We start from the raw sequence: 122,909 nt of genomic DNA, 5'->3' as shown, positions 1-122,909 counted from the left end.
GCTTTAATACATAATCGCATTGGATGTGACAGTAATTTACCTGTATAGTCATTGTTCTATATATTAACATTTAACACTGCTGTGATTGCTCAAGGACATTTTTGTTGTGGCTTTAAAACAACAGCATGATTATTACAAACTATTTAAGCTTTTTTCTTTGAAAAACAAGCTCCATTTACAGAATATAAGCAACAGTAGTGCCTGTGGTTTAGCCCACCAATCTTGATGACTAAAAGTAGCTGATGCATTGTGCATATGATGCTTGAGATGGTTTTTGCAAAAGCAGAAATCACTGCAAGGTAATTACAATAGATAGAAGTGGTATTTTAAACCTTTGAAATAAATGGATGTAACTGTACCTCGTACAGCTTTTCACTTGTTTAGTTTTTAAACGTTAGTATAATCTGAATAAAGATAAAATGTTGCCAAATTCAATGTAGAAAGAATGTGACAAAACACCTTGGGTAGTTCTGTTTGTGTTTTTGCATATTGTAAAAGCAGTGTCACAGCTAAAAATAAAGAAATCGTTTCTAAAGGTAAATTATTGTGGTTTAGTTGCTAGTTTGTACTGAGAGTTGACCTCTCCCTGTGCAGTTTTTTGTTTTAAACTTGTATAAATAACAATTGTGTAATGTGTCTCCCTTCTACATTGTAACAATTGCTTCAGCCTACCTTATAAATAAAGAACCACTAGAAAAAAAAAAAGTCCTGCATTTCAAGTCTTATTAAAATTCAGTTTGAGGTCTTAGTCAAAGGAACGAGAGACTGAGACTGAAATTGAGCTTACTTGGAAAACTGACAAGATATTATTTTTGTGATGGTTATGAGCCCTAAGGCCACAACTTGGCTGAACTAATTATTTGAACACAGTTCCAATCAGTTATCAAGAACTAAAAGCAGCTGTTTTACACTGAGTTTTAAAAATTGCTTTACCTTTTAAAAAAAGATTCTTGGAACATTTAGAGAGTTCTGCTATACACCTTACCATTGAGTCTGAGCAAAGCTAGAAAACTGCCTCCAAAATGTCACAAAAAGTTTCATCCTATATTGGATCCTTTAACTACAACCGTCAAACTTCCACCCCTGAGAGAACTCCATAAACTATGCTTATTTGTTGACTGTGTGCTTCTCAGGGATAGTTGTCCTTTTAATAAAAACTAAAATATAATTAGTGGAATCTTTAGAAAATCAAAAAGGCATTTTAAGTTCTCAGTATTTCTCTTCTTGGCTTTGTGGATTTCCTTCCGGTCACTAGAGCTAGTTAAGCCTTCAACTTATTCTGTTCAATTCAATCTTCAGAGTAAATCTTGAATCTGGTTCTGCTGCAAAGTTTTCCCTTACTGGTAACATGTGCTATCAATATGATTTAATGAGGAAGAAGAGAACACATCTGATAAGAAAACAATAACAGTGGCACAGTCACTTGGCATCAGGGTAATCTTCAGAAGAACACATCAGTCAGACCATGTTTAGTTATTTTTATTAGGGCAAGTGCGTTTCACGGATTTCACTTGCAAGCATGAACAATGAGGTGTCTCTCTCTACATGGGCTGCTCCCGGGGTCTGGTCACAATATGCCACCACAGTGGGGGCAAATCACCTTCCTTTCGGGCAGGGGGCAAAGCTTCAGTCATAGGACCACCAGGTGGGGTTTCCTCTTGTAGCTGCTTAACCTAGAAGGGAGCAAGGAAAGAACAAAGGGCCTGCCCATTCTTAAAACAACAAAGCTGAAAACAAACCCTCCTACCCCTGCTCTAGGTCTTTAAGCAAAAACATGACAATTACCATTCCAATTTCTCTTGTCATGGTCTCCCACCTGACCCTCCCAGAAAAAACATTTATTTTTGCATCACAGCTAAGTACTCTCCAAAAGCATTATGAGGTTTCATAGGCCCTCCAAACAGCAACCAGGACAAGAGATAACATGCAGTCACATGTAGAAATATGCTCGGTTCTGCCAGACGTTGCCACACTACCCCCATTTGAAAAGATGGAACAAGTAAAGGAGGAGAGCTTTTGAGAAGTTATAGTGATCAATTGAAGAACAAACTTGTTGCTCTCCATGAATAAATATACTTCAGGCTTCCAGATATTAAGACACTTCTTACAAAACACTGCCCTCCTTAGCCACAGTGACCTACATTCCACTCCACCTTGGCCAAGGACTTCCAGTGGTCAACATCCTGGACCTTATCACCAGATGGTGCACAATTCCCAAACTTACGAATTCAAACACCCCACTATCCAACAAACCGTGCCCCCGGCTCCAGCTCATTTGTTTAAATGCCCCCTTCAGACTCATAGAGACTATTAATTCACAGATCCTCCTGCCCAACTTGACCTTTTCCCTCTGCATCAACCTACCCTGTCTCCCTTTCTTTATCCAGCTTAGATTCCATCATGACAATCATTCCCTTTTGAATAACCTCAAGTCCATTGTCACTCCCTCTGGACAATGGACAAACAACTATGTTCAAGCCTGTACCCATACAGTTAATGTTGCTAAAGAGAAAAAAAAATACTAGAATTAGTGTCCTAACACATTAATTATTCCCAACTTAAAATAGAACTTCACCACCACCTGGCAGTCCTACTGTTTTCCAGCAAGCTCTTCGTCTCCCCATGACTATCAAACCTTTTCCACATTCTCCAAACATGCTGCACCCACTTCTTGGCTTTTCTTCTTATTTCACTAAAAAACAGAAGCTATCACACGGCAGTTTGTCATCTTCAAAACTTCTAACCAAATGTAATGACATATATCTTTTATACCCAATTATAATGGAGAAAGAATCTTTTCTCCTCTATACTCTCTGTTAAGGATCTCATACATCTCCATGGCTTTTAAAACTGAAAACTCTAAAATTTCTATTTCTAGGACAAATATCTCCTTGGAGTTCCAGATTTCTACATCTAAAGTTGCTTGCTGACATTTGCACTTGCTGTCTCACAGGATTCTCTAACTTCACACTGATACCTGATTCCCGTGCCTCCCCTCCCCCCCCAATATTTCCTATCTCAATAAACAATACCACCAAACTCCAGATGTTAAAGCTTAAAACTTGGAAACCATTCTTGATTCCTCCCTGTCCCTGACCCATCCCCTACATCCAATCAATTTTCATATCCCTCCAAAAGATATTCCATATCCACTGCATTCACTCTAGTGCTGGTCAACATAACCTTTTGACTAAACTACTGCAATAATCCCATACTGGTTTCTCTACCTTGCCTCTTGCCCGCTCCAATGTATTCTTCACACTACAGCAAGAGCTTTTAAAAATGTAACTCCATCATAACATGACTAAAAAATAGCCAAGGCTATAGTGAAGAGGAAAGTTAAGGGATAGCAGGGTACAGCAAAAAGGTCAGGTAAAGGACTAAAGAGGAGGGGAGAAGCAAAATTTGAGAGGGGAAAAGCCAAAAAGACCAGGGAATGCATTTTAATCTATTTGTTAGATGGCTGTAAACATTAAATTGAACATACTGAGAAACTCCAGCATATCTTAGAAGCAAGGGTCTAGCTAGAGTAACTGTCAGGGTAGAATCTGGACTTCTGCATGCGGGGAGCAAAACCTGACCCCATCTGTGTGCTGCTCATGTGGGCCAAACTCTATGGCCAAGTGCAGTAACACACACCTCTCGCTCCCAGCTTTCTCTCCGCAGTTTCTTCCACTGTTCTCTCTTGGCAAAGTAATCAGGATACATTGCCTTCTCAGAAGGATGCCAGTCATCTAAGCACCACTCTGGGACCTGTCAGGAGAAGAAATCATAGCGTCACTCATGGGATACATTTACATGTCACTGACAGGGTCTGCTCAAGAGGGAGAAGACAAAACTGAAGGTGCATTTTTATAAGCACCGCTACTATCAGACTGCTCTGACCCTAAGCAATGAACAGCAGAGGACAAACGGACCAAAGGTAAAGGAGAATGCCTTAGAGTGGAAGAGAATATGGCTGAAAAACAGCAGCAGTGTCAGTTCAAAGAGAACTGGCATCATTCCTCCCCTACCTGTGTTTTCTACATATCCAGGACGGTTGTATGTTATTTGCAAGTATTACTTACAGTATCTCAGAAATACTAAACATCAATCCAAACCAGTTAACTTCAAGGTCCCCAAATGAGTTATTTATCAAGTAATTTAGCACTTTGCTCTGCCAAAAAGTACACTGCAAGACCTTGGAGCTGAATTTAGAAAGAAAGTCTTAATGACATCTAAAGAGAAAACTGACACCTGAAAAAAAAAAAGTACCTCACAACGGTCAGGAAAGAAATCTCCGAAAGAAATTACCCTTCAAAGGGCAAGTGGTTTATAAGGCTGAGGTTTAGGACCGGAGAAACAGAAAGCTGCCTGTCAGCAGGCAGCCGCCACTGTAATCCTCACTTACCTTGTAGCACTCATATCTCTCGTAGGAGGTACCCCCAGGAGAGTCAGGGAAGATATATGGCTGTGGATGCTGACAATGCCAGAATTCTTCCTCTGCCTCCCGCAGCAGCTGGGTGGCCTTCATCATATCCTTTTCATTCTTATGTTCATCAAATCGGGCTCTCATCAAACACGCAAAGTACCGGTATTTGTCCCTTAAACCAAAATGATTTTGGAGATAGGAAATATTTATTCAAGTGGACAGTATCACTGACAAGAGGCTGTATTCCCACTAACACCTTCTGGATGAATAGTTTAATTTCCTGGCACCTCCCCAACTCTGCCAATGGAGTAGCCATATCATTATGACTGCTTCCTCTGCAGCCCTCTAAACATCAGCAGGTGAAAAATATAGCCTAACCACTTTTCTCCTTGCTTTTCTAACAAAGTAATGATTTAAAAGAAAAAGGAGAATTAGCAAAAGAGAAAAGCTATAGTTCTGTAGGATCATTCAACATTCTTACTGAATTTCCTCCTATCTTGTGCTAGGCACTGTGCTAAAATTTGGAGATATAAAGTTAAGAATGGAGTTGTTACATAGTGGAAACAGTATTGCTCCAATCAGATAGGCCTGGGTTTGAATTCTGACTCTGATACTAGCTGCACGACCTTAGATAAGTTAGAATCAGGTTCTACAGATCATTTTTTTCTGATTTTTTATATTTTCTTTTTCGTGGCTGGCTGGTATAGGGAACTGAACCCTTGACCTTGGTGTTACAAGGTTGCATTCTAACCAACTGAGCCCTAGAGTCAGGTTCTGAAGAAACGATGGGCAGAGATCAGTTAGGAGGTTGTGACAATAAGCCAGGCCACCGAGGACAAGGGCCTGAAGCAGGCAGCTGTGTTGGTGACAGGAGATAGGAGAGACATTCAGACTACCAAATTATGAGAGTGGCCTCTCAAGGCAGACTGCATGCACCTGAATCTTAACTCTGCCACTACTAGCTGTGTAATCTAGGGTAAGTTACTTAGTGTCTCTAGGCCAGGGGTTCCTCCTTTATAAAAGTGTTAATAACAGTGTCTATATCTCAAGGTTGTCATAAAGATTCAATGAGCTAAAAAACATAAACACACTTCACAAAGTGCCTGGCACATCCTAAGTGCTCATTAATGTCAGTTACTAATATTATTACACTGGAGAGAGAATTCACAAAAATCATACTCATACATGGAGTATGAGTATGTGTATAATCAGCAGAGAGGTAAGTAGGGAACACTTGAGAACAATTCTGAGATTTAAAGCTTAATAACTGAATTGCTAATAAAATGCCATTAGCTGAGGCAGGGAATTTGGGAAGATAATCAAAATGGGAGACTGAAAAGAAAATGAGTCTGGTTTTAAAGAATTTAGACAAGTTGAGTTTCAGAGAGCAACAGGCAATCTAACAAACAATTAGAAATACCACTATATATTAGGCCTCATGGCTAGCTTAACATCAGCACAGCCAGGTAAAGCAACTTTGCACCCTTCTCCCCCCGCCCTTTCCCTTCTCTGCTCCAGAAACTGAGCAGCGAAATTCCTCCCCTGGGAAGGGGTAAACATGACCGTTATCATCAAAGGAATGTCTTGTGGGCTGCAGGAACAAGCTTCGGGCTGAAGTGCTTTGCACTGATATAGCAGCAACACTAATTAGAAGCCTATGCCCTAAGCGACCAGATGTTAGCAGACTACAAGGGCTTTGTCACCTTGCATACCACTGATTTCGAAATTGCCCATTACTCTGTCAGACCCTCAAAGGCTTATAAAACCCTGCTTTCCTTTGTTCGGGGGAACTGATCTGGCTCAGTCTCCCCTCCTTGTTAGTGGAATAAAGCTTTTTGGCTGAAATAGCACCTGGCTTGGGTCTCTCTCTCCCCTTTCTCCATCTCGCCAAACCTAACACTATAGAGACAAATGAGCATAGGTGGTAACTCGAGTCCCAGCATGAAACAAGGCTGCCCAAAGTACATACAGCAATACATGGCCTAAGATAGAACCATAGAGAATAAATAGCACTGTGAGGGCAAATGCAGGAAAAAATTCAGACAAGGACTGAGAAAGGATATGAGACAAAAATACTGAGCCAATGTTGTCACAATAGCTAGTTTTATCATTTCCTCCATGACTATGAACTTTAATATTCCCAGTGGTAGTTCAGCTTTAACTGGATTCTTGATGGCTTGACTTCCTTCATCTTTAAGACTGATAATTCTCTTTGTTATCTTTTGTTTATCTGTTCATTTCCCCCACTAACCCATTAGCTGCTGCAACCCCAAAAAAGATTTATTTGGCATCCAGCATAGAACCTAAATTGAAAATTCTGTCAAATGAATAAATAGGGAAAGCTCAGGGAAGAAACTAATAATCCTATGACCCTGTACCTGGCCATCTTCCTGCCTAGCAAAGAAGTATGTCGACAGCCTTCCAATAATGATAAATAATGCAATCTGGGCTTCAAGGATACCCTCTGCAACTCTTCCAGGCCTACTCAGTTTTCCATCGTTTAGAGGTTTTTCCCAGAAGCCCTTCTCCTGGGACTGGGTTTTAGGATTCTGATAGGAGACTGGAGTCCTAGCATTCACACATCTTACGTTGTCACCCCACTTTGCATTGCATTTAGATCATGAAAATCTATATATTTTAACACTATGTTCTAAGACTGGTCTCAGATGCAGAGGATAAAAGAAGAGAATTATGTGGGAGATGACAAAGATGTGAAGGTAATAAAAAGGACGAAGCTAAAAAGAGAAAAACTGATGGGAGTGTGGAGTCAGACATCTAAATTTTAATCCCGGTTCGGCCACTTACTAGCTGTATGTCCATGAGCAATTTACTCTGTGCCTATCCCCTAAACTGTAAAATAAGGCTAAAAGAATCCCTAACTACTAGAGTTTGTTTTGCGGACAAAAAAAAAATTCATACTTTGTTACTGTTAATATTGGGAGCGAGAAGAACATGAAGAGAGAGATTATTCAGTGACCCCTGGACCCATGACAATTATGTTTTAGGCACTTTCCTTCATTTCATTTAATCTTCATGCAGCCTTCTGCGCTGGGTCCTGCATACTTTTTTACTGAAGACACCAGGCCTGGACCAGAAAAGCAATTCTACTAGATCTCACAGCTATGGGCGGCGAAGGCTGGATTCGAACCCGAGTCTACGGCGGGGGAGGGGGCTCTGCGGGGCGACAGGCCGGCTTCCAATGCCGTCCCCGAAGGCCTTGAGCCGTCCGGTCCCCCGGGCCTTTTCAGCCTCTACAGGAGCCCCCAGGGTCACCTCCCTGAGCCCTGGATCCCCCCGTTCCCACCTGTAGATGCACCATGACTCGAGGTGGCGCAGCGCCCGCTTATAAAGTCGCAACACCTTCTGTTGGTGGGTCAGGTAGGCTGCCGGCGCCAAAAACGCCATGACCGCCCGCTCCCCTTCAGCGGCCGCGGGGCCTGCCGCGAAACCGGATGTCCTCGGCCGAGGGGCGGGGCGAGGCAGCCGGAAGAGCTGCGCTGCAGACATCCACTTCCGTTTCCGCCGGGGAGGAGTGAGGGTTCCGGTCATGAGCCGCTTCAAGTTCATCGGTAAGAGGATCGTTTACCCACTCCTTGGACTGTTCTGACCGGTCTTGGTCGTCTCTCAGTACGGCCAGAGGACCCAGGACTTGCGCTCTCTGGCTTTTTGAGGGTTGAAGGAGCCGCTCAAAGAAGAGGGCACGGGGAGGCTTTTAGGTGCTGGTAATGAATGTTCTGGTTCTTGATCTAGGTGCTGGTTTCACGAGTGTGTTTTTATTGTGAAATTTCGCAAGCCGAACCGTTATGATTTGTACTCTTTTCAGCATGTGTTTTGTGTTCAATTTACAACAACCCCCGAAAAGCCAGTCACTGTTCCTCTCCAGCCCACCTGCACCTCCCGCCTCTCCCCTCTCCGTGACCGGGAGGATGACTGCTGAGAGAAACCAGTTCACTCAGTAATTCGCTCGTTCATGTCAGTTACTGAGCGCCTCTGGTGGGCCTGGCACTGGCCTAGGTATACTGGGCACAAAGACGCGGTCCCAGCTGTGCTGGCATCACCATCGGGTAGAGAAAATGGAGGACACAAGAAATGAGGAGAAGAACAAATTCTTTTACTTGGCAGGCACAGTGATCCATTCAGCATCGAAAAACAAGAGAGAGAGAATGGGGCAGGGATCCAAGTGGGTACGAAAATTTGTTACCAGGCATTTAGGAAAACCTGAGGGACATTGTAAGAGCTAGGATTGAAAAGATAACTTGGGGCCTGAATGTCTCTGAGTTTACTTTTACTCAGTATAGAGTGGAGCTTCACTGAGACTTTTGACAAGGAGCATTCATTCAGTAAATCCTTGAGTGCCAGTTATGGGCCGGTAATCTTGGGCCCTGGGATACTGCTCTGGGTAAAAGTGGGCATGATCCTTGTCTTTGTGGAGTTTTCAGCCACTTGAAGGTAGGAAATGACAGTGATCACATCTCTGCTTTAGTAAGATAATCCTGATAGCTATTACGTAGGTTTAGTTGGTGGGGGTGGGGGGTGTAGGGAGAAGCAGAGAAGCGTTTCAGAGCTTGAACAAGGGCAATGGAAAAGAGAGAAATGGAAGAAATGTGCACAGCATTTAGCAGCTGAGTGTTTATGGCAGATAATGGAGAGCAAACAAAGGTGACTCAAGGTTTGAATAAATACCTAAATATGAAATGAAAGCGTGACTGGTTTGGCAGAGGGCGGGGAGATACCCAGATCCATTTGGATTAGGTTAATTTTGAGATTCTTACAGGACATGCAGGTAGAAACATCTTCCCAGCAATTGGAAATGTAGTCTAGCACTCAGAAGAGAAGTTAAGATTATAAACTTAGATCTGAGAGTTATTGTTAAGCAGTATTTTTTCCAAAGACATTGTGCTGAGTACTGTGGAAATATAAAAAATCTAGTGGTGCAGTTAGTTTTCAGACTGGAGAGGTAAGACCTATGTACAGTAAAAGCAAATGCAGGGGAGAATGTGTTAAGTGCCATTAAAAAGGTTTTAAAATGCTGTGAGAGAGCCGGGCTGGGGAGGTGGTCCTCAAAGGTTGTAAGACACTTTCTAGGATGTGGTGTCTCAGTTTCTCCACCCCAATCTGTGACATAGTTGATGGGGGAGATAGAATAAAGAGCCATGAAGTACCTACCCCACAAAGAAACGGCACTTATTTTTTAAAAGATGCGTGTTTGTGATATAGAACTAAGTCCCTGCCGCAAGTTATGTCTCCTTAAATCCATCCTCCATATAGCCCCCAGAGTGGTCTGTCTAAAAGCCAAATCAACTAAATTTTTCTTTTGCTTCAAATCTTTCAGTTACTCTCCTCAGGATAGCTGAAGTGCTCTAACAGCACTTCGGAAACAGCACTTCAAAGCATTTCTTTGATCTGGTCCTGCCCACTTTTCTAGCCTTATCCCTTATATGCTCTATAAACACTTTTATATGCTGTTTCTTACCTCTGACAGGGTTTTAGAGTGGCAGTTTGGGGCCAGAATGTCTCCTTTGCCTCTAATGTCCTACTGACTACCCTATTGCCTGACTGACTTTTGCTTATTCTTTAAGAATTCATAATTCTACCCTTTACCACATTATTTTTAATTAACTATGTATGTGTCTGCCTTTCCCACTAGATCAAATTCTTTTTAAGGCAGGTACTCAGTGGTATTTGTTCCCTAGGAGCTTAGTACAATGACTGTTCAATGAATGGATGAATGAGTAGGTAACAGAATGTATGTGGTTTTAGTGCTAAAGTGCTAAAGTGATAAGAAAATTGATAAAGGAATCAGAACCAGAAAAGATAAGCTAGAAAAGATTTTTTTTTTTTTTTTTTTTTTTGGTGTCTGGCCAGTAGGGGATCTGAACCCTCGACCTTGAGAAAATAATTCTTAAAGGTCACTACTGCAATAAATAATTGCTGTAAGTTTTTTTTTCTGTATGTCTGCTTCAATCCTATGCTCCTGATGTAACTGTGTTAAAAGTTTAATATACTGTATATCCTTCCCTTCCCTACTTTTGAAATAGAATTATACAGACTCATAAAAACATATGCAAACATCAGGGTTGTTTTTTCTTTTTTAAAACAAAAATGGGATCATACTATACATTCTGTCTTTGTTACAGATTTACTCTGGTTTGTTTTAAACCATTCTCTACCAAGTGAGCTAAATGGCCAGCCCCTGTTATATGACTTTCTCTGATATTTAATCTTTTATTGTATGTCATTTAAAAAATTCTGCCTGTGAAGCACTTCACTGGTTCCTCAGCCTACTAAATGAATCACAAGTAATACTTCAAAAAATACAGTATTAGACCCATGTAAGATTTGTACACAAACAAGCTTTACGTGAAACAATTGCATGAAAAATTAAACCAGTGTTATAAAAGCAGCCTTAGATTTTGGTTTAGGACAGGTGACCCACCCCCAGGTTGTAATCATGCATTTCCTTCTTCTGTAATCGCATAACAAGTGGCTGTTCATTGAAACTATATCCTAACACTGTTTCTGATGTGAGGGAGGAGGACTGGAAGCAAAACTATTTATTAGGGGAAACACTGGCTGCACACTTTGAGGAGACACTTCTACAACATTATATTCTAGGTTTTACTTGAGCTAATTTTTGTGACTGTATCTTGAGTATCATCCCACAGGGAACTATATCCTCAATTTGAAAAGCAATAAGAATCTGTACTTAATCATTGCCAAGTAATGGGACTTGGGATGCAGTGGAACCTCCCTGTCAAAGCTGGCCCATCAGTGCTCTAAAACTCACCCACAAAAGTTCACTTAAGGACATACAGTAAATGTATACTCCACAGTGTGGTAGGGGAGGCAGCAGTGGTGTGCAGATCTTGATGCATCTACAGAATTTCTTTGGATGTCTTGTGTTTGTCTTTGAGATAGCATAGTGCTATTTTTAAATTAAAAAGATATTTAGCCCCTAAATCTTCAGAAGTAAAGTTGATACCCCAGGAAATCTCAAGGCATTACATACTTTCTAGAACACTCCCAGTTTGAGAAGCACAGCTTTAGATGATTCTTAACCTGGCAGCTTCCCCTCCCTCCCAAATAAACCAGTGAGAGAGTATCCAGCAGTACGTCAGTAGCTGTACTACCTCTTGGGACCATCCAGCTGCCGGGCGCTCTTATGTATCTAAGGTTTATCTGCAGTTGTGTTCTTTTATCAGGATTCTGACCCTGCCTGGTGTCCCTAACAGCAGGCTGGTTGGGGCCTCTGGTCATCTCTTTTGTACAAATTTCATTTCCCCAGGGGAGATCTTATCTTTCGTTTTTGTTTGTTGTGGATTCCCTTGGGCAACTTATTCATACATTTGACAAATATTTACTGAATCACTGCTGTGTGCCATGCAGTGTGCTAAATGCTAGGAATTAATGGTAGGCAGAAACTATTCATAGTCTAGTGATGGACACAAACAACCTCATAAATGCACTAATGACGTGGCCATAATTGTAATCTGAGAAGAGGGCACTGAAGAGAAGGAATATGGTGATTCTCTATGTATTTGGTGAGGAACAAAACTTAGACTGAGACATCAGAAAAGGAAGGAAGTGACACTTGGACTGAGCTCTGAAGAAACTATAAGAGTTAACTAGGAAAAGAAAGGCAGGGAGAAGGTTCTAAACGGAACAGCCTGTGCAAACATCCTGGGGCAAGAGAGCACATGGTACTTTTGAGGAACTGAGGGAAGACCAGTGGATCTGGAGCAGAGAAATGAGGGAGGCAGAGAGAGTGGTACAGAGTGAGCTAGAGAAGTTAGCAGGGCTAAGATCATGCCATGTTAAGGACTTCGGTTTTTATCCCAAGAGTAATAGGAGTCCAGTGAAGAGAATCATGATCTGATTTTTGTATGAAAAACAACCTTGTGTCAGGTGGAGAAGAGAATAGAAGGGGCCAGAGTGTCGGAGAGTCTGGAGTTGGTTGCCTGAGTGTTAGGGTAGTGGTGAAGATGGAAAAGAATACATAGATTTGAGAGATTAAGAGATAAAATCCACCTACTTGGTATATACAGATTGAGAGAAGGTGATGAAATCATGGATTTTTGGCTTGAGGTTGTCCCAGTCTGAAGCTCCCTTTGTACCCATTCTACAGTTTTAAAGCTAAACCCCCGTATTCTTCACCTAACTCCCTCTTTCACAATGGATTGTGATGGCACTTTCCTTGGTCTTCTAAAGGCATCCTTCTCTTTGTTAACCAGGCTTACATTTTGTTTCTCTTTGCCCTGAATGTGGTATGGTATGCCTATGTAGTCTAACCTCCTGCTGAGGGCTAGCACCCACATAGGTTCTTCCACACTAAAATTCTGTGGTTCTAACTACAGACCACAGGCTCTCCTTGTGTTCTGAACACCAAACTACAAAAGCCTTGACTTAAGGGCTCCGGAGAAGGAAGAATCTCCAAAATATTTAAGGAGAAAGTTAGGCCCTGTTCCACTGTTGATGGCCTGAAACACTATGCTGTAGCATAGTTATCTGTCCTAACTCCAGTATTCCAAAAACTGTCCAGCTTCATGTCTAGATGTGCTAGAAAAAGAAAACAAAGGGTAGGAAGATGGTTAGAAGAATTGAGACACTTTTGAGGGAGGTATATAGGTAATGAGAGAGAGCCAAGGAAGGGGGACAGAGGTTGTTGACATTGTTTTCAAATAGAATTGTTGGTGGGGATTGGTTCTAGGACCTTTCAGGAATGATCAAGCCCCTAATATAAAATGGCATAGTATTTGCATGTAACCTGTGCACATCCTCCTGTATACTTTAAATCATCTCTAGATTACTTATAATACCTAATACAATGTAAATGCTGTATAAATAGTTTTTATCCTATATTTTTTAAGGAATAATGGTAGGAAGAAAAAAATTGTACATGTTCAGTATTGATGTAAACTTTTCCTCCTAATTTTCTTTCTCCCCTTCCTCAAATATTTTTGATCCACAGGTGGTTGAATCCGTGGATGTGGAACTCACAGATATGGAGGGCCGACTGTAATTACTTTTTTTAAAATGATGACTTTTTATTATTATACAAAAGATATGCCATAGTTATTAAAATGTTAGCATTATAGGAAAGTAGACAGAAGAAAGCAATACATCATCTAAAATACCACCTCTGAGAAATAAGCTGATACAAATAACACATCTAAGTATATATAGAGTAAGACAAATATGAAATAATTTTATAAAAATGGCATCTTATCATATTTGCTATCTTAAGTGAAAAGTACTTAATTGTATTTGAATTTATCAGAAGAGGAAAAACCTAAAGTAAAACTGAACAAATTGCTGAATTTGTGATAAATGTATGTATTTCTTCACCACAAGAGATTCCTTTAAGGTTAAGAAAAAAATATAATTAATGTCATTGAGACATTTGGAATTATTTTTATTTAGCTGTTAACTTATATGTAACATCAATTTCCTGAAATAAAACATAGGAGGATCATTACTCTTAGACTTCTTTACACATTCCTCTTGTTTTTATCGGATTTTTTTTAACTTTCTCAAATTTTATAACATTTTCATTCAGTGATGGAAAAGAAATTGGCCCCGTTGTTTCTCTTGATTCTATATTTGAATAACTACACTGCTTACCACCAGTCTTTTCACTGTGGTTTCTCCATTCCCAAGAGTGGTATACCGACCCAGGGACTCCAAGGGGGCAGGGTTGATACTTGAGCCTATCAAGAGTTTCCCCTTCTGAGAGATACCTGCACCCCTCACCCTCCATCACCACAAAGGAATGCTGTGAATTCAGAAGAGTCCCAGCACACTGTGCACACTTACCCTAGACTCCTCTGCCCCTATTCATTCTCTTCCAGGAGCTATTTTGCCAAGCAGAAGGTGGCACCTTATGATGATTAGCATGAGAATTTCTTTAGCCCAACTTACATTCTTTATCTTTGCCTTTCTTTTCCCATAGGTGTAATTTTTATATTTTATTCCCCAACTAAATGTCATTTACAAATGACATTCTCAAAATATTTACTTACTTTTACCACTCTAAAAAATATTTTTAGCTGCAACTATTACATACCAAAATCCCGACCGCATTGATCCTAATTTAGACTACACAATATAGCAAAAAATGAGAATATCTATGCAAAAAGAAAATGCAAAATATAGAAAACAAAGAGAAAATAAACATCATATTCCAGTTCCCTATACTACACCTAATACCTTCGTGTCTGTCTTTCCAGATCTTCTCTACAAATACCAAACAAAATAAGATACTAATAAATACTAAACAAATAAATTAATAAATACTAAACAAAAAAAGAACTCTTGTAATCTGCTTTTTTTAATTACAGTCTCCACCTTTCCATTTCAAGAAATTTTCATCTTAACTAATATCAAAACCATACTAAAATTTTTCTAATTGTCCCCAAAATGTCCTTTATGGGCAGTCATGTCCAAAATAGTATCCAACCCAGAGACATGCATGTAGTTGTTTCTTACTTTATAAAAATCTAGCAGAGGTTTGCAAACTTTTTCCTAAAGGGCCATATAGTAAATATTTTAGACTTTGGTGGGCCATATGATCTCTTTGCAACCATTCAACTCTGTACTTGTGTGATCCTGTGACATAAAAAATATATATATTTGGGCTGGCCCGTGGCTCACTCGGGAGAGTGTGGTGCTAATAACACCAAGTCAAGGGTTAAGATCCCGTTACCGGTCATCTTTAAAAAAAATAAAAATAAATAAAGAAAAAATATATATATTTGGTCTCTGTCCCCATTTCCTGGGACAGTGCTCCTAGAATCCTTGGAATCTCCAAAGTGATGTCTTTTTTGTATTCTGATGATATGACTGACAGCTAGTGACTTCTGGATAGCCTCAGGATGGGGGCTGTTTACCAGGGGAAACCAACCATGTGATTAGAGGGTTGGAACTTTAAGTCCTATCCAGCCCCACCTTTGGGGAGGGGAGAGGAGCTGAAGGTGTAGTTGTTCACCAATGGCCAATGACTTAATTGATCCTACCTACACAATGAAGCCTCCATAAAACCCCCAAAAAGGATGGGGTTTGGAGAGCTATCAGGTGGCTGAACACATGGAGGTGGTAGGAGGGTGATGTACCCTAGAGAGGGCATGGAACCTCCATGTTCCTTCCCCCCATATCTGGCCCTATGCATCTCTTCTGTATGTTCTGTTGTTTCCTTTTATAACGAATGGGTAAAAGTAAGTAAAGTGCTTTCCTTAGTTCTGTGAACTGCTCCAGCAAGTGATCGAACCCTGGAAGAGGGTTGTTGGAACTTCTGATTTGTAGCCAAGTTGAACAGAAGTTGTGGGTAACCTGGGAACCTACTGCTTTTGATTGGCATCTGAAGTAGGGGGCAGTCCTGTGGAACTAAGCCCTTAAGCTCTGGGGTCTGATGCTATCTCTAAGTAGATGGTGTCAGAATTGAGTTAAATTGTAGGACACCAGATGGTGTCAGAGAATTGGTTGTTGGGAGGAAGAAACCAACACATATCTAGTATCAGAATTGAAGTATTAAAACTGTTGTGAATGTGGGAATATGATAGGAGAAAGCAGATTGTAGTGTTGACATAAAAGAAACTGAGGCAGACATGTAAAGCATAGGATTTATTGAGCCAATATGATGATTGCAACCAGGGAAATGCATAGGTCAGGTTGCCCTGAGAAGTGCACTCCAAAGGGGACAGCAGAGCTTAGCATTTTATAATCACAAGAAAGAGGAAAAAATCAAAGGACAGAAGAAGACAGACCCCTTATCATTATATCAGTTTTCCTATTGGTTGTACATGATGTAGAGATTTGGGATTGTTACTAGTTTACATCCTACATGCAGGGATCTAGGGTAAGTGTGACAAGAAGCATTCTAGGTTATTGTATTACTTTTCTGGTGCCAGTATGTCTGCTTCTATGTAAAAAGAGACTTAGCATAACATTTTACAGCACATAGGACACAACTACTGACTCATCCCAGATTTCCCAAGGCACTACAATTTAGGTGACCTGATCAGAGCAGATTTTTTTTTAGTTATCAGCAGTTTTTACTATCTCACACCTTGTTATTCAAAAGCAGTCATCAACAGTATGTAACCGAATGTGTGTGGCCATCTTCCAATAAAACATTATGGGTGCTGAAACTTGACTTTCTTATAATTTTCACGTGTCACAAAATATTATTTTTTTATTTTCTTAAACTACTTTAAAATGTAAAATCATTCTAAGCTTAGGGGCAAACAAAAATAGGCAGTGGCTTGCAGGCCATTGTTTACCAACCCTTTGATCTAGCACATTTCTTTTTTTCATGGCTCTGACTTGCTGAAGCAACTGGGCAGTTATCCCACAGAAAGTCCTAGCTCCTGGCTTTGTCTGTTTGCTAATAGTAGTGTTAGTTAGCTTGTTCTCTTATCCCGTGCTTCCTGTAAACTTGAAGTTATATACAGAGTCTAACAAAATCTGAAACAATTTTAAATACCTTTTTACTGTCCCTTTGTACCCCTAGATTACAGGTGACAGGGATATGGCATGATTCACTGAGCCCAAAAAATGAGGCTTCAGTTTGGAGGTATGGCTTTCTCTTGGTTTAAAACAGTGCAGTTTTCCACTCGATTTTGTTTTGAAAAATAAAACTCATTAATTTGTGAAGTAGTTTTTAGCAGTAAAGCAAAGTACTGCTTTTAAAGCTAGCGATTTAAAGAAAAAAATGGGTGGAAAAGAAGCATTGCTGATCTGTATAGGGTTAGATGTCACTGAATGTATGAATCCCTCAATTTCCTCCCTATCATAAAGTAGTAATTTTCCGCTTTGCCTTGTTTTACTTACTGTCATTCCCTCCCATCCCCATTATTACATTCTTAGTTTTTCAGGCTATTTACTGTCGTTGGCTAGATCTGGCTAGAAATTGGTTTCCATACAATATTTATTTACTTTTTTTTTTTTAGTTTAGTTGCCAATGTTGTGGAGCAAATGCACAGAGGAATCTAAGACCAGCATCAGTGTTGTAGTTTTATAGCTCTTCATTTTAGAGTTGCAGCTCTTTGTTCAGTGTTACAGCTCCTCTTTTTGCTTGCAAGCAAGGAGAGCACTGAGGAGCAAGAACTCCTAAACCAGTGTCTCCCAGAACAAAGGAAAAGACCCCCTTATATAGCCTAAATTCCTGCCCTTTTCCCTCACAGGTTCCCATTCAGGCCCTCTTATGTAAATGAGGGATGCTGTCCTGCTAATTTGGATTGGCTGATTGTGGGACACAGTCTGTTGGTCACTTTAGGAGCCTAATTTGCCTCTGGCCCCTGGGGGGTGGGCGGGGTGAGACTGCTGTTATCTCATAGAGGGCAGGCCCAAGAAGCAAGCAGGGTAAATGGCAGGGGCCAGAGTCTACAGTGGAGCATAGAGTTTCTAAAACAGTTTCTCAAGTGGAAAAGGGAAAGCTTAACATTAGAAAATGCTTAGGGTTCCCTGCAATGGCTTGGTAGTAACTATTTTAATTTAAAAGATACTATCCCTTATTGTAGATCAGAACATTCTGAAAAAGTTAAATAAGTAGGATTTTGTCTGGCTTTATTTTCATGGTTGCATCATGAGTCTTATGTACAAGACATTGATTCACACTTGGCTATTTGATAATGCAGTCTTGGATTTGGAGCATTAACCACTTAGGGTGGTATGACAATACAGCTAATGTTGACTCAGATTCCATTTGTTGTTGGCACTTTACAGTGTTTGTACTCTGCTCAGTAATAATAATAATTACATGTTATAGAACTTTTAATTTGCAAAGTGCTTTCACACTCACTTTTGGATTTAAGCCACATTTCATTGCTAAAAGGATAAATTCTATGCCCATCCAACGAGTGAGAAAACAGGCTCAGAAAGGCCCACCTGTTTGCCTAAGATCATTCACCTAATAATTGGCAGTGCCAGGAATTCTGACTCCAAAGCCTATTTTCTTTCCATAACTGCATAACTGCACTTCCACCATTTTATTGTATTTCTTGGAACTTGTTCAGAAATTGAATATTTCTAGTTGATCACTGAACTTTTCTTTGGCTCCTCTATGGTTGACTTGTTGATTATCTTAATCACTCTATAGATGTTTGCTGTGGGTTGGTGGGTGAAGAAGTGGTTTATATCCCAGAAGCCGTTCGGTATAGGAGAGAGGAGAACTTCTTAGAGGAAAGGGATGTGAATCATATAGAGTCCAGAAAAAGAAGATATTTGCCACCAAACCTCCTGGCTTAGGTGAAGCAGCCTATTCATCAAAGGACAGAAGAAGCTAATAACTAGCTAAGGAATACCTATTAGGCAAACCATATGTCAGAAAGAAAATGGCTAAGGGCTCTCAGTCCCAAGAGATTCTTGCAGAAAAGGGAAGAAATTGTTGGCTGAGTCAGTGCAGGGTACCCGAAAGCCTGAGACATACCTGGGTCCAAACCTGAACGTAGAAGTTTAAGTACACTGTGATTCAGGGCCTGAGGGACTGACCCTTCAGAAGAAGGTTTTAAGAAGGAGTGGTGTCTCTTGGAATTGGCCTCAACCAGCATCTGCCTCAGAATAGGCATTGCAAAATGATTTAGCACCCATTCCCATTAGGGTTGAGACTGATGTGGAATGGCTTCATAAACTGAACCTCCAAGCTAATCTTCAGTTAGCTTTTAAAATTAGAGTCATAAATGTTCGTTTAATTTTGTTAAATGTGCTAACTTTTTGGTTTCATGTGTTTTCTCACTTTGTTTACTAAAGATTGCTTTGGAAAAATACTAATTTATTTGCTGCTAAAAAGGACACTCCTTGGGGCCAGCCCGTGGCTCACTCGGGAGAGTGTGGTGCTGATAACACCAAGGCCACGGGTTCGGATCCCATATACGGATGGCCGGTTCGCTCACTGGCTGAGCGTGGTGCTCACAACACCAAGTCAAGGGTTAAGATCCCCTTACCGGTCATTTTTTAAAAAAAAAAAAAAAAAAAAAGGACACTCCTTGAGGAAACCTGAGCCAGACTGCCCTTAGTTGGCTTCTTGACTAGGCCCCAACCTTTGGCTCTGTCCTTGGCCCCCTGGGACCAGTTGTATGTAGCAGCAATTCTGGGTCAGTTTAGGGAAAATCTCTATCTTGTTATCTGGTCAACTCATTCCTCACCCTAGATATTCCAGCACTCTGGCCTGCCTTCAGCAGGAATCTGTCAAGCTGGATTTAGCCAGAATCCTCCCTTATCCCAATGTTTTGTGTTAGTAATTTTCCATCTACTGATCCCCACACTATTTGTTGGCTGTAAAACCCCACTTGTCTTTGTATTCTAAGTACCTCTCTCTCCTACCTACTGCAAAACCCTCATTGAATAAAGGACTCCTTACCATCTTTAACAAGTGTCATCATTAATTTTTTCTTTAACACTGCACAAAGGAGAAATGGGCTAGAGGAAATACAGACCATTTCTGTTTTTCTGATGATCAACAATGGTGGGTGACCGTAGACTGATGTCCTATAAAGGATTATTTTAGGCAGAAAAGCCTCTCCTCTCTTCACTGGATTTCCTTTTCAGTCTCCCCACATCTTTATCTAATTTCCTTTCCATATGTGAAAAGAAACTAATTGGTGATTTCTTCTGATCTAGGCCATTCCACTGAACCCCTGTAGTGTATTTATGGTATTAGATGATGTTTGTATGTTAGTAGCCCTTTTAAAGGGTACCAGTTGTGACTTTGTCCTCCCATCCATCTCTATTGACATGCTGTTGCCCAAATATCTTTGTAGTTTTCTTTATTGTGACTTTCTCCTGTTGTTTCAAATGCCTGAAATTCTCTCTCTGCTATCTCTTGGATTATCCAAGTTCCCATTCATTTTTCAAGGTTTATCTTAATGTTGGAACGGCACATTCCTGGGGGCCAGCTTGGTAGAAATCACTGAGAACATACCAAGAAGAAGCTGAAACTTCGCAAAAATAATGTAGGGGTCTATTGGTAGGTAACTGCCCCCCCCCCCAATTTTTCTTCTTATAGAGCTAAAAGGTAAAGGATATGTATTTTAAATAAGGGAAGCGTTTTTCTTGCCTATAACTAACAGTCTTACTTCACATCTTGTTGTCCCCCTTGTTGTCTTATATTTTATAGCAGGATTTACCAACAGCAGCACTTGAATTTTGGGGGTCAGATAACTATTTGTTGTGGGAGGCTATCCTCTGCATTGTTTGGGTGTTTGGCAGTATTCATGACCTCAACCCTAGATGCCAGTATTACCTCCCTTCATTTTGGTGACAACCGAAAACTTATACAGACATTGCTAAATATTGGGGGTGAGGAAGGGACATTGAGGGAGAGGTGCTGCAAAATTTGTCTCCATTGAGATCCACTGTTCTACAGGTACCATGAAGCTCTTCCAGTTTTCTAGATACAGTAAGTACCGCCAGACATCTGTATGTAGAACACCCTTTTCCTTCTTCAGCTTTAGGCCTAAGCTCTTTCCTCAAGACCCACCTCTTCTGTGAAGCTTTTCCCATAAACCCTGCCAAAACTGTAGTGCCCCTCCTTTGTGCACCAATGCACGTAATTATTTACAGACTGAATAAATAAATTTGGACCTATGCTCTATGGCAACTATTATGGTAGGTTCTACTATGTGCCAACCATTGTGTTAGGTTCTGGTGATAGAGCAATGAAGAAGATAAACATAATTTCTTGCCTCATGTTGCTTATAGTCTAGCTTATTATTTTACAAATTATATTTGTAGTTCCCATGTAGACTGTAAATTCCTGGAGGTCAGGGACCAAGTTTTGAGACTTACTCATTTCTGTATCCCCTAACTCCTTACATAGTATTTGGCAAATAAAGGAAATATGAAGGTACTTTTAAAAGCTTATGGTAAAATAGAATTAAAAGATAATATGAATCTTTCCATGAACTTTTTGAAGTATCTTTGTAAATAATTTATTCACCTCTCTGCATCTCCACTTCCATTACCCTAATTCAGGTTTTTTTCATTGCAAATATGAGCTATTGCAGATTCCAAATGAGACATCCTAATTCCAGTTGTCCCCTTCAAATCCCACCTTCCACAAAGGTGTCAGAATGAGATGTCCAGAGAGTAAATTTTACTCCTCTGCTTAAAAGCCGTCAGTGCTTCCTGTTGTATCTAATATTTTAAAGACAAGTGGCTATACAATGAAATATTATTTAGCCATTAAAAAAAGAATGAAATCCTGTCATTGGCAGCAATGTGGATGAGCCTGAAGGACATTGTTAAGTGAAATAAATCAGGCACAAAAAGGTAAATACCACATGATCTCACTCGTGGAAGCTGAAAAAGTTGATCTCATAGAAATAGAGAGTAGAATGGTGCTTACCAGAGGCTGGGAAGGCCGGGGAGAGGGAGAGTAGGGTGACGTTGGTTACTATAGTGTTCCATAACACTGGAGGGTAACCATAGTAAGTGATAATTTATTGTACTTTTTCAAATAGCTAGAAGATTTCGAATGTTACCAACAGAAAGAAATGATAAAGTTTTAAGGTGATGAATATGTTAATTACCCTGATTTAATCATTACATATTGTTTACATGTATCAAAATATTACATGGTACCCAAAAATGTGTACAATTATGTGTCAAAAATATATATATTTACAAACATATTTTTTAAAAATATATGTATTTTTAAAAACCACGAAAAAAATTTGACTTCCAAGAAGAGTCTTCATGTCCATTCCATCCTTTGTTAGTAGGTTATGTCATGAGGAAGCACCCAGTGAGAGGCTTTCTGAGTCATATCTGGAAGTAGCACACATCACTTCCATCCTTGAGGGCCATTGGCTAGAACCCTGTCACATGGATACATCTAACTGCATGGAAGGCTAGGAATTGTAGTCTAGTTGTTTGCTAAAAGAGGTCTCCACCACACTATTTTAATTTAGGATTTGGGGTATGTTTGTATTCTCTTTTCCCTAGATGGTTTTGTATTTATTTTCTATTTTAATTCTCTTAAGAGTTTGTGTATTTCATTATAAGAGGCCTCAAATTCATTTTAAAAGAAAGTAGGGTACAAATTGTAAATAAAGCAACAATCATGAATTTGATTAATGTCAAAGTGTACAGTGTTTTACAGTTCACAAAGGGCTTCCACACTTTTTAATATGTTTTTTTAAAGCAACCTTTTGATGTAAGCAAGAAACTTGTTACCACCATTTTTAAAATATAGGTGTGATTTACAGGTAAATGACTTACCTGAGGTTGCCCAGTTATACTCATTCTAACAGTTATTTAAATGTGGGAATATTTAATTGTCCTTGAAATCCTTCTAAAAATGTAGGAGAGTGAGGTGAGATAACACTTGGGAGAGTGTGGTGCTGATAACACCAAGGCCAGGGGTTTGGATCTCTACATAGGGATGGCCGGTTAGCTCACTTGGGAGAGCATGGTGCTGACGGCACCAAGTCAATGGTTAAGATCCCCTTACTGGTTATCTTTTTTTTTTTTTAAAGATATATTCATCTAGGAAAAAAAAAAGGAAAGAAAAAACAAGTGTCTGTAACATAGCTGGGTCTGGCTTCTTCTGGCTCTCCCTTGTCTTATACTGTACTTCTCTCCAGCAGCTGGAACAGCCTGTAGCTCTCCACAAGCACTATGCTATTTCACACCCAAGGTTTTGCTCCTACTGCCTCCTCTGTCTCCAGTCTTCTCTCTTCCACTTGGTAACTCTAACTCATCCTTTAAGATTCAGTTCAGGAATTACTTCTTTCTGGAAGCCTCTTCTGGGCAAGCCACTACACTAAGTTGGGTGTTCCTCTTTTGTGTTCTATAGTACCAGTGTTTACTTTCAGTATTTCATAATTGTCAGTTAATGGGTCTGCTTTACCAATTCTGCAGTGAGTTTCTTCAGAGCAGGAATTATATCTTACTTATCTTTATATCCCGCGTGTCTAGCACAGTAGCTGACAAGTGGTAGGTACTTGGATATTGTTTCAGTGAATGAGTGTTTAGTGAATGAAAAGTTTAGTAACAAGCTTTTATTTAAAGTAGAGGTTTCAAATAGAGACTCAATGATTAATTGGTTATTTTATTTTTTCTTTCACAGATATTGGTATCAACTTGACAGATCCTATGTTCAGAGGAATTTACAGGGGGGTTCAAAAGCATCAAGGTAAATATTTCTCTTATTAAACAGTTTCTCTATGAAGACAAATTTTCTGCCTCAATGAGATCTCGAAAAGTATAATCCACTCTTATAAATGAAATATTAAATAACTCATTACGCATCTTTGATAAAATTATAATCAGCAATATTCATGTAAGCTGTATTGGTAAACCATGATCCTGAACATTAATAAAGCACCTTTGTTATAATAACAAAGACTTAATAAAGCCTTCTTATTTGTAGCATTTTGTAATTTTGAATATAGAACTTCAAATAACCAAATGCACAAAAGCCAAACAGTAGTTGGTGTTTAATTAGTCTTTTAAGCAATTGAACAGTAGGGTACATAATCCAAAAATCACTTACTATAGAACATCATAATGTCTAGTTTCTCAAAAACATATTCAGCTGGGTGACAAAACAGTCGTATGATTAAGGAGGTACACTGCTGCCTACCTTCCCTGTCTTGTCTTTACTCCTTTCCATCCAAGTCTCTACCTACTTCATAAGTGGAAATGGACAGTAGTACCTCAGAGATTGATGGAAAGCTTAGACAAAAGCAAACTGGCTTGTATTTATCATGTAAGATCATTTAAAAGGCCTACTTTGTCAACTGAGAAATGACTAAACAGGAAATGATGGTGACAAGTTTTTTAAGCAGAATTTGTACAGTTAGTCTGAATATTGCCTCAAAAATTTGACTGTACTTGTTACTGTGTAAATGTAAAAAGGAAAATTTGGTTTTGTGGTTATGAATGAAGTAGAATTGCACTTTTCAATAAGCTAAATCAGAAGCTAATCTTATTGTACTTTTAGGTGGTAGTAGGTAAAAGCTTTTCTAAATATAGGGGATGTTAGATACCACTTGAAAGAAGAAAGGTAGATGTTAGCTTTCTCAAGCCCTACCTCAAAACTTAACTTTTCTACTTCATTTAGAATTTCAAATGATATTTTTACATGGGTCTTACATATTACAGATGGAATACTGAATAAATTACACTCTGCTTTTCTTGCCTTTGTAGCACTTAATAGATTTCATGCTCTGTGACTCAGTGTGTATGAATGTTTGTATGTGTGTTTATAAAATAAGTTTTATTGTGGTCAATATTAGTATTACTAGTTTATAAAATCTAGCAAAACTGGTGGCCGTATTTAGTATAGTTAATTAAAGTTGATATTTTTGTCTAAAAGAAATTTTGTATCTACTTTAGAAGCAATAGCAATTGAATTCCAGTCACATTTACTGTTAAACTTAAATATGAAGTTAATAAATGGATTTTTATTACATAATTGTTTTATTTTGATGTCCACTTATTTCTGGCCTCTCAGCTTAGAAGTTAATATTGATCTCCCTAAGGTTTTGGTGATGGGCCATAATAAGCAACTACATTGTATATTGACAAAATTAAATTAAATTATGTTAAATTTAAAAAAAATATTGATCTCCCTAAAAAAGTTTATTACTTAACAATTTGGGGGGAAAAAACCAAATGTAAGGGAAAATAAAAATTGTCCTTCCTCAATGGGAATGGTAATTATAGAAATACAATATTAACTGAAATATACAAAGAAATGTTATATTACGTTTTAGGAAGCATTGCAAGTGCACTCAGAAGAACCCTAGTAAAAATAAACAATCTTAGCGATTAGTTATTTGTGTTTTTAAAAATATAATACCAACAGGTTTCAAATTTGAAGTAAGTGCCTTACATCATAGTCAGTGAATTCATCTTTAATTTGAACCTCCTGGGTTTTATTACTCTTTCCCTTTCTGGTCAATAGAATAAAAATACAGTTAAATTAATTATTTATCTAGTTTGCCTTGTATTGGTTTCTTTTTTTTTATTAAAGTTTTTGCTAGCTCTATTCTTACTGTATGACAAGGCCTCATCAAATAGTATTGATCTGAATCTGATTTAGTAAATGTAATTATTTCTATGTATTTTTATTTCAAGAGGAGATAACTAAATTACAGATTAGTGGATTTTTTTTTTTTTTTTTTTTTTTTCTGACCGGTAAAGGGACCGCAACCCTCGGCGCGGGGTGGTCGGCACCACGCTCAGCCAGTGAACACACCGGCCATCCCTGTGTAGGATCCGAACCCGCGGCCTCGTCACTCCCAGCGCCACACTCTCCCGAGTGAGCCATGGGGCCGGCCCCAGATTAGTGGATTTTTTATTTGCCCGTTTTTTTTTAATGTGGGGTTTGTCTTTTACAGATGACTTACAGGATGTAATAGAGAGAGCTGTTCAGATTGGCGTTAAAAAGGTAATATCTGTTTTTTGTTATTGAGGTTTTTTGTTTTTTAACTAAATTTAAATAAAAATTCTGCAGAGTAGAAGGAAAAGAGCTAATGCCACACTTGGGGTACATATTGTCTACATTTAATAGAAAAAAAATATTCTGTTCACAGCAATTTAAGTTACACAACCTCATGTATAGTTCTTCCATGTGATAATAAATGTGATAAATGGCAAGGTCTCTTTGAAAAAATAATTTTTTTAAGCCTATATGAATCCAGGCTTCTTAAGAGGCAAGAAAAAAATTCAATAGTATGGTGTCAGGACACTTGGTAGCTATTGCTTCTAAATTGAATAATCTCAGTTTGAAAAAGTGATACTGCTGGCTAAATGAATTCTATAGGCTCCAATTCTAAATTGTATTAGTTATTATTCACAAATAATAAGAAAGGATAAAGTTAGATTAATTTCTCATTATGTGGTTACTTCCTGCCTGCTGAATAATTTAATCTTAAGGTTTCTAATTGTACACACAAACACACACACACACACACACACACACACACACACACACACACACACACACACACACACACACACACACAGAAATAATAGAACATGGCTGAGTTTTACTTGGGCATGTTTCCAGTTTCCAAATTGCAATTTAATTCAGTACCTTGCAGTTATATTGTAGTGTTATATTGTAGTGGTCAAAAACGCACAGCTGAAGTTTTATTCTTCATAGCTTTGTAATCTGGGGTATTTTATCTCTCTAGACTTCAGTTTTCTCATTTAGAAACCAGGAATGATGATAGTACTTAATTAATAGAGTTTTTGTGAGGGTCAATTAAAATATTGAATGCAAAGTATTTGATATTATACCTGGCATAAAGTAAACAATCTTCATCATGTATATGGCGGAAGCCACCGTCATCATAATCATTATTGTTATTGTTGTTGTTATACACTGGGAGAAGACATTATGCCCTCTAGTCTTGTCCTTACTTTTTTCAACTATTTGGAAAAGTTATAGGTAAAGTAATAAGTAGACTTGATTAGAAACTATTTTATGTAATTGAAATACTGGATGTGGGCAGCTGGTCTGATATTAAAGAATTAGCGGACTGGCCAGTTAGCTCAGTTGGTTAGAATACAGCCTTGTAATATCAAGGTCAAGGGTTTAGTTCCCCATACCTGCCAGCTGCCAAAAATAAAAATAAAAAAGAATTAAGTAATATTGGCAAACAAGAAAGTTTTTTCAGTATTTTTGTTATATCTTATATATTATGTTTTTCAGGTAGTCAGGCACTTAATTAAGGCTCTGTGTTCTCTGAATAGATACTCAATGTTTAATCATATTAGAAGTTTAAGTTGCTATATGAAAATATCTGTTCATCATTTGCAGTTCCACCTTCATTTTGTGTGTTTTCTCTTTAGATTTGCACCTATAATGAATTCTTCATTTTAGCTTACTGAGACTCTTGAAGTATGCTTTAAAAAATATGATACATCAGTGTACTTAAATCTCTTCTTTGAAAGAAGAATGTGCACCATCAACACATTGCTCTTTAGTGACATCTTCATTTTAACAGATTAGCAAAGATGGCATTCTAACCATAAGGTGGACTTTAATGGCTCTCGCTGTAGATGTACACTTATTTGCCAACCACCATAAATTTCTCTACAGAGAATTCATCCATATACATTAACTCAGTGATTCTCATACTTTTTGGTCTCAGAGCCCCTTCACATTCTTTAACATTATTGATGACCCCCAAAGAGCAAGAACTTTTGCTTATGTGGGTTTTATCTATTGATATATACTATATTAGAAATCAAAATGAAGAAAATTTTTAAATATTAATGCATTTAAAAATAACAATAGACTACTATATAACATAAATAGCATATTTTTATGAAAAATGATTATTTTCCAAAGCAAAAAAATTTAGCAACATGAGTGGAATTGTTTTATATTTTTTCAAATCTCTGTTATGACTGCAATAGTAGAAGACTGCTGAATTTTCATATCTGTTTCTGTGTCTGTTGTTATATCACATATCATGTAGCCTCTGCAATTCCTCACTGTACATTTGTGATAGAATGAGTGAAAAAGACAAATAGCATCTTAGTATTATTATGAAAATAGGTTTTTTTGATGAAAATAGTTTTGACCCCACATACCTCCTGGACGTTCCCCAACCATACTTGGAGAACTGTTGAATTAATCAGTACGATAGAATCACTGATTTAGATTAATAGAATTCTAAACTTGCAGGTTTCAGTAATTCAGTCATTCATAACACTTAATCTCTGTCCTCAAAGAACTCATGGTCTATTGGAAAGACATGTATAAATACATTTTAACAAGGAAGAGTGATGAATTCTATTGTGTGTGTATAGAGGGGTAGTCAAGTACTACTCTGCATGGGAATGATCTTCTGACTGAATTTTATTTATTTATTTTTTTTATAATAAGTACATTCTAAAATGTTTTGGGGAGAAGAGGGGTGGGGCCGGCCCACAGCAGCTGTGTCACTGGCCTAGGGGGGTCAGGGGGGCCAAAGCCCTTGGCCACTGCTTCAGGACCCCCAGGGGCTTCTGGCTCCAGCTCCGGTCTGGTTATGGTAGGTGGTGGGCAGGCCAAGGACCACAGCCTGCAGCCTTAGGACCCTTGGGGCTTCTTCTGACTGAATTTTAAAGGAAAGGTAGATGTGTGATGGTCACAGAGGAAAAATCATTTTGCCATAAAGAAATTAAGTGGCAGGAAGGCATGTTTGGGAAACTGTTGTTGAGGCCCTGTTAAAGTCAGCTTATTTTCTTTCTTTCTATTTTAGTTTATGATTACAGGTGGAAGTCTACAAGACAGTAAAGATGCACTGGATTTGGCACAAACAAATGGTATCCTCATATTACTTTTACCAAACAAAGTATGAATTAAGTAATTTTGAAGAAGTCTTTCTGAGAACTGCTTCAGGTACAATACAATGGATCATGACTGTAGAAGCAACAGGAAAATGGACTAAATTCAATGGGACATGATTAAGATGACAAAATTCAAAGTACCTATTGGTATTTCAGATGTTTGATGAAAAAACCTATCATAGTACTTAACAAAGATTACTTTAAGATTTAAGTTAATAAGAATAAAGTTCTCCAGGTACATAATTTAACTTCAGGTATTCCTCATGTGGAAAATGTGTGTTGTAAAGTATTTAAGGTATGAGTTGCTTTTTATTTGCTTTTCTTAACTTAAGCTATGAAGGATCATTTTATTAAATATTTATTATGTGGACTAGACACTATGCAAGGCCCCAGGAATGAATATAATATAATATATAATCACTCGCATGCTTACTTTATGTGCATACATTTTGCATTTATTTAAAATCTCAAACATTTTGGAATTGATAGTTAAAGGAATCCTACTTAAATAAAATACCTCATTTACCTCACATTCATTCATTCAACTTTTTTTCATGCCTAATGTGCTAGACACTGAGGAATTAGTCATTCTACATAATTTTTCAAAATACCGATGTTTCCTGTATGTATGAAAATATTTTTTAAATTTTTATAAAAAATTTTTATTTTGACATTTATTTGTACATATTTGTGGGGTACAGTATGTTGTTTGTACTAAAACTTATTAAAAGCTATTTTTTATGGAAATGTTTCTAAAATGCCACTTCTCTTCAGGATTCACTGACAATTTTTCTTAGTTACTAAGGACTAAAATAACTCATAAAAATAATCATCTTCCCAGGAGTTTTTGAAGTATGTAAAGATGTTTTCTTCCATACTTTTTAATCCCCAAACAGCTATGCTTTAAAAAGTTCTCTCATCTCCATTATCAGCCCTCCCCTACTCCTCTCCGTGTATCTTGTATCTTCACAGCTTTAACAGCACTGCCTCCTTTGATTTGTAAACATCTCCACGAGAGCCTGAGGAAGGCTCCATACCTCTCCCATGGGTTCCCCTACTAAGCCACTCAAAACAATTTTGGGGTTCTCATTTGTGTTCTACACAATTAAAGCTATGGCCTCTAAATAAGTGAGCTTTATTTTTTATTAGAAAAACAAATCCCCCTTTCCACCTCTTTAAATCACCCCTGCTATTAACCTTTTTAAGGGGAATATATTTTAACTGTTATATTAAATACATGAATCAAGAGAGTCATGTGAACAGTGAATATAAAAGATAAAATGAGAAAATGACATTTCAAGAAATTGTTTCACTTTCCATTCTACAACACTTAATAAAAACCAAGCGTTGGAAAGAACTGGACTAATTATTATATTAATACATTAAGGCAATTTTCATATTCATATCCTACTTTGTTAAGGTATTCCAAAAATTCTTACATGATTAATATAATGCAATTCTGGTAGTTTGAATAGTTTATGGCTATTGTTAAAAACCAGTTGAAATTATTTATATTCTCACTTTTGCATACTAAATATAAATATGAAAAATATTTTGAAAATAACCCTAAGATATTATTTTGTGTTAGATATGTTCTTCAGTACAGTCGGATGTCATCCTACAAGATGTGGTGAATTTGAAAAGGATAACTCTGATCTTTATTTAATGGACTTGCTAAATCTTGCTGAAAACAATAAAGGGAAAATTGTAGCAATAGGGGAATGTGGACTTGGTAAGTGCCAACCTAACCATTTAGAATGACTTTGTTTGAAAATAACTGATCTGTATAAGTCATGAGTAATTATTCTTTTTTATCTTTTAAAGACTTTGATCGACTACAGTTTTGTCCCAAAGATATTCAGCTCAAGTAAGGAAATTTATTAACTTTAGAAATTATAAAATCCTAAGAGTGGTTTTTAAATAACTTCTTTTAATTGAAACATAATCGATTATACATATTCGTAGGGTGCAGAGTTGACTGTCAATACTTGTGATGCTGAAATCAGGATAATTAGCATATTCATCATCACAAAATGTAGTCATTCTTTGTGTCCATTAACCAATTTCTTGCTAACCCCTTTCCCCTCCCCTTTTTCCACCTCTCGTAACCACAATTCTGTTCTCTCCTTCTGAAAGTTCAATGTATTATTGTGATTGTTGTCTCTTTCTTTAAATAACTTTTACCAGTTGAGAATATAGTTTGATTAAGCATCAGGATGTTTTTGTTCTTCCCTTTGTATATCAAAAGTTAAGTGAAACAAATATCCACACATACTTGCACGTAATTCATAACGGATGGAAGCACATAGTTCCCTGATTGATTAACCATCTAATTGGATTTCAATGGTAGAAATAAGGGATGAGTTTTATATGATAGAGATCTTTGTTTTGTTTTTTTTTTGTTTAACAAATGCATTCATACATGAAACATTCCAGTGGAATGAGTTAAATTCAGTTATGGGGGATATAATATAAGAGCAAGTGATATTAAAAATGGATTACAGGATCAGTCACCAAAGCTAGAAAAACATATTTTACTCCTGTTGGGCGTTGGATATTGTTAGTTTGGATCTGTGAGAATCATTTAATAGGAACTATGTTAAGAGTGGTAGGTTCTGAGAAAACTCCAAAGCTCACAAGCCTTGTGGACTTCCTATAACACATTGCCTATCGCTTTTAGTTGGAGCTCTTGTCATCATACTGGCAGGTCATTGTTATAAGTTGAAAAGAAAAATTAGGTCAGAGTCTTAATTTAAAACATGAGGGCTAGCTGGTTAGCTCAGTTGGTTAGAACGCTGTGTTATGACACCACAGTCAAGGGTTCAGATCCCCATGCTGGCCAGCTGTCCCCCCCCCCAAAAAAAAGCGTTTTGTTGAACTTTAAAAATATCTTAATTATCAAGATGATAAAACATTAGAATGAGCTTCTAAAGGAGGTTAATTTAGTTATTCATCCTTTGTGTAAATATTTATGGAGTACTATGTGCCAGCAACTGCTGGGAACTCATGGTATACAAAAATATGAATATGGTATAATATACGTCTCAAGAGACCTTTAAGAATAAACAACCCTCTGTCCATCTTAGTTTCTTATACACAAGTGAGGTCTGAGTTAGGTTATCTCTTAAGATACCGTCCAGTTCTATCATAATATTTAATAATAATTTTTGTCATATGATCTTGATTAAGCCAGTGATTTGATAGCCTGGGGGATTTTTCAAATTATACATGCCAAGAGTGTACTTCCTCCCTGGTCCCTCCCCTGCTCTGCCACAAATGGGATCCTGATATGTCCACCCTAGTTGAAAATCACTAAAGTGAGGAACATATTTACTAGTGGAGTCTGTCGTAACCTAGACTTCGAGCTTCAGAATTCCTGGAATGTGAAGGTCATAACCAAGTGGAACAAGATGGGTTAGAGTAATGTTCTGTGGACATATACTCTTTCTTTCAGCCTTCTCATTTATATAACCCTTTCAGAGCTGTTTAGTTTGTGGTATATCATTTGCTATGTTTCTCAGGAACATTCACATGGTTACCAACAGGGTTATTTACTAATGCCCTGTATCTTAAATATCATGTAGATCAGCTCACTTAGGCTTAAAAATTCATATATTCTCTTTGAAATAGAAAAAGTTGCCTGTAATAGGTTTTTAGGTTAAGCCCACAGATCATTATTCCTCAACTTGAGATTCTGCTATAAGCCAGGATGAGCCTCGTGAGTCCCACAGACTGTGTATTCTGACAATCAAGGGCCATTGCAGAGTCCCTCAAGATTTCTTGTGCCATATGACATCTCATCCAGAATGAGTTAAAACTGATTCTAAAATGCAACCTAAATACTTTAAATTCAGTTTGGGGGTTAAATGAAAACATCAATAGTATCAGTTCTGTTTTACTGTTCTAATAATATTTCACCAGCATCAGAGCAAGATCAGAACTTAAAACAGTATATGTAGCAGGATATGGTTTATGCTTTAACATACATGCCAATTGTCCAAGTGTTAATCTGTGATAGAGTTTGAACTCAATTCACTTAGTAAATGATTACTGAGTGCCTCCTCAGTATGATACAAAGAAGAATAAAACTTGGTTCTTATGCCTTTATAGACAAGAAAGGATGTAAGTAATTAAAGTAGATTGGAAAGTGCTATCAAAAAGTTGTGTAGGGCTGGCCAGTTAGCTCATTTGGTAGAGTGAGGTGCCGATAACACCAAGGTCAAGGGTTTGCATCCCCATATCAGCCAGATGCTGGATAAAAAATATGTATGTATGTGTGGACAGCAGAAGGAAGGACTAACTTTGTGGGGAGTCAGGGAAGGCTAAGGTGACAGCATGTGACTTAGGCCTCTTATGGAGAGGACAAATTAAGGACAACCTGAAGTAGGTGGAAATTTTGATAAGACAGACAGTTCAACTTGAGTTTTTCTATTTTTAATAATAAAACATCGAATGACTTAGAGGGTAAAAAACAGACACAGCAGTAATGGTCACATGTGGATTGTTGTTAAGGAAACAAACACCCACATCCTCCCACCCTTTCCCTTAGCATGTACTAACCTCTGTTCTTTGTACATACAGCACTCCATTCCTGTTTTAGCACTTACCACATCATACTGAAAATATGTTGTTATCCCTTCCCCTCTCACAACAGACTAGTATCTTTGAATTCTTTAAAGGCACACAGCAAGTCTTACCATGTTGTAGCTCTCATAGCACTTAGCATAGTACTCTCAGCACATGTTTTTTGAATGTTTAATAAGAAAATCAGTTTTGAATGTTTAGTAAGGAGGGAGGGCTCTTTCTGATTCCTACAGAGCAGTATGGATAAAAAGCCTATAATTCAACTTTTGCTATTGGGTTTATTCTTGGAAGAATTCAGATTTTCCGAAACAATTATGGTATGTGATTTGTTGTTATTGTTTTCTTTTTAAGTAAAAATGTAGTTGGGAAAAAAGGAGATGTATGAGAAAAGGAAAATAGAAAATAGTGTAATGGATTGGGAGGGAAAACAAAAAAATGTGCAATAGATGTAGTGTCTGAAAAACAATGGTAAGAAAAGCAGTATATAACGTAGTGTTAAAAGTATGATCTTTGAAATCAGAAGGGCTTTGGGTCTGATTTATAACTGCCATTTGGTGGCTGTATATCCCTTGTACATCTCACTTTCCTCATCTTTAAAATGGGGATAATACTGCCTACCTTTCTTAACATCTAGCATGTAAAGCCCATAGTGGCATGCCTGGCACAGACTGAGTACTCAATAAATTGTAGCTATTATGTTATTTCATTAGAAACATTACCATTGTAAAAGAAATACCAGCAATAGTTTTTGTTTGGGGTTTTTGAAAAGTATTTTTTAAAGAACAAGAAAGAGAAGCAAAGAATGAAAACAAGGAAAAAGCCTGATTTAGTTTTGGAAATTTTATCCTTTAAGCGATACTGGTATTTTCAATTTCTCTGCCCTATGCTACATACTCTTCTTTCCTTGTTGCACGTTAGAACTCTGTTCCCTTAGGAGGAATTTGCTTTGGGCATTTTTCTTGGAGCTTTAAAGTATTAATACTGTGTAGGGGTTTTTTCCCTGGTTTCATTTTTTTTTTTTTTTTTAATTAGAAGATTTCAAAGTGATCCTTTGGGGACTTCAGGGACCCTAGAGATGAGAGATTGAGGCCATCCTTGCCATTAACTGGTTTAGAGGAGGGATTACCATTCTGTGTTAAGGTATAGCAGCGTAACTATAATGTGGGCTTTTTGGATTCACCTCAGTCCTAATTAATAACAACTGCTATTCTGAAGCTGGAGTTTTCAAGCCCTTATCCTTAGATAGTGTTGACCCTGAACTATAATAAGCAGTAATACAATCAGAAGCAAATTACAGCTTTGCTAAAATGAGCATATCTAACTCAAGTAAGGAATGACTTTTATGAACTAGAAAGTCATAAAGAAGTAAAACAGGCAGAGAAGTCTCTTAATAGATGCCAATTTCTGCCCTATAACTTATGTTGTTATTTCTAGTTACCATTGTGGAGTTTTTTCCTTTAAAAACAGTAGTCATATGGGCCGAGCCCGTGGCGCACTCGGTAGAGTGCTGCGCTGGGAGCGCGGCGACGCTCCCGCCGCGGGTTCGGATCCTATATAGGAATGACCAGTGCACTCAATGGCTGAGTGCCGGTCACGAAAAAATGACAAAAAAAAAAAAAAAACAGTAGTCATTTGATGTTAAGTATTAATTATCCTCAATTTGTATCATTAGGAATGATTTTTTTTACCACATGGCTTCCTTATGATAGTTAACTTGAACTCAGGGACCTTTCTTTTCTCAAATTACGTAAAATTCTGTGGGCACATTGTTTGGGCTTCTGTTGTTTTCTGAATTGTACTTTTGCCTACCCTGTGATAGAAAGCTAATTTCCAAACTGAACGTTAGATTCTGTAAATCTGTGGTTTGGTCATGTGGCTTGGTCCATTGAATTATGTGTGAAAAAATTATAATCAGTATAGAGCAGTAAACACAAATTAGAGAGTACTGCCTGCTGTGTGTAGCCAGAAGCCAAATACATAGTAAAGTTTTCAAAACAACTAGAGCACACTTAATTGCCAACATTTGGATTACTGCAGAGATTATGGAAATAATGACTAGTAGTAATTCTTAAAATCATTTTTTCTCCCAAGTTTTCATTGATATTTCCTACCCTGTGAAATTTCAGCTCTTTGTTAACTAAAACAAAATATTTTTGCTTATTTAGCCCAGTGGAATCTGAAAGAATGATTTAAAAACCTAAACATTGGGTAATAAAGACATAGACCACCAATTTTAGGAAGACTGTTTCTTTAAGAAGTACATTTTTAATTTTAAAATTATGCATTTTTGAGTGCAAAGGGGTATTACAGGAAAGTAGTCCACGTCAGGAGGAGACAAGATATAGGAAAATATAGCAAAAGAGGCTTAAGTTAAACACAGAGAAATTGTTCCCCCAAATTAAAGGACCCAGAAGAGGTAAACCTATTTAGGAATATAATAAAGGCTAGCCAGTGAACTCAGCTGGTGCTAACACCAAGCTCTAAGGTTTGATCTCTGTACTGGCCAGATGCCAAGGAAAACAAAAGAAAAAAAAAAAAAGAAGCCTCTTGTTATCTGGTTTCAGTTAAATTTACATGACTATTAATGAGAAGGGGGGTAGGAGTTGGAGGACGGAGAGGTGGGGGAGGCCACTATGTTGAAATGAAAAAACAAACAGAACACCCTACCCATTTTTTCCCTTGGATATTGTCATTGTACTCTGGGACCAGGAAGAAGCTTGTCCAAAATGTAACAGTTTTAGGTGGTTTGGGCTGGGACTTTAAGAGCTCTGAATGAAGTTCCATGTTTGCCACATCATGTATCATCTTGGACAAAGTACTGCCACCTCTGTGACACCAGCTCTTGTCTTATCCTAAGGTTATTTTGAGGATCAAATAAGAGAATGGTATGTGGCACTGGGAAAAACCTTCTTATAAAGTACTCTAAAATATTCAGGGCTGCCATGTAATTTTCATTTTTTGAAAAGTGGTGTAATTCAGCCTTTGTGCTATTTCTTTAGCAAATACTAACTTATAACAACACATAAAAAACTGGTTGCAAAATGGAATAGATTAACACTCAGTATGAAGTGCTGCCTGGCTTCTCACTTGAGTTGACTCCCACCAGTGGTGTTCAGTGAACTGGAGTGGCAAGGGGCTGATGGTGTAATTCCTGAAAATAATTCTATAATCCCAGAAAATGAAGTAGCCCTTCCCAGAGGTTGTGTGGTATAAAAGCTCTCTGCTAAACGTGATGTATTTTAAATGCCTGAATTCACTATTTCCATCCTAGAATTTCTAGAGAATAAAATAACTTTAAAAAAGAAAGTCATGTGATATAATTATCTTTCTCATATTAATATAAAATTTTTAACAAGGAAATTTTTTTTGGCATCATGCAGATATTTTGAAAAACAGTTTGAACTGTCAGAAAAAACAAAATTACCAATGTTTCTTCATTGTCGAAACTCACATGCTGAATTTTTGGGTGAGTTAAAACTAAAATCTCATTTAGAAGTTTAAGAACTTTGCAGAAATCAAGCTATTTGCTAAAAGTTCCTTCTGTTTTTAATTCACAGATATAATGAAAAGAAATAGAGATCGGTGTGTAGGTGGAGTGGTAAGTATAAAATAGTTCTTTATTTTTTAAATTTTTTAAAATAGTTTTTAATATGAGATGCACAAAACCATCTTGGTTATTGAGGTTGGCCTCTAAAGTAATTCAGATGTTAGTAATAAAACTTTACTGTTGAATATATGGGTCAGATATGGTACAAACATAAATCACACATTTCCTTTGTTGAAAATATGAGTACAGAATTCTATTCATATAAGAAAACCCGTGATTTCCACTGTGCATATTATTTTATCTCTTCCATCAGCCATTCTTTAATGTTCTTCTACTTAAAGTTTGAGAAAAATATAAACTAATTTTAATATATTAAATTATTGTACTATTTGTTTTAGATTTGCCTTCCTAATTTCTTTCCAGCTTTATTCATTTACTATTATCACTCTTATCTAGAGACTTACTCTCCTTTCTGTAATTTGTATTCTGCTCTAAACATTTCTCCCATATGGTCATTTCAATTATTTATTTATTTATTTATTTATTTTGGGCAGCTGGCCAGTATGGGGATCTGAACCCCATTTCAATTATTAACCTTGAGACATTTCCCATAAATACTAGTGACTCACCACTTAACTCAGGTATCTATAGCAGTGACTTTTAATCTATTTTGGATCATAGACTCCTTTAAGAATCTGCCTTAGAAAAATGCTCAGATACACAGATTTTCATATACAATTTCAGATGAGACTCAGTGGCAGGATCTAGCAAAAAAGCTGTTATCCAGGTATATGAAAACCACAGTTAGACTATGCCAACTAAAGAAAGAGGAAACAGCACTGTGCACTTATTGTATACCCACACCACCTTGCTTTGCCAGTTTTATATATATTCTCTCAAATTTTTAGCCTCTGCCTCATGTTTCATAGTACTAGTAATATGTATGCATTCTGCATTGCTGTGGTGCAAATATTACTATGAAATTTTTTTTCTGTAGTTACTTACTATCTTTTAGGAACTGTATTTGGGAATTGAGAGAGGCTTTAATTAATAGTCTTGGGATTACTGGTAGCATTTATTATAGCATTCAGGTTCTACCTCTTGGCCCATTTGCTTTTTTTCTAAATAAGAATTAACTTGGGTTGATTCACTAATGGTTTTAAAAAATCAACAATAGCAATAACAATAATTCCTACCTAAATGTTTGACTTTTATCAAAAAAGAAATTGCCAAATAAAAAATTAATAACTAATTTTCTGAAATGGTTTATGAGGAGCCACATTTAAAATTATTTTCATATTAACGGAGGCTATGTTTTCTAGTCAGCTGGAAATGGTGAGGGAAAGAATAAACCATTTCAGGGCAGCTGTGTAACACAAATTTCTTCATTGCTGAGAAACATGTTATCCATAGTGTGTTCACACTCTGTGGACTTAGTGGTAACATGGCATCACTTGTTAAGTGACATTAATTTTTAAAGGAATGTTGTTGTTATTTGTTGGTTTTGATTCTATGAATTCATCCAAAGTATTAAAAACTATGCCTTAACCCATATGTCTTTGAAGGAGAAAAACACCACCTCAATCCTTTTTGCCTGCTGAGCCAATATTACTGATTATATAACAATTTATATTTTTAAAGCAACATTCTCACCTCTTTATAGAGCTTCTTAAAACTTGCCCATTGAAAGTTTTCTCGTCTAGGAAAAAGCATCCTCGAACAAAAAAAATTCAACAGTGTTTTCCAACATATTTTAAATGGTGTTACAAAATTTCTAACCTTTCCTCCTGCTTTTGCCTGAGAATTTGTCTCCCTACTTCTGATCATTTTGTGGAGGTTCTGCAATGATGCTGGTGCAGAGACATCTACACAGCCACTGTAAAGAGAGAAATTGTAGGCAGCTACTCTTTGCCTCATGTTGTTGGAGAGGATGACAGGTTATAATTGTGAAATCTGACTTGAAAATAAAAACTGTACGGGCTACCGTATTTGAAACCCTGTGTTCCAAAAACCCTTACAAGCAGATATTTTTGCTTAGAAAGTCTTATCAATGTTATTTAGAATTTTAAAGAAAGAGTAATTATTATGTTAATAAAATTAAACCTGTATGTCCCTAGGTGCATTCATTTGACGGTACCAAGGAAGCAGCAGCTGCCTTGATTGACTTGGATCTTTATATAGGGTTTAATGGTTGGTACGTTCTTAGGTTTCTTTTATATTAATCATATTTTTAAAACTGTTTTACAGTGAATTGCTGATAAAGATTTTTTTTATTAAAGTTTGTGTGTTTTGCATTCATCTTTACCTGAGCATTTCAGTAATTATTTATGCAAGAAATTAACAGTACATTACTATCATAAGTTAAAGCTCAAAAGTTATAGACTACTACCCTGTGTTCTAATAATGGACAACAATTTTGTGATGAGATCGGCAGGGGGCTTTATCTAGCAATCCAATTTATTCTCAGGTCATTTTATCCCTTTAAAACATATGTGCTCACAGCATTATATATACATATACACATGTCATGTCTGAGCATGAGAAAAAGGTTCTTCTGTGATAATCATCTTACGTACCTCTGTAGGCCAAGAAACCAAGGCTCAAAGAAGTTGACAAACAGGTGTAAAGTTACTCCAAGTGTGAGAACCTGTGTCCTCTGGCTCCTCACTTGGTGACCTTTCTGCTGTAATACCACACCAAACCTCACACACTCAGTACTGTCTGCTAGCACAGCCAGGTCCCTGGGCTTGTTTTCTGTCATATATGTGAGAGCTTCCACCAGTATTATTTCGTAGAATGTCAATATAGCTTATTAAATAAATTTCAAAATAGTATAAGCTTTGTTTTTCCTCTTCAGCGTTTCAGTCCCTTAAAATTATGACTTTTCTAATTGCATTAATTTTGACTAAAATCTTCTTAGGAAAATAGAATCATGGAATTATTTATTTACTATAGAGTTGAGAGTTTAAATCCCTAGGTGCTTCTTTCATACTTAGATCTATGATTTAATATATAAATTAATATGGGAATATGTGCATAGGGATTAAAAAGTCAAGTAATACTAAAAGATTTTATCCCTAAGTCAACTTTTTCAGAAGCAACCACTCTGCTATTTTAGCCATATTTCTAAAAAATATGCATATGCTATGATCTCAATTTATCCCTTGTCTATTATCATTAATGTATATGTCCATTTTAGTTCTTATATCTCATTCTAACCTCCCCACCTCCATTATTCCCTCCTTATTTCTTTCAATATAGTTGAGAATTTTTGGTTTTATGCATATTCAATATTATGGCTATGTAAATACTGTTGACTGCTGAACCATCTGATATACCATACTTGTATTTCTTTCCTTGTATCACTTTTTGTTTTCCTGGAGTAACTATCCTCATGTTTTTATTTACTTGGCTTTCTTCAAAACTTGAATCCCTCTCATACTTTTCCACATCTGTAAAATTTAGCCTTTATCTGTGTTTCCCATGAGGAAACATATCTAGATCTGATAGTTCCATTAGTTCCAGATCCTTCCATCTTTCTATTTCAGTTTGGACTAGTGTCTCTTCTGTGATAGAACTCCTATTTTTAGATTCCATGTATTCCTTTTATATCTCATCCCATTTGCATTTGATTTGTCTCTGTGTGTATCTTTTTTTTTTTTTTTTTTTGGAGACTGGCCTGTACAGGAATCCGAACCCGGGACCTTAGTGTTACTAGCACCATGCTCTCCCAAGTGAGCTAACCAACCAGCCCATGTATTCTTTTTGTTTGTTTTGGTGGAACACATTCTCCAATAGCTTTCTGAGAAAGTTTACATGGCAAGTAAATTATTTCAGATTTTGCATGTTTGAAATGAATTTATTCTACTCTTCCTCTTAAAAGTGTACCTGGACAGTTGAGAGAGGAGGGGAAAACACTTTCAGTTGGTCGTTTCTCTGGGCATAAAATTCTAGATTAGAAACCATTTTAACTGAGGATTTTAATTTACACTGTCCCATGAATAGTTTCCAATGTTGATGATAAGTTGATTCCTATTCTGAATCCCTTCCTTTCTCTGACTTAACTTTTCTTCCCGTATGGAAGGTTTTAGTTCCTTATCCCCGGTATTATGAAATTTCACAAAGATGTGTTTTAGTGGTTTTTTTGGTTATTCATTGTACTTTTCTTATTGGTCCCTTCCAGATGGAGGGTCATCTTTGTCAGTCCTGGGCAATTTTTTTTTTTTTTTTTTTTTTTCTGTTCTTTCACTGGACATCTTATACTGATAACTAATATTTTTATCTGTTTATTCTACGATTTCCATCTCTATTTTTCCCCTTTCCAAAACAAGTGCTTTATTTTACAACCTTTTTAAAGAAATTTACTTCAGCCTTTGTTAGATATTAACTATAAAGTTAGTTCCTGTTTGCCGTATTGCTTTTATTTCCTCTCAGTTCCTTTCTCCTCTTCATTTTGGTTTCTGTCACGTGGAGGCTTTCTTCAAATGTCAGGCAGTCTTTCACTGTCATTTAAAAAAAAAAACTGTTTGGAAGCTCTGTGAGAGCACTCCATCAACTGGCAGGCTCAGATGGCCAGTTGACTTTTTCACTAGGGATTCCCAAATGTCAGTTTGTAGAGACCTGGGTTGGTTCAGTTTCTCTAGAATGGGATCCTCTTATCCCTGCTGGGAAAGTTGAGTGGGGATTTATAAATGTGCCTGACAGTGTTCTGGAGCAGGGTGGGGTTAGAGAGGATTCACTGTTCAGAAAGCAGTCTCAGTCTCCATTTTCAGTCCCAGGCCTCACCCCTGCAGTCCTCTGTGCTTGTCTTCCAGCCCAGTCTCTCTAATTTAGGTTCTCTGGAGACTGTACAATCCCCTCTCTCTGCACCAAGTCCAGGGTAAATAATCTGGGAGCCCCATCTTTTTTTTACCCAGACTTTTCAAACAATAACCATTTCAGTCCTCCACCTTGTCCCAGCTTTCTAGGTTCTAGCTCTTTGAACTTTCTTGTGTGAATTGGTTTGTGTTCAGTATCTTTCTCTGCAGACACATAAGCATTTAAGTCACTTAAGGACTTAAGCACAGGTCATTTATCATTTCTCCATCCACTTTCTATATGTTGTGATTAGGGGTAACGTATTTCTCCTAGTCTCATCAAAAAATGTTTCTTTCTCTCCTTGTTATTTTGGGATGATTTTCAAGAAAAGGAGGTAGAAAGCCTTTATTTCACCAACTTAAAACCATAAATCTTAGATGTTTCTAAATGATCTTGAGTTTGTAAAGATGTGGCTTTAAGCTAATCACAGGATTTTTTTTCTCCTACATTAATATTAGTTTCAGAATTAAAGGGTTAGTCATTTATTTAATCAAAGTCAATATATTCTTATTCGGAAATTCAACTCATAGTCTTAATGTGAGTCTATGAGGTATGTTAATTTAATCTATAATATCTATGACATAAAATCATTGATATCTAAAGATTAAATTAGAACTTCCTCCCCCAAGAAAACGGGAAGATGTGTTTCAAACTTGACTGCAGAATCATGCAGTCGCTAATCATTAAATGGGAAACCATATTAACTAGAAATACTGGCTTTGATTAAAAGTGTTTCTTTTAGTAGTACATATTTATCTGTATTTAGATAAATTTTTACAAGTGTGGAATGCATGTAGAAAAATACTAAGTCAACCAGACATGATTTAGTGAGATCAAAAATATGCAGATAATCTGATAATTTGGTGAAAAGTTTTAAATTTAGTATCCATACCAAGCAAATCAATATATTTTAGAAGACATCCATATTGACCAAGTACTAACCAGGGTGAAAATAAGATTTTTGTTTTTCCTAGAGAGCACTAATAAAAAAGGCTGGTACTTATGGCAAACTAGTGATATGTTTCCCTCCCACACCTCCTAAAATCCTAAATAAACTAAAATAAAATTTTACATATTAAAAAAGGAAAGAACCTATAAGACAAAGAAAAAAGGCCAGAGTTTTGCTAATTAAAGGAATGTTCTGTATATTTCTGGAAGATGGGTGAAACTTGAAGAGAAAGCTTCAGAAGGGGACTCAGAAGAGATGGGAGCAAGTCTAGCAGACAAAATCCCAGAGAGAATTCGAGCTTAGAAATTGTGAAAAATAGAGCCAAAAATACGATGATTAATTGAAGGCCTATATGGGGAAAAGACATCACTGCCTATAACCCACTCCTGTGCACAGAGGATAAGCAGCAGGAACACCCCGAGGGGTGGGGGGTCGGGGGGCAGTGAGGGGTCTCTTATGGGAATTGAACAACCTGTACAGTGAGGGCCAAGGCTTGAAATGCTTATGTCAATCCCCAGAGGAAAGCATTTAAAGAAGCATCAGCCTAACAATTAGCTCCCTATACTCTAACCTTTAAATGAAGTTTAAGTCAACGTGCTGAGTCCTAGACTATCCCACAAGGAGTTTCCCGTAAGAATCCCCACTCAGAGAAATGAAATGGCAGTAAAACAGCCCTACTTTAACAAAAGTAAAGGAAACCGAAAACTGGCAACCTCCTTAAGTATCAGTGGATGTACAGACAAATGAGGTGAACTACAGCATGAAAGAAAAAGGTTAAGACAAATAGAAAAATTAACCCCAGTGGAAACATACTTAGGGAAAAGAACCTTAAAAGAGACCCAAATAGTGATTTTTGAGATGTTATATCCATGAAATATAAACAGAATACTAAAGGAAAAAGAGTATAAAAGATTAAAAGCCCCTTAAAGATTAAAAATGAATGTCAGTGTTAATAGCACCATTGCAGGAAGCTAGGGAAGCAATACATTAAACAGAAAGATACATTTTGTTTTTTCCTATACAAAGTACCACTGGGTAACCAAATAAATAGTGGACATAAGGAATTTTCTCTTTATAAAAGTATTCTAGCTAATAATGAAGGACTGATGAAAATTATGGTATCAACATTTTGCAACTCCAGGTAAACTAGGCATTGCGCCTCCATGTCTGCCTTATACCACAAAAATACAACCAGATTATTATATCTAGTATTTTTGTTTGTTTGTTTTAAATTTTGGTGGCTGACCAGTACAGGCCCTGGACCTGGGTGTTATCAGCACCACACTCTAACCAATGGAGCTAACTGGCCAGACCAGTTATTATATGCCTCTAAATGTAAGATCATACCACCACCTATGAAATAGTCTTACCAAAGAAAAAAAATTTCAACCTGAATCATCAAGTCTGTAGATGGTACTCTAGATCTCGTATGAGACATACAGAGGACAGAGAAATCTAGCAGAGATGAAAGCAGCAAAATAAGACTGGGACACTCTTCAGGGCAAATGACTTGGTTTCTTCACCAAATAAATTGTAAGGGGAAAAAGATGCAGGAGAACTTAATAGATTAAGAGATTTAGAAGACAATGAATGACCAACTGCAATGTGTGGTCCTCATCTGGGTCCTAATTCACATAAACTTAAAAAAAAGAACGTATGACATTGTGACAACTGGAAATTTGAATAGTGGATATTTTATGATTAAAGATTTGGGTTTTTCTTAGACATAATAATGGTATTGTGGTTACATTTTTTAAAAAGAATCCTTATGCTTGGAGATGTACAGTGAAACATTTCCTGAATTAAATGCTGAAATGCTGAAGTTACAGAACATTTAGAATTTCCTTCAAGATAATATAGGAAAGGGTAGGCATAAGTGGATGGACAGGATTGGCTATGGGTTGATGATTGATGGGGCTGGGTAATGAGTACATATGTGAATTCTATATTATTCTAGTTGTATATATATTTGAAATTCTCCATAATAAAGGCTGAAAGCTATAACAAATGCTGAAATTAAAAATTCAACATAACGTAAGGACGAATTCAGGATGTTCTTCAGTAGGTGAGTGGATAAACTATGGTACATCCAGACATATCCAGCACTAAAAAGAAATGAGCTATCAGGCTATGAAAAGACATGGAGAGAATTTAAATGCATTACTAAGTGAAAGACACCAATCTGAAAAGACTACATACTGTATAATTCCAGCTATATGACATTTTAGAAAAGGCAAAACTGTGACTACAGTAAAAAGACCAGTGGTTTCCAGAGGTGGTGGGGAGGGAGGAATGAATATGTGAAACACAAGATTTTTAGGGCAGTGAAACTATTCTGTATGACACTAGATTGGTAAATATATGTCATTATAAATTTGTCCAAACCCATAGAATGTACGCCACCAAGAGTAAATCCTAATGTAAACCATGAATTTTGGGTGATGTGTCAATGTAGATTCATCTGTTGTAACAAATGGACTACTGTGATGTGGGATTTGAAAGTTGGGGAGTGGAGTTCATCCTTCCTAGCAAGAAACCATGGCAAGGGTGCAGATGTACAGTTCTATTAAAGGACAGTGAAGAATTGGAAGCAGTAATCCAATCTGTCTCAGAGGCTTAAAAAGTTAAGGAAGTAAAATTTAACAGCCTCATGAGCCTTTCTATGTTATGTTAAGTACTCAGAGAAGCAAATGAATTTTTTTAAAAAGTTAAATTTTACTTAGACTGATACAGATAGCTATTGGAGAATTAACTGATAAGCATGAAAAATCATATCCCCTAAAGGCAGATCTGGCTGAAACAGATCTTGATCTGGATTCTGTGAAGGACAGGAATGTGCATATATTTTCCTTTTGTGGGTGGGGGTTGGGGGCTGGCCAGTATGGGGATCCAAACCCTTGACCCGGGTGTTATCAGCACCATGCTTTAACCAACTGAGCTAACCGGCCAGCCTAGAACGTGCAAATACTTTCTAAAGAATATTGAAAATAAAATTTGTTATGGGTAGACAAGTTTATGATATGAAAAAAAAGTTATTCTTCATTAAATGCTACCTTTTAAAATAAATAATTTACATCTTTTTTAAAGCTCACTGAAAACTGAGGCTAATTTGGAAGTTTTGAAGTCAATACCTAGTGAAAAATTAATGATTGAGACTGGTAAGTTTGTTTTCAGAACGTTTTCATATTAAACCATACAAAAAAAAATTTGACTTCAAGTTTACTGTTCAAGTGAACAATTATTACTTTAAAAAAGCATTCTAAACGTCAAGTTATACTTTTCAGAATATCTTTGAGGTTTTTATCAATTGATGGTAAAATATAGTCATGCGCCACCTAACGACGTTTCAGTTAACGAGACCCCGCACATTTGACGATGCTCCCATAAGACTACACTGGCTATACCACATAGCTATAGTAATAAGCTATAACATCTAGGTTTGTGTAAGTACACTTTGTGGTGTTCGAACAACAAAATCACCTGACGGCGCATTTCTCAGAATCCCCCCATCCCTGAAGCAAGGCATGCCTCTATGCAAGTAATTTTTTTCAACTACAGAAGTTTGGCTAAGACAAAACACTTAAAAAATGGAATGTTAGAATATGTGATAAAGGGGCTGACCCCGTGGCGCACTCGGGAGAGTGCAGCGCTGGGAGCACAGCGACGCTCCCGCCGCGGGTTCGGATCCTATATAGGAATGGCCGGTGCGCTCTCTGGCTGAGTACCGGTCACGAAAAAGACAAAAAAAAAAAAAAGAATATGTGATAAAGAGGTTGTAGTTAACAAATGCTTAAACAGGGCATCTTGACTAAGCACCCTCGGGATTTTAAAATTTATTCAGAATTTATTTTTCACAATGTCTTTATAATGGCTTAATTCTACAGCACTTTTAAATAATGTGCAAAAATTTAAATCAAATTGATTTAGTGTAAGAATCTATTGCCTCTTAAAATAAAACAAGGTTAAAAGCTAAAACTTTTCCTGAACCCTGTTACTCAAGGCTCTCTCCCTATACTGTGGACCTTAGGAAGGTAAAGACAGCCTTTAATGAGAAATCAGGTTTATTTCCTTGGTCAGTCATGAAAACTAAATGATTTTATTAAAACACCATGTCTACAAAATGTGTAAGCTATTATAGTATCTTATTAAAGAAATAGTTAATATTCAGTCACTTTCACATTCAGTAAAGGCAATAGAGAAATTTGTTTAACTTAAATGTTTCCATGTTACAATTGTATTTCTTTTAGGTGTAGGTCTTTTTTTTGAAGCATGCCACACACCAACAATAACTTTAGCAGGAAAAAATAAATAAAAGTGAGTCTTAGAAAGTATTTAAGATACAATTCAAGATTTTATCTTGTGCTTTCTTAGAAATGCTTTGTTGCATTAATTTTGCCATTTTGGAAGCTGAATCATGATTTATAATTTAAAGGTTATATATTAGTTTGATAATGTTCATTAAAAAGTTTTTTTTAAAGGTAACTCCCTTAAGAGACACTTCTCTTTCTTTGCTTAATTCTAGATGCACCTTGGTGTGCAGTCAAAAGTACACATGCTGGATCAAAATATATAAAAACTTCATTTCCTACCAAAAAGAAGTGGGAAAATGGACACTGTTTAAAAGATAGAAATGAACCCTGCCATATAATGTAAGTATTTTGCTCTCCTGGTCTTCAAAATCATTAGTCAATCACCAAATGCCACTTATAAAATGAATTCAAAGGACAGAAATTAAGTTTTATGAAATCCAAATGAAGTTCTGGTCAAACACCACCATTATAATGCAGTGATTTGTAGGAATTTGCACCCATCTCAGTTCCTCTTTTCATATCCTCTCAACCCGAAGTGATTTTATTGCAACAGTGAGAAATTCATTCTGGTCATGTATTATTTTGTAGGAAGAGGAAAAGATTTTAAAGCTATCCATATAATCACCTCACCTGGTTTAAGTTACATGCAACTTCCCTACTGCTGTTTATAAAAAGGAAGCCTTAGCAGACCTTTTTGTTAAAAAATCTGCATTTTAAATGTTTGACAACCTGAATAAATTTAAGAAATAATAAATTACTTTAAGCCTTGGAACAAATGGACAAGTAACAGGATTTCCTTTTTCCCAACCAAAAAATGGGGCAGAACTTTAGAGAATTTTATTGCTTAAAAAAAGCAGTAATTAAGAATCATTTTGATTATAACGTATAGCACATGTGAAAAGAGCTATTACCCATCAAAGAGCTATAAAGAATATTATAACAGGAAAAGCTGGTTATATTAATAATCCAATTTCTTTTGTTTACACAAACAGATCATTTAAATCTAGGCTACATCAGTCTAGTATGGTTTACCAGTTCAGACAATTGGGGATATTTATAACACATTCATAAAAAGTAATGGATTTGTTAATTTTAGATTGTAATAATTCCTTCCATATGCACCATTGTTTTTTAGTATCTTTAAACAAGCAAAGAATATTAGATAAGCAGATCTAAAACACAGCAGGCAGAAAACTGAAGAACTGCTCCATACAAATACATTTGAAAGGTCCTCTTCCTTTATTAACATGCTAGTGCTGTCCAAGACTTTAAAACTGCTTTAAAACCTATATTATGAGGAATATATTTCAATTCTGGTTAGTAAAGAATCAGTTGTAATTTTTATGAAATGTATGTAACTGCAAATTCAGTCAGGAGACAATATTTCTAAATAATTCTTTGGAGATCTAAAAAGACACTAGAGATAAGAAGCTGGTATTTTGCCAACTGCCAGCTTAGAGGAAGTGGTTGCCAAAAGTGTATCCGAGTCAGTTTTCTACACTGCCTTAATCTTATGTAAAATTATAGATGCTGACTTTAGCTATATATTTGCAAGACAAAATTTCAAGGTGCTTTTAAACGCAGACTGTTAAAGAACCATGAAGGCTTGAGTATCAACTGTAACCATGAATAAATACCTCTTCTTCAATTCGCTTGGGAAAATTTGCAAGCTGGAAATTTTTAAACCACATTTCAAAAATACACATGACTCTAATCTAATGCTAATTACTAATTAGCAAGTTAATTCCTACATACAAAGTTTTTATCAACCTCCATTCTGTTAAGTTTTACATTGTAATTATTTGTATAGAGGTTTTTCCTCTCCTTTAGATATATAAATTCCTTGTAACAGACATTTTGGAGCTTCTGCCATATGTCAGGAAAGGTACAAGTCACCAAGGCTGCACAGAAGAATCAAGATAGATGAGGGCACCATCCATCCATCAGATAGGCAATTGTGCCAGGTACTATAAGGCATTCAGTGAGTTAGACAAAAGACCTCTGCCCTCCTGGAGCAAATAAGCAGATATATAGTCCAAGACAGTAGTGCTACTCAAGAGACATTTCAGTTGTTTACTGAGCATGACTGGGAGTTAGGCCAGATTCAAACACCTTGAGCAAAGGGAGACTGCAGAAGGGCTTGGCTGATCCAGGGGAACGATGAATTTAGTGTGGCACAAGGTAGCATGCATGGGGTAAGTCTGGGAAGGTACAGTGAGGCCAGATTGTGAGAGCTATTGTATGTCAACCTTAGTTTAGATTTTATCAGAACCTAAAGGATTTTAAGCAGAAGAGTGGCAATTTTTTTTTAAAGCTGTAATTATTATCAGTGGAAGGAGATGGGGTGGCAGGAATCATATGGATCTTGCAACACTTTAAAAACCTGTGCCTAGAATAAAAGTACCACATTAAACAAAAACCATTCATTCCCAGGGACACTAAACTTCATATTCTCTTTAGAGTAACTGCAGCTTTAGGGCACTGATGATACACAGAAATAGCTTGGGTGCAAAAGAGTTGTTCAAAGATTACAATAAACCGTATTATGAAACTTACTAAAATAAAATGTCCTGCTAGGCTCTAATGGACTTCTCATAAGCAGTTTCTCAATATGAATAAAGTGATTTTGCTATACAATATAATCTTAGTAAAGCTGTGTGAAACCAGCAACGCAAAGAGAAAAATTCTGTAGTTTAGCAAGTAAACTGGATTTTTACTTCTTAAGTGTTAATAGATTTGCTTTTAGCTAGTTTTGACTCTCAGATGAAAGTTTAGTATAATCTTCATTTAGTATGTATATTAAGGCTTTTGTGTCACTATTACAGATACTAAAAATAATCCCAGTTAATCCTAAATCTCCACCTCTAACTCCTTTAGAAAGTATTCACATTTAAGGTACCCATTAAGGGAAGAAAAAGCTTAAGCAAAGAATATTTTAACGTTTACTTTTGACTTTAGAACTTTCTATTCACGTGTAAAACTATCCTACCTATATATAATATTGCTAGGAAACACTACTGATAATTATCATATTAGGCAGAGAAACTGAAAGATGGATACGTGGGTTATTCTCTCCCTTGCAGGGGAAAAAGTACAAGAATAAAAAGTCCCCCGACCTCCATAACAACGGATTATTCCAAGTAACTTCATTTGCTGTCATTGTACTTAGTGACCATGTAGCCATTTCTTGCTGTCTCTATAGGACTAGTTCCTTAATCAGTGGCTTTCAAACTTTAGGTGCTGTTCCCCCAATAGGACTTACATTGTGACTCATTACACATATACATACGTAAATAAAACCAAACCAAAACTGGAATGGTATTTACCCTTACTAAGTGCAATGTACCTTTCCTCTTAATTTTTTAAATACTCGTCATGACCCACTAATTAATGTGTTACAACTACAGTTTTATGGACTCTTCATTTCCACTGGGGTAGTTCCATGATTGTGGTTCACATAATGTAGAAGGCTGATTTTACAATTTACTTGAACCTAGTTCTTGGCTCTAGTTACATGAAAACAGCCCCAGAAATTTATCTCTGATTACTAGTAAAAAGTTAAATTTTCCTATTAATATTGATGAAAAGTTTAACTGTTAAGACGAATACACACTTGGAAATATAACCATCCATTTTTGTTTCTGTTTTAGTCAAATACTGGAGATAATGTCAGCAGTAAGAGATGAGGATCCACTGGAATTAGCCAATACACTATATAACAACACCATTAAAATATTTTTTCCTGATTTGTAATTGGTATGTGTCTTCCATTTTCCATCATGTATGTAAAATTTCATCGTAACACTTACTGAAAGTTTCAATAAAGAAATCGCTCGAAGTTGTCTAAAGAGATGATACAAGGTTTGAATCTTTTAAGAATTCAATAGAAGCAGTGTGGCTTGCTGTAAAGGAATTTGTTCTGCCACTATTCTGTAATATTGAAATTTTGAGGATGTTTTAAATATTTTTAAATAAAAATCTTTTCAGCCATGTTAAAAAAAAGAGAGATTATATATTTTTATATATATATATATATATCACCACATACCATCCCCTCGTTTTTATCCGTAAAATCAGATCAGGATTTTTTTTATATCATTTAATGCTTTAGTTTAAAACAATGAAAATACCCATTTTACTTTGTAATCTCTTCAAAAGCTTGAAAGGACAATTTTATGACAACACTGCAAACACAGAACGTGTAACAAATATACTGATTTTACATAAAAACTAAACAATTAGTCTGGTTTATATCAAAGTTTAGTTGACATAAGCCTGTTTCTCAACTCTCTCACAGTCTCTCAGTTGTGACTTTCGAACCCAGTTCAACTACATTGCTACTGAAATTCCAAAAAAGTTTCTCAACTGCTTCTGGCAGGCTAATTTTTCCTTCGTGTTAAAATACTCTAATGTATAGCCTTTATGCTCTAGTGCAATTTATTTTATTTCCTTGACTTTAATGTGGTTTCTGATTTTCATTTTCACTCTCTCACCCATTTTAAAGAAAAACTAGAGTCTAAAGTTAAACACATCATATAATTTCACTGAGGAATCTTTGGCACAGTTGACGCACCGTATGATTATTACATCTATTAAAAAGCTATTTGTTCAGATTTTGTCATAAAAACGTGAAAACATTTTATTCTATGTACAATAATGTACACAAATTTAAATAGGTCACCAAAGAGACCAGAAGTAATTAAAGAGGTATATTTACAGTAGCACATCACAGTAAACGGAAAACCATTCACAGATTCAACATTGATACTGCTTTTGTGCTTGGTTACACACTGACGTGAAGCACATTACTCCATTTTGGATGAACTGAATTTTAAACAAATACCTCAATGATTAGTAAGTGCTATTTTAATCAGAATCATCATTAAATTCTTCAGCTGCTGTGCCTGTGTGCTGAATCACTCCATTTCTTTCCCTTTGAACATCATCATCACAATCTGTACTGTCATCTTCGTTCAATTCCCTGTCAGATTCAGCAGCAGCTTCTCCTATAGCTTCCTCTGGATTTTCATTGGGTGCAATGAATCCATTGTTGTTAGATATATTTGAATTATCCTTGATATCATCTTCATTGTATACTTTTTGATGGCACATGGGACAAGTATCTTGAATGTACAGCCACTTCCGAAGGCAAAGTGCATGGAAATAATGATTACATGGTGTAATACGAGCAGATGTTGTAAACTCATGGTAGCAGATTGCACATACATCATCTATTTCTTGTAAGCGGCTCCCTTTTATTTCAGGAAGTGAATTAATTTTCTTAACAGCAGTCCTACGATTCATGAATGTCTTCCAGCCATTTTTTGCTTGTAAGTAGATGTTAAAGTATGCATGTAGGCACATCATTAAAGCCCGAATTTTACTTCCTGACTCAAACATCATAGTATAAGCTCCATTTCCAAACATTACCACTCCAAATATAAATTCAATAATATTGCCTGTTGAACGAACGTAGTAGACATAATCATCAAGCTTTTCCCAGAGGACATTATAGTAGCCATCAATCATGAATAAGGTATAAACAGTTAGAGAAACAATTACTTTTAAGCAGAGTTCTACACAAAAGGCTGTAACTGCAAACAACCATGTATTTAGTGCATAGTGATGCCAAAGAACATAGCTGAGTAAAACAGGAAGAATAAACAGGCAAGCAGAGACAAACAGCACAGGGAAATGTCTACGAAAAGAGGACACATGAGAGGCACTAAGAGACATTAATACAGGGTCTGTCATTCCATGGATGAAATGCAGGACTGCAGTTAATAAAAGGCACATGTTTCTACTTAAGCGAATAAGTCTCTCTTCTGGACTTAGCCCACTTAAACCAGTCTGAAGAGCCAAAATAAAAAATAAAACAGGTGCTACAAAGCCAAGCCTCCTGTCATCTTCTTCAGTTGATCCAATAAAGGCCAATATTCCAAGCCCCAAATAATGGGCTATTGAGGAAATTACAGCACTCATGCCCAGTACAGTTAGTGTAGAATCACATCCACTAATTATAAGATTGCGAATGAGGTCCCAGAAATCATCCCAAGAAATAAAGAAGGAATCCGTTTCATTTGCCATTCTTAAAATGTATATTAACACTGTAGCCTGAGCTGTAATTCTTGTTAGCCAAAAGACTCGCAGTATATCTGGGAAACGAATTCTCTTCCATGTGTCCTCCATCAATAACTGTAATCCATAAATTCGATACATGTGCCTCACTAAAAGATAAACATACCGTGTGGAATAATAAAACCACTTAAGTTTCACTGCCAAGACAAGCACTGTATTTAATATGAGAATCAAGGAAGAAGTAAAAACTAAAGTCTCTCTGATGTGTAATGGTAGCTCTGTGATTAAGCCTATTACAGGAACCAAGAGATCCAAAATAATTAATTGTGAATAGATGGAATGAATCTGGAGTAGTGTAATGTACCCAATTCCAAATGTTAGCTGTAGAACGATGAGTGCCATCCATAGCGAGGGCCCTTTCCGAGGAAGCAGCTCAATTCCAAAAGCTGATGTGTTGTAAGCACCATAGAAGTCAATGTGCAAAGAAGCATAATAATTCACCAACACTGAAGTTGCAGCTAACAGAAAGGCAGAGCTGTACATGTAAAACTTGAAAAGTGATCGCTGTGACAAGATCAGAACAATACTGGATACAAACATACCTAAAAAAAAAAGAAGAGAAATGAAAGGTCATTTGAATGAAATATTTTAAAGAATGTTTTCCCATTAATAGTTATAACATTCTTCCTTCCTTAAAGGAAATAAGAATATTTTCAAAGTTATGAATATTAAGCCTCAAGACAATTCAGGATTAAAGGTCAATAAAGGTTTTGTAAAGTCAAAGTTCAAGACGACAGACCACACATTAGATTATTTTAAAAATCTCATCCCGTATTATCTAATTTCCAAAGTAATTCAAGTGACACTATACAGTATGTGCAGGCACCAAATTAGTAAACTATCTTCAAGACAAATTTGTAGTGATACATACATTTTCACAAGCTTTAGAGCTCAAAAGAAACATGTCCTTTATAATTTCATAATAGTTAAAAATATTTAAAATAATCCCAAACATTAAGAATTAAAAATAACCAAAATGGAAAATATTTGTTCCTATTAAGTCTTAGAATTCTGTTTTTTTAAAGAATTCTTTAGGAAATCAAGTTTAAGTTTTATACTTCCACCTAATTCCTCCTTTTTCTCAAAGTGTAAACTCGTGCCAGCTCTTATTTTTTCCTGCTCAAATTTTTTTTTTTTTTTTTTTTTTTTTGTGGTTGGCCTGTACTGGGATCCTAACCCATGACCTTGCTGTTTGTAAGGCTGCACTCTAACCACCTGAGCTAAATGGCCAGCCTCCTGCTCCTCAAATTTGAGCATTCTCCAAGTTCCCTTTTTCCTGTACATTACCAAATCTATTTATTCAAATAGTCAGCCCTTTTTAATGTCCTTCAAATTACAGAAACATTAAAAAAACCAAAACATTGTTTAAAAAATGGTAATAAATCCACCCCTCCTCCACTCCATATCTAACCAATGTAAACAGTCTGACTATGTGCATCTGACACCATCTTTATTTGTGCTCTTACAGAAACACATATAGTTTAAGTGACATTACAATAAACACATTATTATCCAAGGTTTCAACTACGGGAATGACATCCAAATATTCTAGTTACACTCCTACATTGCAACTGCAAAACTCAAAAGTTCTAAAATGTAACTCTCCTTAAGCCAGAACCACCTTTTCCTTGACTAAATTTCTAATTTTAGTCAAAGGTACCATTATTAATCTTTTAATGGTACTCCTGCCCCACACCCTTAAACTTTGCCAATTAGTTGCCAAATTCTACTAACACCTTTTTTATCTGCCTTTTCTAAGTGACACCAACAAATTACTGTCTCTAAAAACTCATCTTGTCCAAATCCATCTACAAGCTATCACCAAATTGCCTTTCTTCATAACTCTGCTCAAAATACGTCAGCAGCTCTGAAATTACCATCAATTAAAATCTACGCTCCTTGTCCTGGCATTCAAGGAGCCAATCTGCTTTAGAGTAATATTCCCAACACATACACACCAATGCTGCAGACCTCTGTTTTCTAAACACATCCCTAGTTGCCTCCTTAGCACTGCAGGCAGCACATCGGTCTCATAATCTAAACACAACTCTTTCTCTGCCATAATTACAGCTGTGTTTACATTCTTCTCTCTGGAATGATGACTCCACCAACCTCCCAAATCCCTGACTGTTCAAATCCTACCCACTTTCTTTGATAGTAACTGTTCCTTCAGCATATGTACAGACCTTAGTGGAACAACTAACACTCATATACCACCTGATATTGTAGTTTGTACTTAGTAGGTATCATCTGCCCTATTATGTAATGCGTCCTTGTAGCAAGCAAGGATCCTACCTTGTACATCTATGGATCCCACGGTATTTTGTATAAAATAAGTACAATTAGTATTCATTGAAGAAATAAATGTCACATCTGGAGTATGTTTTTAAAGGCAACTACAAAATGCAGCCTGCTTAAAAAATGAAACCTATGAAAAGGTGAGAGACAAAGCTAAGAAATCATAGCTTGGAATACAGAAAAAATGACAAACTCCAAATTAAACATCCATCTATCCACCTTATTTCAGCATGTAATCAATAAAGATATTGCATATCACAGTGGAGGCATTTCACAACCCACTGCATGTAAAGTTCCTTTAAGTGACGACTTTGCCCATAGACTTAAAATTTATCCTGTGCTCAAGTGTCAGGTCATTTGTGAAAAGGAAAACAAAAGGACACAATCAACTGAAAGATAGATAACCTTTTGAACAAGACCAACTTCATTTCCCAAGAAATAGGCCACTAATAATCTCCCAAAGAGTTGTGAGCTGGGAATAGGCCCCTTCAATAGAAAACACATTTTTTGAGGACTAGAAACTTTTTCCATGGAAGGTAACAAAAGGAAATGGAATTAACTCAGCCTACTATATTCCATATGTAATCTTATATTTTCTCTACGTGGAAAAACAAAAGTATTTTTCCTGAAACAAAACTTAACCTTCTCAATTGAGTCAAAACGAAACCAACATTACTTCAGTTCTATTTTATGCCACTTAAAAGGGAGAAAGTCAAGTGAGAACAGTAAATTATTTTTGTCAACTTGCTATTCACGAAGTCGTTATTTTTCCTAAAGCTTATTTTTTACATACAAATGAAGGAATGATGGGGTTTTAGAAATACATCTGGAGAAAAAGTGCCATTTTGCTTTATGCAAATATACCAAAGAAAACAAGAGGAAGGGATATGATAGACAAATAACGTAGTGAAACTACAGCCTCAAAGTTTGGATATATTCTAGCAAGTAATAATCTGATACTACTCTTTACTGATCAAAATCACACCCCCAAGATGTAATAATAAGTAAACATTTCAAGAATAGTATACACTTGTTTTAATTCCTACTCAAAGTTTGTAGGTACATGGGGTTCTTACATTTTTCATTTATACTCATGTTCCTATATATGATGTGTGAGAAGAATCAGCTCTCATTCTACAGGGTGGAAAAAAAGCCAACTTTCCAAGTATTATGTCTCTAAAGCAAGATTCCCTCTCATGGCCTTTAGGAAGCTGTTAATATCAAAGCTGTGTTGCATTTTCACAACTTTAGACATGAAGCTCTTTTTGGTATATTCACCCTGTAAGTCTAAGGAAATAAAGCCCAAAGAGAAGAGTTTCTCATTAGGATTTATGAGTGACCTGCATGAGTAAGGCTATATATAAGTGCTGCTTTATAAAGAAAAACACATTAGAACACTGAAGAACAGAATTAACTGAAATCACAACTTAGCGATTAGTCCAATTCTCCAGTCATTAGAGAGTTTCACTGACCTTCTCAAAGTAGGAAAAGAGGCAGGTATCAAAATCAATTCAAGAGCTTTGAAACTATACATGAACGCAATTCAGGAAAGAGTTCAGGGCCTTTTCAATTTGGATTACCAAAAACAAGCAAATAAAAACAAACAAGGAAAGAAACCCCACCATGCATGTTACACAACAGTGTTTAACTTTTTACGTGTAAAGTCCATTCATACCCTTAACCTCTTGTAGAAACTTATAACTAAAAATTAGAAGGAATTAAGACATAACATTTACAACTCTCCAAGTACCTTAAATACCTTTAAAACAATCTAATGCAACCTGTGGAAAAACATTTCAAAACCCGAAAGAAAAGAGAGAAACACAGAAATAAATATTACCACCTTACTTCCAAGGAAACTCTAGGCAGTGGAATCTAGGACAAAGTAGACTGTTGAAATGTTAATAATCTGCTGGTATACTTGATAAATAAACTATAACAAAGGAAAATTTTCTATCATACTCCCATTTTTGGTAAAACAAACAAACAAACAACAAAAAAAAACCCCTGGAATTCTAAGTATTTTATTAAGATAAAACTAAAATTTTGTTTTTGAACTAAAATTATAACAAGTATGTTTTATTAAAAATATGTGAACATGGATTTTTTAAAAAGTCAAACCCTATACGGAGGTATTAAACAGAAAAAGTCAAGTTTTTCTAGTCTCTGTCTTCCCCATCTGTGATACTGTGAAAAGATAACACTGTTTTTGGTCTTCATCTCAGTTTTCTGACACGTAGCTACCAAATTCCCTAGAATCTCCTGATAGGGTGTCTTTTGTGCATTAATGAGATGACTGGTGGCTGGGGGCCCCTATATACCCTCAGGATGGGGGCTGGCCTCCAGGAGAACAAACCAGATGATTAGAGGATTGGAACTTTCAGTCCCACCTCGGGAGAGGAAAGAGAGACAGATGTTAAGTTGATAAACCAATAGCCAATGATTTAATCAATCATGTCTCCAAAACGAAGCTTCCAAAAAAACCCAAAAGGACTGAGTAGTAAGAGCTTCCAGATAGCTGAACATGTGGAGGTTCCTGGAGGGTGGTGCACCTGGAGAGGGCATGGAAGCTCTACACATCTTCTCCCATACCTTGCCCTACACATCTCTTCCATCTGTTTGTGCACCTGTATCCTTTGTAATATCCTGTGTATTAAATGGGTAAATGTAAGTAAAGTATTTCCCCGAGTTCTGTTAGCCACTCTAGCAAATTAATCTAACCCAAGGAAGGGGTTATAGGAACCTCTGATTTATAGCCAGTCAGTCAGAAGCACAGGTCACACACAATCTGTGCCTGCAACTGGCATCTGAAGTGGAGGGCAATCTTGTGGGACTGAGCCCTCAACCTGTGGGATCTGAAGCTATCTCCAGGTAGAGAGTGTCAGAATTGAACTGAATTAGAGCACACCCAACTGGTGTCCGCTGGAGAATCCACTGCAGAATTGTGTTACTGGTGGGGAGAAATACCTACACACATTTTGGTGACCAGAGGTGAAGTATTCTGGGCTGACAATGTAAGAATAAGAAAAAAACACTGTTTTTTTCTATATTCTTATACCATCTTAGTGACACCAATGTAGAACCATTTTAAGTTTTCTTGCTCATCCTGACAAACTATTTAAACATGCATTCATACATAAATACACACATTCTTTTTTTCCTTTTTACCCAAATGGGATCTCACTATAATAGCATTTTTCCTTTTATTTAAAATTTGTATTTCTGTTTACTTATGAAAGAGAGCATCTTTGCATTTTTATTGACCACTCAGGTTTCTTCTATGAACTGCCAGTTTATTTTCTGCCCATTTATCTATGGAGCTGTCTTTTTTCCTTATTGGATTTTGGACATTTTAAAAATATTCTTAATACAAATTCTTTGTCAGTAATGCAAAATCTTCTCCAGGTTTACAGCTGGTCTTTTCACTTTTTTGATACTTTCTTCCGATTAAGAGGTTTTTAATTTTAATATCATTCAATTTATCAATCTTTTTTTGTGTGTGTGGCAGCTGGCCAGTATAGGGATCAAACCCTATCTATCTTTATTTTATACATTTGCTTTTATGTATTTTGAAAGAATTTTCCCCTTACTTTAGGATTGAAAAAAATGTTCCATATTTTCTTCTAAAAGTTGAAAGTTCTGCCTTTCACATTTAGGTATTAATTCACTTAAAATTGGCTGTTTATATATTAACAAGGCAGAGATACAGTATAATCTTTTTCCATATGAATAACTAAATGACCACTAATTGAATAGTCCATATTTACCTCCATGTACTTCAATTATACCTACATATATTGGTGGTCTGTTTCTGTGTTACACTACATATTCCATACTACTGGTCTATTTGTCTATCCCAGAGGACATTTGGCAATATCTAGAGATAGTTATGGCTGTCACAACTGGAGTGGAGGTGGGGGGGTTGCTACTGGCATTTAATGCGTAGAAGACAGGGAAGCTGCTAAAAATCCTATAATGCACAGGAAGCTCCCCTCCCCTAACAAAGAATTCCTGTCCAAAATTTCAACAGTGATACTGTTGAGAAACCCCAGTCTACCCCTATGCCAGTCATAATTACTTCTGCTTCACTTTTTTTTTTTTTACTTCACAGGTTTTCTCAGATCTTTCTACAGCATCAAAAATAACTATCTCATTCTTTTCAAGAAGCTTATTGTACGTCTAGACCTAATACAGTATGATTAACAGATTCCCATCTAATATACATTTAGATTCAGTTTGTTGTCCTTTCTAAAAATTCTGTAATGAATATCTTTGCCCATAGTCTTTGTACAGTTATATCTCTAGGCCAAATCCCTAGAACTGGAAGTGTGAGTCAAAAGGTATAATGTAAATGTCAGTTGAAAGCACCAAATGGTTTTACAAAAAAGTTACAGTCTACCAAAATTGTATAAATTTATCTATTTCAAATTTAGGGCCAGCCCGTGGCTCACTTGGGAGAGTGTGGTGCTGATAACACCAAGGCTACGGGTTCGGATCCCTATATAGGGATGGCCGGTTAGCTCACTTGGGAGAGCGTGGTGCTGACACCACCAAGTCAAGGGTTAAGATCCCCTTACCAGTCATCTTTTAAGAAACAAACAAACAACAACAACAACAACAAAAAAAAAAAAAATGGTAATTTTCAAATTTTATTTCAAATAGGTAAATTAATCAAACTTTGAACTCTTCACCAATGTGAGAAGTAAAATTTTGTTTTGAGTGAATTTCTTTGGTTATAAATGAGGCTAAGTACTTTTGCTTATTGACTATCTGCATTTCATTTATTGTGAACTGCTTGTTCTAGGCCCATTTTTCTAAGGGAGTATAAGTTTTTCTTACTGACAGAATAAAACTCTTAGAAGGTCTTTAATCACATAGGATGCAAATATTGTCCCCTATGTTTGTCATTTTAAAGGATTTTTTAAAAAAATTTTGCCATAAAGAAGGCTTTCATTTTTATGCACTCAAATTTATCAGATTTTCCCTTGAAATTTTTGGTTTTCTTTTATGCTTAAAAAGTCCTTTCAAGGGGCCGGCCCGTGGCTCACTCGGGAGAGTGTGGTGCTGAGAACACCAAGGCCCCGGGTTCGGATCCCATATACGGATGGCCGGTTCGCTCACTGGCTGAGCGTGGTGCTCACAACACCAAGTCAAGGGTTAAGATCCCCTTACCGGTCATCTTTAAAAAAAAAAAGTCCTTTCAGGGCCAGCCTATGGCTCACTCAGGAGAGTGCGGTGCTGATAACACCAAGGCCATGGGTTCGGATCCTATATATGGATGGCTGGCTGGCTCACTGGCTGAGCATGGTGCCGACAACACCAACCCAAGGGTTGAGATACCCTTACCAGTCATCTTTAAAAAAAAAAGTCCTTTCACACCTCAATGAATTACCACCATATGCGTAATACTATTAAACTCCTATGCTTGCATTTTCTGCCTTGGGTGTAAATTGGCTAATTCAGCACTATGCTGCTCTGCGTTGAGTTTCACTTAGCATTTAACACCTCCTAAGAAATAGCTTTATGTTCTTAAATATTGTATATATTGTCGTGTAATTTTATTTGGCTCTCAAAAATGAGTTGCTTTATTTTCTGACCTGTTAAAATCTCAAATTAGTGTGATACCATATGAAAGTACAGTGGTAGCACCTTTTTGTAGGCAGAGGAGAATAAACACTGCAAACACTACACATAAAATTAGTAATGCTTTTTACTCAGTATGTAAAAATGAAAATCTATTTCTAATTTAAAGAAAAACGTGAGGTGGACAAGTACTGAGACATACTCAGTAGCAATGTAGTAATGAGAAGTTTACAACTATAAGAAAATGAACAAGACAGAACAATTAATTTCAACTATCCGTTCGTATCTTTTACACATAAACCTGTCACTTTTAATAACATTTGTTTTTATTAAAGGTAAATTTTTTAGCACTGAAACCAGTTTTTTTCATTCCCAGCTTCTTACAAATGTGAAAAACTAGCATAATTACACTGGCACAATAAAAGGAAAAGTCAGGTGATAGACTTGGAAAATATTTCGTATTTCTCATAAAATCTGATCCAGAGAATATTCTGGTATCAAAATTTTCAAATAAACAGCACCAACATTTTGCTGATGACTTCAAAAGACCAAAACATCTGTAACAAAGTATGGTCCTAACTGAGACATTAAAATATTTTTTAAAAACCTATCAAGCTATCAAGGGTTCAGTCCCCTATACTCGGCAGCCCACCCCCGCCCCCCACCAAAAAAAAAACCCTACCAGACTTACTAAGAGCTAACACTTAGCTCCAAGTGCTGTTTTAAGCTGAGTTACATCCTAACTCAGTTATTGTCCTTACCACCCTATGATACAGATGCCATCATTGTCCATCCTTAAAAGGATAAAGGTAAGAAAACCAAGAGAATTAAGTAACTCTCCTGAAGTCACGTTCATTAAATTGTGAAATGTAAACTTCCATGATTTATCATAAAAAGCATATAGAGTACAAGGAAAACATCAGATTACTTTGTTCAATGTTCTTAAACTACAAATGATTTAATTAAGGAAAATACTCTTTTTTCTTAACACTGCCTAGCCTGAAGCTCAACAGAGTACTGCATTAAAGCACCAGGTCCCAAAGGGGTTCTCACAGAATCATGTAAGAACGTTCAAGGCAGTGGCTACACTATTTCTTCAGTGAATATGCAGAAAACTCTTAAACAGCCTCCTTTTTGCCACAAATAAATGGTGGTAGTATATTTTTGCGCAAGTAGGAATGTCTGTAATCAAGTAGCCCGTGGGTTACTGAGAAGTCTTGTGCGAACATCACGTTCACATCTTTAAGTTTTAAGATCTAGCATATGATCATTACTACACCTTTCTGTATCTGGACTATGGCTGTACGAGGAGGAAAGTGAACCATACTTAATGTCAAAAGGTTTTTAAGCCCAGGCTCTGGCAACCACTTACTGGCTGTGTACCAAGAGTATAACACTTAACCCCTATGACCCTCAGTTTCTTCATTTGTAAAGTGAGAATAACACCATCCACCTCTGAGGAATGTCTGAAGTTAGGTTATATAATACCAGTGAAAATGTCTTGCCAAAGTAAAGTATCAGACAAATGTAAAATATTGTTATTTACTGCTAAGAACAAAATTCAGCCTTTATTGACTCTACTGTAGGAATCAAGCAACAAATGGCTTAAGGATCTCGTCGCCATCAGCCTGCCCTCAGCAACACTTCAAAAGCACTAGCCTACTAAAGACTGATCACCAGAATTACCTCATCAAAATTTGCCAACTTGCAATTACTTACAAAAATTATTTAACGCATAAATGCTTCTCACTCTGGTGATGTAAGTGAAGATGGAGATGCGGAGTGAAATATACATTTAATACTCCATATGCAACAAAGACTGATTTTCATTAGTCTCTTGCCAATGTCTCATCCAACATCCTTCTAGTCAAGATTTTATACGTATTTTCAATACATTCTCACTTATTCATGGAAAATTTTAGGACTCGTTAAGGGTATCGCCTGAAACCGTGTCTCCTTCGCTTGGATGTCATTTATCGCAGACACTTCCCGAACCTGTGGACCCGTGGGTGCAATGCCAGTAACAACATACGAGCACTTTGCATTTCGGAAAGAGGGAAACTGAGGCCCACACCTTGGCACAAGCACAAGGTCACACACGGCGTGACTGGGACAAGCAGAGCTGCTGTTTTTCCGAGGCTGTCGCATAGGACGCGGTAAGGCAGTACTTATTCTCCAAGACAAACAGCAGGCGAAGAGCCGCATGCTCACACATCCATGCTCGCTCCCGCCTCGCCAGATACAAGATTGAGGAGGGGGCCGACTCGCTGGAAGGGCCACTCCGCTGTCAACCGAGACAAGTATCCTCTCCTTCCCCTCTCCTACCCGGCAAAGACGTCCCTTCGGGAGATGAGACTGGTTCCTACACACACACGACCCGCGGTCTGCGTGCGCCTGCCCCCTCCCCGGTGCAGTCCCGGGACACTGGCCACCCGCCCCCCCTTACCGAGGAGCCGGAGGAAGATCTGGAGCACGATGCAGAGCGGACTCTGGGTGGGATCATAGTAGGAGTTGAAGATGGCGTCGATGATGTAGAGGCAGGGCACCCGGAGCGCTACTTCCAGCGCCGCCCAGACCTGCTGACGGGCCATCCGCACCTGCTGCTGCGGGGGCCCAACCGCCGCCATGAGCCGCTGCCACACCGGGGCTGGGCGGGCCGGCCCGGGGCCGCGGCCGGGGGCGGGGGCTACGGCGGGCGACTCCGCCCCCGCCCTCCCGCTTCCCCTGCGTCGCTCACGGCCCGCTCCGCCGCCCGCTCGCGTCTCTCGAGCTGGAGCAGGCGGCGGAGGCGGAGGCGGCCGCGGCTCCCCGGGAGGTCTCTGGGCGTCGGTGTTTCCGGCTGGCTACGGCCTGGCTCCTCCTCCGTCCACCGCCTCCCCCGCCCGCGGAGCCACCATCTTGGCCTCGCCCGCCCGCCTCTGCCGTGGCTTCTATTACGAGGCCCCCAGGCTGCGCCCGCGTTCACGCGAGACCGCCCAACCCGCATAAGCCGGTCTTGGGGACGCTCCCCGCTACGTCATCACGCACGGCTCAGCAAACAATGCAAAACGTTGCCACGGTTTGCGCCCACCCCCGCGCCCCCGTGGCCTTCGCGGTTTTGGCACCGCCCGGGGCCATACGTGCTCTGCGCCAGCCGCGCCCGGCGGCCTCAGGGCTGCAGGCCTTAGCGTGCGGCGTCTACTTAGGGAGCGTTTATGTGTTTTGTTAGAGCCCTTCAGCGTCCCCCAGTCGTAGTCTCCAGTTGCTTGGGAAGAGAAAAGCCAGAGTATGGCGTCCTCTAGGCCTCCCCGTTCCGGGGAAATGACCTGCGAGGCCGCCCGGCGTCGTGGCGGAGGCTTCGCTGCCTGCGTTTACGGAGCCGCCGCCGTCCGGGGCACGGGGCTAGGGGTGGTAGGCGCTGCCAGGAAAAACGTCCCTCATCGCTTTGCACATCACGTTTCCTACCTTCTACCCAGAGGGACAGAACTGAGACCCTTCACCGGCCACAGTTTACTAGGGTTAAGGGAGGCTGTGACTTCAGGGCAAGAACCCAGGCCGTTCTCATTTCTCTTCGTCTTTGGGGTAAGCACACCTGGACAGCCCCGTCCCTCCTCAGGGCACATGAGACAGTTATTTTCTTATGCGCTCTTGTCTGTCAATGTGATTGATACGGTCTGGCTGCCCTTATCTCTCTGTTCCTTCACCAGCAAATGAGAGTGTCATGTGGGAGCTTACATTATAGGCCCAGCTATCTTAGAAAAAGGAGGGCGAAAAAGGAAACAAGCCTGGCTCACGTGGGCTCCTGGTACATAGTACATTGTGTAATCCAGCTAACTTCAGGGCCCTATGCGGGTGGTTGTCCTCTGTCAGTTAGGATCCCCCAGAGGGGAGGAGGAGGATTGTGAGTCAAATTATCAAACCCCGGCGAAACCGCCTTCCCTGGGTGGAGGTGTGTGTGGTACAAAGATCGAACTCCCGCTAAAGTTCATATTGCAGTCTCTTGTTTTTAAACTTCTGCTGTTATCCCCCGCTAATGACTGCCATCTGTCTTTCTAGTGCTTATTATGCTAGGTACTGTGTTAAGAGTATTACATTTTATTTGAATTTTTGCATCAGCCTTATTTTGGTAAATATTACTATTCCTATTTTACAGAGGAAGAAACAGGCTTAGATAAGTTCCAAGATCACAACGGTAGTAGGTTAAGTTAGTGAGCGGCTAGTATATCCAAAGTCAAAATCAGGGTTTGAACCCAGGGCCACTTAAAGCTCAAAACGTCTGCCATCTTTGATTTCTTCTTTTCACCACAGTCGGTTCTGCAATCAAATTGTATCCATTCTGTCTTCACGGTTTCTTGTACCAGTCTCATTTCTGTTGTCACTGTCATCATCCTAACTCAAGATCTTACTGTAGTTTGCCTGGTTCGTTGCAATATCGTCATTACGATCCTTTCCTCATCTGGTCTGTTTGTTTACTACTGCCAGGTAAACTTTCCTAAACTGCACATCTGGGGAATAACCTTGTGGTTATGACAAAATTCCCAAAGGAATGCAAACTTGGTCAGGTGAGAGGACTATGAAAACAGAGTACTTCAAAGATGTAAATTAGCTACTCAGCCCATCTGTTTTGATTGCAATTTAAAGCAAAAAGAGAGGAGCCATTATGGGAAAAAGGGTCCGCAAAGACTAAGCTAAAACAGGAGTGAGTTAGAGAAGACAAGAGGTGAGTACCATTATATTATGATCATGCAAAATGGAGAATAAAATAGTCCATGGCCATTCCTCTAATTTTTATTTAAAAAGATAAATGTAGAATTAAAAGGGGTTTTTTAATGAACAAATGCTTCAGTCCTTGATTATTAATGTTTTAACTGTTTCTAATAATGTACAAATTTTATTAGTATAAGAGTTGCTAACTGAAATTAAATCCAATCTTGGACCAAGAACTTTCTGGAATGGTGCATTGTCATTCTTATCTTACATAGTTCTTCAAGCGAGTGTCTTTAAACTCTAGGCTTCACTGCTTTCCCCATCTATAGAACGAAAGTTTGAATAAGATCCTGGCAAGTGTATTAAAATACTGCTTTAAAACTAAATTTATATTAATGAGGTAATTTAAAGAATGCTTAGGAGTTTTTAAGATAAAAGATAATCTTTCGAAGAAAAGCTGCAATTCACTGAATCTAATCTTTGCTTGGTTTCTACATTGATTTGAATGTTGTACAACTTGGGTACATTTATATTGAGTCTTGTGGAGGATATTGACATTAATGAGATAAAAATAAAACACATGTATTTCACAGGGCCAAAGCCTATTAGCATAGAAGGACCAAAGTCCTGTAGTTTAGAAGGACCAAAGTCCTTAGTTTAGGCTGTAGGGTAGAGGACCAAAGTCCTTATTCTAGCCTGTGGTGTAGAAGGATCAAAGTCCTGAAGTTCAGGAGGACGAAAGTCCTTAGTTTAAGCCAAAGCCCAATTCTTTAGGAAAACACATAGAAATGCTAAGATTAGGAAAGACCAGAAAACTTTCACAGTACTAAAGCCTTTGATGTAGATCCTCCCAAGTGGCCATAATTGTGAGCTGAAGGAGGGACATTGGTAAAGAGTTATAGATATGATATGGGAACCTGACCACCTGCCTGTGCCACTTACTTGTTTAGAAGAAATAGAGGCCCTGCCTGTCCTCAATTCCAGAGAGATGGATTGACTTGGTGGGTCTAACAAAATCCAGTTCATCATGAGCAACTCTGGTTACATGGCCTCTTGGATGTCTCATGAGGTGCTCCGTTCCTACTGAAGCCCATTAGCATGCATGAGCTGTTTTTTGGGATATGTAGTTCTCTGCTGGAGGTGGCCTGGCCTTACTGTAGAACACTAGGGGGTCTACACTAGAACTTACCATAAATTTCCATGGCTTCTTTTCTTTTTTGTATTTTAAAGATGACCGGGAAGGGGATCTTAACCCTTGACTTGGTGTTGTCAGCATCATGCTCTCCCAAGTGAGCCAACTGGCCATCCCCATATAGGGATCCGAACCTGTGGCTTTGGTGTTATCAGCACCACATTCTCCCAAGTGAACCACGGGCCGGTCCCATGGCTTCTTTTCTTATCACACATATTCTATCACACCATAGAATCTCCTGGGTAGAATGGCCCATGCAAGAGGACTAATTACACTGCAGCCTAGACATGCTAGAGAGACTTTACATGCTCTGGATCCCACTGAAAACTGGCAGCCCTCTATGTTACCCGATTTATGAGTCAGAGCAGTATTTCCAACTTCGCTTCGGAATTCCCATAAAGAGGCCTAAGATTTTGGTGTGTTTCCTTGGTGTTGGAATAATTTTGGTGAAATGAGTGGGTGAGATGCAATAAGTTGTTCTTTACTGTGCAAGAGATATGTTGATGTATTAGTCCTTTTTGTGTTGCTCTAACAGAATACCTGCAAGTGGGTGATTTATAAAGAAAAATGACATTTATTGCTTACAGTTCCTGAGGCTGGGAAGTCCAAACCCATCTGGTGGTGGCAACAGTGACCCAGGGGCCTCACACTGCAAGATGGTGGAAGCAGAAAGAGAGCAAGACAGACTCTCCTCTTCTTTTAAAGCCCTCAGAACCACGCCTCTGACCACCATTTTTAATCCATGCACTAGAACATGGCCCCACGTTCCAATCACCTCTTCAAGGCTCCACCTTTCAATTACCATAATAGGATTTCCCACCCTCTTAACAGTCACAGTGGGGGCTGTTTCTAATACATAAAACTTGGACACAATTCAAGCTTCAGTGAGTTTGGGGGGGGACATAATTCAATCCACCACATTTGGCATTCAGGCAGACCATTTGGCCCTAAAAGTTTCAGTGATGGGTCTTATTCAGGATTATTTCCCATCCTCTGGTATAGAATATGCCAGCTACTGATTTATCTGACCCAGTTAGCACAATGTCATCAATGTGGTAGGCCAATGACAATTTTGTGGGATGTTCCTATGGTCTAGATCTCTTTAGACTATATTATGATAGAGGGTGGGAGAGTCATCATAACCTAGGGCAAGACTGTAAATACGTAGTGTTGTCTGTCCTGTATGAATGCAAACTGCTTCTGGTCCGTCATCCTCAGGACCCAGTTCCATATGTACTCTCATACCCTCATAGCTCCTGTCGGTACATATTGGCTAAGTCCTGCATGTCCTTTGGCATATAGGCCCATTTGAAATTGTTTAGAGTAGACACAGAATGAGAGGAAAGAGCTGCAGAACATCTGCTTCATCATTGTGCTGTTTTTTTTCATAAGTTTTGTTACCTTTGACTTTTGAAATTATGTATACATAAAGCTTTGATTAAAAAATAAAACTCAATTACTGAAAATAGAGAAACTAGGACAGTCTGTCTACTCTTCTATATCTATTTACCTACTTAATGTTTGTGTGTGTGTGTGTTATGCTGTACCAAAATTCAGTTTTGGCTTCATATTCATTTAATATTTTCTGTTTAGCTTTGACTCAACCTTGACTTTTAAAAATCCAGAGACAAGGGCCGGCCCGTAGCTCACTTGGGAGAGTGCGGTGCTGATAACACCAAGGCCATGGGTTCGGATCCTATATAGGGATGGCCGGTTAGCTCACTTGGGAGAGCATGGTGCTGACAACACCAAATCAAGGGTTAGGATCCCCTTACCGGTCATCTTTAAAAAAAAAAAAAAAAAATCCAGAGACAAATATCTGCTTAGACTATTTCTGGCCTTTCTGAAATTGTGTATGATCAATAATCCAGTAATCTTGCAGATTATTATGTTTAATCAGAAAAAAAATCATTGTATTTACTCTTAATATTTTAATATTTATAATACAGGGAAGCATTCTTTTTTTTTTTTTTTTTTAAAGATGACGGGTAAGGGGATCTCAACCCGTGGCCTTGGTGTTATCAGCACCGCACTCTCCCGAGTGAGCCACAGGCTGGCCCTATACAGAAGCATTCTAAACATAGTTCTGGCAAGAAATTCTTATGTACTTTATATGTTAAAATTTTGTGTCAACTGAAGTATATATGTATGAAGGTACGTCAAAAAGTTCATGGAAAAATACAATTAAAAGATAGTATGAATCTTTCCGTGAACTTTTTGAAGTACCCTCCTATAGAAATACTAGAATGAATTTATTCAGTATTGATTATGAAAGCTAGTAAATCTATGTACAAAACAATTATAAACTTCTAATTAGTTTTTTAAAAAAACAACTGGACAAAATACATGAAGCAGTGGCCCTCAGGCATTGCATGTAGGCAGTGAAGGACAGTTGTCCATGAGAGATGGAAAGCAAAGTGAGCCATATAATTGCCCCAACTTCCTGCATGGGCAGGAGGAACCCAGGTGTAGCCCAGCAGACTCCCTGAAGTGAGGAGATGGAACTGGGAGTCCTGGGCGGTCACGGAAGCTAGAGTTCACAAGGCAGAATACTAGGGAGGAGAGAGCTACACAGAGAGAGAACTCCAGACATCTGCTGACCATTCCACTAGAGTATTCAGTTAAGTAACGATCAGTACATGCATGAGAGGAAATTATCAAAGGCCAGAAAAAGAGCCAACAGAAAGGATTAGAGGAAACAATACTCAGAGCTCACACAGAGTAATGAATGATTCCTGTTCTCACCAGCAAGAGTGAAAAATCTCAATTCATAAGGCATCAGTTAGAGTTCTAAGAAAGGTCTTCCTTCGATAGTGGGAAAAAACAGTCTTTGACTAAATGCTCTGATACTGCCTAATAAAGCTTAAAAGCAAGACCCAAAAGGATCAAACTGTGTCCAAGTAACTTAACCACATTCCAGAACAATGCTGAGAATGTTTCTAGGGAGTTGAAAATAACTACAAGCTAAAATTCACAATGGCTGATATCCAATCAAAACTTACCAGGTATGCTAATTAACAGAGAAATACAACCCATAATGAAGAGAAAAATAAAACATTCTATCAAAACCAACCCAGAAATTACACAGATAATGGGATTAGTAGACAATGACAAAACTGTTATTTTAACTATATTCCATATTTCAAGAAACCAGAGGATTCTTAAGTAAGTGATGCTGAAAATTTTTTTTAAAGAAACCAGAGAAAAGATTGAAGGTGTTAGAGACAAAGAAGATATTTAAAAACCTGTGTCAAACTTCTATAGATGAAAACTCCAATGAGGTGAAAAATACATTGGATGGGATTAATGGCAGTTTAGACATTGCAGAAGAAGAGATTAGTGAACTTGAAGGCATAGCAACAGAAACTCTCTGAAAGGAAACAAACACACACACACACACACACACACACACACACACAACAATCAAAATGAATAGAGCATCAGCAGAGGGTAGGGCTACTTTAAGCAGCCAAATATACTTTTATGTGTAAAGTCTTTTTTTTTTTTTTTTTTAAAGATGACCAGTAAGGGGATCTTAACCCTTGACTTGGTGTTGTCAGCACCATGCTCACCCAGTGAGCGAACCGGCCATCCCTATATGGGATCCGAACCCATGGCCTTGGTGTTATCAGCACCACACTCTCCCGAATGAGCCACAGGCCGGCCCCTTATATGTAAAGTCTTGAAGGAAAAGGTTGGGAGCAAAAAATTATTTTAAGAAACAATGGCCAAAGATTTTCCAAACTTGATGAAAGCTATAAACCTAGGAATTCCAAGCACAAAAAACATGAAGAAAATTATATCAGTGCACAACATAATTGAATTCTCAGAATCAGTGATATAGTGATAAAGAAAATCTTAAAGGCACCAGAAGGGGAAAAAAAGACACACCAAGTACAGCGGAACAATGATAAAGATGACAGCACATTTTTCACTGGGATCAATGCAAGCTAGAGAACAGTGGAGCAAACATTTTTAAAGTATTGAAAAACTTGTCAAGCTAGCAACCTTAGCAAAAATGTCTTTCAAAAATGAGAAAATATTAGGGACAGCCCGTGGCTCACTTGGGAAAGTGTAGTTCTGATAACACCAAGGCCACAGGTTCGGATCCCTATATAGGGATGGCTGGTTAGCTCACTTGGGAGAGGGTGGTGCTGACCAAGTCAAGGGTTAAGATCCCCTTACCAGTCATCTTAAAAAAAAAAAAAGTTGTAGCTAATAAGACAAAAAGATAAAATGGTATAACCTTAAAAAATACAATCCAAAAGAAATGGGGTAGAGGGGAGGAGAGAAGGAATAGGGAACAAAGAACATATGAGGCAAACATAAACAACCCAATTTAAAAACAGAGGCTGCCAGACTGGATTTAAAAAAAAAAAAAAAAAAAAAAAGCAAGACCCAACTAAGTGCTCCATACAAGAAACACAATTTAAATATAAGACACAAAGGCATAAATATAAAAGGATGGAATAGATATACCATGCTAGCACTAATCCAAAAAAAGCTAGAGTGACTTAATATCAGGCAAATTAAATTTTGAGCAAAAGTATTACCAGGGGATAAAGAGGGTCATTTCATAATGATAAAGGGGTCAGTTCATCAAAAAGATATGACACTAATCACTAACCATATAGCTTCAAAATACATTAGGGAAAAACTGATAGAACTGCAAGGACAAGTAGAGAAATTCATAATTATAGTTAAGAGATTTCAATACCCCGCCCCCCAAGTAGAGGATCAGTAAGGGTACTGAAGACTTGAACAACATTATCTATCAACTTGACCTGATTAACATTTGTAAAACACTCTACCCAATAACAGCAGAATACCATAATAGACCATATTCTGGGATATAAAACAAATGTAACAGGATGAAAGACATACAAAGTATGTTCTCTGACCACGATGGAACTAAAAAGAGCAAATGAAGTCCAAAGTAAGCAGAAAAAATATCAGAGCAGATATCAAAAGAAAAAATAGAAATACAATAGAAGAAATCAGTAAAACGTATTAGCTAGTTCTTTGAGAAGATCAGTGAGTCTGATAAACCTGTCGCCAGGTTAATCAGGAAAAGGGGGAGGGGCAAAAATTATTAATGTCAGTAATGACAGCGCTGATAACACAACAGATTCTACAGTTATGAAAAGAGAACATTATGAACCACTTTATATCAATATATTTCAGAAATCAGATGAAACAGATAAATTCCTTGAAAGACACAACTACCAAAGCTCATTCAAGAACTAGATACCCTGAATAATCTTTTATCTTTTTTAAAAATTGAATTAGTAATTACAAATTTTCCCACAAAGAAAAATCCTGGCCCAGATGGCTTCACTGGGAATTCAATCAAACATTAAGAAGTAACAACAATTCTATATAACCTTTTCCAGAAAATGGAAGAAGGTATACATCCCACTGAGTCAGCTCATGCTAAGAGCCAGCATTTCTCCCGTGAACGTAAACATAAAATTTCTTTTTTTTTTTTTTTGTGACCGGTAAGGGGATCGCAACCCTTGGTGTGATGTCGCCCATAGCACGCTCAGCCAGTGAGTGCATCGGCCATCCCTATATAGGATCCGAACCCGTTGCGGGAGCGCCGCTGCGCTCCCAAGCGCTGCACTCTCCGGAGTGCGCCACGGGCCGGCCCAACATAAAATTTCTTGACTATGAACCACGTGTACCTGGCTAAATCCTTGTAACGGTTCCATGTCACCACTGTTTGAAATGAGGGTGGATAGATTAGGGGAAAAGAATGTTAGGGGGTTTTGTATGTGTTGAGAATATATTTTGGAATGTTTTAGAACACTAGCATTTTGGCAAAATGTGAATTTATAAAACCCCACTTATTTAACCATGTCACATTTTTGCTTGGACCCTTCAATGATCTCCCATTGCCATTGCAATAATGTTCATAATATAGCCTACATTGCCCCCTGCACGGTCTGACCACCACTTAACTCTGCAGCCTGATTAACACTCCTTCACCCCCTACTCTTTCTCCTCCATCGACGCTGGCTTTGTTTTAGCCCCTCAAACTCCTCCGCAGCGCACTTGCATACACACTGTCCTCACAGCCTGGAAACCTGTCCTGATTTGGCCACTTATCCTTCAGCTCTCCGCTCAGTATTCATGTTCTTGGAAAAGCCTTCCCTGACCTTCCTGACAAGGTCAACCCGTCATGGGTTCCTATTGCACCAAGAACCTCTACTCCCAGCATTTACTAGAATGTGAGTTGTCATATGAAACATTATACTTGTTATATTTAAATGTTATATGAAATGTGACTATTTGACTAATGCCTATCCCCCTCAGTTGTTATGTGAAATGTGATTGATTAATCCATATCCCCCTCATTAGAGTATAAGGTCCACGGAGTCTGGGATTGGGATTGGGTCCGGTTTTGTTTGCTATTTTATTCCCAGTGCTTACCACAGTGTCTGGCACATTCCTGGCACACAAAAGCATTTGGAAAGGGAGAAAAGAAGAGAGCGAAGGGAAAAGAGAGGGAAAAGAATACAGACAGACCTTGGAGTCATGGATAAAGCAGTTCGGAACTGAGAGAGGTTTTATTTCCATAGCATCTTCACTAGATAGCAGCATTAACAATAGTGGACACAACTGAAAAAGTACGTTGATTTTCAAAATGCCCTGTTTTTGGTCGTGAGATCTCTGAGCATTCCCACTCTGCTACTGTTTCTATTTATTCACTTCTATCATATATGTCTTACTAATCTGGCTAACCCACTATTTAGAATATCAGGTAGAAATATTTCTTTCCTGTAAGTCAAAAAAAAAAAAAAAAAATCCGCACAATAACGTAAGCAGGTTTGTGAGTGGTGGGGATGGTGGAGTTTTACGGGTTTTGTGTTTTTAATGTGACAGGAAGTTCAGAGATAGGCATTTCAGGACTGGTGTAGCTGATTAAAGATCTCCATAAGAAACCAGAGTCCTACAACCCTGCTCTGCCAGTCTTAGCATGCCTGGAAGAAATGTCTGCTGCATCTCCAGGGTAAGAGACCCAAAGCCCTACCTGGGGACCTCTGCCTACATCTCCTTGCCGGAACTGGTTCACATAGCCATTAAAGCTGAAAGGGAGGCTGGGAAATTGAGTACATTTGACACCTTCCCTTATTTAACAAAAAGGGGGATTGGGATGGGTACTGAGAGTCAAGCTCAGTATCTCCCACGGTGAGCGAATCCACTTTGGGCCCCAGTGAAAATGCTCCTGGGAAGGACACAATGGTAATTATAAAGTAAGACCCAAGAGAAAGTTTCAATGAGAAACAAATAGCTTAACTTGGAGAAGAGGCTACGGAGCCTTCACCTCCTCTGCCTTTACCTGGCAAATCCCTATTCACATTTGAAATTCAGCTCAGGCTTTCCTTCCTGCAAGAAGCTTTTCCAAGTTCTTACCTTGTGTTTAAAAATACCTTTACTGAAATATAATTTACACACAGTACTATAAAATTCATCCTTTGAAAGTATACAATTAAGTGGTTTATAGTATATTCCAGAGTTGTGCAATCATCACCACTGCCTAATTTCAGAATTTTCATTTCTCCCAAAAGAAACAGTACCCATTAGCAGTCACACCCAGTACCCATTAGTAGTCACTTCCCATTCTCTACTCCCCCCAGACCCTGGCAACCTACTTTCTGTTTCTATGGATTGGCCTATTCTGGCCATTTAATATAAATGGGATCATGCAATCTGTGGCCTTTTGCAACTGGCTTCTTTTACTTAGCATACTGTTTTCAAGGTTCATCCATGTTGTAGCATGTATCAGTACTTCAATCCTTTTTACAGATTCCATTGTATGGATATATCATTTTGTTTGTCCAGTCACCAGTTGATGGACGTGTGGGCTGTTTCCACTCTTTGGCTATTATGAATAATGCTGCTATAAATATTCATGTACAAGTTTTTGTATAGACATATTTGCATTTCTCTTGGGTATACACCTAGTAGAACTGCTGGGTCATATGATAACTCTACATACAGCATTCTGAGGAACTGTCAGACAGCCTTCCAAAGTGAGGTTTTCTATCATTTTAAACATATAATTAGCTGTAATCATCTTAAATAATAGTTTATTTTGAAAAGGACTCTTTATTGCTTGCACAATATGAAGTGGCTGCATCCTGAGGCTGTTCAAAATGACATATAATTGGCCTCTTCCCACATGTGTGCTCGGGGTGGGAGAAATGAATTTAAAATCTTTTCTATTTGTTTCTCATCATTTTTAACTTCTATGTTTATTTCAAATATACACATTGAACTCATATATTAGTGCATAATTCTTTAAAATTATGGAGTTAATGAATAGAGCAATTCAAGGTTGAGGTAGTTTAAAAATATTATTGCTGTTTTTTAATTACAACATCTCCATCAAAGGGTGCATTAATTGGCAACTAATATTGAAAACTTGCATGGGAAACCTTTAGAGTTTATACAAATTCCTGGACTTAAGTGACAAGGACTCTGTGATCCTCCTGAACCCTTCAGTCTTTTTTCCTTGGTTCCATAAGATGCCTCTTCCTGACCAGACCAATCCAGCAAATCCTCAGAGAAACTGTACCATAAATTAATGTACTCACATAGAGAAAAGGCTTAAGGGACCCTTATTTTCTTCCATTCACACATGACTCCTGCTCATTCTTTAACATTCTGCTTAGGCATCTCTGCTCCCTCCTTCCCAGTCACCCAACCACCCTAACCCAGATCCCCAAATATGGGTGGCTGCCTCTCCTATATGTGCCGGAAAAATCCCTGTTTATTTCTATCTCAGCACTTAGTACACAGCATTGACATTGCTTCCTCTCTATCCATGTCACCAGATAGTGATCCCATCATGGGCAGGACTCAGCTTTATTCATCTCTATGTCAGTGGCCCTGAGCACAGTGCTTGACGGAGAGTGTAAACAGTGTATCCTAACCAACCAGTGAATGGCTTTTCAAAATAAGCACATTCTACTTCGAGTGAACCAGATTTATCCCTCACAGCTAAACTGGGAAATGGTAGCTCACTGTATACAAAGAATGACTGATTGCCTGAATGAAGTATTGACTATATGCCAGTCACTGTCATGACAGGTTAACATATGTGAACTCATTTAAACCTAACAACTACCCTACAGGGTATGTACAATAATCAACCCCAATGTACCGATGAGAAAACTAAATTGTGAGAGATTCATGACTTGCCATACAGACGGTAGAGGAGTCAGGAGTTGAATGAGTGGAACCTAAATTCTATGAAGGCAGAGCCCATGTCTTTCACCACTGCACAGTCAAGGTGTATATGCATATATATAGATACAGCAGGAGTTCAACAACTGTTGGTTGAATGAATTCACCTGGCTACACCTGATATCAGCTGCCTATCCACAACTTATGGCAAGGAGGCAACTCTTTCAGACCCCAGACCTGGCTCTCTGATTCATCTTTCCCACTGTTTTCCTCCACATTCCTCCACATACTGGCTCAAGCCCCAGACTGGCATTTTTAGCATTTTAGTTTGAAGAGAGCAACCCATGGGCACACACATGAAAAGCAACCCAATATGGAAAAGAGGAGATGAGTAAGGTAAACACAGAAAAGTCACTCTGTGAGATGGGACTGGAATCAAGCATCCTGATTTCTGTGGTGGAATCACATGATAGCTAACATTTCCCTGGGGCTTACTGTGTACAATTCCAAATTCATGATTGCACAGATGATCCTTATTTCAATGAGCCATGCGGCTTCTCCCAGATATGTAGCTCATTCTTAATGTGATCAAAGAAAGACAAATGAAATGATATGGATTGGGCTAGAGGCTGCGCTGAGGGCCACAAAATATTAAAATAGATTGCCAATAGAAAAAAGGGGTAAGAACCCCACCTGAGCTGATGCATTAAAGGCCTCTTAAATGTGGATTCCTTGTGTCCCAGGATCCACCTCCTCTAGTCAACTAGAGGACAGGGGCGGCATTCCAGATCCAGGACTACGTGATCCACATGGGGAGCATAGGATTTCACTGATTGAATGTGCAGTATTTGTGTTTTCCATGGTTTTCCATGCACCTGCTGAAGAAGAGTGGCAATTCGAGTTTCTGCAGATTCTGCCCACCTTTGCCACTCTGGCTTGGTGGCTGGTGATAGCATTTTTCTCCTAGAATCCCTGGTACCTCCATTTTTCCATTGGTTGGTGCTAGTTTGCTGAGGATAAGGCCAATGCTCTTTGTCCACTTCACTGCTTCCAGGAGGCTGAAGATTCTCCCCTGGGAAAGATTCCACATTTTGGTGGATATGCAAAGTGCCCCCAGCATCCTGTCGAAGCACTTGGCAGGCAATTGGCCAGCCTTCTTCAGAGCTGGGAATCAGCCCCAGGTTTACCCTATCTGCAATGTTTGAGAGCTTCAGTTTCCTGTTATCTCCAAAGTGTACTTGGCACCGATCTGCTACTCCATTGATCTCAAGGTTATTTCTCAGAGCAACTACAGCATGGGGGTTCCACTCACAGGCATGGACGAAGGCAGCACCAGCATGAACTAGGAAGGGCAAAGTAAAGTAACCAATCCCTGCATAGAGATCCACCAGCACCTCTCCAGCACAGGACAGCGATGCCACTCGCAGCTTCTCACTGATGTTTCCAAAGGAGAACATGCACTGTGTCACGTCAAACTTATATCTGATACCATTATCCACATGCTCTACCCAACCATGGTTGCCCAGCAGCAGAGTCACTGTTGGAGTTCGAGTGCCATCCGGTGATACCCTCCCTCGTTTTGCCAAACGTTGGACACCAAGTGCCGAGGCAACGGTCTCCCAGAGTTCTGGTTCCAAATTTTTCCATTGCTTGGCTTGGAAACAGTCTTCACTCAGCAACAGGAGGTTACCGTGCCGTTGCCAAGATCGGGGCAAATCAGCCTCCAACTCGGCTGACCACGTGACTCCCCGACCCTTAGCCCAGCGACTCACCGCAAGACACAACCTCTGGGCAGGTGAGCAGCGCTGGGCCTTCTTCGAAGGAACAGGATCCGGAAGCTGCATCAGCATACAGGTGCTGCCTGGGGCCACGCGATTCCTCAGCTCCTGCAGGTGCTGCTCGGGGACGGTCTCTCCCAGCACCGGGAGCGCCACGGCGCCGTCCGGCATCTTCACCGCACGGTGCTGTCTGTCCAAGAGTGTCTGCTTCTCGAGGTAGTCCCTGTATCGCTGGGCAAACTGAGGCTCGGTCACAACTGCGACAACAGCCACGCACTTCCCACATTCTCTCTCCATGTTGCTTGAGCCCACATACTCTCCGATTCCCTGCGAAACTCGCCGTCTCCAGAGTCTGTCCACCAACCGTTTACCTGCACCGCCAGTTATGAACAGACGCACGCGCGCCGCTGTGGCCGGACCGGAAGTGACGTCAAACAAACAGGCCGGAACTAAGTATCGATGCGATTCTTGGCTAATGGTGCTGCCGTTACCGGGGTGAAGCTGCTGCCTCCATCTTTCTTGTGGTCTTCCATCACTTTCTTCAGCCTGGGATGAAATTAATAACGAGGAATTCCTTGGGCTCTAAGACTTCAAATTAGTCATATCCTTCAGCACCCTCCTGCACTTTCCTTAATGCTGCTCATGAATCCAAGGAAAGAAGTGAACTTGAAATGATGGATTGAATTTGGAGAAAGGCTTTCCATAGCCTAATGGTGCTCCTTGGTCAGCATCAGCAGCCACCTTATTTGCTGAAAGTGGAGTCAGATAGAGCTTCCTTATTCGCTTTTCTGGCAAAAAGAGTCATCACCGTTTCACTGTCTTGTGGTCCAAGAAACAAGAAAGTTTGAAAGTAAGAAGGATCTGAGTTTGGGTGTATTATACCCCTCAAAACTGGAATTTTCACCTATAGAATGGGAATTACCTTAACCTTTTTTAGAGGATCGCTATAGTTAGTACAGATATTATATATAAAATATTTTAAACACTGACTAGTAAAGAGTAGGTACTCAAAAAAATATAAAGTAACAAGTTGAATTGTTTGAATGGCAGATACTAAATACCTATTGAAAAGCTTTAATGTGTTTAAAGAGGACAAAGGCAATTCCTTAAGATAAATTCAGAACTTTAAAGAAGCCCCATCCCTTCTACTTATCTCCCACCATTTTACAGATTAAGATATTAAGACCCGGAAAAGTTAACATTAATCGAAGTCCCCAGTTATTTTTTTCAGGTCCCTTTGTACGGGAAATACAAGGCTATGACTAAAACTCTTGTTTCTTGACACCTATTCAGCATCAATCAGAGTTGTTGTTTTCAGGTTCATCTCTATGTTTAAGACTCAGATTCTATGGAGAAAACATCAAGTAGGGCTAGTGCAGAAGATCCAGTTAGTCCCCCGTATACTCTTGGAATTCACCATTCTTGTATAGCTGGCCCAATGGCTTCTAACTGAAAGCACTTAGGAATCTTTGCTTATGGCTTTTTCTGACCACCAGAATTGGCTTATTTCATGTGCAGGGAAGGCCAGAAATGCTGAGGAATTAATGCCCATATTCATCTCTCCCAGGAGCATCCCTCAACCAATGACTGATGGAAGTTGGTAAATAAATATCCCAGCTTCCACACACCTTAGTTGGAATAACTCTGAGGCATATTCTATACTGTCTGCAAAAGCTCCCTCAGGACTTCAGTTTTTCTGTAATCCTTTGTATGTCCTGCACTCTCAATCTCTCTCTCTCTCTCTCTCCCCCTCCCCCCTCCTCTCTCCTCTATCTCTCTCCCCCTCTGCCCCATTTTGCCCTCTCTCCTGGATCATTTCCATCAGTATATGCCATTTGCCATCTTTAATAACCTCTCTCTTGACTCTTCATCTCTACTGATATTCCCAAGTTCATATCTGCCACTCAGATTTCCACCCTGATATTCCAACTCCAATACCATTTGTATCTTTGATATCTCAGCTTGGCATCCAACAGGCAACTCATACTTAAAATAGATTTCTTTTTGACACTACCCCTCATATATATAATGGTACCATACCATCTACCATCCACACATTTACTCAAGAATACGCTATATAAAAATTATCTTTAATAACACACTCCCCCCATCTTTACCTCAACTCCCTATAGCTATTTGATAGTCAGCTACCATGGACTTACATACTCCATGTACTCTAAAGTATATATCAAGATGGTCAATCTCTCTTGATCTCTCCAGGCACCTTCTTGCATATAGATTCTGCAGCCACCTTCTTACCAAACTAGGATTTGGTTTTAAAACATAGTGTGTGATCATATCCTCCATACTCAAAAATCGATTCTGTCTGCCATTGTTCAAAGAATAAGCTTCTTGCCCTGGCCCACCAGGCTATGCATGATGTGGCTCCTAAATCTCAGCCTGAGATGGAACTGTTCCCAGGTTGAACACACTCAGGGACACTGGTCTCCTTTCACCTTCATTCTTGTACTCTTGTCTTTGCACTTGCTGTTCCCTTTGTTTGAGATGCCCTCCCCCTAGATGATACAATGGCTAGGGATTTGTTGAAGGTTATCTTCTTGTGCGGTCTTCATTAAGTACTCTCTCTGAAAGTGTCATTCTCCTTTCTGCACTGTTATGTGTATTTAACCTATTAATTTCTTCTTTGGCCCTTATTTGCTATTTATTTGTTTATTCTTAAATGTCTGTCTCCCTTAGCAGCAAATAATCTTCTCATGAACAGAGAGTGTTCTTTTTCTGTTTGCTACTGTATCCCCAGCATTTTGTATAGTTGCTGACCCTAAGTCATTGCTTGGCAAATTCTCTAGCTGCTAAGAGAGTGTTTTGAACACCAAGAGACTTGAGAATCTCTGTACCCAGTCAAGCGTAAATCCATTTCTGTAAATTTAGAAAAAGACTCAAATAGACTCAGATGGTCTTTGCTATTTTACTTAAACCTATAGATGAAAGTTTAAATGAATTACGGTACATCCTTTAGATAGAATATTATACAATGATTAATATGATGATGATGTAGACTGGATGCTCCTCCCCAACCCCCACCAACCTCATTGAAGCTTAATCCCCACTGTAAATGTTGAGGGTGGGAAATCCTATTACGGTAATTGAAAGGCGAGGCCTTGAAGAGGTGATTAGATTATAGAACCATGCTGTAGTGAATTGATTAATAATGACGGTCAGGGGAATGGTTCTGAGGGCTTTAAAAGTAGACTAAATGAGGAGGTGAGTCTCTCTCTCTCTCTCTGCTCCACCATTTTTGCAATGTGATGCTCTACTGTCACTGTTGCCACCACCAAGGCTCTCACCAAATGTGTTCCCTGGACTTTGGACTTCCCAGCCTCAGAATCTGTGAACAATAAATTTCATTTTCTTATAAATTACCCAGTTCTGTGCATTTTGTTATAAGCAACAAAAAAAGACCAATACAGATGATCATAGAAATTTTAATGATATGGGAGGTTATTCCTTACACAGTGTTAAGTTGAAAAATACATAGTATACCTCAGATGGTTGCATGTTATTTATATATATACAGTGGTATGCCACATAACCATACAATCGTGGTCCCTTTGGAGTATAACAGAGCTGAAACACTCCTATAGTCTAATGATGTCATAGCCGTCATAATGTAGTAAAGCAATTACTTTATTTTTTATAAATTTAGCATAGCCTAAGTGTGCAGTGTTTATAAAGTGTATAGTGTACAGTAATGTCCTAGACTTCCACATTCACTGAGCACTCTCTCACTGACTCACCCAGAGCAACTTCCAGTCCTGCAAGCTCCATCCATGGTAAGTTCCCTATACAGGTGCACCATTTTTTATCTTTTAAGTCTACCATACCTTCTCTGTGTTTAAATACGTTTAGATACACAAATACCAGTGTGTTACAATTACTTACAGTATTTAGTACAATAACATGTTGTGCAGGTTTGTAGCCTAGGAGCAACAGGCTATACATAGCCTAGGTGTACAGAAGGCTATACCATATAGCCTAGGTGTGTATTAGGTTATGCTATCCAGGTTTGTGTAAGTACACTCTATGATGTTTACACAATGATGAAATCATCCAACATCACATTTCTCAGAATGTACCCTTGTTGTTAAGCAACGCGTGACTGTATATAAACAAGTTTGTTAGGGCATGCTTTAAAATGTAAACAATGATTCAAGTGATTTTCTGTATGTGATGCAATTATAGGTAATTCAAGTTTTCTTTTGTATATTTTTCTATAGTTACAAATTATATATAATGACCAAATGTTATTTTTATATCTTAGAAACATTATTAGAAAATCTGATGCAGTAAGGAAATTGTTTTTTGGATCCCATATAAATGGGAATTCCCTTTAGCTTATATTTGTAGTAGGGGATGGGAAAAGCCATACCATACAGTATTTTTTCTCTAGGTTTCTTTCTGTTTCAAAGTCAGTCTGACATCTTGCAACAATAATTAAAATAATGTAGTAGTGACTTTGACCCAGACTACACCTTGCCTTTAATCTGAAATAAGCAGATATATATAACAAAATATCAGAGTGTATGATTTGAAAGCTGGAATAATGTTGGAGAGTTGCAAACGGTCCTTTTAAAGTCGCAGATTGACAGAGGAGTCACACTTGTAGATGGCCACCTTGGTCCACCATAACTCAAACAGATGGTCTCACTTTCCTACCAGTTCTGTCACCTGAGCTCATTAAAATCAGAACAAGGTAAAAGCAACCAGCAAGAACAGTAATAAACAAGCTTGTAGATAATATATGAGTTCAAATGCAGAGGGGCACAATTACAAAGGAGAAGTAGTTTAGGGAAATTAGCTGAAGAGGGGAGGGGAGGGTGGGTGAACTTTGTCACATATTGCCTCCCCCAGAGTGGCCAGAATGATTTCATTCCACAGTAACCTCAGACAGAGAGGCTCCAGCTGGAGACGTGTCTGTGTCACCAACCTCTTTTCAGTGAGATGCAAACATATTGAAGACCGAGGGTCCATCTACCAGCCCGATCACAGAGAGGCTGCATTCCTCCTTTAAGGGCTTTTCTTCCCTGCAAGACATCAGCTTCCATGTGAGAAAAAGGTTCTGAATTTTGTTGAGCTGGCTGTGCACAAGAGCTTTCCCCCCCCCTAGCTCGAGAGAGCCTGGAAACAAAAAGGAATGATGGTTTTTCCTTCCTCTTTTTCTCTTCCTGACTTTCTTCACTTTGCTTGCTGTACATAGCATGCCTTTCCCTTCCACTGGATGCCTCGTCCCTTGTTCATTCCTTTTAGCATTCCTTCTGCATTTTTTGAACATCATTAGCCAACTCCCCCCCAACCTCCCCCCTCAGTGCTAAGCTTTTTAAAGCAGAGAGAATTGAATAAATGCAGTTCTTGCCTTCACATAACTCAATTTTCAGTTGTAGGTACAGTCACAAATAAGTTTAATGCCACAAGTTAAGTGCTATTGTAGTTGCAATTACAAATGCTTTGTTTGGTTAGACTGCGGTTTGTAACACCAGCGTCAAGGGTTCTGATCCCCGTACTGGCCAGTCACGAAAAAGAAAAAAGAGAAAAGAAAAAAAAAGTTCTTTCCGAGCACGGAGAAGAGATGATCATCCCTCTCTTGCATTTTGAAGAACGTGTCCTGTTGCTTTTCCTCACCTCACTGGGTGCTCCTTCTACGGGTATACCGTTTTTCTCACCTGCCTATCATTTGCCTTGTTTGGTATTTCCCAGATGCCTCAAACACAGCACTTCCCCAGCTGAACTCAGCTTGTGTTCTCCCCTCTCCTCTTTAGCTCGTGAAATGCCCCTGCCTGTCTCCTAGTCGCTTATGTCAGAAAGCTGGGACTTTTCTCTTACTTATGACTCTCCCGTCTTCAGCACTCACAACCAGTCCGTCTCCATTTTTAACAGACTTTGCTTGTTACCTAGTTCCCCAGGGAACCCTTTTGTGCCCAGTGACACTGCCCTAGACCTGGTCTTGGAATTTTCTCATGGCTTTCTAAGTGTACTTCCTGCCTTTGTTTATTTCACTGGTAGCATACTATTATTTGAATACCTTTACTTTATATCAATGTATTTGAAGTAAAAACTAAGATAGTAAAGAATTTTTCTTTCTTTCTTTTTTTTTTTAAAGATGACCAGTAAGGGGATCTTAACCCTTGACTTGGTGTTGTCAGCACCACGCTCTCCCAAGTGAGCCAACTGGCCATCCCTATTAGGGATCCGAACCTGTGGCCTTGGTGTTATCAGCACCGCACTCTCCTGAGTGAGCCACGGGCTGGCCCCAAAGAATTTTTCCATAAGCATTGTTTTAGTATATAAAGTGTTGCATTGTCACATTATAAAACATATTATATTATGTCAAAATTGAATATTCCATTGTTGTACACTGGTTTTGAGTAATTAATATTATGATACCTAGAGCTCATGGCTTTATAATATTTAAATTTATAAAAAGTTGAGAAAGAATAGTAAAGTTTAATAAAATGTTTATGTGAAAGGTTCTCACCTTAATTCATTGGTGGATGGTTTTACTGAATATGTTCTAGAACAAAATCCCAACATGAGTTATTTTTATAAGGGAATGCTTATCTTTTTACATATTGATCTGTAATGCTTTAAATGTAAACAATGAGATGAATACTCAAAACTCAGGTTCTAACCAGAAGCATCTTTATTTTGCACCTCTGCTTGCTGGGGGCAGTCTTTTCCCTGTTCATGTGTGAAGACTCTGGCCATCTGTATCTTTTCTTCTTTGACTCATTGTTTATTTGGGAATGTGTTTGTTTGTTTGTTTCATTTTGTTTTTTGTTTTTTTGTTTTTGGTGGCTGGCAGATACAGGGATCTGAACACCAACCTTTGGTGTTATAACACCACGCTCCAATCCCCCAACCAACTGAGCTAACGGGCCGGCATAGGAGTACATTGTTTAATTTCCATATACTTGGGATTCCCCAAATTTCCTTTTACTGTTGATTTCTACTGTCATTCCACTGTGGTCAGAGAACATATCCTACCTGATTTCAATCCTTGTCAATTTGTCAAGGCTTGTCTTGCGGCCTCGCATGTGCCCTATCCTGGTGAACATTCCATGTGCCCTTGAGAAGAATGTGTATTCTGCCCTTGTTGGATCTCTAGATGTTTATTAGCCAGTATCTTTTCAGCTCATGCTCAGGTAAAACAATTTTATGGTCACTAGAATTCACAGCCATAGTCTCAGTAGAAACTAGAATGCCTAGTACCCAGAACCAATCTAAACACTGGCCTGTCTTCGTACTCAACACACTCCCACCCTCACTGCAGCCCACCTTCGTGACTGCTTGGGCTGTTCAGAAAACCTCCTTCCTCACCTGGTTATCTCAGTTATCCTTCAGACCTCATGCTGACCAGAGCCTCCTCAGGAAAGCTTTCCTCCTCTGCCCCTCTCCACAACAAGCCAACTTCCTATCAGTGCTTCTTACAGAACTTTCCAGTCATATTTTCTCATTTTTTTATTTGCTTAATGGCTATCTTTCCCCTACGTGTGTAAATCTCAATGGGCAAGGAGATGGATTTTCCCTCTCGTTATTGTGTTTCCTTATTCCACACATAGCAGGTACTCATAAAATGTTGTGGAAGGAATGCATGAATGAACAAATGCATGAATGAATGATAGAAGGAAGGAAGGATCTGAAGGACAAAAAACAGTGCAAGGTCGGAGTGTTTTAATTGTAAAACGTTACCACTAGATGGCAGCAATGACCAGCACCAAGGTAGTTGAAACCTCTGAGGAAAACATTTGAGTTTAAGACGGTTTGGATTTGCAGGGCTCCTCAAGGGTCCTACCCTTCCCCACAGGCCTTTCTTCATTCATTTCCATTAGCCATCCTTGACTGACATGAGTAATCCAGGTGTGTGCGTGTTTTGGGCAGCAAGTAATGGAAACCACAGCAAATGGCAGCTAACAATGGTGGAGAGGCATATTTTTCTTATATAAAAAAAGGCCCAGGGCTGATGTAGCTGCCTGGGGATATCCTCAGGAAACCAGGCTCCTTCTCATGGTGGAATGATTAAATGAACCTAATTAATATATCTATCACCTCACCTCTTCATCTGGTCACTTTTGTTCGTAATTTTGTGTTTGTAGTTTTTTGTCCTTTTTCTTAAACAGGGCCATAAAATTTTCAGTTGCAGGCTCCACAGAAGCTGGATGTGCCCCTGGCTGTTCTGGAAATGCCTTGGGGGTGCAGGAGAAGGGCCTGAGAGGTCAGTGCCTTCCTCTCTGTCAGCTCCAGGGTCCCCGCCAGCCGTGTGTTGAGGTTCATGTGGGGCACAGGCCGCTGGTGGAGTTCGCCCCTTCTCTTGGCCGTAAGTGACCCTCGACGTTTATGCACTACCTTTGAAACAAGCAATGGCTGCTTTATTTTCTGCAATTCAACTTAATTTCTGACCTCAGCATTGTTTTCCTCCCAGCTGATAGAAAGTTGGCTTCATTTCTGGGGCTCTCTACTGAGGTGTGGGCCATGGTTTTGAGACCCCTGATAGCTGGGATTTTGCCAGGCTTTCAAGATTATGACGATGCCAAAGAATGGGGGCAGGAGGGTCCGGTCAGCTGTGAAGACCATTGTCCGCATCTCCGTGGCCTCTTGGAGTTCCCCAGCACACTTGGGTCAGGGGAATTTTCAGGGAGTCTCCCTGTATTCCCATCTGCCCAAATAAGCCCAGGGGCTATTCTGGGATGTGGGACCTACTTCCCTCTTTACTCAGGGCCTATAGACCTTTCCTCTCTCATTTTCTCCATCGCAAATCTCAAATCCCCATCCCAAGCAGAATTTCCCTTGATTTTGTCCCCAGGTTTCTTGCCAAGAATTTTAGTTCGGACCCAGGATTCCTCCCTGATCACGAAGATTAGGCTTCTGGGGAAAAAATTCAGGAAGATGAGCAGGCTATTTCTGCTGTCCCCTGCAACATGTCTCCTGGGTGACAGATGACAAATGTGAATGGGGACAAAGGGAAAAGGACTGGGAAAAGCAAAACCATGTAAATTAATACTTCAGAATATAGTCTGAAGTATACATCTATTCTGAGTATGTTTTTCAGGCTCTGCCGCGTGAAAACCGTACACACTATTCCATGTAATCTACATGACAGCCCTGTGAGTTGAGTTTTATACCCACTCACTTGATGATAAACTGAGGCCTAGAGAGACTAGATGGCTTGTGCACGATCACACAGCTCATGGATGGTTTTGAACCCAGCCCTGGCAAACCTCGCGTGGCTGTGGTTGTGTATTGTGTTGTCGATACAGGTTGTGGGACCTGTTGCTGTGAATCTAGGGCCAGTCTGGTGTAGGGAAAGATAGAGCTGGGATTGTGGATGTACCAACTGTGCCCATTAATAGCTGTGTGACCCTAGGCACCTCACTTAAATTATCTGTAAATTAACAACGTAGAGCTAGATTCTCTGGGCCCCAGTTTCCTCACAAGAAAATATTAAATTAATAATGCAGAGCTGGATGGCTTCAAGTGCTCTTTCTAGTCCAGAGGTTTTGTGTGTCCAACCGTCTTTTAAATTCCAATGACAAAAGCAATTTCTCTTAAAGTAATCCCACTACCTACTACACACACACACACACACACACACACACGAAATCTGCACCCCCATCAGAATTATCTAGGGGAGTATGTTTAAGAAGCTATAATCACCCACAATTAATCAAATCTGAATCTGAGTCTCTGGGTGTAGGACAACCTAAAATGTATGTTGTGTTACTGAAGGACTTAGGGAAGGTAAGATTTTGGTAAGGGAAGAGAAAAAAAAACATTCTAGGAAGATAACTGGTTTGAGAAAAGGCCCAGGGACTGGTTTTTTGGGAGGAGTGAATAGACTAGTCTGACTAGAGAGAGACCGTATTGGTCAGTTGCAGAAGATGGAACTAGGAAAGCAAATGGACCAAGCACAATTTTCCAATGATGGGAATGTTTCTGTCCATTAGATAAAATGTGCTTGTCTTGGCAACGACAAAGAAGCAATAGCATATTCTAAGAAATTCTGTAGACTCTAAGCCCTTCTCTTGGTGATGATATAAATATACCATTCTATTTTAGCCATTAAAGAACAATAGGCAGAAATTTTTCTCTCTTACAGTTGAATTTTCACTGAGTATATTTTAATGTGGCTGCTCCCCAATGCCAGATTAATTAAGCCTCATCTCACCAACTATATATGCTTTCCAAATTCTTGTGTAACGGCCAAGAGCACAGGGACTGCCTGGGTTTGAATTTCAGCCATGCCACCTGCCATGTGCCCTTGGGGAGGTCATTCAACCTTACCTTCTCACAGTTTCTACACCTATAAAATGGTGGTTATATTACTAGTCCCAAATTCGTAAAATTTTTGCAAGGATTAAAATGAATTAGTATTTGAATATGGCTTATTTAGCTCTTAGTAGATGCTAATTATTATTATTATTATTATTATTATTATTATTATTATTATTTATTATTATTATTAATCTCCTCACAATAGAGCCTAGCTTGTTTTCAGCTCTAGCTCAGGAAATAGCCTTCCCTAAAATTTGCCTTAATCATCTGTTCTCCTGCACAATGGGTCCTTTTCCATACAGTTGCCTGAAGTTCTCTCTTCTCTAACTAAAGTACTAAAGATGCCAATCTGAACTTGAGTTGAAATGGGGAATCTGAAGAGAAAATAATAGGGCAGTCAGAGATCCATGACTTTCTGAGTATTTATGTGCCTTTCTTGCCACATCTTTGTGGATGAACATTGTGGTGTGTGGACTTGGCACATGGTGCATCTGGATGAATTCATATAATCAACATTAATTGAGCACCTACTCTATACCAGGCACTGTGTTAGGCAGTGCAGATGCAGAGATAAACAAGGCAGTCATGGACTTAGGTTCTTAAGGAAGTTCTTGTGGGAAGGGTTGCATTTCTGGCTTCATTACTTTCTCTTGTGTTACCTAGGGCAAGTCATTTAAGCTCTCTGTGCTTCGGTTTCATCTTTACATTGGTGATAATAATCGCATCTATCTCATAGGGTTGTTGGACAGTTACAGAAGATAACGTATAAGAAGTCTTCACATACAGCCTGGCACATAGTGAATGATTAAAATTATGTGGCCGTTATTGCTTTATCATCATCAGCAGCAGCAGCTCAAAACAAAATGCTTAAGATTTTTTGCATTGTTTCATCAAGGATATTGGTGTATAGTTTCCTTATCTTGTGATGTCTTTGTGTGGCTTTGATATCAGAACAGTACTGGCTTCATAAACTGAGTTTGGAAGTGTTCCCTCCTCTTCAATTTTTTTTTTTTTTTTTTTTGTCTTTTTCGTGACCGGCACACAGCCAGTGAGTGCACCGGCCAGTCCTATATAGGATCCGAACCCGCTGCGGGAGCGTCGCCGCGCTCCCAGTGCCGCACTCTCCCAAGTGCGCCACGGGCTCGGCCCCTCTTCAATTTTTTGGAAGTTTGAGAAGGAGTGTTGTTAATTCTTCTTTAAATATTTGGTAGAATTCACCAATGAAGCCCTCTAGTTCTGGGCATTTCGTTGTTGTTTTAGGGAGATTTTTGGTTACTGATTCAATCTCCATGCTAGTTATAGGTCTGCTCAGACTTTCTGTTTCCTCCAGATGCAGTCTTGGTAGGTTTATGCTTCTAGGAATTTATTCATTTCTTCTAGGTTATCTAGTTATTGGCATATCATTGTTCATAGTAGTCTCTTAAGATCCTTTTTATTTCTGTGAAATCAGTTGTAATGTTTCTACTTTTATTTCTGATTTTACTTATTTGAGCCCTCTCTCTCTCTCTCTTTTTGTTTAACTTATCTAGGTAAGTGTTTATCAATATTGCTCATCTCTTCCAAAAAACCAACTCAATTTCATTGCTTTTTTTTCTATTGACTTTCTGTTTTGTTTATTTCTGTCTTTGCTCTAGTCTCTGCTATTTCCTTCCTTCTGCTGATTTTGGGCTTAGTTTGTTCTTCTTTTTCTAGTTCCTTAAGGTGTAAAGTTAAGTTGTTTATTTGAGATCTTTCTTCTTCTTTCTTATTTTGTTTTGGTTTTGGCACCTGGCTGTTATAGGGATCCGAACCCATGACCTTGATGTTATAAGTCTGTGCTGTAAGCAACTCAGCTAACCAGCCATCCTTTCTTCTTTTTTAATGTAGACATTTGTCACTGTGAACTTCTTTCTTAGTACTGCTTTTGCTGCATCCCACACGTTTGGTATGCTGTATTTTCATTTTTGTTTGTCTGGAGACACTTTCTAACTTCCTTTTTGATTTCTTCTTTGACCCAATGGTTGCCCACCTTTTCAAGAACAAGTTGTAGGAGTCGCCCTTACATCTCCTCTTTCCCAATCCTCTCAACCTGTTTGTTCTAGGTCCAAAATACATCTTGAATGTGCTTACGATGCTCCACCTCCATTGTCCTCACCCTAGGTCGGTCACCATTATCTCCTGCCCAGATCACTCTCACCTTAAACTACAACTCCCATTTCTACCTAGAATTCACAGAGAATGAGAGTCAGAGCTCTCTTTCTGAAATCTAAATCTAATCATGTCCCTCCCTCCCCCACTTAAAACCCTCCAATGTCTTCCCATGGCTCTTAGGACAAAGTCTAAACTCTCACCTGCTCCGCAAAGCCCAGCACGATCTATTCCCTGCCCAACCCCACAGACACATCTCTCACCGGTCGGTCTCCCCCTTGCTCACTCTCTTCTAGCCTCATCGGCCCCCAGTTTGCTCTTGGAGTGGTCCAGGGCCTCTGCAGCATTTATCTTCCCTCCTCTCCTGGGGATGCTCTTCCTCACATCTTCACATGGCTCCCTTCTCATTTTTGAGTCTCACTTCAAATGTCACTGCTTCTTTCTGGGTTGCTTTTTCTCCGCACCCTGCTTATTGTCTTAGTGTATTCTTATCACCTTCTATCTTCTTCATTTGCTCATTCCTCTATATTACATATTTCCACTTCCTTCCAGCAGGTCAGCGACTTTTTCTGTCTCATTCGTCACCATATCTCCCAGTGCTCAGCACTGTGACCAGTCCATACTAAATATCCAATAAATGCCTCTTGAATGAGTGAAAACATGAGTAAAGAAAGACATGAATGAATGGTATTTATTCCTGCTAATCTCCCATTATGCTAGATCCAGCCCTGTGCATAAATCTCTTGATCCCTCCAATACCCATTCCACTACAATTCTGGTGTATGTTGAGATAGGGTGTCCCGATGAGAGACAACCCATGAGAAGGGATTGTGAACCTGAAAGCACCAGAGATTTATCTTATAATTCTTGCTAACAAGTCTCTTGAGGTCAGACAGGAGGGGCGTTGGCAATGCTGGGACAGCTGGTTCCACTCTACAGCCCTTTTCAGAGGAACGAGTCCTGGGGAACAGGAAGAGAGCCATCAGCCTCTACAGATAAATCCACCACAAGTTCACGGTGGGGTGGTTGAGGGGCTGCAGCGTCTTTTACCTGCACCTGGAGGAGAACATCTTGGTGTTTTGAGGGTGCTGTTCTCTTGGGCCAGCCTGGGGAAGTCAGTGGAAGGTGGAAGGCGGTCTCAGGACAGGGCAGCTGCCTACGGAGGGACTTCATTTGGTGACTCAGAAGTTCTCATGTAAAGCCTTTCCATCTGCTTCTCATGTTAAAGGATAAGAAGGAGGCACAAAGTGACCTAGCTGGACACGTGCAGGTCAAGAAAAGGTCCACAGAGGGCCAGCCCATAGCTCACTCGGGAGAGTGCGGTGCTAATAACACCAAGGTCACGGGTTCGGATCCTATATAGGGATGGCCGGTTGCTCACTTGGGAGAGCGTGATGCTGACAACACCAAGTCAAGCGTTAAGATCCCCTTACTGGTCATCTTTAAAAAAAAAAAAAAGAAAAGGTCCACAGGCCCCTTGTTTTACTATCAAATGAATGTTAAACATGATTCCCCTTATTACCAAACCAACACTCTTTTTCACAGGGGGATACATTAACCAAACCTTAAATCCTCCACCCTTCTTTGATAGCTTAAACAATCAATGAAACAATGAATGTTCAACAAAGAAACAAATGTAAAAAGTTTATTTTAATTAAAATCCCCCAGGGCCCTCTCTCAGATGCTTTCTACTTAACATATGCAAAGTAAGACACAGTTGCTAACCCTTAATAAACAACTTAGGCAAACTGATGACCCTCAAGGCCATGCTAACCCGCTAGACTTTCCCCGAGTCTCTCCCTGGGAAGAGAGGAACCATGTGTGCTGGGCGCCACTGCAGCAAGCTCTAACCAGATAGGTCACAGCCATTTACTTAGACAGAACAGGCAGAAAGCTTAGCAGTTCCTGAATTTTACCTTATTTTCCTTCGGAAAATTGGGCATTTTCCTGTTCTTATTTTTTGTTTTCGTTATTGCGCTTGGCATTTCCAGGATGCTTCAACCATAGTTGATATTGGTTACATAATCACATCCAAAAATTTGTAGTTTCTCTTCATTTATTATACATGCCTCCTACAACTTGCATGTTTTTATGTATCCTTTGAAGTTCCCTTGGCAAATAAAATTAAGTTACAATTCGTATAAATCATTAAACATATATCAGGGAAAAGAGTACTCTTGAGGCATTCTGAAGAATGTTCTATAAACAAATATAGTGGGTCGAATAGTGTCCCCTCCCTCCCCCATTCATGTCCATCTGGAATCTCAGAATGTGACCTTATTTGGAAATAAGGTCTTTGCTGAGGTGATTAGTTAAGATGAGGTCATATTGGATTAGGGTGGGCACTAAATTCGATGACTGGTATTCTTATGAGAAGAGGACACGTAAAGATACACACAGAGGGAAGAAGGCTGTGTGACAATGGAGGCAAAGATTGGAATGATGCAGATGCAAACCGAGGAAACCTATGGATTGCTGCAGCCACCAGAAGCCAGGAAGAAACAAGGAAGATTTCACCCCCGGAGCCTTTGGAGAGAGCACGGCCCTGCCAAGACCTTGATTTTGGACTTCTAACCTCCAGAACCATGAGAAAATAAATTTCTGTTGTTTTAAGCCATTCAGTTTGTGGCAATTGTGGCAGCAGCCTCTGGAAACTAATGCATACCATCTTCTATAGAGTAAAAGCTATCTTCACATTGCTCACTCATTCATGTGTTCATTTATTCAGCTGTCATTTTTGTGTGCCTATGTGTGGGGCACTGAATGAGGCCTGGAGAACACATGGATTACAGTTGCAGTTTTTGTCCTCAGTGTCCTTAGCAGACACACATTAGGGTCATGACTTCACAGTGTGTGACCTGTGTGGTTGCACATGACCTGGGGCTTAGGAAGTCCCCGTGCTTGGTTTTAATGTTCTGCTGTTGCTGTCTTGAAAGTCTTAATTTTTGAACAAGGAACTCGTCATTTATATTCCCACGGGGCCCCACAAATTATGTGGCTGGTCCTCACTAGAATGATTACAGAATCACTATATTGGAGAACCCACAACCTGAGGGGATGTTTCACTAAGGCAATGAGGCAGCGTAAATTTCTTAAAGAAGTTTGTTCATAGGCAAGGTTTATTTGCCAGATGGTCATTCAGGCAGAGGGCATGACTGTGCATAAGCATGGACGGGGGTTGGGGGTGATGAGAGGATATGTGTGATTGGATAACTAAGTGGAGTTTGGTAGTGCTAGCACCTCAAATACCCCTAGGGGGGTGCTCAGGGAGAATTGACAGACAAAAGTGAGTTAGATTCAGAAAAGCTTCCTGACAATGCAGGAGGCCTTCAACTTAGTCCAGAAGGTGATGGGGAGCCATGGGTGACATTGGTCACAGGTGACAGGGTCAGATCCCCTACTCTGTTCCTCCAGATTTCTGGTCAAGCCACCCTGTGCTCAGAGACCCAGGCCACACAGACCAGGTCACCCACCTGCACATTGGGAAAGGATTTAGAGGAAACAGGAAACATTGAGCCCTCTTCTAGCATTCGTAGCTTTTTTCATTAGAACTAATAAATTATATGAATAGCTCTATCATTACCTTGATTTTAGATTCCAACCTCAAGAGCTGTAGGAGAATAAATTCATGTTGTTTTAAGCCACCAAGTTTGTGGTAATTTTTATAGCGACAATAAGAAACTAATACAGATCTTCCACAAATATTTGAACTTGTTCTTTTTAAAGTTCTATTTTTGTGTATGCTAATAATGAGCATAATTTAGTAATACAATAATGTGTGTGTATATGGTCTCTTTGTTTTGTTTTGGTGGCTGGCAGGTATGGGGATCTGAACCCTTGACCATGGTGTTATAACACTGCACTCTAAGCAACTGAGTATATGGTTTAAAAATTGGTGAATATACATATATTTCAATCTTCATGATTGATGTGTGCATGTTCAAAAATTTTTAGACTTCTGAGATAAAGAGTAACAGAATTCCAGATATAATATTCTTAATAACTCAATGTAATTATTAATATAATTATATAAATTAATTGTAATAAATAAAAATTCTAGGTGTGACTCTACATATACTCAGTAATCAGAAGAGAAAGAGAATATTGTAGTCAAGCATCTGGCAGTATTTTCTGTACACTTAATGATTGCCTTACCATAGCTTAGAAAAGTAAAAATTTAAAAATACAAAAATCTCTGTCCTAGTCTGTTCAGTTGTTTAACAGGTTGTAGGGCATTCACCTAGACCTATAATCCTTTCATGCTTTCATTGCACACAAGTGTAGGTCCGTAGAAAACTATTTCCATTAAAAATCTATTTTAATTTACACCCAAGAATATCATAGTTATTTTGAAATATTGTTAGTACCAAACTCATTACACCAGGGATTACTAAACAGAGTTAAGAATTAGTTTTTTTTTTTCCTGGCAAAATTTATCATATTTTCATCCAAGTTCATTGCCTTGTGTATGTTAAGGAAAATATTGTGAAAACAGTCATATGCATAGAAATTATTCTGTAACTTTAAAATCATTTTATTTGTTTGTTTATTTATATTTTTTGGTGACTTGCCAGTATGTGGATCTGAACCCATGACCTTGGTGTTATAACGCTGTGCTCCAACCAACTGAGCTAAGTGGCCAGAACCTTTTTTTTTTGTAAAATAGTTTTAGACTTAAAAAGAAAGTAGACAATATTTATCCAGACTAGAAGTAAAAGATAGTATTAAAAATAAGCATAAATAAATTTATAATGTTTAATGTAAGAAAGTCACTGGTATAAGTACCCTATATATCTATAACTCATTTAACCATAGCAACAACCCTGGAAAAAGTTACTTCCATTATTCCCATTTCATAGATGAGAAAATGAAAGCTCTGGAAAGTTAAAGGACTTGCCCCAGATCACTGCTGGGATGAGACAGAGCTAGAATTGCACCCTGGTAGCCTGGCTCTGTAGCTTATTCTCTTAACCATTGCACTATGCTGCATAGCAAATTAACAGAAATGAATGATGGTGTAATCTACTATTTGAGTTTTGGATTGTACTTCAAAGTATGTCCAGTTTAAAGATTATCTCTATTTGTGGTCTTACATTCAGTAAACTCACACACATATTTATATAATAAACAAATGCAGATAAGCAGGCTGTCCGTGGCCTGTTAGCAGATGAGATCATTATTTAGGATTCCTATCCTTCAAACTAGTCTGAGTCTAAATTTCTCCTGCAAAAACCAATAAAACCAGTGTTATATAATAGTAAGTTTTGTACGATTAGAGATTTGGCCTTGTTTTTCACTGTTTTCATCATTAACTGTCATTTGTATTTAAAGCACACAGTGGCTTCCCACAGTAACATTTTATCTATGCAGATTCACTTAAAAACTGGCTTCAGGAAATAAATGAACAAAAAGAAGTGGATAGATACTTTCTACTGAATTATTTTTTACATTGATTTCTTGGATTCAGAGACCCTCCAAGGGTCATAAATGGCCCAGGGGAAAGAAAGTCAGAAAAATAGATGAGCTGCATGGAAAGTCATCCTTATTTTTGTCTGCCAATTTCAGGGAAAATATAAGGAACTTAGAGTGGTCATATTAGGGGGTGAAGTTCCTGACCAAGGTTCTCACACTGACTGCATTACAGAAATGACCGTCAACACCAGATATGAGTATAATCAGAGTAAACTTCCTGATATGCATGTCTGATCAATTCATGTTCCTGTCGAATATCCTTCAACGACTGCCCATTATTTATAGAATAAAGTTAAAATTCCTTGGCATTGTGTTAGAGGCTTTTTGTGCTATGGGCCTTATCTGTCTCTCTTATATCATATCTAGCCCTTCTCCAAAAGCACCTGTGCTTCAGCCATGGGAAACGACCTCTGCACCATGTCATGCCCATTCCTGCCTCCATATCACACACCTGCTGCTTCCTCTCTCCAGGCAGCACACACACTTGTTTTTGCCACCCTTTAAAATTTGGCTCCAATGCCAGCACCTCCACTCAGATGTCTTCCTGGGCTGCCTCCTCTTCTCCCTGATCTCAGCTCAAGTTCAGAGCTTGCTCCTTTATAGGCTCACGATATGGGTACAGCTTGTCTGTAACTCCCTTATAACACTACGCTACTATAAATATTTGTTTACAGGTCTGTCTTTCCATCAGACTGAACTGCTTGCAGAGCCATGACTTCTTTCTCTTCCTCTGAAACCCCTGCCCTTGACAGATAGGAGCAGTCTGAATCTGCTATTTTGTCAGTTCTTCTCAGCTCCTTTCTAGCTCTGAAAGTCTGGATTCTGTATTTAAGCATTCATGTCACTGAAGAGCAGGGACAACTACTACTGGTATTACACTGCATGGATGATTTAAGAGATTTCCAAAATTAATTTCTGTCTACACCTAAGAGTTAGGAGCACGCTTAAGTTCCTGACTCCTGCAAAAGACAGAACCCCATTGTGATTATTTTACATCTGTTATATACACTTTAGAAAACTTTTCAGTGTTAGAACAATGCTATGTCTTAGTAAAGTCCAATTTTAAATTCATTAGGGGAGCTGGCTATTTTATAAAGAAAATGAACACTAGCATAAGTGTATCTTTTGTGAAAAACAGACTGTTATATGTCAGATTTGTTTTAATAAGGGATCTGTTATGGTTAAAAGATAGAACTGGGGTTAATGTTTGTAAATAAGATAATCTCAAGAAGAAACAGACTAGAATCTTTTTACACTGATGTTGACAATTAAGACCATTTATGTATTTAAACCAAGGTGGCATCCATTTATTTGATTTAGTATTGCCTCTTAGGAAGAGAATTGCTTGAGCCAAATGTATGTAAATCAAATATCAAACATTTCTTGATATGGGTCACCCAAGTCAATATTTTATAGAACAACAATTCTTGGGAAGAAAGCACTCTTATTTCAGTTGTTCAACAGGGTTTTGTAATGAAGCTAAACCAGGAATGAAGTGACTGAATCTGCTGAAAGTGGTTTCTAGTTTGAATCAGCTCTCTTTTCTCTGTGATATCTCATAATTTAGAAAATTCAGGGATTGTGTTGTTGGAGCACAATACAGAGCCTAATAGTCATTTGTAAACTTTTATATGTCACTGGCAATTTATCTCTTGACTTGTTACTCCATCCCAAGTTTATGATCCTCTCTGCTCCCCACAGTTATCACTAAATTTCTTATTTACACCTACCAAAGCAAGTTTCTGTAAGAAGATCTTTGTATTACTGGCATGGGAATCGTTTGGGGCTCATGTTAAAGATTCAGGTTCCTGGGCCCTACCTCCAACCCACTAAATCAGGAACCTCGGTACAGAAGGTATCTCTTCCCCATCGTGGTTTAACTACTTGGGCTTTTTTTTTTTTTCTTTTTTTTTTCTTTTCTCACAGCAAGAGGTCTGGAAGTGGGTAAACTAGGGAATGCCATCAGAGACCACAGATTTTTTGTCTTTCTCACATACTCTATCTTCATCCTCATGCTCTCACAAAAGCTGCCCCATCTCTAAGCATTGAACTGCATTCAGGGAAAGGAAGTAAGGGAAAGGGATAACAAAGAAAGTCAAAAGGTCCATGGCACTGAGTCTGCCACCTTTAACATGCATCCTTAGGAGTTCCATCCAGTGAATTCCACTTATTTCTCTTTGGCCACCAATAGCTGCAAGGAAGTCTAGTGAGTTTTTTAACTGGGCACTTTGCCATCCAAATTAATTGTAACCATATTAATAAGGAAGCAGGGAAGAATAGGTTTTGAGTACGCAATTAATAGTGTCTGCCCCCCTCCCCCCTTTTTTTGATCACTTTTCGAAATAAGTACACCATCTGGTATTTTAACTTTGTTGTATTTTTTTTATAGTATTTAAGTTGTATTATAATACTATTAATTACCTTTTGGTTGCTTAAAAATGTTTTTGCATTTTTTTTTTTTAAAGATGACCAGTAAGGGGATCTTAACCCTTGATTTGGTGTTGTCAGCACCATGCTCACCCAGTGAGCTAACTGGCCACCCCTATATGAGATCCAAACCTGTGGCCTTGGGGTTACCAGCACCACACTCTCCTGAGTGAGCCACAGGCTGGCCCCTTTGCATCTTTTAATGTGGCTTTATTAGCTTTGAAAACAAAAATGTTTTTGAAGAACTCTATCTCCAATTTTATAATGGTTATCAGTGGCAAAATAAAGTTTGATATATTGAATTTTGCTTTCTGGAATAAAAAAAAATCTATCACACAATAGTACAGTTAGTAATTAGGTCTTATCATTGATTGCTATTATAAAATAAGCTATGTGATGCAAAATATTCTTGTTTCACATCTAACAGAAGATTATGGTCATAATATGGGGATTAATATTTTCAACTGTGTCTTTGTGCAAAGATTTTTTTTCCCTCTTTCTTTACTGCAACAATACTAACCCAACTCTAGATGTGGCAATTTTATATTTTATGATAGAAACAAAATTTATATACTATCTAATGTGACACTCAATATATGCAGAGAGATACTTAAGACAATTATATTTAAAAAGAGGGGAAAGTAAAGGAAGCTAAGTGGCATTTGAATTCAAAAAATAATTTATAATAGCATCAGAAACATAAAATACTTTGGGATAAATTAATGGAAGATTTATAAGACCTCTACAATGAAAAGTACAAAACACTACTGGGAAATTAAAAAAGACCTAGACAAATGGAGAGATGTCTATCAATTATAAGGTGCAATATTGTTAAGATGTCAGCTCTTCCCAGATTGTTCTTTAGATTCTGTGCAATTCCAGTCAAAATCCCTGTGGACGTTTTGGTAGAAGTTGACAGGTTGATTGTAAAATTTATGTGTAAATGCAAAACATTAGAATAGCCAAAGAAGTCTTTTTTTTTTTTTCCACTTTTTTATTGTGGCAAAATATATATAACATAAGGATTGCCATTTTAAGCACTTTTAAACTTACAATTCTATGGAATCAATTCCTTTCACAATACTGCATAACCATGTTGAACATTGCCAAAGAAGTCTTGAACGTAGTTGGAGGACTTATAAAGCCACAGCAATCAAAAGATCTGAAATTGGTTTAAGGATAGAAAAATAGAGCTATGAGATTGACCTAAGAGTCCAGAAATAGGCACATAGATAGCTGATGATTTTTCATAAAGGCACTACAGCAATTCAGTAGGCAGAGGAAAAACTTTTTAATAAATAATGGTTCAGCAACAGGATATTCATATGGAGAAAAAAATGAGCCTTGATCCCTACCTCACATGATACAGAAAAAGTGATTAAAGATGGATCAACCTAAACATAAAAGCTAAAACTATAAAGATTTTAGAAGAAAACATATCATCTTCATAACTTGGTGTAGACAAAGACATCTTAGAGAGAACACAAAAAGCATTAACCATAAAAGAAAAAACTTGATAAACTGAGCTTTGTGAAAATTAAGTGTTTGCTAATCAAAACAATAAAAATAGGCAAGTCACAGATGGGGAGAAAATATTTGTAATGCATATATAAACTTCTCCAACAAATCAGTAACAGAAAGACATTTTAAAAAATGAGCCAAAGACCTAGTCAAAACAAAAAGGATGTATAAATGAGCACATAAGACATTTATGTGTTTATGACCACATAAAAAGTTCCCCAATATCATTTTTATCATAGAAATGCAAATTGAAATCAAAACAAGACACCTATATTCACCCACTAGAATGACTAAAATTAAATATATTGACAACACCAAATGTCGGCAAGGATATGGAGCAATGGAAACTCTCATACATTGCTAGTGCAAATGTAAAATGGTTCAATCTCTCTAGAAAACTGTTTAGCAGTTTCTTACAAAGCTAGACAGACATCTACCTATGACTCCACAAAGCCAGTTTTATATGTTTACTCAGGAGAAATGAAAACATATGTCCACAAAAACCTAGTACAAGAATATTCATAGATGCTTTATAATTGCCAAAATCTGGAAAAAAATCCAAATGTCCATCAACAGGAGAATGGATAAACACATTGGTATGTGCATACAGTGACATACTGGTCCACAATAAAAAGAATGAACTACTGACACATACCACAACACGGACAAATATCCAGGAACATTACAATGAGTGAAAAAGACAGACAAGCAAATAAATAGTATAATTCAGGATGTTACTTATATGAAGTTCTACAACAGGCAAACCTAATGGATGGTGATACAAATCAGAATACCAGTTGCCTGGGGTGGGGCAGGGATTCCTGAGGTGATAAAAATGTTCTGTGTTTGACAGGGGTGTGGATAACTCAGATGACATGCCTTCATGAAATCTCATTGAACTTACACTGAGATACAGTGCACTTCCCTGTATGTAAATCTTACCTAAAAAACACCCTGAACGCTGATGATTCCACCTTTAAAACAGATGACTGTATTGGTGGCCTAATGATTCTCTGCCTTCTGTCAGTTGAGGTGTGTCACAGAAGAGGTCTATGATTTGGTCACTGTGACCTTCCCATCAAATGAGTCTGGTGGGAAGTATTTTGTCTCAATTGTTGAAGTCTGTATCATGAAGCTAGTATCTTAGGCAAAAGGCATCTTGTGGGATTTGGTGAAACATGAGTCACATAGTTAAAAGATAATGATTGATAAGACTTCCTTTAAAGGGTCATCATTTCTCCACTCATGCTCCTAGCATCGGAAATTTCTCTTTATAGACAAGGATATCCAGTATCTCAGTGCTTTATGTCCTGGGCTGGGATGTGTCTGATACAATTTTTTGGCAGATTCCCATCACACATTAGGCTCAGGTGGCTGCTGTTAAAGCTCTCGGCCACCTTGCCCTATGCCCTGGTTATCTTTAGTTTTTATCTTTAGTTTAAGTTTCCAAATGCCAAATGTTTCCTTCTGATGCTGGGTACTCTCCAGGCCATAAGAAGTTTACTGATTATAGGAAGGAATTAATTCTTTCCTCGTTTAAACTCATGATTATCTTTCGTCCATTGGCTCATTCCTCTTCTGGAATGCTCCTCTATTCAGGTACCATACCTTGGATTTTCAATGCCAAACCCCCTCATTCCCTGAGAGAATGCCCTGCGAGTGAGGCTCCACCTTACCTGTCCAGCCTTCCTTCTCACTACTCTCCAGCACAGCAGCATGGAGGAATGGAGAAATCACAGGTCTGGGAGTCAGTAGGGCTGAGTGCAGTCCTGCATGTGTCATTTCCTATGTGGCTGTGACCTTGTGCAAATCATCTTCCTGTCATGCAAGGAGTCTGGACTCAAAGGGCTCCCTTCCTACTTTAACTCCCTGAGGTTTAATCAGACTAATATCACCATTGCCCTCAATATTTGTCTACACATTCACTCGACTGCACATTTTCTTCATAAAAGTATTGTCCACATTTTTTTGGTGTAGCCAAAGCTGTCTCTCCTCTCTTCCTTTTTTCTCAATTATTCTATCCCCTTTCTAACTGTCTATGTCAATGAACAGTACCACACAGTGATCATTAATTCTATTTTCATCCTCATGGTGTTTGCCATCAACATGATATACAAACAAAATGTTTATTAAGCCACTACTATGTACATTGAGGTAAATACCATGGGATATGGCAAGATCCGTACTTTGCTCTTGTCAACTTACAGTTTTATGCACTTAACCCACCTTCTGCATCCCATACCCCACAGGGATGTAAACTCCTTCAGAGACTGACTGCCTTATCCACCATTTCTTTGTGTGCCTACAAATTGTAGACTTACCTTAACCCCACCCCAGGTTTCTCCTATTCCTTCTGTATAGTAAAAACAAACTGTTTTCCTTTTTTGTACTCTCAAAGAACCCAAAATATGTGGTTTTTTCCCCCACACCAAGGAGTTCTCCTGTAAATACCAACTGGAGCTCCTACAATTTAATTTAATTCTGACACTGTCTACTCAGAGTTAGCATCCAATCTCACAGGTTAAGGGCTCAGTCCCACAAGAGGTCCTCCTGCTTCAGATGCCAATTTTAAGTCTGGCCTCCAGTATTTCTGATCAACTAGTTATAAATCAGGGCTCCCAGGAACCCCTCCTTAGGTTTGATAATTTGCTAGGTTGGCTTATAGAACTACGGGAAACACTTAACTTACATTTACCCATTTATTATAAAGAATATTGTGAAGGATCTGATGAACAGCCACATGAAGAGGTACACTGGAAAGGGCACAGAAGGGCAAGGTACATAGGAGGGGAGCAGAACTTCTATGCCCTCTCTGGGCATGACACACTCCAGGCACCTCCACGTGTTCTGCACCCCAGAAGCTCTCTGAACTGCATAGTTAGAGACATTTATGGAGGCTTCATTATGTAGCCATGATCAATTATTAACTCAGTCTCTAGCTCCTCTCTCTTTCCCAGAGGATGTGGGGTGGAGCTGAAAGTTTCAAGCTTCTAATCACGACTTGGTCTTTCTGGTGACCAGCCCCAATGTAAGAGCCCACCAAGAGTCACCTCATTAAAACAAAAGATGCATCTAATACCCCTGTCGTTCAGCAAATTGCAAGGATTTTAGGAGCTCTGTGCCAGAAACTGGGGGCAAAGACCAAATATGTGTTTGTTATTATATCACAATGTCACACCTACAATTTCCTTCAAGCTCCCCTTTCTCTTTCTACTCCCTCTCCTAATGTTACCATGCAGGAATTACCTCCACCTTATTCCTCATTCCCTCTTGTCCTCTCCTCCCCAGCCAGCTCTCCTGTTCACTGCTCTCATGCACTTTTGCTCCTGTTTACCTGGGCAGCTGGTTGGTGGACTTTGTGGGCCACCTGTTACCCACAGCCCTCGATTGGGGGAGGGTCCTGAGGTAATAATCCTTACACGATCCCTCTCTCATCAAGTGATTATGGGGGCAGATGAGACCATGTCTCTGAGGCTTGTGATTGGATCACAGAGCCCTTTGAGAATGACTGTCTCAAGAAAAAGTTCACACAATCTAGACTTTGCCTGCAATTTCAGAGCAGTTACTCCTGAACTCCAGAACTCCTTCCGTGGATCCTTTAGACATCCCATAGAACCCAAGTTATAAATGTCTGATGTATGGAAACACATTATAAATCATAAATACTAACTTTGGCAGAGCCTATCATTTCCTGGGAGTCAGATGAGTGCAAACCAAAGTCTCTTGGTCCCCTTTCCTGCCTCCAGAGTGCCACTCATAGGACCTCCCTGCACCTTCTGTCCCTCTTTTCCTATGCTGAAATCCAGATTCAGCATCCTGTTTGGGATTTAGACAATAGTTTGGAATTTAGAAAATGTTTGCTTTGGAGGGAAACCTGGCCTAATGATAGTCTTTAGGAGTCTTGTTATATATAAAATATATTTAATGATGTTTAAAACAAAGCAGCTGTCTTGTTGCTTTCTTTATTTGGGCTCACTTGGAGTTTATGGGCTAGCTTAGAAACAATGTATTATAGTTTTAATATAACATACTTACAACTATATATTGGAGTATGTTATACATTACTAATATATTTCTAGTATCATTTCCATTTAGATAATTATTTCTAAAGAAATACACACACACACATTCCTACAGAAAACGGAAACCTTTGTAAAAGAATCCTGTTTGTAATTTGTGGTTTTCTTATTCTGCTTTTAAATCCTTGAAGACAAGTCACTAATTTAATATATTCCAGATAGTTATGATCCACATATGAGAGAAATGAAAAATACATAGTCCCCATGCTCATGGAATTTATAGAAAAGTAGAAATTTGGTAAGTACTTGTTGATTTATAATGCACCGATCTTAAGACCTGGATAACCTGGCCACTTAATATGTCACGCCTTCCTGATAGCAAATAGACACTGAAAGGGTAATGATTTCAAAGGCTGTTCTAATTAAAAATGAGGGACTACTTCAGACTCCGGCAGAATATGGTTTATTAAGTCCAATTTAATCATTAAGATGATAATATGTATTGTGCATACTTTCTGAAAAAACACTTTATCTGTATGTGAATCTCCATTACAAACTATATTTGAACTTATGTGCTGAAGATTACTCAAAGGGGAAGGAGCAATGTTATAAATAGAAACAAATTATTTACTCAAAGCTGTTCAGAAAATACTGGTCAAAATTGGAACTAGGCTTCTAAACACACTGTCAGTATTTAAATATGTCAAGGTCAAAGTCAGATTAAGCAACTGGTCTTGGATATTTTTAGCAGTAGCTACAATTAAGGTTTAACAACCCTGCCCAGGTCTGGAAAATGTCATAATGTCATGGACTGGTTATTATCTTGAAATTCATTAAGAAATTCATAATCATAAGGGTTTTGGGAGACAGGCAATGGAAAGAACATTTTGCTGGATGCCTTCTATGAGGCTGGTGCCCTATGGCTCTCTATGTAAATGGTCTCATTGAATTCTCACAGCAATCCTGTGATGTGGATTTTTTAATCCCTTTTTATAGATGAGTAAGCAGAAGGGAAATAATTTACTCTAAATCATACAGCTAGTAAGTGGAAGAACTGAAGATTTTTAAACCCGTAGTAAAAGTCATATCAGAACATAAATAAATAGTGCCTATCTAAGCCTTTTTCCTGCTTACCGATGAAGGTTGATAATTGAATACCTGATGAATACCATCACTTTTGCATGATATAATAGCAAAACCCAATCCATTCACTTTGGTAGTTGTTCTTAAAGCTAAAGTGACTTCTACTTTTTTATCTTTCAAAAAAATTTCATATTTGGGAATCTGCTATCTTGATTATGCAAAAAAGATGCAGAGGGGACTACTGAACTTGATCCTAAGTCTGAAATCAGTGAATATTGAGAACCTATTTTGGTTCCAGACACTGGGCTAGGTACCAGGGACACAATAGGGTATTAGACAGACAAAGTTCCTGCTCTCAGGTAGCAATGCATTCTAGTGGGACGAGTCTCTCAAATAACAAATTATCAAGTAACTGCACAAGGCAACTTCAGATCGTAAGTACAATGGAGAAAATAAGACAAGGATGAAGTGACAGAGAGAATAGCATGGGAATGGGGACTGCTGTGCATTGAGTGTTCAGGCAATGCCTCTTTCACATGGTGACATCTGTAATGAATTTGAATATAAAACGGAGACAGTGATATAAAGATCAGGGGCAGAACATTCCAGGTAGTTGGAATAATATATACTCCATCCTGATGGAGCAACATACCTGGCATGTTATAAAAACAGAGAGTGGTAGGGATAGAGATCAGGTAGAGAAGAAGACAGGGGCCAGATCATGTAAGATCAGTATAAGGATCTGGGTTTTATTTTAAGTACAATGGGAAGCATTGGGAATTTTAAAGCACAGACATAACATGCTCATGTTTATAAACTTTTACAGTGTCTTAGATCACAGGTCTTCAGAACTTAAAGGGATTTTAGAGATTACCTGGTAAAATTTTACATAAATATGAAGAAAAACTAAATTTCACAGGGATTCAATGATGTGTTTATGGTCATACGGGTAGTGCAAGCAGAACTAGGACTTGCCCCAATTCTGGATCCTGAGCCAGTCTTTCTATTCCAATACTTAGCCTTGCCATCGTAGGCTGGTACTTTTAAAGAAGAATTTAGAGCCTTCTTTTCAGTCTCTTTGAAAAACTGTTTCTAAGCCATCAGCTGATCTATTAACTTGAATGTGGTAGTCATCAAGCATTAAAAACAATTAGTGCAATGTTCTTGCTTAATGCCCTGGGAAGTCAGTACTAAGTTGGGGTGTCAACTACAACCATGTTTCATGAATCCATTTGCTTCTCAGTAAGCTCATACACCTCTGTTCCAAATGCCTAACACCAAACCCTGGAATCAAAATTTTAAAATGAAAAACTTTAGGTTCATTTAGTCTAATCTTTTTAACAACAAGGAAATTGATTCACTTGAGTTCCTCTCCAAGGGCTCTCAGAGTAGTTTCTCTTCCTATTAAAATACCATCTACTTATTTACACGTTATTTACTTTGCAAATCTGGATTTGGGATATTCCAGGTATTTGTTGTTGGTGGTAGGATTGTTTCATTTTAGCTGTTACATTAAACTTTGGAATTCACTCAGGAAAATATTTAATGAGCATGTAGTATGCGCCCACAGTCTAAGCCTGAGGGATACAGTGGTGCCGCATGGTGCTCTTTTCCATTGAGCTTATCCATTAAAGAAACCTGTAGGATAAAAATAAGGAAGATATGTTTCAGAAGTTTTTATAGCCATTTGGATTAGCATCAAATAGCCAGGATCTGGAAGATGCCACAGTTTTAGCCACTGTGATGATTATCATAGGCTCAAAACTGGATTCCTACAGTTCTAACTATGTGGCTGCAATAAAAATGTAAAATTTGCTATTTTTATGTCCTTTTATAGTGCACAGTAAGCTTAGTTTTCATTAATTTGACAAGCATTTGTTATACACCTATTATGTACTACTTACTAGGCACCAGAAACCCAAAGCTGAACAAAACAGACACAGTTTCTGCCTTCATAAAGCATAGGTTTAACTGGGAATAAGATTGTAATCTGGTAATCAAGTAGTTTTGAACGTCATGAGGTGTGTGTGTGTGTGTGTGTGTGTGTGTGTGTGTGTGTGTGTGTGTGTGTGTGTGTGTGTGTGAGATGGAGGCACTTGATGGGCGATATACTTTGCTCTGAGGGATGGGAGTGTCAGGAAAATCTTCTCTGAGGAAGTGACAATGTTTCAGTTGAGGATATGTAGGAGTAAACTGAATAGATGAAGCAGAAATGTGGAGAGAGAGGGAGAGGTCTCCAGGCAGAATGAAGAAGATAGGAGAGTATGTAATGCAGGATTGAGCTTGGACGGTTCCAGGAGGGGATGAAGGACAAGTATGTCTGGAGTTAGGACAAAAGGAATAAAAGTGAATTTTGGGTGGAAGCAGGGCCAGGAATGCAGGGTCATGTGGGTTGTGGCAAAGATTGTGTGCCTTATCCTGACAGCAATGGGAAGCCATTGATGAGTGTTAAGGAAGTGAATAGCAAAAGGAATCATGTAAGGAGATGAGTTCTCAGATGTGGACGGGGACAGATAGGTTGCATAAGACCCAGTAGGACGTGGTGAGGAGTTTGAATTTCACTCTAAATGCAAAAGAAATCCATTGGGAGGGTGAGGGGAGGGAGGGTTAACAGTGAATGACATGACCTGATTTATGTTTTAGGATAACCATTTTGTCCTCTTTAGGGGATATGGATTTGAATGAAGCTCAAGTGGAAGCAGGGAGATCAGTTAGGTTATTATGATTATGTAGACAAGAGATGATGGTTGTGAAACAAAAAAGAAAGAAAGAGATGATGGTTATGGACTAAATGATGGCAGCAGAGATAAAGAGCAGTGGTCAGACTTGAGACATGTTTTGGAGAAGAGCGCAAAAGACTTGCTGGTGGGTTTACAAGAGGGAAAGAAAAAGGCTAGGGGTTTTGTTTTTATCAATATATAGTTTATATACCTTAAAATTCATCCACTTAGTGTTCAATTTAATGGATTTTGGTATTTTACAGAGTGCAACCATCATCATAAACTAATTTTAGAACATTTCATTACTCCAAAGAGAAACCTCATACCCATCAGCAGTCACTCCGCATTTCCCTCCAGCCCTAGCTTAGTGTATTCGTTTTTTAAGACTACCATAACAAATTACCATGAATTTGGTGGCTTAAAACAAAAATTTATTCTCTCACAGTTCTGGCCACAGCCAAAGTCCAGGTGTCAGTAGGGCCTCTCTCTCTTAGAAGACTCCAGGAGAGATTCCTTCTTTGCCTGTTGAAGCCTCTGGTGGCTCCAAGCAGTCCTTAGCTTGAGGCCAAATAACTCCAGTCACTGCCTCCACTTTCACATGGCTGTCTTCTCTTCTCCCTGCATCTCTCATCTGGGTGTCTCTTATAAGGACATTTGTCATTGGATTTAGGGCTCACCTGAGTAATCCAGGATATCATCTTGAGATCCTTAACTTAATTACATCTGCAAAGATTCTTTTCCCAAATAAGGTCACATTCACAGATTATGGAGGTTAGGACATGACCATATATTTTGGGGGGTTATCATTCATCCCAGTACATCTAGGCAATCACTAATCTATATATCTCTATAGATTTGCCTGTTTTAGATCCTTTACTCTTAAGATTTTGACCCAAGAATTTGGGTAGATTTTAGTGCTGCTTACCTAGGACTAGATTGGGAACAAAAGACATAGAATCATGAGTTCTTTGCCACTATCACATTGAGATGTGTGTTGGATATACAAATGGACATGTCAAGGAAGCAGCCAGATACATGAGTCTGGACATGTTAGTCTGGAGATGGAGATTTGGGAGTCAGTGGCAGATAGCTGGCATTTATTAGCTATGGGGATGAATGAAATCACCTATAGGTGAAAGTGTAGGTAGAAAGAGAAGTAGGCTGAGGATCAATCCCTGGAATATGTGGGGTAATGCAGAGGAACCTTTAAAGAAGACTTAGAAGAAGGTAGAGCCAGTGAGGTAGTAGGAAAACCAGGAGAGTATTTTCCCAGACGTCGGGAAAACAGTGTTTCTAGAATGAGAGAGTAGTTCATTATTACACATACCTTTGAGATTAGGAGAAAAACCAGAACAGAAAAAATAAACATTGTGTTTGGCAATTGTATTAGGTTCTCCAGAGAAGTGGAACCAATAGGACATATTAGATATATAAGAAAAGATTTATTACAAGAATTGGCTTGTGTGATTACAGAGGCTGAGAAGTCTCAACCATCTGCCACCTGCAAGATGGAGAACCAGGAAAACTGATGGTGTAATTCAGTATGAGCCCAAAGCCTGAGAACCAGGAGCAGCAGTGTCCGAGAGCTGGAGAAGATAGATGTCCCAGGTCAATGAGAGAGGGCAAATTCACCCTTCCTTTGCCATTTTTGTTCTATTTGGGTCCTGAATGGATTGCATGATGCCTATACACATGGGTGAGGGTGGATCTTCTTTCCTCATTCTACTGATTCAAATGCTAATCTCTTCCAGAAACACCCTCACAGACACACCCAGAAATAATGTTTTACCAGCTCTCTGGGCATCCCTCAGCCCAGTCACATTGACACATAAAATTTACCATCGCAGCAACTTAAACCTCATTAATAGTCTGATAAAACTCATTTTGGTGGAGTAGTTGGGGTACAAGCCCAACTGAAAGGGTTAAAGAGCTGATGGAAAAATAAGGAAGTCAAAAAGCTGACCAAGACTACCCTTTCCTAGAAGTTTTGCCTTGAGGTGAAACAGAACAATGAGGCTTTAGCTGTAGGTGAACGTGTGTTTATGACATTCGTGTTATTTTGAAGATGGAAGATAATGGAAGCTGCTTTTGTGCTTGTGAAAGTATTCAGTAGAGAGAACTTGAAGTTGCAAAAAACTAAAGGTTAATTCTAGTACTGGACTTCCTGAGCAGACAAGACTGAAAAAAAAAGCCTTGATAAAAACAGGAACCTTTATCTATTGTGAAGGGAGGTCAGGCCCAGAGGGATACAGAAAGTTGTGATAAAGACCATGATATTCTCTAGCCACATTCTACTGCTCGGGAACAGGTGTGAATATTTGGCCAATGTTTGAGTTTATCCATAGTTGACATTTTGCCAAATAAGTAGGATGGAGAGAGAGGGAGGCAAGCAAGTTAACAGTGTTTCAAAGGTAGACATTGTAAGGCCATAGAATTTAAGCTGGATTCAAAGGGTGGAGAGAACATAAGAGGACTGATGGATAGTGAAAAATTGCTAGAGTAAAGGGATTAGAGATCCTGATAGAGTCAAACAATTACAGTTGATGAGGAGTAAGAATAAGTACTCTAGAAGAGTGGGAGGTCATGGTCAGAGTGAACTGGAAGGTGTTGAAATTGTTTGTGGTGACCAGGCCAGTTATGGCCATGGAGATAAGTGGCTGATATGAGGGGAAGTAAAGGATAATTGGAGGGAGAGGAGGTCATGCGACTGAGAGGTCAGGGTGCCTAGCACAGTTCTAGGCAAAGAGAAGGTTGCCCGCAAACAGTCGCAAGTGAAAAAGTTTGGAATACATTCATTCTTTCTAACATTTATTGTGTTTTGGTTGGTCTTGATGAACCCTGTTTTTAGTGTATTATTTTACATAACTTTTCCTCAAATGATATATTTTCCAATGCTCCAGGGAAAACATTACATGAACAAATCATTTGGGATAGTTAAATGCGGTTGTAATAAGGGGAAATTCAAACTGGAGACTAATAAAGTCATGAAATAGAGGCTGGTCAAGCAACAGATAATTTAAGTGAAATTGCCACTGGAGCTATCAAAAGGAAAAATAGACTTTTGATTCTGAGAATCTTTGTAACTCATGCAAAGATAAGGTTGCAGTATTCAGTGACTCTTAGCTGTAAAGTCAACACATCCGTGCTTGAACTTGGCTGGGCCTTTGAGGGAAAAAAGCTTGAACTCTGGAGCGATAGAGAGCAGAGGTTTGAATTCTGTCCATCACATATTAACTGTACAACCTTGGGCAAGTTACTCGGCCCTCTCTGTACCTCTAGTCTCTCATCTAAAAAATGGAGATTAAAAATAGCTTCTACCTGATAAGGTTATTAATGAAGATAAAGAGATGTAATCTATATTATGGATTTAGCACAGTAACTGAATTATGGTAGGTACTCAATAACAGTGATCTATAATCATCATTGTTATTATCTACAAACTGGAGATAACAAAAGCCACTTTGCAAGGCTATGATAAAGTACCCAAAGTACCTAGCCATACATTGAATACTAAAGAATGGTTAGCTATCACTATGAAATTGATGAGCAGTTCTAATCGTTTAACTCTTTATAGCAAGTGGGAAGTGATAGAGAAGGAAAGTAGAGCTATTCCTCTCTCGAACCCCATACTGCTTAATGTTAGCCTTTGAAAGTCTTTTGAAATGGTGGTGCAGAGACTCTCATGGAAATAACTTCAGGATATAGGTCCTGACTGGGTCTGAAGAGACGACAAAGACGGAAACAAGCACAACTTCATTTAGCCACATTCTTTTTGAGAGCCGGCAAGTTCTCTCCCCTGCAGGTCAAGGAGCCATCCATGAGCCTTTCAACAAATAACCATCATTTTTTCATAATAAAAACTCCCCAACTCTCATTCCAAAGCTAGTGCTCTTGGCAACTGCCTAATACAGCTCTAACCACTGAAAATAAAAAAGAAGCTGTCATTTACTGAGTTTATATGACGTACTCCAGGCATTATGAAAAACTCCTCATGTACATGATCTCATTTAAGTCTACGAACAGTTTGAAGGTGTCTGAATTTTGCCAAGAAGGAAACTGAGGCTCAAAGAGGTTACTTGGTCCAAGGAAACGCAGCTAGTAAGGGGCAGAGGCAAGATTTTAGCCTAGGTTAGGCTGACTCTGATGCATCTGCTCTTAACCTTTATTTACTCTGTAGATACAATATTGGGTCACAGATTCTCAATTTTAACAGAAATTTTCAGCCCCCTCCCCACTCTCTTTTTCTTAATAATCATATAGTATTTTCTTTTCTTTTAAAGGAATATTTTATTTTATGTATTTTTATTTTTATTATTTATTTATTTATTTATTTTGGTGGCTGGCTGGTATGGGGATCTGAACTCTTGACCTTGGTGTTACAACACTGCACCCTAACCAACTGAGCTAACCGACCAGCACCTCATACAATATTTTCTTATCTTGCTGGGACCTGGGGCAAAGTTGGATGGATTTGTGATGACAGTTCCCTAAAATTACTGCTCTTTTTTTGCTTTTCAAATGGCACTATGTTATAAAATGAAATATGGCTGGCTACATAATTAAAAAGGCAGCAAATGTATTGCATGTGTATGTGTACAGGATACTAGGTTAGCTGCTAAGGGAAAAGAAAGATAAATGAGGAAAGCTTTTAAGTTGCTTATAAGTGAGGCACCCGATGTACTAGAACACAAGGAAAAGGTTCAGAAACAGAGATGAGGGGGGGATCGAAAAAGAGCTCATCTTCCTGAAAAGTATATCCAAGAGACATCTCAAAAATGAGAAGTTATTTGAGATGGGCCTTGAAGAATGGGAAAAATTGGACATGTAGAGAAGATGAGGGTGAAGGTACTGCAAACAGAAATGATGATATGAGCATAGGCATGAAGACTGGAAATCAGAGAGTGCAGAGGGAGTAGTGTTTGGCTCAAGAAAGAGGAAGCAATGAGATGCAGCTGGAAAAGCAGTTTCCAGTCGGCTCATAAAGTCCATTTGTTAATAAAGGGAGTTGTTGGACATATAATATAGAAGCACATAGAGGAAGTCAGGCCAGAGTGGCAGTCCCCTCAACAAATCCTGATGTTAACCGTTAAACTCTCTCAGGGCCAGCCAGGATAAAAAGAAGGAAATAAAAACTAAAAATACTTAATAAATAGAATGTATAGCATTTGGCAAGGACATGTTAGAGGTAAAAAAAAGAGGTCAAAAGTAGTCCAAACTTTGAGTCTGAGTTTGGAAGATACAGAAGGAAATCTAGCAGGAGGCGTGTGTGTCTGAGGCAGGATGATATTTCGGGGACAGGCTGAGAAATAATAGCCAGAAACCATTTTAATTATTAAAAGCACAAAAAGATGCTTGGAATCTTAAAACTGTGCATGAACATAGTGGACATATGGATTACATATGTGGGCCCAAAGCAGTGTTATACATGCAGAGCTTATTAAAGCACAAATCTCATGCAGCATACCATGATCTATCTAAACCAATAGACTAGCTATTAAAGACATGAATTAAACATTTGCTTAACAAAACTAAGCTCTCTCTTAGAATTCCTGTCTCACCTCAGCTTCTCAACACGCTCTAATCTGACCTCAGCTGTCAACACTTAACTGAAATTGCATGGCAAAAGGTCGTCAGTGATTTTCTCACTGCAAATTCAAGGAGCACTTAAAATTATTTCTATCAAAATTGCATGTAGTTATAAAAGTCTAATAGTTCTATAAGAGTTATAATATTAAAGAAATAGAAGTTCCTAACCCGGTGTTTCTCTGTCAGCAATTTTCATTTCACAAGGGCAACTGTTTTCCACGGTTTTACAAGTTCCTTCTGGGTAAATACTAGGATTATGCCTATAATTTCTTCATTTTTTTGGTTTTCTTATTGTGCTGGATGTCTTGCATTTGTCCATTGGCCTACCCTCTACCCTTGTTCTTGCTCTCTTTTGAGAGGGACTCACCTGTACAGACCACATCAATGGGCTTATTAATTATTATCATTATTATTATTATTATTATTATTATTATTATTATTATTATTATTAAATTATGAATGGGTCCTTTGGCTTCCAGTGTGTTTGTTGTTCTCCAATTGGGAGAACCTGGAGAGGAGATGAGAGACAGTGAGTGAGAGAGAGAGAGAGAAAAAGAGACAGAGACAGAGAGATTGGGATATTAGGATATTTATTCCCTGACTCTCTCCTTGACTGTCTCCTCTAACTGGCTGTGTCCTCAACTGAAGTTCACTGCTTCTCTCCAGCAGGCATCCTCTACTTGATTCTTACTGTAAATTGTGGTCATCACTCCACTTACCCCTTTCAGCCTAGGGCTGGCAGCAGTGCAACTACTTCTAAACTCTGGGTTACTGCACTATCTCTTATGGCTCCCCTACACCCACACCTTTGTAAATAGTCCTTTTGGAAATAAACCCTTCTCATATTATCCTGTTTAGAGTGTACCACCATCTGTGCCCTGTTGTGATCCTGACTGGTATTGGTATGCTTATCATGGAAGATAAGGATTTGGTTTTCTTATTTCTGCTTTCTTTGCTCCATATACATATACAAATAAACACTCACGCGTGAGCACACACACACACACACACACACACACACACACAAACACACACACACACACACACACACACACTCTTCCTGTTATGGACTGAATGTTTATGCATCCCCCAAATTCATATGTTGAGGCCTAACTCCCAATGTGATGATATTTAAAGATGGGGCTTTGGGGAGGTAATTAGGATAGAATGATGTCATGAAGGTGGGGTTCTGGTCTGATGGCATTAGGGCTCTTATTAAAAGAGATAACAGAGAGTTTGCTTGCTCTCCCCTCCCCCAGCCCCCACTGTTCCCCCTGAGAAAACACACACACACAAAAGGACATGTGAGCACACAGCGAGATGGCAGCTGCCTATAAGCCAAGAGAAGAGAACTTAGAATGAAACCTACCTTGACAGCACCTAGATCTTGGACTTTGTAGCCTCTAGAACTCTGAGAAATAAGTTTCTGTTGCTTAAACCACCAAGCATATGGTATTTTATTACAGCAGCCTGAGCAGGCTAAGACACTTCCCCTCTATCACCTGCCCAGTTTAGATATATCATAATTTTTAGTTAAATCTCTAGTACGTATTTTTATGGTCCTGTAAATACTACTCACCTGTGACTTTTTAATGTATTATATTTTTCTCTAATGGAATTTTTTATTTACTAGAGTTAATAAGAGCCTCAGTTTTTGTTTGCTTAGTTTTCTAGATACCTACCGCTAATCCACCCCTAAACTGTCCCCCAGAAGTGTAACTCTCCATTCAATATTTTTAAACACATCAGAAAAATCTATGAAGTCCACATCTTTGTTAGAGGCACACCCCCCAAAATCTTCTATGACCTTGCTCCCGTGCAGGCTGGCTGCCCTCAAGGCCTGTTGCCCCATCATTTCCTTTTGCCATCCATCCTTTTTGCCTCACTCCTGTGTTGGATCACATTTACTGGATCTCTTGGTTTATTCCTTCAGTTTGATGAAGCACAGCTTCCTGATATAAGCATGGGGCATAAATATTTTGAGACATCAACATCTGAAAAAGTTATAATCTGTCCTCACACTAGATTGCTGGAGATAGCATTATAGATTGGAAATGTTTCCTCAGAATTGGAAGTTTTGCTCCACTGTCTTCTGGCTTCCAGCATTCCTGTTGTCTGAAATCACTCTGAAATGAGATCCTTTTTTCCTTGAGCTTCTCTTGACACCCATATACCCCCACCATTAACTCTGCTGCTAGAAACTTAGGATCCGCTCTTTGTCCCTAGTGATCTGAAATGTCATAATGACATTCTTTAGAGTAGGTCTTTTATCATCCAGTGTTCTGAGCCCTCAATAAACCCTCTCAATCTGGGAACAAATAACCTTCACTTTTGGGAACTTTCCTTCAAACATTTCTTTGGCAATTTTTTCCCTTACATTTCAAAACTGTTTTATCTTCTTTAACTATCTTGCATTTCCTGACCTGATTCTCTCCTTTTGTCTTTTATTTTCTACTTTCTACTTCTTATATTATCTCTCATCTACTTTTAAAGAAATTTTTCTCAAGTCTTTTCATCCTTTTGCTACATTTTTCATTTTGACTGTCATATTTTTAATTTTCAAAACCCTTTTTGTTTTCTGGATGTTTCTACTTTTATAGTCTCCTGCTTTTTCAGGGGTTCGGTTTCTCATTTTGCAAAAATGTTATGCATTTTTAAATGCTTTATTTTGCTTCCTGTGTCCTCAGGGTTCCTTTCTAAAAAAAAAAAAAAAAAATACTGGCTATTTTGATTCTTTCTTTCCATCTTGAAGGCTTTCTTCAATTAACTAGTGATTTTAGGCTCTTCGTTCATACTTTGTAATGAAGAGAGAGACAACACAAAATTGTTTGGAAACTGTGATTGGCAGGACTGGTTAATAATGGGCTTCACTTTAGGGTGGTCTGGCTGAACTCTTTTATTAGATGCTCAGAAAGGAGTCCTTCTGGCATGGCTGCCAGTGTTTGAAACAGAGCAGGAGGAGAGTGACAAGGGGTCCATGAGTCAATATTTGACCTTCATTTATCTCCTTGTTTTTGGTATGCCTCCTTTGCCCTCAGGTGTTCCTGGTGCTCCCAAGCCCAATGTCTCTCTATTAGTAAACTTCTAGAGGAAGGGGCAATCGCCCACCTGCATGAATGGGAGACGATATGGATTTATAGCTGCTCCTATTAAATATTTTTCAATAGTTTTCTTTTGTTTTTGTTCAATCATATCTACACTTTCAGAGGTACCTGGTGTCTCCAAATTCCTGAACTTTTTTGAGGCTTTGCTCAAATTATCCTTTTTCTAAGTTGTTTCATTCCAGCTTAGTTTTCACCATTCTGTGGTCCACCAGGTGTTACCACTTCTCGATCTGTTTTCCATCTTACATTACTGTGTTGCTGTCATCTATATTCCCATTATCTCTATGTTTGTAAGGCTGTGTCTTTCTTTTCTTTAACTCAGATTCATTTTAATGTGATTTTATTACAAGGTGGTCATAATTATATCCGTTCCACCCTCCATTTCTAATGAGCATTTTCTTGTCCTTAATTTACTTGATTATGCTGCTGCATTTGAAACTCTAGACCACTCATTCTAGAAATGTTATCATCCTTTGGCTTCTGTAGCCACAGTATTTGTTTTTTTTTTTTTTTTTTCCCTCACCATATCATCTTACTTTCTTTCTTTGGTTCTTTATTCTTCCACTGCTTATTCCTTAAATGTCGTTATTTCTTAGCTTCCTGTCTCAAGTCCTCTTATGTTGTCATTTACACTGTTTCCAAACAATGTCATCCACTCACATATATTTAACCACTTCCTTAAAGTTGTTGACTCCCAATTCTCTGTGTACGGCTTCAGACTCATATAAAGCTCAAAATCCAGACAGAGGAAAAAAGGATCCTGTCTCCTTATACCCTAATAAGGCAAAACAAACATCCTGCAGCCAAAATAGGCTCTTAGTTTAGATAAAGAAAATAGAAAGAGTGAAGAAAGGCATTCAACTTTATAAAAGTAACAAACAGAAGAAAGGAGGAGCTGAACATGCAAGGTTTTGCTGCAGTAACAAGCAATCCCCAAATCACACTGACAACACAAAAATGTTTGTTTCTCCGTCATGAAAAATCTGCAGGGCAGCTGTTTTTCTACATCGGATCTCTATTCCAGGTCTCTTCAATTTCATGGCACTTCAATTTCTATACATGTTGTGAATTTCACCATGGCGGGAGAGGAGAAAGCTGCATAGTTGAACACAGGCGTCCAGTGGTGAAACATGTCAGGTCTCTGTTCACATGGCCACTGTAGGGAAAGTGAGGGAAAATAGTCAGGGCCCCTCAGGTGTTCAGAATCTTGCCAAGCATTTGATGTAAATATGCACATGGGCCCAGGTGTTCCTTGGTTATTTTCTGATGTAATTGTGTGTGTGCATGCAGGTGTCCTGGGTTATGGACTTAAGTATAAAGGATGAATGGCTCTGATCCACAGCCCCCTCCCCGTCCCTGGGATGCCCCCAGGGGTGCCACAGGGAGGGCACTACTGTTGCTGCAAGCTGTTGCTGCCAGGGCCCCCAGGAACCTCGGGAAGGCTGCCGCCACCGCCGCCGCTGCTGCTGCTGCTGAGGACTGAGCTCGTGTCATCTGCCCACGGCTCCCAGGATCTTGCCCAATTACCTAGCTTGGCCCTGCATGTGAGGGGTCTGGTGACCCAGCCTGGCATGTGCAGGGTCTGTGACCTAGTCTGTACAACGGGTTTGAAGGGTCTGTGAGTCCTAGCCCTGAAAATACAAATGGAAAACTTAGTATAACTAAAATAATGAAACATTTTGGCTTTAGTTATGAAATGCCTAGCAATACAGTTGTCTGGTAGCAATACACACAAACTCATAGGTATGTTTATGGGTAGATAAATATGATCCTCATGGAGTATGAAATTAAGCACAGGGATATTGAGCTTCAATTTATAGCCCCTTATATTTTCCATCCTGTTTCCATGAGATACTATTTCTTGCCCTGTGATTGGCATTTTCCAATGTAGATTAAATCTTCAGAAAAGAAGTGACACAGGGGTAATGATGAGAGGCAGTATTGAATGATGGGTGTAGAGGAATGCAAAGGATCCCAAAGCAGTGATTGTCTGAGATTTATTTAGGATTCCAAAGGGGTTTTCATACCAAAGCATTCTGTGGTTCCTTTCTTTAAAGTAAAGGTTCTGTTTTTGTTTAAAATACATACACTTATCATATGCAATTTAAGCAAGAGAGACAAGTGCAAAGGAAAAAGTTATAAAAATCATTTAATATCCCAACAATAAAAATGACCAGCCTCACATCAGGTGAGCATTATTCCAGGCATATCTAATGATATAAACAGAGAGGACAGTAAACACTACTCTCATTTTCCCCCTATTTTGCTGCTTCTTCTGCCTCTTACAACTTCTCAGTGGTGAAGAGTCTCAGGTTCAGACCGAGAACCTCCCCTCATCTCTATCTTTACTCTACCCCAATAGATACCTGACCAGTCCCATATTTTTAAATGATACCTGGATGCTTATGGCTCCCAAATGTAGATATCTAGCCTTGTTCCTTTGAAAACTGGACAGCTAGGTTGTAGGGGATTGGAACAATGAAGGAAAAGTTGAGAAAATGAAGACCCTAGTTAGGTTCTCTTTCAGCTCTGAAACGGTATGAGTCTCTGATACTTTTAGGTATGCTGCTTACTGCTAACACTAACTTTTAAAATTTTAAAGCCTTTTAATATTACCTGTCATGTGTTGAGCATCTACTACATGCTGGGTATTATGTCATGTGTTTTATATACATTGTGTCATTTTACCCTCACAAACCCATTGGGGAGATTTTAAGAAAAAAAGAGAGCAAACCAAAAACTAAAAAACCATGGCTTAGGGTGATAAGCAACTTGTCCAAATTGATAGTAGGTGTTAGAGTTAGGATTTGAACTCAGGAGGCCCATGCTCTTTCTGGTACGCTATATCCATTTCAATATGAATTTTAGTATTAGTTTGACAATTTCCGTATACACACATACAGACACAGAAACCCATCTGGGATTTTGATTGGGATTGCATTGAATTTATAGATCAATTTGGTGTGATGGTTAATTTTATGTGACAACTTGACTGGGGATGCCCAGATAGCTGGTAAAACATTATTTCTGTGTCTGTAACAGTGTTTCTGGAAGAGATTAGCGTTTGAACTGGTAAACTGAGTAAAGAGGTGGCCCACACTAGTGTGGGTGGGCATCATCCAATTCATTAAAGTCCTGAATAGAACAAAAAGGCAGAGGAAGGTGAATTTGCTCTCTGCTTGAGCTGAACATCTGTCTTCTCCTGCCCTTTGTACTTGGACTGGGACTTACATCATTGGCTCTTTTGGTTCTTCAAGATTGGACTGAAACTACTCCACCAGCTTTCCTGGGCTTCTGGCTTGTCGGTGACAGATCACGGGACTTCTCTGCCTCCATAATCATGTAAGCCAATCTCACATAATAAATCCCTTTCTAGATATCTCTGCATATCCTATTGGTCTGTTTCTCTGGAGAACCCTGACTAATACATTTAGGGAGAACTGACATATTTTACTATTGAGTTTTCCAAACTTTAATTGGTATTTACTTCCTTTTATTTAAATCTCTTTAGTTTTTTGCATAAGATTTTGTGGTTTTCATTGTGAAGCAGCAATTTATTCACCACAATCCTGATGGGGCAGGGACCTTCTGGGTCAGAATACCAAGGCAGGAAGTTGACAGCTGAGAAATGCAATAAGGAAACTGCTAAAATGTGGGCAGAAGAAATGACTGAAGGTCCCACTAAATAAAACAATGATTTCAAGAATTTTACAGTGGACAGCAAGATCTCAGTGTATAACATATCATAAGTGGTAGACAGCAAACAGCCCTGCCAGCAGCAGAGATGCCAGGAACTCTGGAGAGTATTTACATGGTGTAGCCTAACGTGGACTGATGATTCAGCAGCAATTTTTCATGAGGAAGAGACTGTGATTATTAACTGAGGTATGATGTTTGTCATGTTTAAAAGTGAAGAGCGCACTGTGCTGAACCCAGTCCAAGTTTGCCTTCCAGGCCCTCTTTCCCTCCCTCTTCCATTTCTGTAACCTTTTCCAGCCTAACAGCATTACTTGGTCAGCACCCTCGTATTTCCTCAGAACCTCTCCTTTGCTAACCATATCTAGATCTGCCTTATCTTACACTTCCGCAAAGCTTCATATGTAAATGGACTCCAAGTCCTCCTCCTCCCCATCTCCTGCATTTATTCATATTTAGGGTATTCAGGTGTTTGGAGAAGAAGGAAGTGGATAGGGAATCTAGTTAATATACACCTATGTATTAAATTACAGATAACTAGGTAGACATTTCTCTTTCTTTCTTTCTTCTTTTTTTTTTTCTTGGTGGCTGGCTGGCATGGGGATCCAAACCCTTGACCTTGGTGTTATCAACACCATGCTCTAACCAACTGAGCTAACTGGCCAGCAGCCCCTGACATTTCTCAAATTAGGGTCCGAGCATATAATCCTAGAGGTTTAAGAGGTCAATGGGGATTTAGATAATAATAGCTAATATTTATTGAGCACTCACCATGTTTTAGGTGCTGTTTGAAATGCTTTACATATATTAATGCATTCATTATAACCCTATAAAGCAGATGCCCTTATCTCCATTTAACAGATAAGCATACTGAGTAACATGTCCTTATCACCACCAAACAGATGAGCAATCATGGAAAAGTTGATTTACTAGTCCAAGGTTATATGGCTAAATGGTAGTGTATGTACTCAACCGGGCAGTCTAGGTCTAGTCCTAAGCTTTCAATGACTTTGCAATGCTGTCATCTGGGGCTCAACTGGGGTCTCACACATGTGTCTGGCAGTTAGCCGGGGCTGTTGGCTGTGGCCTTTCTAACAGGATACTTCAGCCTTCTTTATATGACACCTGGATTCCAAAAGGGCAAATGTCATGTGGAAAATTACCTTAATGCAATGGCAGCCTCCAAGTATACCACCAGCCTGATTGTCCCATAGGTCATGGAACAGATAGGCATATAGACCAAATTAAGATGCTTGGATCGTATTGTTTATGGGGCAGTTTTAAAACACATCCTCAAATTCTTTGGCATTGTTCCCATTGAAACGTGCGGTCTATATACCCTTCTCTTGAATTTGGGCTACCCTTAGTGGCTTGCTTTGTAGCCAATAGAATATAGTAGAAATGATGCTACATGATTTTCAAAGATAGGTCAGAAAAGCCCATGATCTGATTCTTTTAAACACTCACTCTGGGGGAAGCCAGTTGCCAGGTGAGAAGTTCACCACACTGGAGGGGCTATGAGAAGGTGCCCTGATTCAGAACCCCTTCTGAGTTTCCAGCCAGTCAACAGCCAGCATCAGCTGTCAGCCACGTGAGTGAGACATCTTGCATGTATAGACAAGTTGAGCATTCAAATGACAGCAACTGCATTTGACATGTGATTGTCACTACATTAGAGACTTCAAGAAAGAACTGTCCAAGTAGGTCCTGCCTAAATTTCTGAATCATAAAATCAGGAGCAAAATAAACTGGCCAGTTAAGCCACTAAGTTTTGGCATAATGCATTCACTCAAAGAGCAGCAATAGCAACTGGAACAGTTTACCAACCAATTGAAAACAGAGTGAGAAGCAAAGAAAAAGAGACAAGGTAGATTAACAAACTTAGGACAGACTGGAAGGACCACAGTACCTAATTCTGTTTTATGGGACATTCATATGTCTTATCGCTCTCCATTGTGCCAGTCTTCTCTATAGATAGTGTGGTTATAAGGACCATAGTTGGAGAGTAAGCCAGGGGATTCAGCAGATCAGAGGGACCTGGATACAACATACATCTGTTCTGCTGGAAAGATGAGGGACAAGCATGCCTGATCATAACTGTAACTGGCCATTAGCTGGCTGATTAACTGGGGTTTATCTGCTTTTCTTGGCCAGAGATTACATTAGGCCATAAAGGGGCTACAATGAGTGTCACTAGTAGGTGTCCAATTTAGATGACTTACCTGTCAATCTAGAGGTAGTATGATCTGTGTCTTATTATTATTTAAAGTTCACTTTGTCTTTCTACCCCTCTCTGTCTAAAGTAGCACTCTCCTTTGTTCCATCCTTTTTATCTGTGTTCAACACATATCCATTTATTCTATGTGTAACATGTTTCATAAGTGACTTGCTTCTATATTTTAGTTTCTCTTATTGTTTTGTAACAGACTTGAATATTCATAAATAATATAGCAAAGGCTTTACAGCAAGCCCCAATGAGCAAGTGCTTATCAGACCAGGTTTGTGATGTCCAATTTATTGGCCAAAGCAAGTCACATGGCCAAGCCCACAGTCAATGTGGACATGGACTACACAAGGGAGTCGATAACAGAAGGTGTAGTTCATTAGGGATCACTATTGTAACAATCTACTACTAACACATAGCTAGGAAATGGTTGATCCAGTGAACACATTTTTGGCAATCTGTCTCTGGAGTCCACAAACAAAACTGCTGTCCTAAAGACTGTTGGCAATGGGTTCTAATTGAGGAGCTTTTTCAAACCTCACTTCCTAGGGGCTAACCTAAGCCCAACGAATCAGAATTTCTTAGGGGTAGGGGAATATTGTGGAGTAGTAATCCCAAGAACCTGAGATTGAAATAACACTGCAAAGGATTCCAAGACACACTGAGGGATTTCAAAGGTGAGAAAGATATAGTTCCTGACTCAAAGAGCTTGCATTTGGGCCGAGCCCGTGGCACACTCGGCACTGGGAGCGCGGCGATGCTCCCGCTGCAGGTTCGGATCCTATATAGGAGTGGCCCGTGCACTCACTGGCTGAGTGCCGGTCACGAAAAAG

The 122,909-nt window shown here is 38.6% G+C and overlaps 5 protein-coding genes across 8 annotated transcripts; 2 read left to right on the top strand and 3 right to left on the bottom strand.

The window, feature by feature from the left end:
* Nucleotides 1-1,463: 1,463 nt before the first annotated feature.
* NDUFB9 (NADH:ubiquinone oxidoreductase subunit B9) lies at nt 1,464-7,877 on the bottom strand. Its single transcript, XM_063079809.1, has 4 exons — nt 7,716-7,877; nt 4,391-4,583; nt 3,640-3,753; nt 1,464-1,673 (listed from the first exon to the last, which is right to left on the bottom strand). The coding sequence occupies exons 1-4, from the start codon at nt 7,814-7,816 to the stop codon at nt 1,542-1,544; spliced, it is 540 nt and encodes a 179-aa protein (XP_062935879.1). The 5' UTR covers nt 7,817-7,877; the 3' UTR covers nt 1,464-1,541.
* Nucleotides 7,878-7,933: 56 nt separating this feature from the next.
* Nucleotides 7,934-50,929, top strand: TATDN1 (TatD DNase domain containing 1). Of its 4 annotated transcripts, XM_063079359.1 has the most exons (13): nt 7,934-7,980; nt 20,259-20,369; nt 23,475-23,540; nt 25,753-25,802; nt 28,612-28,675; nt 30,288-30,431; nt 30,524-30,566; nt 36,664-36,749; nt 36,841-36,881; nt 38,948-39,024; nt 45,724-45,794; nt 47,159-47,285; nt 50,597-50,929. In XM_063079359.1, exons 3-13 carry the CDS (start codon nt 23,501-23,503, stop codon nt 50,697-50,699), a joined length of 846 nt encoding a protein of 281 aa, XP_062935429.1. In that variant the 5' UTR covers nt 7,934-7,980; nt 20,259-20,369; nt 23,475-23,500; the 3' UTR covers nt 50,700-50,929. The 4 variants fall into 4 exon arrangements, with proteins under 4 accessions (XP_062935429.1, XP_062935427.1, XP_062935430.1 ...); XM_063079357.1 differs by lacking the exon at nt 20,259-20,369 and having other exon boundaries at nt 7,938-7,980; XM_063079360.1 differs by lacking the exons at nt 7,934-7,980; nt 20,259-20,369; nt 23,475-23,540 and having other exon boundaries at nt 25,751-25,802; nt 28,612-28,751.
* Nucleotides 50,930-51,559: 630 nt separating this feature from the next.
* Nucleotides 51,560-63,882, bottom strand: RNF139 (ring finger protein 139). Its single transcript, XM_063079648.1, has 2 exons — nt 63,412-63,882; nt 51,560-53,626 (listed from the first exon to the last, which is right to left on the bottom strand). Exons 1-2 carry the CDS (start codon nt 63,590-63,592, stop codon nt 51,813-51,815), a joined length of 1,995 nt encoding a protein of 664 aa, XP_062935718.1. The 5' UTR covers nt 63,593-63,882; the 3' UTR covers nt 51,560-51,812.
* Nucleotides 63,883-64,232: 350 nt separating this feature from the next.
* LOC134363718 (uncharacterized) lies at nt 64,233-67,996 on the top strand. The gene is made up of 3 exons (XM_063079273.1): nt 64,233-64,526; nt 65,253-65,426; nt 67,431-67,996. Exons 1-3 carry the CDS (start codon nt 64,233-64,235, stop codon nt 67,701-67,703), a joined length of 741 nt encoding a protein of 246 aa, XP_062935343.1. The 3' UTR covers nt 67,704-67,996.
* A 5,430-nt stretch (nt 67,997-73,426) lies between these two features.
* Nucleotides 73,427-78,220, bottom strand: TRMT12 (tRNA methyltransferase 12 homolog). Its single transcript, XM_063079600.1, has one exon. The coding sequence runs from the start codon at nt 78,108-78,110 to the stop codon at nt 76,791-76,793; it is 1,320 nt and encodes a 439-aa protein (XP_062935670.1). The 5' UTR covers nt 78,111-78,220; the 3' UTR covers nt 73,427-76,790.
* Nucleotides 78,221-122,909: the final 44,689 nt, after the last annotated feature.

This window comes from Cynocephalus volans, chromosome 15 (genome assembly GCF_027409185.1).
Source record: "Cynocephalus volans isolate mCynVol1 chromosome 15, mCynVol1.pri, whole genome shotgun sequence".
Taxonomy (NCBI): domain Eukaryota; kingdom Metazoa; phylum Chordata; class Mammalia; order Dermoptera; family Cynocephalidae; genus Cynocephalus; species Cynocephalus volans.
The sequence above is the reverse complement of the archived record's forward strand: the minus strand, read 5'-3'. Positions and strand labels throughout refer to the sequence as shown.

Excerpts from the sequence above, each read along its gene's own strand:
- NDUFB9 (XM_063079809.1), bottom strand. The coding sequence starts at position 7,816 with ATGGCGTTTTTGGCGCCGGCAGCCTACCTGACCCACCAACAGAAGGTG. Across the intron at positions 3,754-4,390 it reads AGAGATATGAGTGCTACAAG|GTCCCAGAGTGGTGCTTAGA; the intron begins GTAAGTGAGGAT and ends TTCTCCTGACAG. Across the intron at positions 1,674-3,639 it reads GAGAAAGCTGGGAGCGAGAG|GTTAAGCAGCTACAAGAGGA; the intron begins GTGTGTGTTACT and ends GCTCCCTTCTAG.
- LOC134363718 (XM_063079273.1), top strand. The coding sequence starts at position 64,233 with ATGGCGTCCTCTAGGCCTCCCCGTTCCGGGGAAATGACCTGCGAGGCC. Across the intron at positions 64,527-65,252 it reads CATTTCTCTTCGTCTTTGGG|TCGGTTCTGCAATCAAATTG; the intron begins GTAAGCACACCT and ends TTTTCACCACAG. Across the intron at positions 65,427-67,430 it reads TGTTTGTTTACTACTGCCAG|TTCCTGAGGCTGGGAAGTCC; the intron begins GTAAACTTTCCT and ends TATTGCTTACAG.
- RNF139 (XM_063079648.1), bottom strand. The coding sequence starts at position 63,592 with ATGGCGGCGGTTGGGCCCCCGCAGCAGCAGGTGCGGATGGCCCGTCAG. Across the intron at positions 53,627-63,411 it reads GATCTTCCTCCGGCTCCTCG|GTATGTTTGTATCCAGTATT; the intron begins GTAAGGGGGGGC and ends TTTTTTTTTTAG.
- TRMT12 (XM_063079600.1), bottom strand. The coding sequence starts at position 78,110 with ATGGAGAGAGAATGTGGGAAGTGCGTGGCTGTTGTCGCAGTTGTGACC.
- TATDN1 (XM_063079357.1), top strand. The coding sequence starts at position 7,959 with ATGAGCCGCTTCAAGTTCATCG. Across the intron at positions 28,676-30,287 it reads GGATTTGGCACAAACAAATG|ATATGTTCTTCAGTACAGTC; the intron begins GTATCCTCATAT and ends ATTTTGTGTTAG. Across the intron at positions 36,750-36,840 it reads CTCACATGCTGAATTTTTGG|ATATAATGAAAAGAAATAGA; the intron begins GTGAGTTAAAAC and ends TTTAATTCACAG.